Source organism: Oncorhynchus gorbuscha, linkage group LG09, assembly GCF_021184085.1.
Source record: "Oncorhynchus gorbuscha isolate QuinsamMale2020 ecotype Even-year linkage group LG09, OgorEven_v1.0, whole genome shotgun sequence".
NCBI lineage: Eukaryota > Metazoa > Chordata > Actinopteri > Salmoniformes > Salmonidae > Oncorhynchus > Oncorhynchus gorbuscha.
The window spans coordinates 42,085,798-42,208,839 of NC_060181.1; the positions used below are offsets into that span (position 1 = coordinate 42,085,798).

Here is a 123,042-nt window from a genome sequence, read left to right on the forward strand (position 1 = left end):
ACGTGTCTTCTGCCTGAGCGGTATGACAGCTGCGTGGTCCCATGGTGTTTATACTTAGGTACTATTGTTAGTACAGATGAATGTTGTACCTTCAGACGTTTGGAAATTGCTCCCAAGGATGAACCAGACTTGTGGAGGTCTACAATTTCTTTAATGAAGTCTTGCTGATTTCTTTTGATTTTCCCATGATGTCAAGCAAAAAGGCACTGTGTTTGAAGGTAGGCATTGAAATACATCCACAGGTACACCTCCAATTGACTCAAATTATATAATTTAGCCTATCAGAAGATTCTAAAGTCATTACATTTTCTGGATTTTTCCAAGCAGTTTAAAGGCACAGTCAACTTAGTGTACGTAAACTTCTGAACAACTGTAATTGTGATACCGTGAATTATAGGTGAAATAATCTGTCCGTAAACAATTGTTGGAAACATAGATGTCCTAACCGACTTGCCAAAACTATTGTTCGTTAACAAGAAATTTGTGGAGTGGTTGAAAAACAAGATTTAATAACTCCAACCTAAGTGAATATAAACTTCTGACTTCCAACTGTACATACACACACACACACACCTCTGTCTGTGAATTCATTACATATCTCTCATAATAAGCCTTTTCAATCCGGCGGACACGGGGCTTATGATCTGGCACACAGGAGGGGCCACACATCTTCCAACTGTGTGATGATGCATTGAGAAGGGAGCGGGAATCCAAGGAGTGGCGGAGAGGCGGGTGCATAAGTGGGATGCGTCAGCCTCCTGTCATAATTGCCCACACCTTCTCCTTTCCCCCCCTAACGACCTGGGATGGCAGCACTTTGTAAGGCCTGATTGTGATTAATTGCCTGCGTAACATTGCTGGAGCGGTCTAGTTCTTGCATGTGGGTCAGGTTGTGCTTTGTGTTGACAACGAACCTTGACATACCCAAAATTAAAGCAAACATTTTGCTAACACTAATATAAATTATTTATACTGAACAAAAATATGAACGCAACCTGTGAAGTGTTGGTCCCATGTTTCATGAGCTGAAATTAAAGTGCCTAGAAATAGGCACAAAAAGCTTATTTCTCTCAAATTTTGTGCACACATTTGTCTACATCCCTGTTAGTGAGCATCCCTCGTTTGCCAAGATAATGCATCCAACTGACAGGTTTGGCATATCAAGAAGCTGATTTAACCGCATAATCATTACACAGGTGCACCTTGTGCTGGGGACAATGAAAGGCACCACTAAAATGTGCAATTTTGTCACACAACACAATGCTGCAGATGTCTGAAGTTTTGAGGGGGTGTGCAATTGGCATGCTGACTGCAGAAATGTCCACCAGAGCTGTTCCCAGAGAACCTACTGTTAATTTCTCAACCATAAGCCGCCTCTAACTTTGTTTTAGAGAATTTGTCTGTACGTTCAACTGGCCTCACAACCGCAGACCATATGTAACCACGCCAGCCCAGGACCTCCACATCCAGCTTCTTCACATGCGGTATCGTCTGGGACCAGCCACCCTGACAGCTGATGAAACTGTGGGTTTGAACAACCAAAGAATTTCTGAACAAACTGTCAGAAACCATCTCAGGGAAGCTCCTCTGCGTGCTCGTCGTCCTCACCAGGGTCTTGACCTGACTGCAGTTCAGAGTCGTAACTGACTTCAGTGGGCAAATGCTCACCTTTGATGGCCACTGGGAAGCTGGAGAAGTGTGCACTTCACGGATGAATCCCAGGTTTCAACTGTATTGGGCAGATGGCAGAACGCGTGTATGGCATCGTGTGGGCGAGTGGTTTGCTGATGTCAACTTTGTGAACAGAGTGCCCCATGGTGGCAGTGAGGTTATGGTGTGGGCAGGTATAAGCTACAGACAATGAACACAATTGCATTTTATCAATGTCAATTTTAATGCACAGCGATACCATGACGAGATCCTGAGGCCCATTGTCATGCCATTCATCCGCCGCAGTGGTTAAGGGCGCTGTACTGCAGCGCCAGCTGTGCCATCAGAGTCCCTGGGTTCGTGCCCAGGCTCTGTTGTAACCGGCCGCGACCGGGAGGTCCGTGGGGCGACGCACAATTGGTTAGGGAGGGCTTGGTCGGTAGGGATGTCCTTGTCTCATCGCGCACCAGCGACTCCTGTGGCGAGCCGGGCGCAGTGCGCGCTAACCAAGGTTGCCAGGTGCACGGTGTACCCTCCGACACATTGGTGCGGCTGGCTTCCGGGTTGGATGCGCGCTGTGTTAAGAAGCAGTACGGCTGGTTGGGTTGTGTATCGGAGGACGCATGACTTTCAACTTTTGGGGAGAAAAGGGGGGTAAAAAAATAAAATACAATTTTTTTTAAGGATAATGCACGGCTCCATGTCACAAGGATCTGTACATAATTCCTGGAAGCTGAAAATGTTCCAGTTCTTCCATGGCCTGCATACTCACCAGACATGTCACCCTTTGAGCATGTTTGGGATGCTCTGGATCGACATATATGACAGCGTGTCCCAGTTCCCGCCAATATCCAGCAACTTCGCACAGCCATTGAAGAGGAGCGGGACAACATTTCACAGGCCACAATCAACAGCCTGATCAATTCTATGCGAAGGAAATGTCACGATGCATGAGGCAAATGGTGGTATTCCCAGGCATGTTATATCCAATATTAATTTATTTCAATTGACTGTGGTTTCGTTAGCAGTGATTTGACTATATTCAGTTTAATGCTAGTTTCCACTACTGTATGTGTAACAGTATCAACCCCAGGTGGTCTGTGCATTCAAGCCCACATTATCCCTCTGAGCTAAACCCAAGTCATTATGTCTTGGCGCCAACACAAGCCTTCAGGTCTCAGTCATGGTTACTCATCACGCAAGTTTAGTTCACTGAACAACCTTTGCTACACATGATAAACCCACATTCCCCCATCCACTCCCTAAAAATAGTAGAATTTTATACATAGTCAACTAACAGATACAGCCCCAGACTGTCTTGCGACACACTAACCCTCATTTCTCACAGTTCACCTGGAGGCTCTATTTTACCTTATGCAGTTTTACAGTATGCTCTCTCTCTTGGCAGAGAAAGAATTTGTTCCACATTTTATACTCTTGAATCCTCTAGGTTTTTAGCTATTACAGTGAATGGAATGTCTGATAGTGATACTCTCCAAGCTGAGAGAGAGAGAGATTTCAGCTGCCTGAATTGGCACCTTTTAAATACGGTAGACAGCCATGAAATAATCTTAAAGACAGATGAGAGGGAGAGAGAAACCGAGCAAGGCAGAGACACAAGAAAAGAAACAGAGTGCGGAGACCGAGAGAAACAAAAATGTGGAGAACCCCTTTCCAAGAGCCGATCTTGACCCTTGAACTATACTGAACAAAAATATAAATGCAACATGCAACAATTTTAAAGATGTTACAGTTCATATAAGGAAATGAGTCAGCTGAGACACTAATCTATGGATTTCACATGACTGGGCAAGGGCACAGCCTTAGGTGGGCCACTTCTGAGCCAGGCCAACCCACTGGGAGCGAAACCCAGCCAATCAGAATGAGTTTTTAATAAAGCCCCACAAAAGGGCTTTATTACAGACAGAAATAATCCTCAGCACCCCCTCAGACGATCCCGCAGGTGAAGAAGACGGATGTGTAGGTCCTGGGCTGGCGTGGTTACACGTGGTCTGTGGTTTTGAGGCCGGTTGGACGTACTGACAAATTCTCTAAAACAACGTTGGAGGTGGCTTATTGTAGAGAAATTAACATTCAATTCTCTGGCAACAGCTCTGGTGGTCATTCCTGCAGTCAGCAGCCAACTGCACACTCTCTCAACTTGAGACATCTGTGGTATTGTGTTGTGTGATACAACTTCATATTTTAGAGTGGCCTTTTATTGTCCCCAGCACAAGGTGCACCTGTGTAATGATCATTCTGTTTAATAAATGTCTTGATATGCCACACCTGTCAGGTGGATGGATAATCTTGGCAAAGGAGAAATGCTCATTACATCCCTGTTTAACAAGTATATGTGATCAATTTGAGAGAAATAAGCTTTTTTTCTGGAATGTTTTATTTCATCTCATGAAACATGGGACCAACACTTTACATGTTGTATTTATATTTTTGTCCAGTATATATTTATCCAAAAATGGCAGACCGTTGAACTGTGTCTTCTCCGGCTTCAAACCAGCTATCTGTATGTAGTCTGTGTATACTCTGTGTACTCTGCATGTAGTGGCGGCTGTAACAAACCTGCCAAATCCTGCCTCAACACACTGTGGCCCTATATTACCACAATCATCCAGGCCCGCTGGTTCTCTCATGTCTCGCCATTCTCTGCCTGGGTAGCCTCCTCTGTTTACACCCAAGCCCGTCCTGTCCGGTGCCGGTTGAGGCCTGACTTACAGGAGATAAATCTTCATCTTCTGTTTGCACCATTGGAGCGATGCTCTCCTTCCCCCTCTCCATCTGGGTGGTTGACACAATGCAAAGCCAAAAGTTCAGGTTTCGAAATTCCCCAACTTCCAGGGTTTAGCGTGGATCTAGGAGAGGTGATTTATGACAAAGACCCTCCTCTGATAGAGGGGCGGAATAAACACCTGGTGATCGGGAGACTTGTTTGCAAACTGCTCATTTTAGGGCCTTTTCATGAGAGAGCAGTAGCGTGAGAGAGTGAGTTCAGGTCTCTCCTGTGGTCTTTTTTTGTGTGTAAATACTGTGTTAGCGTTATGACACACATCTGCAGCTGTCTTAATAATGATGGACAGCCTGGCTGATCTATGTCAATTAAAGTTTTTTGTGTGTGTGTGTGTGCGTGAATGTGTACTTGGTTATGCGTGTGTGTGTGTGTGTGTGTGTGTGTGTGTGTGTGTGTGTGTGTGTGTGTGTGTGTGTGTGTGTGTGTGTGTGTGTGTGTGTGTGTGTGTGTGTGTGTGTGTGTGTGTGTGTGTGTGTGTGTGCTTTCGTGTGAGAAACTTAGAGGTATAAATGTGTTAATGTTCTGATGATGTATGCCATGTATAGGGGATGGTCTGTTTCGTTGGAGAGACATGTACAGTGCCTTCGGAAAGTATTCAGTATTCATTTTTTACATATACCTTATTTCCATAAGTATTCAGACCCTCAAAATTGAGCTCAGCTGCATCCTGTTTCCATTGATCCTCCTTGAGATGTTTCTAGAGCAAAGGCCAAGCCATAAGGTCGATGGAATTGTCCGTAGAGCTCCGAGACAGGATTGTATCGAGGCACAGATCTGGGGAAGGGTACTAAAAAATGTCTGCAGCAGAAGGTCCCCGAGAACACAGTGTCCTCCATCAATCTTAAACGGAAGATGTTTGGAACCACCAAGACTCTTCCTATACCTGGCCACCCAGCCAAACTGAGCAAGCGGGAGGGAAGGGCCTTGGTCAGGGAGGTGACCAAGAACCTGATGGTCACTCTGACAGAGCTCTAGAGTTCCTCTGTGGAGATGGGAGAACCTTCTCCAGAAGGACAACCATCTCTGCAGCACTCCACCAATCAGGCGTTTATGGTAGAGTGGCCAGATAGATGGCACTCCTCAGTAAAAGGCACGTGACAGCCTGCTTGGAGTTTGCCAAAAGGCATCTAAAGACTCTCTGACCATGAGAAACAAGATTTTCTGGTCTGATGAAACAAATATTGAACTTTTTGGCCTGAGTGCCAAGCGTCAAGTCTGGAGGAAACCTTGCACCATCCCTATGGTGAAGCATGGTGGTGGCAGCATCATGCTGTGGGGATTTAGGCAAAGATGAACGAGGCAAAGATGAACGGAGCAAAGTATAGAGCGGTCCTTGATGAAACCCTGCTCCAGAGCGCTTAGGACTTCAGACTGAGGTGAAGGTTCACCTTCCAACAGGACAACGACCCTAAGCACACAGACAAGACAACGCAGGAGTGGCTTCGTGACAAGTCTCTGAATGTCCTTGAGTGGCCCAGACAGAGCCCCGGACTTGAACCTGATTGAAAATCTCCAGAAAATAGCTGAGAAGCAATGCTCCCCATCCAACATGACAGAGCCTGAGAGGATATGAAGAGAAGAATGGCAGAAACTCCCCAAATACAGGTGTGCCAAGCTTGTAGCGTCATACCCAAGAAGAGTCAAGGCTGTAATCGCTGCCAAAGGTGCTTCAACAAAGTAGTACTGAGTAAAGGGTCTGAATAGTTGTGTAAATGTGATATTCAAGTTTTTAATTTTTAATAAATTAGCAAACATTTCTAAACCTGTTTTTGCTTTGTCATTATGAGGTATTGTGTGTAGATTGATGAGGGGAAAAAAACAATGTAATCAATTTTAGAATAAAGCTGTAACCTAACAACATGTGGGAAAAGTCAAGGGGTCTGAATACTTTCCGAAGGCACTGTACGTTAGTGGGGTACAATAACAAACCGATTCAACGTGGCCGAAGTACGAGTTATATAAACCTAAGGGTTTCTACATGTTGTGTTTGGTGTACATACCACCAGTCCTAATGTAAAGAGCACAAACACTGAAGTCCATTCAGCCTGTCATCCTGTGCTCACTATATTAGCAAGCTGACATGACAGCAACAACTCTGACATTACACATCCAAGTATATGTGACCAAATTATGAAAGACAAGCATTGTACATTTTGAATTCCGTAAAGTAAGTGTGGAAGAGGTGATCAACAATTACAAGTCACCGGGGTCTGACAGCTTGGCTGGAAAATTACTGAGGATAATAGCAGACGATATTGCCACTCCTATTTGCCATATTTTCAATTTAAGCCTACTAGAAAGTGTGTGCCCTCAGGCCTGGAGGGAAGCGAAAGTCATTCAGCTACCTAAGAATAGTAAATCTCCCTTTTACTGGCACAAATAGCTGACCAATCAGTCTGTTATCAATCCTTAGTACACTTTTTGACTTTCAGCACGCTTATAGGGAAGGAGATTCAACAAGCACATCACTTACACAAATGACTGATGATTGGCCTAGAGAAATTGATGATAAAAAAGATTGTGGGGGCTGTTTTGAGGCTTTTGACATTATCGAACATAGTCTGCTGCTGGAAAAACGTTTGTGTTGTTATGGCTTTACACCCTCTGCTATATTGTGGATGAAGAGTTACCTGTCTAACAGAACACAGTGTGTCTATATATGCGGATGACTCATCATACACGTCAGCCACTGCAGCGACTGAAATGACTTCTACACTCACCAAAGAGCTGAAGATTGTATCAGTATGACATTGTATTTGGGACTAATCATTCACTAAACCCTAAACCTCAACTAATTCTTGTAATGAAAAATGTGGAAATTGAACTTGAAGTTGGGGTGACTAAACTACTTGGAGTAACCCTGGATTGTAAACTGTCATGGTCAAAACATATTGATACAACAGTAGCTAAGATGGGGAGTTGTCTGTCCATAATAAAGCACTGGTCTGCCTTCACAGCACGATCAACAAGGTAGGTCCTCCAGGCCCTGGTTTTGTCACACCTGGACTACTGTTCAGTCGTGTGGTCAGATGCCACAAATGTGCAATAGGCTCAGAACAGGGCAGCACGGCTGGCTTTTGGATGTACACAGAGAGCTAATATTAATAATATACATGTCAATCTCACCTGGCTTAAAGTGGAGGAGAGACAGACTTCATCACTACTTGTATTTGTGAGAGGTATTGACATGTTGAATGCACCGAGCTGTCTGTTTGAACTACTGGCACGCAGCTCGGACACCCATGCATACCCCACAAGACATGCCACCATAGGTCAATTCACTGTCCCCAAGTCCAGAACATACTATGGGAGGCGCACTGTATTACATAGAGCCATGACTACATGGCACTCTATTCCACATGAAGTAACTCATGCAAGCAGTAAAATTAGATAAAAATACACCTTATGGAACAGCGGGGACTGTGAAGTAACAAACACGATGACATACACACTATACACACACATACACATATATTTATGTAGATATGTGGTAGTAGAGAGGAGGCCTGAAGGTGCACACTTAGTGTGTTGTGAATGTATTGTAATGTTTTTAAAATTGTTTAACTGCCTTAAATTCTGGGGGTCCAGCAAAATTTCCTTTCGAGTAAATATTTGATGAAGGGACTTATCATACAGCATAGCAAATGTTGTTCTATAATCTTCATGTCGCCTTAGGCATTCTGTCCCTGCTTCAGTCAGCAGACTCGCTTCAACATTCAAATGAATAAAGAAATTCCCCATAACTGACAAACAGTGTACAGGCAAACTTCATTTAAACTAACCTGATTTTCAAGAATAAGTACCCAGCCAACATCCTTCTCATCTCCACCCACACTCTACTTTCCTTCCTTCTCAACCCCACCCACACTCTACTTTCCTTCCTTCTCAACCCCACCCACACTCTACTTTCCTTCCTTCTCAACCCCACCCACACTCTATTTTCCTTCCTTCTCATCCCCACCCACACTCTATTTTCCTTCCTTCTCATCCCCACCCACACTCTACTTTCCTTCCTTCTCATCCCCACCCACACTCTACTTTCCTTCCTTCTCATCCCCACCCACACTCTACTTTCCTTCCTTCTCATCCCCACCCACACTCTACTTTCCTTCCTTCTCATTCCCACCCACACTCTACTTTCCTTCCTTCTCATCTCCACCCACACTCTACTTTCCTTCCTTCTCATCCCCACCCACACTCTACTTTCCTTCCTTCTCATCCCCACCCACACTCTACTTTCCTTCCTTCTCATCCCCACCCACACTCTACTTTCCTTCCTTCTCATCCCCACCCACACTCTACTTTCCTTCCTTCTCATCCCCACCCACACTCTACTTTCCTTCCTTCTCATCCCCACCCACACTCTACTTTCCTTCCTTCTCATCCCCACCCACACTCTACTTTCCTTCGTTCTCATCCCCCACCCACACTCTACTTTCCTTCCTTCTCATCCCCACCCACACTCTACTTTCCTTTCTTCTCATCCCCACCCATACTCTACTTTCCTTCCTTCTCATCTCCACCCACACTCTACTTTCCTTCCTTCTCATCCCCACCCACACTCTACTTTCCTTCCTTCTCATCCCCACCCACACTCTACTTTCCTTCCTTCTCATCCCCACCCACACTCTACTTTCCTTCCTTCTCATCCCCACCCACACTCTACTTTCCTTCCTTCTCATCCCACCCACCCACACTCTACTTTCCTTCCTTCTCATCCCCACCCACACTCTATTTTCCTTCCTTCTCATCCCCACCCACACTCTACTTTCCTTCCTTCTCATCCCCACCCACACTCTACTTTCCTTCCTTCTCATCCCCACCCACACTCTACTTTCCTTCCTTCTCATCCCCACCCACACTCTACTTTCCTTCCTTCTCATCCCCACCCACACTCTACTTTCCTTCCTTCTCATCCCCACCCACACTCTTTCCTTCCTTCTCAACCCCACCCACACTCTTACTTTCCTTCCTTCTCAACCCCACTCACACTCTTACTTTCCTTCCTTCTCATCCCCACCCACACTCTACTTTCCTTCCTTCTCAACCCCACCCACACTCTACTTTCCTTCCTTCTCATCCCCACCCACAATCTACTTTCCTTCCTTCTCAATCCCACCCACACTCTACTTTCCTTCCTTCCTTCTCATCCCCACCCACACTCTACTTTCCTTCCTTCCTTCTCATCCCCACCCACACTCTACTTTCCTTCCTTCTCATCCCCACCCACACTCTACTTTCCTTCCTTCCTTCTCATCCCCACCCACACTCTACTTTCCTTCCTTCCTTCTCATCCCCACCCACACTCTACTTTCCTTCCTTCTCATCCCCACCCACACTCTACTTTCCTTCCTTCTCATCCCCACCCACACTCTACTTTTCTTCCTTCTCATCCCCACCCACACACTATTTTCCTTCCTTCTCATCCCCACCCACACTCCTTCCTTCTCGGCACCCACGCCTAACTGACTTTAATTTTCATCTCTGTTTCTTTTTCCCGGGACAAAACAAATCAGGAAGCAAATGAGGAGGGAGGAGGGAGGAGAAACAGAGGAAAGGAGAGGAAGAGACAGGGCGAGCCAACAGATGACAAGCGGAAGAGAAGGAGAGAGAGATTGGGCCTACGTGATCAAGAACAAAAAGTCTCGGAAAACAAGGGCTGAAAATACAACGTGAATGAGAAAATGTTTTTCGTCCTGGGTAAAGCCAGGAGTTTTTCCTGACCACATTCCCTGACCATAAATGACACAGGGCCCTAATCATATGTTATGATATTCCAAATGATCAGCCATAGAATAAAGTACATGAATATTTGTCTTCATCTACACGTCACAACTATATTGATGGGAGATTTCGGCTTTGTTTTCGCGCTGACATCAGTCTTCCCTCCTACATTTGAATCCATACCTCTAAACAGTGTTTGTTCCAAAGACATCCTCCAGCATTGTTTGCCTGACCGAGTTAATTGCGGAATCCAGGCAATCAAAAGTGCATGAATCAGCAGCAGCAGCAACAACAACACAGATGCGAGAGCAGCAAGATACAATATTCTGTGGTAAATCCAGGATGGTTACGAAAGGCCGCTCGGAGAACAAAACATCCAAGAGGAACCAATGAGTTTGTTCCCCAATGGTGGAACAAACTCCCTCACGACGCCAGGACAGCGGAGTCAATCACCACCTTCCGGAGACACCTGAAACCCCACCTCTTTAAGGAATACCTAGGATAGGATAAGTATCCCCCCCCCCCTTTAAGATTTAGATGCACTATTGTAAAGTGACTGTTCCACTGGATGTCATAAGGTGAATGCACCAATTTGTAAGTCGCTCTGGATAAGAGCGTCTGCTAAATGACTTAAATGTAATGTAAAATGTAAATACAATACAAGCTGTGTCAGCGGATAGCAAACGTCAGCTCAACGACTTCAATCGATAGTTTATATGCACCGTGTAAACATGGAATATTGAGAGAAAATGTGTGTTTTTACCATATAAGGTTGATAGACCAGGAATGTTGCAGACTAATCCATTATATTTGAGGGAAAAACAGTCAGTGGATTGAGTTTCTAGTGTCATTTTAACACGGTGTTTTCTACTCCATGGAATATGAAGAGATGGGTTTTTTACCATACAAGATAAATCGATTGATTACATTTCACGATGTAAGACTTATCAGTGATTAGATTACTTTGTTGCGAATAGCGGAACAACACTTTTTCAACAATAGAAAGTGTTTTTTTTACTTAAACACCATCATATATATGCCTACATGGTAGAACTCCTGCTGCCATTTAAAACACCTGGTAATAACACTAAATAAAAATACTGTACACTGAGTGCGCTATGCTGAGTGTACAAATCATTAAGAACACCTAACATTGAGTTACAATATTAGGAAGATGTCCTTCTGCCCTCAGGGCAGCCTCAATTCGTCGGGGCATGGACTCTACAAAGGTGTCAAAAGCATTCCACAGGGATGCTGGCCCATGTTGGCTGGATGTCCTTTGGGCGGTAAGACCATTCTTGATACACATGGGAAACTGTTGACAAACCCAGCAGTTCTTGACACAAACCGGTGAGCCTGGCACCTACTACCATGCCCCGTTTTAAAGGCACTTCAAGCTCTTGTCTTGCCCATTCGCCCTCTGAATGGCACACACACACACACACAATCCATGTCTCGATTGTCTCAAGGCTTTTAAAAAACTCCTTTAACCTGTCTCCTCCCCTTCATCTACACCACGTGTCAATCTCATTCCACGGAGGGCCGAGTGTCTGCGGGTGTTCGCTCCTCCCATTCACTTGATCGATGAATTAAGGTCACTAATTAGTAAGGAACTCCCCTCACCTGGTTGTCTAGGTCTTAATTGAAAGGGGAAAAAAACAAATACCAGCTGACACTAGGCCCTCCATGGAATGAGTTTGACACCCTGAACAATTGACATCAATATGGGATCATAGCTTTCACCTGAATTCACCTGGTCAGTTGGTCATGGAAAGAGCAGGTGTTCATAATGTTTCATACACTGTCTACTGTATAATCAAATCACATTGTATTGGTCACATACACATGGTTAGCAGATGCTAATGCGAGTGTAGCGAAATGCTTGTGCTTCTATTTCCGACAGTGCAGTAATATCTGACGAGTAACAATTTCACAACTACCTTGTTACACACAAGTGTAAAGGGATGATTAAGAACATTTAGATATAAATATATGGATGAGCGATGGCCGTGCGACATAGGCCAGATGCAGTAGATGGTGGAATACAGGACATGCATATGAGATGAGTAATGTAGGGTATGTAAACATTATATAAAGTGGCATTGTTTAAAGTGACTAGTGATACATTTATTGCATCCAATTATTAAAGTGGCTAGAGATTTGAGTCTGTATGTTGGCAGCAGCCACTCAATGTTAGTGATGGTTGTTTAGCAGTCTGATGGCCTTGAGATAGAAGCTGTTTTTCACTCTCCTGGTCCCAGCTTTGATACACCTGTACTGACCTCGCCTTCTGGATGATAGCAGAGTGAACAGGCAGTGGCTTGGGTGGTTGTTGTCCTTGATGATCTTTTTGTCCTTCCTGTGACATCGGGTGCTGTAGGTGTCCTGGAGGGCAGGTAGTTTGCTCCCAGTGATGCGTTGTGCAGACCTCACTACCCTCTGGAGAGCCTTACGGTTGTGGGTGGAGCAGTTGCCGTACCAGGCAGTGATACAGGCCGACAGGATGCCCTTGATTGTGCATCTGTAAAAGTTTCTGAGTGTTTTCGGTGACTACCCAGATTTCTTCAGCCTCCTGAGGTTGAAGAGGCGCTGTTGCTCCTTCTTCAGAACGCTATCTGTGTGGGTGGACCATTTCAGTTTGTCCATGATGTGTACGTTGAAGAACTTAAAACTTTCCACCTTCTCCACTACTGTCCCGTCGATGTGGATAGGGGGGTGCTCCCTCTGCTGTTTCCTGAAGTTCACGATCATCTCCTTTGTTTTGTTGAGTGTGAGGTTATTTTCCTGACATCATACTCCGAGGGCCCTCACCTCCTCCCTGTAGGCTGTCTCGTCGTTGTTGGTAATCAAGCCTACCACTGTAGTGTTGTCTGCAAACTTGATGATTGAGTTGGAGGCATGCATGGCCACGCAGTCATGGGTGAACAGGGAGTACAGGAGAGGGCTGAGAACGCACCCTTGTGGGTGTTGGGGATCAGGGCAGTGGAGATGTTGTTTCCTACCCTCACCACCTGGGGGCGGCCCGTCAGAAAGTCCAGGACCCAGTTGCACAGGGCGGGGTCGAGACCCAGGGTCTTGAGCTTAATGACGAGATTGGAGGGTACTATGGTTTTAAATGCTGAGCTGTAGTCGATAAACAGCATTCTACCATAGGTATTCCTCTTGTCCAGATGGGTTAGGGTAGTGTGATTGCGTCGTCTATGAACCTATTGGGCCGGTATGCAAATTGGAGTGGGTATAAGGTATCAGGTAGGGTGGAGGTGATATGATCCTTGACTAGTCTCTCAAAGCACTTCATGATGACGGAAGTGAGTGCTACGGGGCGATAGTCGTTTAGTTCAGTTACCTTACCTTTCTTGGGAACAGGAACAATGGTAGACATCTTGAAGCATATGGTTACAGCAGACTGGGATAGGGAGAGATTGAATATGTCCATAAACAAAGCAGTCAGCTGTTCTGCGCATGCTCTGAGGATGCGGCGAGGGATGATGTCTAGGCCGGCAGCCTTGCGAGGGTTAACACTTTTAAATGTTTTACTCACGTTGGCCACGTTGAAGGAGAGCCCACAGGTTTTGCTAGCGGGCTATGTCAGTGGCACTGTATTGTCCTCAAAGTGAGCAAAAATGTGTTTAATTTGTCTGGGAGCAACACATCGGGGTCTGCGACAGGGCTGGTTTTCCTTTTGTAGTCCGTGATTGACTGTAGATCCTGCCACATATGTCTGGTGTCTGAGCCGTTGAATTGCGACTCTACTTTGTCTCTATACTGACGTTAGCTACACTGTTCTATTCGGTCATGTTTCCGGGCGCCATGATTAAAATCAGTGGTTCCCGCTTTCAGTTTTGCGCGAATGCTGCCATCAATCCATGGTTTCTGGTTAGTATTGCACAGTTCTAAGAGGCTCCCAGTCCTCAGTAGTCTGTTCTACTTTGTGTAGCGATAAGACTAATGCAACAGGACATTCATAATTAACCCAGTACTGTCAAGTCATGTGAATAGTCTGACATGTCCTCACTTGTCATTTTGACCTTTTGTGTGCGTCATTTTCTCCTCCATCAACCCAGCTGCCTGCATTCCTTGTTCTCCTGCGAGGGGACTATGAGGGGTGGGTCTTTGATCTATCCCCGCAGTGTTTCTACGTTAGAAAATGGTTCTCTTACTCCGTTCGAAAATTGATTTCTTTATGTGCTTTATGAAATGGATTTCTGATTAATTTTACATCACTGGTGAGAAATTGAGCCATGTCTATTTGACTATGAGTAATCAGTGGTATGTGCTATATACTGACAGCATCAAAGCACATACTGTAAGTTCTCTTTCTCACTGACTCACCCCATCTCTCTCACGTCTCTTTAACACTATATCTTGCTCTTCCTGGAGCTGTCTAAAATTAGAACAAGAAGTCATTAAAATGGGTAAAACAAGAGAAAGGGTGAGAGAAAGAGGGACTATTTCCTCACAGTGTTAGGAGCATCTTTCCAGCAAAGAATCATGGTAAGGACTGCATCCAGCTCTCTGCTTCCATCCAAGCAGATTGGAAGAGGGAAATGGAGGATCGGGCACAAGGCAGTTCAAAGGGGTGAGAAAAGCCTGCTTAGATGTTTGGCAGTGGACTTAATACACTAAGTCACACAGCAATGGAGGGCTTTTCCCCTGCATCTCTTCAAAGAAAAAGACAGGAAGAGATTGTGTGTATGTGGATGGAATATACCGTGTGTATACCGCACAGTGCATTCGGAAAGTATTGAGACCCCTTGACTTTTCACGTCATGTTACAGCTTTATTTTTAAATTGATTAAATATCCATCTACGCACAATACCCCATAATAAATAAAAACTGAACTATCACTTATGTAAATATTTAGACCCTTTACTCAGTACTTTGTTGAATAACCTTTGGCAACGATTACAAAGCTTGGCACACCTGTATTTGGGGAGTTTCTCCCATTCTTCTCTGCATATCCTCTCAAGCTCTCTCAGGTTGAATGGGAAGCATCGCTGCACAGCCATTGTTTGGTCTCTCAAGAGATGCTAGTTTGGGTTCAAGTCCGGGCTCTGGCTGGGCCACTCAATGACATTCAGAAACTTGTCCCGAACCCACTCCTGTGTTGTCTTGGCTGTGTGCTTATGGTCGTCGTCCTATTGGAAGGTGAACCTTCGCCCCAGTCTGTTGTCCTGAGCACTCTGGAGCAGGTTTTTAATCAAGGGTCTCTCTGTACTTGCCCCGCTCATGTTTCCCTTGATGCTGACTAGTCTCCCAGTCCCTGCTGCTGATAAACATCCCCACAGCATGATGCTGCCACTACCATGCTTCACCGTAGTGGTGGGGCCTGGTTTCCTCCAGATGTGGCGCTTGGCATTCAGGCCAAAGAGTTCAACCTTTGTTTCATCAGACCAGAGAATCTAGTTGTTCATGGTCTGAGAGTCCTTTAGATGCCTGACAAACTCCAAGCAGACTGTCATGTGCCTTTTACTGAGAAGTGGTTTCCGTCTGGCCACTCTACCATAAAGGCCTGATTGGTGGAGTGCTGCAGAGATGGTTGTCCTTCTGGAAGGTTCTCCCATGTCCACAGAGGAACTCTGTCAGAGTGACCATCGGGTTCTTGGTCACCTCCCTGACCAAGGCCTTCTCCCACGATTGGTCAGTATGGCCGGGCTGCCAGCTCTAGGAAGAGTCTTGCTGGTTCCAAGCTTATTCCATTCAAGAATGATTGAGGCCACTGTGCTCTTGGGGACCTTCAATGCTGCAGACATTTTTTAGTACCCTTCCCCAGATCTGTGCCGACACAATCCTGTCTTGAAGCTCTACGGACAATTCCTTCGACCTCATGGCTTGGTTTTTGTTCTGACATGCACTGTCAACTGTGGGACCTTATATCGACAGGTGTGTACCTTTCCAAATCATGTCCAATCAATTGAATTTTCCACAGGTGGACTCCAATCAAGTTGTAGAAACATCTGAAGGATGATCGATGGAAACAAGATGCACCTGAGCACAATTTCGAGTCTCATAGCAAAGGGTCTTAATACTCATGTTAATAAGGTATTTCGTTTTTTTTATTTTATAAATTTGCTAAAATTTCTAAAAAACAGTTTTCACTTTGCCATTATGGGTTATTGTGTGTAGAATGATAAGGAAAACATTTAATTTAATCAATTTTAAAATAAGGCTGTAAAGTGTGTGTGTGTGTGTGTGTGTGTGTGTGTGTGTGTGTGTGTGTGTGTGTGTGTGTGTGTGTGTGTGTGTGTGTGTGTGTGTGTGTGTGTGTGTGTGTGTGTGTGTGTGTGTGTGTGTGTGTGTGTGTGTGTGTGTGTGTGTGTGTGTGTGTGTGTGTGTGTGTGAGATTGGTTTCACTATGAATAGTGTGCTGACATGGTCTGTGTTCTATATTATTTACACCCAGTATCAGTGGGATTAGTAAAGTCTGTTTATTATTCTATGCACTTGTGGTTTGCATGGATAATTGTACATTAAGTGGATTAGCATGCAGTGGGAATCCCTAATGGGAATTAGCTACTTTGCTTTGAACACACGCAAATCATCATGCACTGTAGTACCCATCCACTTCTGCAACATCAGCATATTTCAAATAGTTGAAATCAGTGCTGTTATTCATTTTAATAAAATAGTATATAGAGTTTTAATGAGACTGACACTTGTTATGATTCGGTTCTGCAGTTACTTGTGTGATAGTCATATTTGATGTGGTAAGTCTCCGTTAGGTTGGTATTTGACACTCTTCATCATCTAAGGATCTCCAAACTCTGAGTTTCTGTTGTTTCTTCTTTCCTAAGCCACTCAATTGAAAATAAGAGATTCTTTCTTTAATCATATAGTTTAAAACAATGCCATATGTAAAGTACCTCCTGCAGGCTTTTTTATGAGAAACTCTGCAAAGAACAATATAAAAAAAAGTATTCTCCCGGCTTCAATATCACCCAAATCCCAAATCAAACTCCGCCTCGGATAACTTGCAGTGGAATACAAATGAGTGGTTCAGGAGTCAGCGGCAGGGATTTTTAATGAGGACAAAACCCTATCACCACATCTAACCTGCTCCAGTTCATTTGCTGCCTTGGCGTCCCAGTAGAATTCCGGATGAAATTTCAGCGTTTCGGCCCCAGCTCGCTTTGAGCCCTGCAAACGATGACCGTCCTCCTCCCACATCCCAGAACATTTAAACCCTCACTTTGCCTAAAGAAATCCCTGCTCCTGCAGTCTAAAGGTCATTTGAAATAAAGAAATAAAAAGGAGGAAGATTGCTATAGCATCCCACACACAAAGCTCTGAGCAGCATTTGAAAAGGCTGGGAACCCCAACTTAACATTCATTCGCCTAGAGGTATTCCGTGAGCGTGAGAGAAGGAGAACACAACTTCCAAGACCACACTAACTCCCACTCAGTAGCCGTAGCTACATGAGTCGCACTGTGCCTGTACAATGCTACTGTACTATATGACTTACCGAAAAGTCCTCTGGCCTTTTTAGGCGTTGTTGTGAGATGTCTATTGTCTTTGGGAAAGTCTACCACCAATGTTTATTGCATTGGGATGTTGAGCCCTCAAGGATTTAAATGACCGGGATTCTATTAGATTAAGTTGATATTTCTCCTCCGAACTTTTCACCTCTCCGAGTTTGCAGATATCATCCTTGAGAAATGATTAGAACACGTGGGTGACAAGACAATGGATGTGGAGTGAATATTTGAATAGGTGTAATGTATCCTAAACCCATCACAACAATGCCAGGGATAAACATTGTGTACAGTAGAACACACTCCCAAGGAGATCATGAATAGGAGATCACATCAATAGAACTCAATTCCATGTTTTTATGAGCCTCTCCCTCTCCCTGTCTGTACAAAGTGACCTCTATTAGGTTTGCAGACCCTTTATTGTCCCCCCCCCACAACAAATCCTGGCCTGCTGTGTTTTGGTTCCCAATGAGGGTGTGTTGGGATTTTGAGGTTGGGTTACACGGCCCTGTTGTGGTTGTCTGTTTTTGTGCTCACACACACACACAGACACACATCCTTTATCCAGGTCTATCTGCGTCTCCAGCCTCCTGGAGCACTCGAGCTCGTTACATCATCCTAAGGGGAGTTATCTGTGCCCGATCTGCACTCTCAAAGGCTGTTTTGTCTTCCATCTGCCTAGAACTCCCTGAACCCTGGGATTACCTTCCCAGCCGTGGGTATTTGTTTACCGCCGTCCTAATTTACCGTGGCCTTTATCACAGTCGCCTGCCGATGCGGGGAGGAAGTGCTGCTTCACAAACAGCTCATCTGTATACCAGGGGAACCATAGCAATCCTTCAGGTAATCCAGCTGTTCTCAACCAACCAGAGGTGCCCTGTCTGGAGTTGGTTCCTTTAGCTCCCGGGTGGGGCTCCCGAGTGATGCAGGGGTCTAAGGCATCCTTGTTTGATTCCAGGCTGTATCACAACCGGCCGTGATTGGGAGTCCCATAGGGCGGCGCACAATTGGCCCAGCGTCGTCCGGGTTTGGCCGGTGTAGCCTGTCATTGTAAATAATAATCTGTTCTTAACTGACTTGCCTAGTTAAATAAGGATTCAATAAAATAAAAGATCTCATGTAACACCATGTAGGAAAAGTGGGTCAGATTAGTTATGAATTATAACAGCAATTAATTGGTGATTAAATTAAATGTAATTGCCAGCAAGTGATTGCCACGAATAGCACGGGGGGCACAATTACTTTCAAAAGTAAATGGAGGGGTCCCTATGGCCCTAAAGGTGGCTGGTGTTGGGGGCCTAAAGGAGGCTTTGTCTCAACGGCACACTAATACCCTATTTACACTACTGAGCCGAGCCAAACTAAGCTGAGCTGTATTGAACTGGCCTGGGTACAGGTTCCACACATCCATAATTTATGGAACCAAGCTGGAAAAGACCATAAGAAGAGGAAATATCTGAGCCAGTACAGTATGGTTCAGGTTGGCACAATAGTGTGAATCAGGCGAATGTGCAAAAAACATTTTTTGCCAGCACGGTATGGTTCAGGTCGGACTCGGCAATGCAGTATGAAAAGGGTAAAACTGGGCTAACCCCCAGGATTCTGGCCCAGCTCCCAGCCGGTCCCTCTCATTGGTCATGTTTAATTACCACCCCCCCTTCTTCCTAAACTAATTGGCCATAAAAAAAACGAGGATGGCCCCTTCACCCAGCCTCTGAGTGTTGTTCCACAAAATGGCAGCTGTGTAGATTATGAGGCATGGTGTGCCTCCTCAAAAGCGATTTGGAGCTATCAATATTTGTCATTAGTCAGTGCACTTTGGTTTGTGTGAGACTATCTTTTTCGGCTCTGCACATTTATAGTTTTAAAGGAATTATTTTTTATATGTTTGTGAAAATCTTTAGATGTATTATGTCTGATCAACCTATAGGCCTACACTTTCACTCACTCATGAACCATCAATTTGTTCTGTGTAAACGTTACCGTAGGGCACTCACGTTTGGTTACCGTAATTTTGTTTGCACACTAAAGCAACACTGGTTCTTGGCCACAGCGTCAACCTCTTCTACAGAAAATAACATCAAACTAGTTATTTCAAGACAATGGTGACAGTTTATAATCATTACTTGCAATATAATTTGGAAAAACAATATATATATATATATATATATATAATATACTTATTGCGCAAAGTATTCGATAGTTTTCGATATTTTTACTCGCGCTTTAAATTCTTCGGCGAGAGCGCTCCAGTTGTGAATGGGTGCATTCGAAGCACTGCCTTTTCCGGTCCCAAGGATAGACCAATGAGAAAAGCGCATACACACTGATGGGACGTCAAATCTGCTTCCCATCGTGTCGGGATTGGAACATTACAGACTAAGAATCGGAACAATTGAGTGTTTGGTAATTGGACACTAGGATCAAGGAATCCCATATCGGTAACAATTTCAATGCATTTGCGAAGTCACATTGTAACTGTAAGTACTGTCTGAGATCGTTGCGTCCGTTTCTTCGTTTATATCAGGCCCTATTTTCCGATGAGATTATTTTTTTTGTTGCGTGTATGAGGTCTGTCGGGAGATTAAAATATAAGAGAAATGCAGGGATTTGTGAGGCTACATTTGCACTGATGAACCGCTCTTGTTCTACTACGCTTTACTCGGTCGTTTATGGAACCATGGAGTGAAATGTCGCTTTAGAAAGCGCGAGGAACAAGACTAATTCTACTCCGAGACCTCTGGATCTAAACCCGCCACACCGACTGCTTTAAATCCCAGCCGGCGTGTTAACGACTTTTACATCTCAGACGTGGGATACCTTTACTGTGTTGGCCAAGGCAGGGAACCTCACGAGCCCCTGCCGCTACTCTCGCAGGGGAAAGAGCTAATAAAAAGCATTCGGGCACCTCTAACCGGGCGCAGTTTAGCATTTGAATACAGCTTGGCTGTATGAGCGAGGGAGCGAGAGGGGCAGAGAGCGTAGGATATCTGATTTGTTTTTACTTGGTCGAGGGAGTGAAATGATAAAACCAGCTAGAAGGGGGAGAAAACGCATTTAAAATCGCCCACATGCTCTGGATCAATCGCTGGATTGGGGCACGGAATACGAAGAAGGGGGAAGACGCGAGTTTGAAATCTTTGCGGGCTGGAAGATGGCAGAGGGGTGCAGTTGGAAGTGGTGAGAGCCTAACTTCTGGCCACTTCGAATTTATTTGTAACCAACTTGCCCCTATTCGTAGGACACATGCAGGCCAAAAAACGATATTTAATCCTGCTCTCTGCCGGTACATGTCTAGTTCTACTGTTCTACTTTGGAGGTGTACCACTTCCATCTTCGGGCAGGAACCGGCATGACCGTAGCCACAATGGATATCGCCCCGACCAGCCGTGGCCACACTTCTCGGACCCTTTACAACAATTCCTACTCTGGGATCAACCGGACACCGAGGAATACAACATTCACATATCGCCAAGGCAAAAGAGGGACGTTAACACAAGTGTGTACAAAGGCAAAAGATGTCGCATGGATTCGTGCTTTGATTTCTCAGCATGCAAAAGGAACGATTTCAAAGTGTATGTCTACCCCCAGCAGAAAGGGGAGAAAATCTCTGAAAGTTACCAGAATATTTTGTCGATTGTTGAGGGATCCAGGTTCTACACCACTGACCCGGGTCAAGCTTGTCTATTCATCCTGAGCTTGGACACCCTGGACCGGGACTCGCTGTCTCCGCAGTACGTGCACAATCTCAAAACCAAGGTCCAGAACCTTCATCTCTGGAACAATGGCAGAAACCACCTCATATTTAACTTGTACTCTGGGACATGGCCGGACTACACGGAAGACCTAGGTTTCGACATAGGCCAGGCCATGTTGGCCAAGGCCAGCATCAGTACCGAGATCTTCAGGCCCAACTTTGACGTGTCCATCCCGCTGTTCTCCAAGGAGCACCCTAGGACCGGAGGGGACAGGGGGTACCTAAAGTACAACTCCATCCCACCTTTCAGGAAATACATGCTCGTGTTTAAGGGGAAGCGATACCTTACAGGGATAGGGTCAGACACGAGGAATGCCTTATATCATGTCCATAACCAGGAGGACGTGGTGCTCCTCACCACCTGCAAACACGGCAAGGATTGGCAGAAACACAAGGACGCACGCTGTGAAAAGGACAACGCAGAATATGACAAGTAAGTTATGTGTTGATGGATTAAAACGCATTTCTAAGTGTGGTTTCGGTCATATTACCACGGTGTACATGAACAGTGACCACCTTTGGTCTCCATAAGAGTTTACGAATGGGTGTCCTTTACCATTCCAAAACTGGGCACCCATGCGTGCATCCTTAAGGGTCTCCATGGCGTGCGGTACGGTGTGTGTTTTGTGAGCAGATTGTGAACTCATTTTATTGGCACACAAAGCCATTGACTGCCATTCTCAGGGACTGCAATGGTTTATGATTCCCTTCCTGGCCTACCCCCTAACCTCGCTCCCTTTCAAGTGTGAACAAAAAAAAAAGTCTCCAGCCAGCCTGTCCATTACCTTTCCCGGATCTGCCTAAAATCACCCCGGACACCGCCCCCTCGTACACAGGAATTGAACCCACTTCACTGATACTGTAGCCAAACGAGGATATGTACTGAAACGTTTTATTTGTAGTTTACTTTAACAGAATAAAGCATTGTGCACTGTGGGAATGTGTGACCTTTGCATCACACTGCTATAAACTCCCATTTATAATGAAAAAGCACAATATTTATTAGGCCTAGACTTATTAGCCAAATCAGTTGGAACTCTGTTGTGTGTTGCTGTTAATGTAATAAGGCCTGGCCTGCATCCCAAATCATTTTCATCGTCATGGCCATATTACTTTGACAGTTGGCTAGGGTTGTGCTTTGCGTATTCTCACTGATCGTGGAGACCACATCTCTTGTTGGGTCGCAATGATGCCAGTTTAAGTCAAATCACCCAAAGGACAGGTATCCCATTGTAACCATGGTAGGAAACTTTGAAGTTTACACGAATCGTAAGCGCATTGCCAAGTTGATTTCTCAGAGAGTGACGCAGGTTTGTTTTAGGCTGCGTTGCCTAATTCTGATTTGAATATGTCTCTAAATCCTCAGTAAACTCAGGCATGTGATAACTCACCCCCCCCCCCCCTCATACTTTAGGCCAATGATGTTACTGTTTAAAAGTTTAGGGAAGTGAGAGATTGGATAAAACCGTACTACATTGAAGACTGAATATATCCAGACACTTGTGAGTGGCCATAACTAGCCCTACGTCCCAAATGGCACCCTATTCCCTATATAGTGCACTACTTTGTCTTGACCAGGGCCTAAAGTAATGCAGGGAATAGGATGCCAGTTGGGACGAACTCTATCTATAGGCCTAGTTTGGTCAAAGGGAAATTGAACTAAAACTGAACTTTTCATGAACCAAAACTCACTGAAATGAGAACACGCTGCCCTATGACACACCGCCAATTGCAAATCTGCTTTAACAACATCCCCACACGTAAGTGCTGGTCCATTTTTGTCATCTTTCTCCCCTTTATCTGCCCTTGCGATCTGCTCTTCTCCCAGAGTGATGCTTTTGGCTCTTGTCACCTGTAGAAATGTCACCCATTATCTAAATTCCAGGTAATTTTCTCTCGACTGCTCAGGTTAGCACTGACATGGCTTGGACTGGTGCATACTCCATTGGGCTGCGTTCACAGCCAGAGTGTCTCTCACAATCAGGGGTGTATATATATTTTTAAAATATGCTCTTTCCATAGAGCTGTAAAACGATGGAACTCTCAACGTGGTGCCTCATCTCAACCTTTTTCCACTCTTGACCTGTGACCTTTCAGCCTCTAAGAGGAATGTGGCAGGAGCAGCAGATCTGGGAAGGCTTTTAAAACACACGTTCACACACAGGCAGTGCCTGGTAGCCCCGGACACTGTTGAAGGATTTTTAAGCCTTGACAATTGAGACATGGATTGTCTTAGTGTGCCATTCGGAAGGTGAATGGGTAAGATGAAATATTTCAGTGCCTTTGAATGGGGTATGGTAGTAGCATTGGCGTGTCTTCATGGATGACAAGTAAAAAATGATTTTTCTCTTTAGTCTGTTTTTCAGAATTTTTCGGTCAATTCGCAGGTGGCTGAAACTCACCGGAGAAATCATCAGAGTGAGGGGAAACAGAACCTCTGTCTCAGTATGTGTGTAGCCCATGTATCTGATGCTGTCTAGAATGAAAGAGCTGTAGCATTTGGCACAGAAAGCATCTGAATGAAAGAGCTGTAGCACAGAAAGCATCTGGCCTACCTTGATATAAAAAAAAAAATAATAATTTGAGCTGAGGTCAACAGTGGGTTGTCCTGGTGCAGCAAAACACCCCGAAAGGGAGGCCAGTTTTTGATTTGACTTCACACCAATCAAACATCCTAAGCAAAACATCATTGTCAGACAAATGTGTCTGTTTTCTGGTACCCCTTTTGTTGATGTCCTGCAGTAGCTGGCTTGCTAAATTGGTTTTGACTTAATTCTCTGTACAGGCCAATGATTAAGATTGATTCTGAACTTACCATAAATGCATATATTGTGCCACTGGCCTGGGCAGATTGAAGTTCAATATGTAACCTAGATGTAAGCCTACATTAACTAGCTAGCCATCTTAGCTGGTTCATTGTTGCCCATGTGAGGAAGTTAGGCTAGCAAACATTTTAGCTAGGTAGCCAATGAAAACAAAGTGTACTGTATGACAGAGCCATAGACTGTTTTGCCATCATGAAAGAGAGGAGGATAGCATTGGTGTTCAACTAGTCTACAAATAGGGTGGGTCAACTTAAAAACTTACACACAGACGGACACAAATCAGTACCATGGACAGCCACATGACTAAATTGTTTTCAGTGTATCAAACTAAGAAAATTGCCTTGTTGATTCGATGTTTTAAGTTGAAATGGTGCTGGAATATCAGTCAGTGCTCCTGTTGTCTTTGTGCTGACTTGTGGTAACTCTCTGTGGTTCTAAATCTGAACTCTCTGTGGTTCTAAATCTGAACTCTCTGTGGTTCTAAATCTGAACTCTCTGTGGTTCTAAATCTGAACTCTCTGTGGTTCTAAATCTGAACTCTGTGGTTCTAAATCTGAACTCTCTGTGGTTCTAAATCTGAACTCTCTGTGGTTCTAAATCTGAACTCTCTGTGGTTCTAAATCAGTAGTTTTAGTAAACGGACAAACATGGACTTGCTTGACCATGCTGCAGGTCATAGAACTGTTTGTTACGTGCAGTATTTGCTTGTGGACTTCACCAGACAGATGTTCTCTGGTTTTGTGATGAAACAAACGTGCGTGTAGTTGAATTTATTCTGCCACTGTGACTGTCCTTTAAAAAAAAAAAAATTGTCACGTCATTATGGTGTCTCACAGTGGAGTCTGAACGAATGGGTTGTAGAGCAAAAACCGCAATTATCACAACAGGTTGTCATATGGTTTTTCTATTGGCTTGGCTTCCCCGGTGATTGTTACCCACGCACCGCTACAGAGTAGTATGTGCCAGCCACACCAGTTTGTGTCAAGAACTGTAACACTCAACCGTTTCCTGTGTGTCTCACGAATGGTCCACCACCCCAAATGACATCCAGCCAACTTGACACAACTGTGGGAAGCAGTGGAGTCAACATGGGCCAGCATCCCTGTGGAACGCTTTCGACGCCTTGTGGAGTCCATGCCCCGGCAAATTGAGGCTGCTCTGAGGGCAAAGGGGGGGGGGGGGGTGTAACTCTGTATTAGGAAGGTGTTCCTAATGTTGGGCGTACTCCGTGTCTGTGCTGCTAGTTACATTACAGCCTATATCAGAGTACTCTCAAGCTGTGAAATCTGTCCCAACTTTCCACATGCCTCCTCTCTTGGGTTTTGCTGCGTATTGCTTGTTTCTTCCTCCTTACAACTTTCCCAGCAGACGGCTAGATCATGATCCCCCATTTAATAGTTAACCAGTTTTGTCGGCCGGTATTGACTTTGTACTTTAGCCACTTCACTAGCAGGCCGCCACATCTCAAGGTCACTCCAGGGACTCCTCCACTACGTTGAATGGGGGTGTTTTTATGAGAGCCAGAGTGTTTTGAGTGTGCACTGCATGTCTAAGAGTTACCCAATGTACGTGTGCATTTTATGTGTCTGTGTTCTTTCCTGTATGAAGCCCCCCCAAGGCTGTAATATCAGGCCGAGGGATGGGTCGGAGGGATGGTGCATTTTTCATTTTCGCAACTGCGTCATCAGCAGGAATGTTCCCACTTGAGTAAATCCTCTTGAAGAGGAGGGGGCTGGCCATGCTGTGTTGCGCTCTCTCTCTCTCTCTCTCTCTCGTTCATTCTGTGCGATCAGAATGAAATGGCAACACTGATGTGATTTGGGGAGGCGGTGGCTTGCTGCCATATTTCCATTTCCTCCTTTACGACGCAGAGCGTGGCATTTTGTTGACACTGTGCCAGAGATGAATTAGCAAACCTGGCCAAGCGAAGACTGCATCCCCGTCTTATCATGTTTAAAGTAGCATTATGAATACCATTTTCACACGTCGATGGCAGTTATTCTCTGGACAGATCTTGGCATGATAGTAGAGTGGATGTGGCACTCGAGGTTAACACGGAACATGTCATTTTGCTGCATGCCACGGCCTGATACTCGGGGGGGGGGGGGGGGTCGCAGTTGTTTGCTTACTCTTGTCAGATTAATACATCATGAATATTTCATCGTCCTCCTCTCACTTAAATTAAGCACTGGGCCATGATCACAGCAAAGTATGCTAATGACCAGCAGGAAATTAGCGGGGAATGCTAGTTTGCCCTAATTGGCGCCGTTTGATTATTTCCATGGAAGATGTAGTCTAGCCTACACCGGCGTGGACATTTTTTTTATCTCATCTGTCAATCTATTCATCCAATTTCTCCTCGACGTGTTTATGTTTATGGTTCCCTCACAATCAGAATGTCCGTTGTCGAGGCTTTGTACTCTATGACCGTCGGCCCCGACTCTGTGGGGGTTGCTCCTGATCATGCTGATATGTCGGTTTGCTTTGCATCTGTGTTCGTGTGTCTGCACACCTCTGTGGCGTGTGTGTGCGGAGCGAGGATGCGTTGTGAATTCTGTCTGTGCCGTGGCGGCCCACAGTCACCACAGGGATTACCATGACGACGTGGCTCTTGGCCTGCGGCAGCTGAGAGACCAGGTGGGACGAAACTGAGCAAGTCCGACCGAGCTGGGCTTTACTGGCCCAGTCCAGCCACCTCCGCTTGGCTAGTGGTGGGGAGGAATTGATCAATCGGGAGTGTTTCACTCCGAATGAAAATCGATCTGGGCATTAGGGGAGTGCCGGGACTGCCCCCTGTGGATCATTTCCTCTATTTAAGAGCCTACCGTTTCTCCAAAACCGGAGGCAAATCACGCAGCAGTAATTGAAAGTACAAAATTACAGGGTGGGAAACGAAAGTATTTTTGTTCCTGGACTGTCAGGGAATCCTTGGGAGGCATGAATTAATAAGTGGGAGGGGTACAGTGGTAAAATCATCTCTTTCCCCCCTACTTCCTCCATCCACTAAAGTGATGAGTTAGGCAGGTATTATTCTTTTATTTTACCTTTTATTTAACTATGCAAGTCAGTTAAGAACAACTTATTTTCAATGATTGCCTAGGAAGAGTGGGTTCACTGCCTTGTTCAGTGGCAGAATGACAGATTTGTACCTTGTCAGCTTGGGGTAAGTTAACAGGCTATCCACTCAGTTTAAAGGTTACTAAGAAATCAAGCCTAACATCTGATTTGGCTGTAAATTGAGTGAGACAGTTAAGATGGCTGGTTCCATGTAAAAAAAAAATGATTGAGAATTGAGTGAGGCCCCAATTGGTTGTACATAGATTAAACTTTTTTAATTTTTTGAAACTTTTTTTTTTAACCTCTGAGGCATTCGGAAGACCTGGCATTTACATTATGGAAGCCAAATGATTTTTGAGTTCTGTCTCGTTTAGTGCATGAAAACTTGTTCATCTCGTCTTTCTCTACTGTGTGGCACGGATATGCCGTGGCAGGGATAGAACCATTCAGAGCATCTCATATTCTCTACCTCGCTGGCAATTTGCATATTTACTTTGAATTCTCCTCCTTTTTTATTTACATTTTTAATTTTACCCCCTTTCTCCCCAATTTCGTGTGGTATCCAGTAGTTACTATCTTGTCTCATCGCTACAACTCCCGTACGGGAGTTGTAGCGTGTCCTCCGAAACACAACCCGACCAAGCCGCACTGCTTCTTAACACAGCGCGCATCCAACCCGGAAGCCAGCTGCACCAATGTGTCAGGTGAAACACCGGGCGCAGGGCTGGCCCGCCACAGGAGTCACTAGTGCGCAATGAGACAAGGATATCTCTACCGGCCTCCCTAACCCGGACGATGCTAGGCCGTCGCCCCATGGACCTCCCGGTCACGGCCGGCTGCGACAGAGCCTGGGCTCGAACCCAGGGTCTCTGGTGGCACAGCTAGCGCTGCGATGCAGTGCCCTAGACCACTGTGCCACCCGGGAGGCCCCAATTCTCATTCTTCTGGGGTAATAGTTTCTACTATACTCTATACTCTTTCAGCACCTCTGACAGTTCTGTTTGTGTAGCTTTCATGGTCTTACAGCCCACTTGTGTTTGTATTTCTCTGGGTATTCGTTGACTGTAATTACTTGGAATTAGATTTAGCCTTCTTTAAGAATCCCTCTACAACCGATGAATCCCTGGCTGAGAAGCATGTGGGTCACTGGAAATTATATTCCATAAAGCACTTCCTGTAATCTAATGTTGTTTTATTGTCTTCTGGGGGATCTCCTACTGTTAAGCTGCTGAAACTAGCCCAGTTGGCACACGCTTTACGGTCAGTGTGAATAGGCTGTGGTTGCATGCTTGTTAGCCTACATGGACTCAATTGGTGCTGTGAGTGATGTGGGCTATGGGTGAGGGGGATGGTCATCTCAGGGATTCGTCGCTCTTCTCGACTGACTCTCTGTGACCCACCCGGCTTTTGAAACCCATGACCGACCCATCTCGTCAGCATGGGGGCAATAACCATGACCTACTTCTGTTCAGGACACTGGCCAGGAACTGAGGCCTAGGGTAACTAGCTTTTTGTTCCCCGACTGTCCTCCCTCAGGGCGTTACAGCACCAGGGGGTAGTTTTACAGCAGGAAAGGCACATTTGATGGCCCCAGGAGAAATGTAACACCACCTCGTGTCAGTACTTCAATAGAACGGCAGATAGTTTACGTCACCGTCTGGCCTCAATACACTGACCCTTTTCACCACCACGAGAGTGAAAACAAACACCTCTCTCCACTGTATTCATATTCAAATAGTCATTTGTGAAAGGGGGGTGCCTTTAAAAAAAAGTTTTAAAAAAGCATTTATGTTCCTGAAGAATGTTGACGTGTTTGGTAGAAAGTAGGAGCCTGGCCATCAGTGTTTTGCTGAAGTGGTGGCAGAGGGTCATCTGGCTTGTCCTCCTAGCTTGTACTTTATGGGTTAGTGTGACTTCCCCTTTGTGGGTGTGAAGGCTCTGCTGCCCCAGGCGCTTAGAAGGGGCCCTGTTGTGTGAAAGTTTGCTCTGGTTCATTAGCCACTGCCTTGTGCCTTGTTGACGACACAGCCCCCCATATGGCTGCTCTGACCCCCCCCCCCCCCCCCCCATTCCAAACCTCTCCTCAAGGCTCTGAGCACCGAAAGTCCAGTCCCACGTCCCTCCCCTCTAGATCTCTCCTCTTAGCCAATCATTACTTGAGGCTGCTCTCTCATGACTCCCCCCCCCCCTTTTGATTGAACCCTGGATGCTGGCAACAATGGCTGCTCAGACACTCCAGCAAACCCCCCTCCCTCTCATTTGGTGGAATCTCATGACACTTCACGGATCACCAGCCAACCCAACACTGAGGGGGTGGAGTGGGGGTGGTGGATGTAGTGGGCGGCACCTGGTCTTATGGAGGAGACTGTATGCTAAGCATGGATGGGGAGAATATTTAATTATTTTGCCTCAGGGCAATTTTTTTTTTTTTGTACTTTGCAGTTTGTTTCTCTGTTTATTCACGAGTTCCTACATGGCCTCCTTTTCAGTTAAGGGGATTCAAAACGGGCGTTTTTTTTTCTTTTTAAATCATTTTAAGCTCTGCAAACTTAATCCGCTATACATATGGAATCTGGCCTGGCCGTTTACCAATTAGTGCAAACGCAGAAGGAAGCCAACGGCCTTCATGGGAAGGTAATGAAGGAATTTCTTCCATTAGGATTCTTTGTGAAAGTCATTTGAGGTTGCATTTCTGTTGAGTGACTCAGAGGTGTTCCCACAGCCTGAGAGAGGACAGTTTCCCACCAGTTTCCCACGCAAGTCCAGTTAGGGACATTCTTATTTACAATGACGGCCTACCAGGGAACAGTGGGTTTAACTGCCTTGTTCACGGGCAGAACGACAGATTTTTACCTTGTCTGGTGAACTGATGGCGACGGTAATGGTTACTTGTACAGTATTTTGAAACTGCATCCTGGTTTGCGGTGTTTTAGTCAACCGCATCTTCGGGATCAAAGCAGCTCGAGGCCTGTGCTGGGAATCCGGCGCTTGCGCGTCTTACTCCGGTTAGCTGCTCGGCAGGTGATAATCCCGAGGTTTGAATGTTTATTTCCACAGGAAGTTGTGACACGGCAGCACTTTGTTTCCAGAGCTTCTGCTTTCTTGTTTGTCGACGCTTTTGCTTGCTAGACTCCACGTTCTCTCAAGGTGAGAGCAGGAGGGAGGTCGGGGGACGTGACGTTGTAGAGCCATAGGCACAGTGACACCGGAATTTAACGAGTCTTTTCATTTGGGTTTTTGACGAAGCTGCTCGTTTTTATTTGGGGGGGATTAGTGATTATTTTTAATGCAGCAGTGCATCTTTATGCCCTTTTAGACTGGTAGCAAAACTGTGACTAACCTCCTGCCTTTCACACAGTGTTTTATTCCCTGAGTCAGTGTCTCGCTTCTTTTCATACCGTTTGAATCAAATCCCAAAGTTGTTCATGCATGTTTGCCACCCCTCCCACTTGCTTTCTATGTTCATGGGTGTGTTTTGTGTTTCAAATACTATCGCGCTTAGGAGCGTGTTTGTTTGTCTGTCTCAATTGAGTTTTCACTGACGTCTTTATGACGTCTGTAGACGTGTTTGTATCATGTTGGTCTGGCTCTTTGGCTTAATGGTTGTGTTTTAACCGATATGTAATCAAGGTGTATGTAATGCAAAGTAAAATGCAACCATTGTACTAATTGTAAGCAATAGCAGGGGGTCACCTAGATTCTAATTTCAGCATCGTTTTCATTGGGATAGCGCTGCTCTGAGGCGAGCGTGGAGGACTCGTCGAGATAAATAAATGTCCGATTGTTGTTGTCACTGAAACTCCGTTTGGATGTTTGGTAACAATTAGGCTGGGAAAATGTTAGCTAAATTTGAAGTGAGCGCCACATGACAGTCTCTATTCTAGTTTGCTCATATTAGCTGATCAGAACATTTTGCTAGCATGTTACACAAGTGGATTTTGCGCTTCAGTCACGTAGTAGACTGTCCTACTTCAGACTCAAAGCCTGTGACTTGTCTGATACTTAATCAATGTGATTTTGTTTCACGGAATCTCTGTCTCTGTCTATTGGTTAATTGATCTCTGGCTGGATAAGTGATCGATGAGCAAACAAATTTAGCTATCACCGATCAGAAACAATGTAGCATGCAATAACGTAGCCTTAAATCAAATGTTTTATTTATCTATTGGCTTTATATATTCCAGTTTTCCCAATCCCACTGAAACCCCAAATCCTGACTCCTAACTTTATTCTGTGATCCATAGGTGGCATTATCAAAGCACGTCTCACCTTATCAAAGCACGTCTCGCCTATGCATGTCAAAATACCTCTAGCATTTCACCTGCTTCTCTTCGCTGTTTCCTATTGCTGCCCATATGAGGGCTTCGGTAGAGAATGTGTTATCAACAAACTGCATGAGAGTGGCTATGGATATTTTTTTTTAAAACAGATGGTCCACGTTAAGATGCCTTGATATTTAAACAATTTTACTCCATTTTCCTGTTATTCATGAGCTGGTCTGCTATCTGTGGTATTAACTGAATTTTGCCAAATTGGAGATTATGTCATTTGTTGGAGGTTATCTAGCAAGCTTAGCAACTTTGGTCATTTGACTGCCGATACAAAGTTTGTACGATCCGACAACACTGTAGCCTTATCCTGGTGCGCTCTGTGTCGAGGTAGCCTAGGCCTACTGCTGAAATGTGTTGAATTAATGGAGGAACATGATAACGCTGGGAATTTATGAACAGCCTGTTTCGTAGTTCACAACAATGTCATTGGTAATCAAAGTTACTCTATCATTTAGAGGTCGACCGATTTATGATTTTTCAACCCCGATACCGATTATTGGAGGACCACAAAAACGCCGATACCGATTTAATCGGCCGATTTATAAAAATAAAAAATAATGACAATTACAACACCGAATGAACACTTATTTTAACTTAATATAATAATAATATAATAATATATGCCATTTAGCAGACGCTTTTATCCAAAGCGACTTACAGTCATGTGTGCATACATTCTACGTACATCAATAAAATCAATTTAGCCTCAAATAAATAATGAAACATGTTCAATTTGGTTTAAATAATGCAAAAACAAAGTGTTTGAGAAGTAAATGTGCAATATGTGCCATGTAAAAAAAGCTAACATTTGAGTTCCTTGCTCAGAACATGAGAACATATGAAACTTGGTGGATCCTTTTCAACATGAGACTTCAATATTCCAAGGTAAGAGGTTTTTAGGTTGTAGTTAATATAGAATTTATAGGACTATTTCTCTCAACCATTTGTATTTAATATACCTTTTGACTATTGGATGTTCTTATAGGCACTATAGTATTGCCAGTGGAACAGTATAGCTTCCATCCCTCTCCTCGCCCCTACCTGGGCTCGAACCAGGAACACATCGACAACAGTCATAGCCATTTCACACCAGCCATTAGGCTTGATAGGCTTGAAGTTAAACAGCGCTGTGCTTGCTAAGAGCTGCTGGCAAAACGCACTAACGTGCTGTTTGAATGAATGCTTACGAGCCTGCTGCTGCCTACCAGTCAGCCGTTAGATAAAATACCGAAAGGGTGGCATCCCTAAATCTAAATATTATTGTTACATTGCACAACCTTCAATGTTATGTCATAATTACGTGAAATTCTGGCAAATATTTGTTCGCAATGAGCCAGGCTGCCCAAACTGTTGCATATACCCTGACCGCGTGCAATGAACGGAAGAGGAATGACAATTTCACCTGACTAATATTGCCTGCTAACCTGGATTTATTTGAGCTAAATATGCAGGTTTAAAAATATATACTTCCGTGTATTGATTTTAAGACGGGCATTGGTGTTTATGGTTAGGTACAGTCGTCCATAAATTGTGCTTTTTTTTCGCAAATGCGCTTTTGTTTAACCTCTTGCTCCTACCTGGCACGCAGGCGTCCCATCTAGAGCTCTGGAAATGCAAATGTGCTACGCTAAATGCTAATAGTATTAGTTAAAACTCAAACGTTCATTAAAATACACATGCAGGGTATTGAATTAAAGCTACACTCGTTGTGAATCCAGGCAACAAGTCAGATTTCTAAAATGTTTTTTTACGGCGAAAACATAGCACATATTTATGTCAAACCACCACCGCAGACATAGCTCATTAGCATAGCCAAGTAGGAAAAAATATGCAATCAACAAACGCAGGATTTAAAAAAAAATCATTTCACTAACCTTTTGAAATCTTCATCAGATGACAGTAATATAACATGTTACACAGTACATTTTTTTTTCAATAATCTGTAATATATATCCATAAATCTCTGTTTACAATGACGCATCATTCAAAAAATGCTACTAAAATGTCAGGAGAAATGAAATAGCTCCGGCAGATAACGTCAGCTAACAAGGAATACACATCATAAACTTTGACTAAATATGCATGTTTTACATATGTATAGGAAGATAGACTTCTTCTAAATGCAATCACTGTGTTACATTTTATTTTTAACGTTACAGGTAGCGTTCACTAGGCTATACTAGGAGTCGGCGCTCCAAATGTATCATTATGCCTCTATCTTGGAGTCGACAGAAACCCAAAATTAACACATAAATATTCCCTTACCTTTGCTGTTCTTCCATCAAAAGACCTGGAAGGGATTATACTTACCAAAACAGCGTTTAGTTTTCAAGTCTGCGTCTTTCGGTTCTCAAAATAGCCACATTTCGGTCGAAATTTAGGCAAAATTCAAGTGGATGCGCACCAAAACGTCAAAAATATATATTATATTTCGAGTAAACTTGTCAAACAATGTTCATAATTAAGCTTTAACATGTTATAAAGGTGTACAGCAATTGTGAGGACGAAGCGAAACACGCACGTCTTTTAATCGATCCTGAAGAAAAGACTTCACCGGAGCAGAGCGCGCATAATCGTACACTTTTTTTTCGCGTGACCGAGACCTTTCGGCACGCTCAACGTCTTGTGAGCGCGAGATTCTCACAATGAGAAGCCCCATTGAAAGCAGGCTTCACGCTGAACACGTACAGACTGTTCCCAGAGCGGTAGTTGTTTGGGAAGGCGTATACGATGACGTCAAAGTTGGGCCAACTTTTTCCATGACGAGAGACTTTGGGAGAATGCATGCCCTGAGACTTCTGCTTTACATAGAGACAAAATGTAAACGGTTTTAGAAGCTTTAGAGTGTTTTCTATTCGATAATATTTTTTATATGCATATATTAGCAACTTTTGACAAATGTATCCTGTTTTTATATGGGTACCCAATTCCTCCAGAAGGGGCAGTAAACAGGGGTAGGCTTAACAGGTTAATCATCCCCCAGCGTGGCATTGATTATATCCAACGCAGGACACACTAGATAAACAAGTAATATCATCAACCATGTGTAGTTGTAACTAGTGATTATGAATGGTTGTTTTTATAAGATAAGTTTATTGCTAGCTAGCAACTTACCTTGGCTTCCACTGCATTTGCGTAACAGGCAGGCTCCTCAGGTGGTTAGACCGTTGGACTAGTTAACGGTAAGGTTGCAAGATTGGATCCCCTGAGCTGGCAAGGTGAAAGTCTGTCGTTCTGCCCCTGAACAAGGCAGTTAACCCACCATTCCTAGGCCGTCATTGAAAATGTGTTCTTAACTGTCTTGCCTAGTTAAATAAAGGTATAAACTTTACACACGGGCACACTTCAGAACAGAATGTTGACCAGTAGTGTGTGCCACAAAGTATTTGACTCTTGCCACAAAATCAATGAAAATAGGAGGGGGGTTTAGGCAGGCAGAAGAAAATGGCTTTGCCGAAATCCCCCCCCTGCCCCTTCTAATTTCCTTAATTTTGTGGCTAGAGTCAAATACTTTCTGTGGCACACACTACTGGTCAACATGAGCTATCAAAATGTTTCTGAAGTGTGCCAGGTCTTGCAGTCCCAAGATAGAAGGGGCGGTTCTGGTAGGTGGGAGACTTTCGGCACAACACCGGCAATGTGCCGCAGAGACTCTTATTTAGAACGAACCTTAGCATATTGACCATATCTTGGTTTTTAAATGCTTTAAATGAGTACTTCTGAAACTTGGTTGATTTTTCTGGGAAAATATTAATCCCTACTGTGTGTGTGTGTGGTGTAGTCGGTGTGTGCTGTTGGTGTTTTTTGTTTCGTTCGGACAGTTGGATTTGCACTTCCCATCTGAGTCTGTCCATTGTGTTCGTACTACAGTGAGAGGAGAGGGTATGCTGTGTTGGCAGCCAGTATGTGTACAGTGTGTATCCTCGAAGTCGTGCCAAATCAGTAGTGTGTTCCAGATTTCTCTTCCTCCTGTGGAAGTCCTCTGGCGCTTTGCTTCCCCGGTGTATCTTGTTTGGACGAATGCTGGGGCTGCTTTAACTGTGACCACTCATGTGGAACCCTGGAAGCTACACAAATGAATAATTTATCAGCAGGATATTTATTCATGTCTTTTTACTCTCTCCGTTTTTGTAGTATACAGTGCTACTGCTCATCCTTTTTGCAGGTAGCCTCGGGTTTTTATATTTATTCAGCGTCACGAATGCTGTGGGGTCTTGTATTATCGCAGACTTAAGAAATGTAATTAGAATTTAATCTCGGATAAGAAACTGATCTTAGCACTGTTTTGGGGAGAGTGAATTTGAGTTCAACGGTCATAAAAGCAAGGAATACATTATTCCATTTAAAGAATATGGACTCGGGCTGAGCTCATTTCCCCCCCCCCCCCCCCCCTAGTCGACTTGTTGATTGTTTGGCCGACAAGACACCTGTTTTGATTCGCGCCTATCTGAGTGGACTAATGCATTGTGGAGGCCGTAGGGATGGCACAGTTCATCACTGGAAGATGTCCTACTGAAATTGTATATGGTTATATTATGTAAGAGATCTTATTATGATCATCATCATAAATGTCATTATCATTAGTAGGCTTTGTAAAGCAGCCTTGTATAACCATCAAGCTGCAGTCCTAAAATGGCATCATGTTTATTATTTAATGCCATAATTTACTTAGGTCTATATTTCAATACTTTTATATAGGCTACTGTATTTGTTCATGTCGTCACACAGCATGAGTCATTCATGAGTTGCATTTTTGTTAAATGAAATAAAGCGTCCCAGGAATAATTAGTGTAAACATAAAAAATAACCGTTCCATGTAGGAAATTGCATTCACGAATGAATGCGACTGTTTTTAGTCTTTGCTGTAATAAAGGCTTTACAAAAAACTGAACTTTACAACACTCCAAGGGTACGTGTATAATTGATTTCGTGTTTACATTGTTCCAAAAGGTCTGAAAGTAGTGTAATCTAACAGCATCTGTTTGGCACATATAATATGCATGCAGCGCTTGCTCTTTACTCATCTCCAGTATTTTCTACAACTAGTCAAATGTATTCGCACATCTGACTTCCCCTTTACCTCCTGAGCAACCAGTAAACATTCCCCCATTTCGAGTTGGGTTTTCATGTCCTCTGCATCATTTTGCTGTCGCGTGTTTTGGAGTTTGTAATCACATCAATAAATTGGTTATAATGATAGACTATTGGTCACGTGAATGTGATCCATACATGTCAGGTAAAGACGGCAAGAGTTGAGGGAATAGGGTATGTTTTTCCTAAACAAGTGGCTATATGTTGCAGCTTCAGCAATATGGACAGCGCAATAAACACCGATGTTCTGTGGTGGTTGCTGCAGCAAAGAGGAGAGCGAGACAACGGGTGCTAGTCACTCGCTGTAAAAAAAACTATTTAAAAAATGTGCAGCTAGTCTGAGCCCAACACAATCAAATTAAGTGCGGCCAGGTTCCCTCTAGTCATTTGTGTCTTAATTATTTCAGCAAACGGTGCGCTTAAAGCATAAGACAAGCTTATTGCATATAATTGATTTGATTAAAACGCACACAGGATGTTTCGATTTATAAAAACATTCATCCAATCGAGTGTTTGGAAAAACAGACTCTCAGTCGATTAAGAATATATTTATTGGGGGGGTCGGGACAGCCCTAATATGGGCTGATGCTTGAGTTGCTCTAGGCCGTTGGCATCTGATCACCTTTTCAAAAGAAATCAAGACTTCACAAAGATGCAGTCTGTAGTTTATATAGCCTATCTATTGTGTTTGGTGGTGGACTCAAAAGGACATTTACACAGGCACTTATGGCGTGATTGCAAACAGATCAGTTGACTAATTTAAACCACTTTCTTAAATTCTTAATCTGGCTACATATCCAAAATATGTGCCGTGCCATATTCCCTGAATATTGCCTGGATGAGACGACCCCCCCCCCCCCCCCCCCCCCATCCTATGTAAGTTGGTGAGTTCGCATTGCCTTTTCTGGGAGCAGGGGTGTGTTTTGGGCACGTTGCTATGTAGAATGTAGCTCTATAAGGAGGCTGGTTAAGGTCTCCTGAGGAAGCTTCTGCTGGTCACATTCTGCGATAGGGTCGGTGATAAAGGTCCCCTGTACTTTATGCACCAGCTGCGCTACACCTTCCCTCCTAATCCCAGAAGAGGATTAGGATCAGCACTGCCTCTTAACTAATCGCTTCAATGTTGCCCAGCTCTCCTGTCCTCTCTGGATTAAGGGTGCACTTTCTCGCTCTCTTACTGTCCCTACTGGCTGAGGCAACGTCGTCTAATGTTGTTGGATTATGTTCATTCGTAGATGCGATAGTCGTGAGTGTAGGCCTAGCCGACATGCAAGTGTTGACCTTGTAGCTGTCTTAATTATGAGCCGAACAGTCTGTGTGCGTCTTATGGTTCAGAAGTTGTAGAATATAGTTATGATGTGCCGTCTGGGTGTGTAGTGGTGGTGACTAGCGTGTGTTCTGTCCTTGGGCAGATTGTCACCGTCAACCTGCTGGTTAATGATTGACAGGGCTCTGAATTTTCTTATCACAGCGGTCCCTGTCCCACTGTCACTCCAGCACCTTGTCGAGGCCGACGACCCACATCCCCGACACCTTTTATGAAGTGACTAGCCCACTGAAAATGAATAGGTATGTCTATTGCTGGATCGCAGTGTTCTAGCGTCCTACCTCCTTTTGAAGTAAGGAGATGGAATTCGGTTGGGGATATTGTGTGCTCAGCCTCCCCATCGGCAGGCTGTATTCTCTCTCTTCACATAATGATTCACGCAGGCACACAGCAGGACAGGAAGCCCTTTGTCTTAATCAGAGTGGCACTCTCTCATTACTCTATGGTAATTCATGCTATTACTTACCACGTTGACACCGCAGGTCTTTGATTGTGAAATTCGTTATCATCCAGCCTTGGGGCCACAGGCTCCCTCAGTGCTGGTTGGTGCTGTGAATGTGAATAAGCCTTTTTGACTGTTTGTCTTACCCCCTCTAGGCACAGTCTGGGATTGGGCTAGAGATCAAATCACATTCAGGTCAATGTACACTCTACTGTGAAAGACCTCTTGGACTGTGTGTTTTCTCAATAGAGTATTTTTGTGTGTGTGTGCCCAAGCTGTGGTAGTGCCTGGACTTGCGGAAGTTGAATCACTCACGAAGGGGGGGAAGTCTCTTCTCTACATGTCACATTCCATTGAGTTCACACAGATAGCTTCCCTCCCTGGCTCTAACTCTAGTCTCGACCAGTCTCACTGTCTGCCTTTTCAGTTTCCAGCAGAGGAACTTAATCATGCGCCTCAGTGTAAGACAGCCAGTGTACACACGGCGACATGCAGAACTTCATTATGGGAAACACAAGCGTAGCGGTCAGGTTCGCAACCCTCTCCTCTAATGACGTTGTCAGCGCAGCACCTGTTCCAATGATGATCCTCTTTTTCTTTACTTTTGTTTTCGTTCCAACCCAGAGCTAGGTTGACGCAGCAGCGGCTGGGCAAGCCGAGTGCAATTATGTGGTTAAAGGAAGAAGACTGGCGGTGCTAGAGAGGGCTGAATGTCCTGGATTAGACTGCAGAGGCCCGAAGGAGAGCATTTTGTGGCAGTAATTTAGCACATGGGTGCCTCCGCTGCAGGGGTTATTGTAGCCTTCGCGGTCTGTTGAGTCCATGCAGACGCTGCCTGTGTTTTCAGTCTGACTCGCAACGATAGACAGCCAAATAGACCAACTCCTACTGCACCTGACCTTAACACAGACATACCCCAAACAATTAGCGTACATGTGCTTGACCCTAACCCAAACAGACATTGGGAAAGCCTGACCCGAAACACAAACGGACCACACGTGATTTGGACCCAAGTCAAAACGCACCACAGCCCTGACTGCATGTGTTTGGCTCGTATACTTCGACAGACCACTTGAGGACTTGACCAGAACATAGACAGAGAACACGTGTCTTGACAGACCACACGGACTGTCTGAGCTGCACTTTTACCACAACAGAGAATAGACAGACCGCTGCCCTAGGTTGCTGTGGGGAGGGGTGGTGGCCCCTGCCATATTTAGGGTTGCGCGACATTGTCCATTTTGGGATTTTTAAGCATTAACCAAAAACTGCCAAACTTGTTAGCTCTGCTGTCTGTTAGCGCGTACTTGCTGTCACGATTGTACAGACGCCCCAGATCCTGTGATGAGCAAAATGGTACAGATGCCTGATTGTGCCAGGTAAATGAGTCATTGTTTCAGGGAAATAACAAGTATTTCAAAGGATGTCCTTATACTATAACCTGATATATATATATATATGCCATTTAGCAGACGCTTTTATCCAAAGCGACTTACAGTCATGTGTGCATACATTCTACGTATGGGTGGTCCCGGGGATCGAACCCACTACCCCGGCGTTACAAGCGCCATGCTCTACCAACTGAGCTACAGAGGGACAATTTAAAGGGTGTGGAGGAGGATTGTGCCAAAGAGCAAGAGTTGAAGCTAAATGATAGACATGAAACGGCCGATCATAGCCTGACCCTGTTCAAAAGTCAGAGCAGCACTGTTCGCCACAACGTGTCACTGGCATTGTCCTCTGCTTGTCTGTAATTGTTTCTCCTTGTTGCAGTCCACTCGAAAAAGTGCCGTTTCCAAAGAGCTGTCTCCTCTATCCCTTCCCTTCTGTGTCGTGTTGAGAAAAGCTTTTGGCTTGCTGTTGCCAAGGAAAGAATGACTCCAGGCAATGGGGGGAAAAAATTACATTTTATTTTTTTACCTTCAGTCTGCCATTCCAACCCTTCCCTTCCTGTCACTCTCTGTGCTGGAAAATCATAGCCCACTGAAAGAATAACACCATGCCCAAACGGGATGCGAGCACTATCGTGCGCAAATTGATTTTGTCCCCCCGCAGCAAACGCAATCACGACACGCAGGTTGAAATATCAAAACAAACTCCCAACCAATTATATGAATTTGAGGACCGGTCGAAAGCATTAAACATTTATGCCAATTTAGCTAGCTTGCTGTTGCTAGCTAATTTTGTCCTGGGATAGAAACGTTGAGTCATTTTACCTGAAATGCACAAGGTCCTCTACTCCGACAATTAATCCACATATAAAATGGTAAACAATTGTTTTTAGTCATCTCTCCTCCTTCCAGGATTTTTCTTCTTTGGACTGTATATGGTGATCGAGGAGACGGTAGAGGCAGGACTTGCACCGTGTTCAGCGTCACAAATAGAAATGACTTCTATTTTAGTGCTTGACACCGCAGACGCGAGCAGTGCGGTTGCAATGACTGAATAACATGTATGTGTACATTTTTATTTTGCAACTTGAGCGGTGTAGTCAGCATGTAAGCATCAGTCTGCCCTGTTCTGGAACAAAATGTTACTGATTGATATACATTTGTTTGATGAAGTGAAGTCCATCTATCTTTTATTTTTGAGCCTACTGAACTTTGTAAATCCATGACTCACTGAGTTGACTTGACACACTGTGCTGGTTTTGAGTGAACCTAATTATTATTATTTTTTGAGGCGTTTGTCACTCACTCGAAGACCTATAACTAGCCATAGAAGAATCACAAGGATACAGCTGGGCTGACCTTACCTTGGCCTGCGTTTCCTGTCAGTCAACTGTAAAATAAGAAACTAGGCGCCTGTAAACTGGTAGTGAGTATCTGATCCGGGAGGGCCAGGGCTGATATTATGGAAGGAAGATGCATTGTCAGGATTTATCATGGCTGTACAGTGGGGAAAGGGAAGACGTCGTTTGCATTTAAATCAACAGATGGGAAGCCACTTGAGCCCTACGAGGAAATAATAACGTTCATCACAATGACTTCTTACCTAGGTTTAAAACCCATGCAGGGAAGAGGACTTGGTGCAGTACGAGATGAGACGCATGGCTTTGTGCTCAGAGCTACATGTAAAAGCCCAGCATAATCTGCGTCTGACACGAGAAGGGATCCAGTTACAACTCCGTTTCAATATTGTTATCAGGTTCCGTTATTGATCGTGCTGTAGGAAACTGCCATAGCTGGCTGTAATGAGGTGGTTACCCAGCTGCTTTGTTCAGTGCCCCCCCCCCCCTGTTTTTCTCCTCCGCAGAACGGCCTCCAGAAATAGCCGCGGCGGAAACGGACACGTCTGGTAGCTAACCGTGTGACCAGAGTTGGTCCGGAGAACAAGGCTGACTGACCCACCATAGGGGTTCTTCCGTATCTCCATAAACAGCTTCTTCTTTGTCCATCATACTTAGACTCCTAACACGTAGCATGTGACTACATAAGCGAGGATGTTATCGACTCGACTCCACATTATTACAAGTAATCATTTTCTAGCCTTTGCATCGAAAGTACTTTTTTTTTGTACAGTTGGTCCTGCAATGCTGTGCCGGCTATTGTTATCCTGCGCAGGACTGGGCCCTATTACTGCAGTATTTTTGTCTGTAGGCTACCGTCCTGTGTGACCGTCATGCCATCTTGTAAGAATGCTGTAAGTCTTCTGAGCAGGACCTTGTACAGGGAGAGGAAGCAGCAGCAATGCCTCATTAGGCCATGGCAGGGAGAATGAGCAAGAGGAGGAAGAAAGATAAGGGAGGGTGGCTGGGTTGGGGGGGGGGGGGGGAGCAGAGCAGGAAGCTCCATAGGTATCCGTAGGGTGGGAATCTCTGGAGACAATCAAGAGGAGCAGCCGTTTTTTCTTCTTCTTTTCTCTCCCCCATAGCAACCAATTTGGGCAATTGTTAGTCAGGGGGAAGGGGATAAACCGACCATTGATCTCTCACTAACTCACTCTCACTTTTTTCCCTTATTTTTCTCTTTCTCAATCCTTCCTTCCCGCTCCTTGCTATCAGCGGAGATCCATATTCATTCTCTTCCCCCCCTCGGTTTGAAGCGATGATCAGATGGCTTGTACGGCACTGTGGGGTATTCCCCGGTGCCTGCTTTTGCCGCTGGATCTGCCCGTGGTTTACAACCGTCAAATTGACACTTCTTTAAGGGGAGAGGAGATCAAACGCATGCCTCGAAGCCTGATGCGAGCATGCAAAGCTTTACCACTGAGGGAAGCAATGGGGAAGTCGAGCTGTGCGTTGACACACTTTGTCAGCTCGGTTTTATACGAACAGAGGCCACGCTGTTGTAGTATGGGGTGTTATATTCTTCTGTTTGATGGTTTGTGTGAAGATCGAAATGGTTGATTCACAGAAATCGGCCTTCCCAATGTTTTTTGGCTGATAATGTACGTTAAATGCCAGACGCGTCACTACGATTCTGAACGTTCCACTAAGATCCTATCAACCATGCTGTGTTTCTTGAAGTCAATATTCAGTGGGGAGATTTGTATTGAATTCAAACCTGGTCACCTCAATAAAATTCTCAGTCAAAACCATCAATCTGTCAGAACTTCTGTCTTTTTAGGTTAGGAGCTACAACAAGAGAAGGAAGTAGTAGCTATTTGATGTAGGTAGCTGAGAAGGAAAACGAGCGTTTTGAGGGGTAGAAGGGGGAAGAGCGGTTCATTGTTAGGCAGTCTGAGTCCTTCCGAGCACTACAGCCATGCCTCCAGAGCAGCATGGAGCCACCAAATGGTCTGCCTGTGTCCTGACTCCTGCCATAGATGGCCTCTAAGGCTGGGAGACTGGGAAGCCGTGTGTGTGAGTGCACTCCCACAAAGCGGCAGGTAGCCTAGTGGTTAGAGAGTTGGACTAGTAACCGAAAGGTTGCAAGATCGAATCCCCGAGCTGACCATGGTAGAACTCTGTTGTCCTGCCCCTGAAACAAGGCCGTTAACCCACTGTTCCTATGCAGTCATTGAAAAAAATTTGCTCGTAACTGCCTTGCCTAGTTAAATAAAGGTTTAAAAACCATTTTTTTTAAAGCACAACCTCCCTCTCACCTGTAGAATCCCCACATGAAACGACTGCGGTACGTTGCGCTCACCCTGGCAATGCTGCATCTCCGTTTCTGTGGATTGGAAATGGGGCAAGAGGGCATGGCTGCCTTGTGGTGCACAGACTTAGAGCCGCACACAGTCTGTGTGTGTGTACATAGTCAAAATGTATGTATGCCAGTGTATATTCTCATCCTGGCACTGTCGCAGGCTTCCCAACACCCAGCCAGGGATTGATTCTGGGGGAAAAAAAGCTTTGATCTCGCTCTCTCTCTCTGTTCCCACTGAGGGCTCAGTCTCTCCACCCTACATAAACCCCATGCCCATAGAGATTGCCAGATGCTATTTAAAGCCATCTCCTCTCTGTGCCCTAGCCTGGTTTGTCCCTGTGTGATGCTATAGATGGTGTCTGCCTATACCGCAGTGACCTAGGGCTGACCGTTAGCTCTGGTAGGCTGACGCGTTCTCGTGTCTGATGTGATCACTGATAACCCAGTCACCTGTGGATGCATATCTAAAAGGGTTTTCCTCAGTCTTCCACCTTGCCCAGTTCTCTCTGTCTCTCTGTCTCTCTGTCTCTCTGTCTCTCTGTCTCTCTGTCTCTCTGTCTCTCTGTCTCTCTGTCTGCCTGGCGGTGAATAGTTCTGCCTTTTTTGATTCACAGCAAAACTAAATTCCCTTTGAAAGCATCAACTATCAACTGCCTCTCAACAAAGGCTGAGAAGTTCTATTGTCTTTCTATCCTTGCACTGCCCTCAGTGTTTTCATCCACATGTGTTAAGGGAGAAAATGCTGAGATGTTCTCCAGTTGCATCGCCCACTTGCAGAATGTTGTCTGTAATAGTGCCATGTTTTTTTTTGCAATCTGCTTGTCCGTGTAGCCCACGACTACTCAAGTCAAATGTTATCCAATTTTATTTGTCACATGCGCTGAATACAACCGGTGTAGACCGTGAAAATATTACTTACAAGCCCAGCAAAGCAGTTCACGAAAAAGAGTTAAGAAAATATTTACCAAATAAACTAAAGTAATAAATTGAAATACTCTCCGCCTTGCTTCCATGCCACAATGAACTCGGTCTCTGACACTGACTGTCCTGTGTCACTGAGCCTTTTGACTACCTTGTCTGAGTGTTCATAACTCTGCCTTGTGTCACTATGACTCTGCACTATGGCACTCTGACTCTGTTGGGTTGCTATGCACTAACGATAGCGCTCTGCTGTCATTTTGATATTATATTGGTCACTGAAAATGAGCCCCTTTCTCTCCTCATACGTAATTGCGTGAAGCAGTTCACATGCACTTTAATTCCATGTCTCCCAGCTCTGAACCGGCCACGTTCAGGAACACTTATGCGGTGACTGTTTTCATGACATAAGCAGACTAGGGAGCCAGCTCTGTAATTTTCTCTTTTTTTCCCCAGACTTCCCATTTTGCTTCCATGGACAGAAAATCCAGGGCGATGAGGGAATACCCTGTTTTTTTTTTTTTTTTTTTTTTTTTTTTTTTGTCATTTGATATGGTCTGTTTTTGATGCGAGGGGATTGGGTGCAGCTGAACTGTTGCTGCTATTCGGGCAACATGCTCTTCAGTCCCAGGGAACATGTATACTGACACACGATATCTGACCGTCTGCGTATAGTTGTACTCCCAGGCTTTCTCTCTTTCTCTTTCTTCCCAGGCTTGGGGGCTGTTCGTAAAAGGCCTTTCCAGACTGATTTACGTTAGTTAAACTCACAATTTTTCTGGTAATGCTGCTCAGCTCAGTGTTCATGCTGATTTAGTCACTCTGATTTTACGAGTTAAACGGTTCCATTATATTCCTTCATTTTGAACTCTGTAACCTGCCTTGGATGAGGAAACGTATGTACCGCCTCAAGTCGAGCACATGAAAATGCCCTATAGACACACACACACTAGCGCAGGCAGTCAAGCGATAGAAATAGTGGTGTCGACCGTCGGGGGGCTCTTTTCATCCCCTTAGCGTGGGGGTGTGTTTGTCAAGGTTTCCGTTAGGAAAATGTGCACCGGACATTTTGACCGGTAGTATTTTAATTTACCGGACATTTTGAGAAATTTCCTGGACCCATATATGCATTGGGTGTGTAACCTGATTATGGCGCCCGCCCACCGTGCTCAGAAGGACAGAAGTCTAATTTAGATTACGGCCGTTCATTTTGAACAGAATGTGCAAGTCGAGGCTGCGACGACTTGCACTCTTTAGAATCCGATGCGTACTTCGACAACGTCAGAATGACTGTCCACATTGATTTTATTTTTTTCTCAGCCAGCAAGACAAGTAACGGACAGCAACATCACTAGTTGACCTATTCTATTGGTCAGCTTGTCGAGAAAGAAATGGCCCTGTTCCAAACACACTCTGGGACAGTTGTGGGGCAATAGATGGTTTGGAGATGACTTCGCCTAATACAGACGGAAGCATGTCTGTTCTACGAAATATATTCCCAAATAACTGTTTTCAACAACGACAGAAAATAGTTGAGCTGTGTGTGCACTGAACTGACAAGCATGATTGTTGATGACACTCCGATGTTCATATAAAGGGAATTTTAATTCAAAGCTTTTACTTTCACTCCGGATGTTAACTTTCCAGCGCTGCTATTTTTGTTGTTGTTGTTGACATGTAATGTTATTAAAACAAAAGCGGACAACCCCCATAATAGAGTAGGTTACCTATTTACCTGGTCGGCTTGTGTGTTAAATGCAAGATACGTTGTGAGAGCCACAGGAGGGAAACATTGTATTCAGATTTGTTGTGCATTTGACTGCTTAATGCAATCGTGGGAACCCGTTTTTGAAAGCAGCTGTAGCAATGCATTTTGAATCCATTAAAAATAAAAGGAGGATCCCAGTTTTGTATTGCGACAACGTTTTGTTTCTCTCCTTTTTAATTATGCGTGGCATTGTTTTTACAAATGCAGATTTTACAACCACAGTATCAAGCATGGTTTAGGCCCAGCTGCTCAACAGAGCTCTTAAAGGGGCAATGTCGTCTTAAAAGGGCAATGATATACTTTGTGATAGAAACATTTTAAAACAAATAACAACAATCTGGATGTTGTGTCCATTTGAAGTAAATGCAGATGGACAAACCAGATGGAAATCTTAGAGCCCCAATGCTTCATCAGTTGGACTGCAGGTGATAATTGTTATTGGCAATAGCCCATCTGATAATAGACTATGCCTAGGCTGTATGGATAGTTCCAATAATGTTCAAACATTTTTGACCAATATGAGTAATAGAAAACGCGTTCTCTGGAGTGATGAATCGGGCTTCACCATCTGGCAGTCTGACGGCTGAATCTGGGTTTGGCGGATGCCATGAGAACGCTGCCTGCCCCGAATCATGGTGTCAAATGTAAAGTTTGGTGGAGGGAGAATAATGGTCTGTGGCTGTTTTCGTTCTGGCTAGGCACCTTAGTTCCAGGGAATGGAAATCTTAACGCTTCGAGTTTTAATGTCACAAGTACAGTGAAATGCCTTTCTTGGAAACAAAACACAATACAATAATCATTAACAATGTATTTCGAGAAAAATAAGAATAGGAAATATTAAATCCACAATTTAAGCATACTATATACAGGAAATATTTAAAGTTAGTTCCAATACCATATTTGCATGTGCAGGGATACTGGAGTGATGGAGGTAGGTATGTATATGGGTAAGGGGACTAGGCAACAGAATAAAGGATGGCATAGATCTGACATTTTAGACGATTCTCTGCTTCCAACTTTGTGGCAACAGTTTGGGGAAGGCCTTTCCTTTTTCAGCATGACAATGCCCCCGTGTACAAAGCGAGGTCCATAAAGAAATCGTTTGTTGAGATCGGTGTGGAAGAGCTTCACTGGCCTGCACAGGAGCCCTGACCTCAACCCCATCAAACACCTTTGGGTTGAATTGGAAAGCCGACTGCAAGCCAGGCCTGAAGACCCAACATCAGTGTCTGACCACACTAATGCTCTTGTGGCTGAATGGAAGCAAGTCCCCGCAGCAGTGTTCCAACAGCAAGTAGAAAGCCTTCCCAGAAGAGTGGAGGATGTTGTAGCAGCAGTGTTCCAACAGCAAGTAGAAAGCCTTCCCAGAAGAGTGGAGGATGTTGTAGCAGCAGTGTTCCAACATCAAGTAGAAAGCCTTCCCAGAAAAGTGGAGGCTGTTGTAGCAGCAGTGTTCCAACATCAAGTAAAAAGCCTTCCCAGAAGAGTGGAGGCTGTTGTAGCAGCAGTGTTCCAACATCAAGTAGAAAGCCTTCCCAGAAGAGTGGCTGTTATTGCCACAAAGGGGGGACCAACTCCATATTAATGCCCATGGATTTGGAATCAAATCAAATCTAATTTTATGAAATGGAATGAAATGTTTGACGTGCAGGTGTCCACATACTTTAGGTCATGACGTGCATCTACCTCAAACACCTCGTACCTCTGCACATTGATCTGGTACTCTCTGAATACAGCTTCATTATTGTGTAGTTTAGTCCTTGTGTTACTATTTTATTTTTTAACTCTGCATTGTTTGGGAAGGGCTCATCAGCACGCATTTCATGGTAAAGCCTCTGTATGCTGTGTGTGTGTTAAATAAGATGCATAACGAACGCGGCAATTTAATTGTACTAAAATATGCAAATGAACCTTTAGACCAACAAGTCAAATGTATTCCCATCGACTGGTATATCCATAATTTAATAGTATTTCCACCCCACCCACCCCAAAAAAAACGTAATGGGGTGGGTTTTTTTCTCCTGGAAAATTGTCCGGCAGCAATTTCATTTATCAGCTTTACAAATATTATTTTTTTGTGGCCATAAGCCTGCTATTACCGGCTAAAGGAAATCCTGGTGTGTGTGCACGCCCGTGCTGTTCGGCGAGCCTCTTAGCGTGTGTGTGTGTGTGTATCCTTGGGCACAGGACATGAATATTTGTAAACTCAGCAAAAAAAAAAGTCCTCTCACTGTCAACTGTTATTTTCAGCTAACTTAACGTGTAAATATTTGTATGAACATAAGATTCAACAACTGAGACATGAACTGAACAAGTTTCACAGCCATGTGACTAACAGAAATGGAATGATGTTTCCCTGAACAAAATGGAGGTCAAAATCAAAACTAATAGTCAGTATCTGGTGTGGCCACCAGCTGCATTAAGTACTGCAGTGCATCTCCTCCTCATGGACTGCACCAGATTTGCCAGTTCTTGCTGTGAGATGTTACACCACTCTTCCACCAAGGCACCTGCAAGTTCCTGGACATTTCTGGGGGGAATAGCCCTAGCTCTCACCCTCCGATCCAACAGGTCCCAGACATGCTCAATGGGATTGAGATCCGGGCTCTTCGCTGAACATGGCAGAACACTGACATTCCTGTCTTTCAGGAAATCACGCACAGAACGAGCAGTATGGCTGGGGGCATTGTCATGCTGAAGTGTCATGTCAGGATGAGCCTGCAGGAAGGGTACCACATGAGGGAGGAGGATGTCCCTGTAATGCACAGCGTTGAGATTGCATGCAATTACATTAAGCTCAGTCCGATGATGCTGTGACACACCTCCCCAGACCATGACGGACCCTCCACCTCCAAATAGATCCCGCTCCAGAGTACAGGCCTCGGTGTAACGCTCATTCCTTCGACGATAAACGCGAATCCGACCATCACCCCTGGTGAGACAAAACCGCGACTCGTCAGTGAAGAGCACTTTTTGCCAGTCCTGTCTGGTCCAGTGACTGTGGGATTGTGCCCATAGACGACATTGTTGTCGGTGATGTCTAGTGAGGACCTGCCTTACAGCAGGCCTACAATCCCTCAGTCCAGCCTCTCTCGGCCTATTGCGGACAGTCTGAGCACGGATGGAGGGATTGTGCGTTCGTGGTGTAACTCGGGCAGTTGTTGCCAAACCTGTACCTTGTCACGCAGGTGTGATGTTCAGATGTATCGATCCTGTGCAGGTGTTGTTACATGTGGTCTGCCACTGCGAGGAAGATCAACTGCCTGTCCTGTCTTCCTGTAGCGCTGTCTTAGTGGTCTCACAGTACAGACATAGCAATTTGTTTCCCTGGCCTCATCTGCAGTCCTCATGCCTCCTTGCAGCATGCCTAAGGCACATTCACACAGATGAGCCTGGACTCTGGACATCTTTCTTTTGGTGTTTTTCTGAGTCAGTAGAAAGGCCTCTTTAGTGCCCTAAGTTTTCATAACTGTGACCTTAATTGCCTCCCGTCTGTAAGCTGTTAGTGTCTTAAGGACCATTCCCCAGGTGCATGTAGATTAATTGTTTATGGTTCATTGAACAAGCATGGGAAACAGTGTTTAAACCCTTTACAACGAAGATCTGTGAAGTTATTTGGATTTTTACAAATTATCTTTGAAAGACTGGGTCCTGAAAAAGGGACGTTTGTTTTTTTTGCTGAGTTTTACATAGATGTGTCAGTTTGTCCCTGTCTCAGGCCCACTCTGTACTCTATGTATATAGAAGAGCTCTTGGTCCCCTCCCCCTTCCTTCAGCCCATCATGTTTGTTGTCTGGTGTGTTGGACGGTCGTTTGGGGGCGAGATCACAAAATCAGAGAGCAGGTGGTCACTGCTTAGTTTAGCCGAGGTGTACCCGGCCCCTCCCCAGTGCAGAGGTCACAGGACGACCCAGGAAAAGGCTGCTGCTGGACTGCCAGAGACATTCCGGCATTCCTCTGTCTAAATTGGAGCTAAAATGGTGGCCCCTGATAACGCATGCAGCGTTACTTTTACAAGGTGACTATAGGAAGCAAAACGGGCCTGACCGAGGCACACTGACAGCAGTCTGAAAACAGCACCCAACAATTTGAGCTTGGAATCTGTTATTTTGATCTTCAATGAACTGTTACGCAAACTATTGTCATCACTGGTTAGTTTACTTCACTTGCCTAGTCCTCATAGTCCCTTCTGGGCACAAGGCCACAAGTCCTCTCTTCGTAGCTATATCGGGTTCTATTTCCCTCTAAAAAGAAGAACATCTCGTTCCTACAAAAACATGTTCTCTCAGAGTAATGTAAACATAGCAAAGCCCTATTCAGGCACTTGAAGGTAGAGTAAGCAGTCTGATGGGGAGTGACTGAATTATTTATAAGGCTGATGGTCGGCCGCCTCGAAGCAGGCGTCCTTCAGCGACTGGCTGGACTCTCAACTCGGACAGGACGCCAATGCCAGCGTTGCCAGGCTAACCCCTGGTTCAAAGGAGACATCACCTGCACAACCCAACCGACGAGTGGCCAAAGACCTTGATGCTGAATGGATTGAATATGATTTTCTGAGAGGAAGCATTGCGACAACCTGTGAGGAGTACTATGGTTTGTCAAACCAGTACATTGCTTTTGTGTGTTGCAGGCGGGGTGTTCGGACATTTGAATGTCATTCCATTGGTGTGCGGCAGCCAATGGCTGTGTGTGTTTAGTGTGTTGCTGAGCTGCAGAGCTATTTGAGGGAGGAGTCAGTGTAGCAGGCTAGCGGCTGAATGGTTGCGAAGAAAGATGTCAAGTGCGCCGAACAGCCGCTGCAACTGAGCTCGTAGAATGCCTTTTCCACGGCAAGGAGGAAAGGAGAGCGCTGGGAAGGAGGGGGGGGTGGAAGAGAGGTGGGATTGGAGGAGAGGGCAGAAAGGTCAGGACTGTTGGGGTGTGGTGGCAGGCTAATTGATCAGCTTTTACACCGAAACTGTGACGTACTCTCTCTAGTCTAGCCTCTACTCTGGCATCTTGGGAGGTGAAGATGGATGTAGGCAGCATGGCTCCGCAGGGATCGTAGATCCCGAAGGAAATGGTGTTTGTGCTCACACAATTCCAGTACCCAACAAAAAATACAGTACACACACACACACACACACACACACACACACACACACACACTGCAAACGATCCCATAAAGCTGGAATATCCCCTGGCAAGTAAAATAGATGTAGCTTTGCACTTGTGTGGGTTAGGTGCTGATGTGTGCGGTTAAATGTCCCTCTGTGTGCGTGCGTGCGAGAGTGTTTTATGTCTGTGTGCGCGTGTGGCCCCTGACTGTGTGGATCTGTACCCGGGAGCCTTGAGGGTGATATTAATGAAGCATCTCTCTGTGGAAGGAGCTGTCAGTGCAACACTCCTTTCCCACCAACCCCCTCTGTGATTAATAACTACCTCTCGCCCCTGTGATGGAATGCAGGCAGCCCCCCCCCCCCCTAACAGCACACAATGCCTTTGGAAAAAAATATATATATAGCTTAATGAGACCAGTGCATTAGCCTATCCTGTTAATAGGGATATGTCAGTATGCCAGCCAGGTATGTTGCCAATCTAAGAGGAACCAGAGTTTTCTGTCTGTTTTTGGTGTGGTCTCTCAAGAGGTTGGAGCGCTTTTAACCTTCTTGTAATAAGGAAAACTGGTATGGTCCAATCACTACATAACGCATTACCAGGACATGTGCACTCACCCTCCACTTAAATACTGCCAGCCGTGCATTACAAACATACACGTCACCAATGTTCTGCACTTACATACAGACGCGCTGAGCTGTGAAGTCCGCCCCCGTAAGCAGCCACATCATTTATTTATCCAGCAGACGCCCGTATCCAGGTCATCTTAAACAGCGTAAGGACGGCGTCCCAAACGGTACCCTTTAACCTATATAGTGCACTACATTTGACCAGAGCCCTATGGGACCTAGTCAAAAGTAGTGTACTACATGGGTAACGGGGTGCCATTTGGGACGCGATTCATAGGTAGCAGCTCTGTGAAAACATTGGCCACCCTCTCTCCCCTTGAAGCCTTGCTGAACTGACAGCCGCCCATGACGGTACGCTTGTCTTACAGATATCAGAGTTGTTGAGACTGTTACTTTGAGAAGCTTTGATTCTGGGGCTCCTACGTTTTTGAGCTTAGTGTTTCTTATTTCTTTCCCATGACGTTCTGTGTTTTTTGGCTCAGTGGTGTTTTTAATTAAAAAAATATATAATTATAGCCCTCCCTGTAGAATGGTCCAATCTAGCCTACAGGATGCTGGGGAGCAAACACTGCAATGGCCAACGGAAGTTTCTGATTGAGCTGGAGGCAGGAAGTGCCAGTGTTACTTCTTGTCTGGGGCAAGTGTTTCACCCATTGGGACCCCGAAAACCACAGCGTGTTGTCCAACTATGTGCCTGGTGCGATAACGATCAGACTCTCCTACCAAGGAGAGAGACCAACTGAAACAAGCAAATACATCTGAAGTACACAATAATTGTTAGACCTGATCGTAATTCAAAAGGAGCCTAAGCTAATTTGAAATTTTGGGATGGGAGCACAATTCCCTCGGTAGCAATGTTCATTTTAATGTTAGTCAGTTGTCCCGACTCTATTTGTTGCCTAAACGGAGGTTCTGTAAGGACGTCCCTAATTCGAACTGAGGGATTTTCTGGGTTGTGTCAGTCTTATGCCAGCAGGCGTTGCAATGTGCAATCAACAGGCACCTCTATGCTCCCGTCTCCTAGACCACATCAACCTTCCCATCAAGCCCTCTTCCCACTAATGGCATGATGAACAAACACACCACACACACACACACAGGCTTGCTGTTTCAACGAACACTCTCGCTGTTGCCCCGTAAAAGCAAGACACTTTGTGTCAATCAATTACTGGTAATCTGCGGTTAGCATGCTGAAAGTAACACTTTTAGTTTCCTCCCACGTGGCTACAGTACTGTATGTGCAGAGGAAGTGGTTGGGTTTCCACACGTTGCTTCACCACACTGCACAACCTAATAGAGAGAGATGGAATATTCTGCTGCACAGCAGGCAATGAGGCGTTACTGGACATGTCTAACTAAGGCTACGAGACTGTCAACACACCGATTTAAGACTGGGGAGGGGGGGGCCTTTGTTTAGGAGGAGGTTGGGATTCCTCCTGCCCTTGTCTAGTTGATTTGTCTTCATCTTCAATAAGTTATAGTTTGAAGTACCAAGGAATATAGGCTGTGACTAGTGAATTGAGGTGTGAAATGACTGACTGAAAGTATGTTTGATTTTTTTTTTCACCTCAAGGAGTGCATTTCCTGACACCTGCAGGGATATCTTTTCTTCAGCCCACGTTGAATATCCTCTGCAGTTATGACACCTGTGCTCAATCTTTCTCCGATTTGAGGTGGGAGGAAGCAACACAACACACATTCTACACATTTATGAGACTAGGACAAATGTCAGGGTCTCAGAGGCTGGTGCCACTGTGGGCATGTAGACTGACTGGAGTTGGACTCTGGCGGGTGGATTTGACTTCTTAAATGAACTTAACATTTCTAAATGCCCAAGGGAGTGACTGAGACATTGTGGTAGGTATGGGCATGTGTAATTGTCTTGACTCCATCTTCAGCCAGAGCAACAAAAAATGTATACTGTAAAACTATTTAGTCAAACTTTGTCTTTACGGGACACAACAAAAGATAAACCAAGGCAAGCATCACACAGTTCTGCTCCCTGAATGATCTTTCTCCTCCATGTCTCACTCAATTGGGTTCTGACTGCTCCCTTTATACAAGCGTGCTGTTTAACAGTCTTATGGCTTGGGGGTAGAAGCTGTTTAGAAGCCTGTTGGTCCTAAACTTGGCACTCCGGTACCGCTTGCCATGCAGTAGCAGAGAGAACAGTCTATGACTGGGGTGGCCTGGATTCTTTGGCAATTGTTAGGGCCTTCCTCTGACACCGCCTGATATAGAGGTCCTGGATGGCAGGAAGCTGAGCCCCAGTACTGGGCCTTCTGTAGTCCCTTAACGTCGGATGCTGAGCAGTTGCCATACCAAGCGGGGATGCAACCAGTCAGGATGCTCTCGATATTGCAGCTGTAGAACTTTTTGAGGATCTGAGGACCCATGTCAAATTTTCTCCTGAAGGGGAATAGGTGTTGTCGTGCCCTCTTCACGACTGTCTTGGTGTGTTTGGACCATGATAGTTTGTTAGCGATATGGACGCCTAGGATCTTAAAGCTCTTGACCCGCTCCATTAAAGCCATGTCGATATAAATGGGGGTCGTGCTCGCTCCCCCCCCACTCCCGTAGTCCATGATCAGCTCTTTTGTGTTGCTCACGTTGAAAGTGTGTTATCCTGGCACTACACTGCCAGGTCTCCTCTCTGTAGGATGTCTTATCAGGCCTACCACCGTTGTTGTTTGCAAACTTAACAATGGTGTTGGAGTTGTTCTTGGCCACACGGAGTACAGGAGGGGACTAAGCACACACCCCTGAGGGGCCCCTGTGTTGAGGATCAGTGTGGCATATGTGGTGTTGCCTACGACCTGGGGGGCAGCCTGTCAGGAAGTCTCGCTTCCAGTTGCCGAGGGAGATGTTTAGTCCCGGGGTCCTTAGCTTAATGATGAGCTTTGAGGGCACTATAGTGTTGTACGCTGAGCTGTAGTCAATGAACAGCATTCTCACGTAAGCGCTCCTTTTGTCCAGGTGGGAAAAGGCATTCTGCAGTGCAATAGATATTAACGTCATCTGTGTATCTGTTGGTGTGGTATGTGAATTATAGTGGGTCTAGGGATTCTGGGATGATGGTGTTGACGTGAGCAATGAACAGTCTTTCAAAGCACTTCATGGCTACAGATGTGACTGCTATGGGCGGTAGGCATTTAGGCAGGTTACCTTGGCGTTCTTGGGCACAGGGGCTATGGTGGTCTGCTTGAAACATGCACAGTTGAAGTCTAAGTTTACATACATTTAGGTTGGAGTCATTTAAAACTCGTTTTTCAACCACTCCACAAATGTATTGTTAACAAACTATAGTTTTGGCAAGTCATTTAGGGCATCTACTTTGTGCATGACAAGTAATGTTTCCAACAATTGTTCACAGACCGATTATTTCACTTCACTTAATTCACTATCACAATTCCAGTGGGTCAGAAGTTTACATACACACTAGGCACATACACTGTGCCTTTAAACAGCTTGGAAATTTCCAGAAAATTGTCATGGCTTTAGAAGCTTCTGATAGGCTAATGAACATCATTTGAGTCAATTGGATGTGTACCTGTGGAAGGCCTACCTTCAAACTCAGTGCCTCTTGGCCTGGCATCATGGGAAAATCAAAATAAATCAGCCAAGACCCCAGCAAAGAATTTGATGACCTGCAAGTCTGGTTCATCCTTGGGAGCAATTTCCAAACGCCTGAAGGTACCACGTTCAACGGTACAATCAATGGTACGCAAGTATAAACACCATGGGACTACGCAGACATCATACCGCTCAGGAAGGAGACTCGTTCTGTCTCCTAGAGATGAACATACTTTGGTGTGAGAAGTGCAAATCAATCCCAGAACAACAGCAAAGGACCTTGTGAATATGGAGGAAACCGGTACAAAAGTATCTATATACACACTAAAACGAGTGCTATATGGACATAACCTGAAAGGCCGCTCAGCAATGAAGAAGCCACTGCTCCAAAATCGCCACAAAAAAGCCAGACTACGATTTGCAACTGCACATGGGGACAAAGATCGTACTTTTTGGAGAAATGTCCTCTGGTCTGATGAAATAATGACCATTGTTATGTTTGGAAGAAAAAGGGGGAGGGTTGCAAGCCGAAGAACAACATCCCAACTGCAAAGCACGGGGGTGGCAGCATCATGTTGTGGGGGTGCTTTGCTGCAGGAGGGACTGGTGCACTTCACAAAATAAAGCTTGATCACAAATGGGGCTTCCAAATAGATAATGACCGCAAGTATACTTCCAAAGTTGTGGCAAAATGGCTTAAGGACAACAAAGGCAAGGTACTGGAGTGTCCATCACATAGCCCTGACCGCAATCCTATAGACAATTTGTGGGCAGAACTGAAAACGCGTGTGTGAGCAAGGAGGCCTACAAACCTGACTCGGTTACACTAGCTTTGTCAGGAGGAATTGGGCCAAAATTCACCCAACTTATTGTGGGAAGCTTGTAGAAGGCTATCTAAAACGTTTGACCTAAGTTAAACAATTTAAAGGCAATGCTACACTCAATTAGTATTTGGTATGTAAACTTCTGGCCCACTGGGAATGTGATGAAGGAAATAAAAGCTTGAATAAATCCTTCTCTACTATTATTCTGACATTTCACATTCTTAAAATAAAGTGGGGATTCTAACTGACCTGAGACGGGAATTTTTACTTGGATTAAATGTCAGGAATTGTGAAACTGAGTATAAATTAATTTGGCTTCCCACTTCAACTGTAGGTATTAGTCTCTGTATTTCTTATAACCGTCCGGATTAGTGTTCCGTGTAGCTGTTGCCTGTAACCCATGGCTTCAGGTTGGGATATGTACAGAGGCTTCGGGAAGTATTCAGACCCTATGACCTTTTCACATTTTGTCACGTTACACCCTTATTCTGAAATGGAGTAAAAGGCACATGACAGCCCACTTGGAGTCTGCCAAAAGGCATCTTAAGACTCTCAGACCATGAGGAACAAGATTCTCTGGTCTGATGATACCAAGATTGAACTTTTTGCCTTTAATGCCAAGCGTCACGTCGGGAGGAAACCTGGCACCATCCCAGAACATCCCCGGATGTTTTTCAGCTCCCAGGGACTGGGAGACTATTCAGGATCGAGGGAAAGATCAACAGAGCAAAGTACAGAGGTCCTTGGTGAAAACCTGCTCCAGAGCGCTCCGACTGGGGCTCAGGTTTACCTTCCAACAGGACAACGACCCTAAGCACACAGCCAAGACGATGCATGAGTGGCTTCCCTTAATGTCCTCGAGTCCGAGCCGGAGTCCGGACTTGACCCCGATCTAACATATCTGGAGAGAACTCAAAATATTTGTGCGGCGACGCTCCCCATCCAACCTGAAAGTGCTTGTGAGGATCTGCAGAGAAGAATGGGAGAAACTCTTCAAATACAGGTGTGTCAAGCTTGTAGCGTCCTACGCATAAAGACTTGGCTGTAATCGCTGCCTAAGGTGCTTCAACAAAGTACCGAGTAAAGGATCTGATTACTTATGAAATTGACCAATTTCAACTAAATTTTTAATACATTTGCATATAATTTTTTACCTGCTTTTGATTTCTCATTATGGGGTATTGTGGGTAGATTTATGAGGGGGGGGGGGACTGTCTTCCATTTTAGAATAAGGTTGAAGTCAAGGTGTCTGAATACTTTCCTGAATGCACTGTAGGTATGCGCACATTTTTTTTTCCCACTGCCGCCCTTGTTCTTAAAATAGCTTTTTCCCCGATTGAGTACTCCAGTACTTGGGGGGGGTTGAGAGAATGTGAGTAATCGAACCGTCCTACATTCTTTTTGGATGTCTGTTGCCGTTTGTACGAAACTCTGTTTTGCATGTCCCCTCCTGTACATTTCAGCCGACGCCTGGTCCTGAATATGGGTAAGGAAGGGCAACCTTTCTCTACACAACACCCACACTGACATACTGTTCATGGGAACTGACAACCTAGTTTGCATTTGAATGGGATCAGTTCACTAGCATTTTCCCAACACAATAACGACCGTTGAATCCTCCAAGGATCAAAACACATTTGGCCTTAGGAATTCTCTATTTACCCCTATTAAAAACAGTTAACGCTTCAATTAAGTCTGAACGCGCTCCAATTTTCTACCGGCATAGCACCTGGTTCCATGGCATTTGACGAAGCCTTAAAGGAGAGTGGGAGACTGGGAGTTGTATCGAGTTCACTGCTCAGCACAGCTGCTCCCAACAGCGCAGGGATTTATGGGTAGCCTTAACCGACAAACCGCCCCTGCTCAGAGCGATTCCATCACTCTGGAAATATCCTTGTGTGTGTGTGTGTGTGTGTGTGGAACAGGAGGCTGGTACCAAGGGCTCTGAGTCTTAAGATTTGTTAATTTAAAAAAAAGTCCCATCCCTTTGCCCCACAGCCTCGCGCTGCAGTCTTTGGTCAACTGGGGCTGTGCCCTAAAGCCAACACCTCAGCCAGTCAAGTCCCTCTTTCTTCTTCTCTGACAGAGAGCGGCTCACGGCCTGGTTTCTGGGCTTCCTCTCAGAGAAAATGCCAAACGAGCGTTGGACGTGTGGCTGCCCGCTCACGACACACTCGCACAATACACCACACACACACACAATACACACACACACACACACACACACACACACACACACACACACACACACACACACACACACACACACACACACACACACACACACACACACACACACACATATCCTCGAAAGAGGAAACCAGAGCAGCTAGCCAGAGCAGGTTTTTTCTCTCTCTGCTTATTACATTCTATCTGATCAGTTCTGGAGCCCACATTTATGACCTTCTGATCGAGCCTGCTAGTTTTTTATCTCTAGGTTTCTTCCTGTCTTCACACCACAGGGACTTTCCCTTGTCACAGTTCTCTTGCTTTGAAGGGGGTGTCAGACATTGGATTTTTGTTAAGTGCCCTTCAATGTAGGTTGTTTTTATTTGAGTGCTCTACATCAGCCCCCCCCCAACTAAAAATAAACAATATATTTTTAAAGGGGAGGGGAGGAGGAGGAACTCAGTCAGTCTTTCAACTTACTCTTGAAAGTTGCAATAGTACAATGCACAAGGCGCAATTTTCAAAATTGGGTAGTGCATCATGAGTTAATCTTGTCATTGTTGACCTTGGGAAAGCAATCAGGTGTCAGTTATTTAGAACTGGTCTGAAATGTCCAGATCAACTAGCCGATGGCAGCTAAAGTTTTTTTATTTTTTAGCCCATTGATTTTGTTTGAAACACTCAAATATCACATGAATACACATTAGACATGGCAAAATGATTTAACTGAAAAAATCCTTCTTCACGTCATGGCAACGTGTAGAATTGTGGGAAATAAGCTTTAAAACCCGCAACATTTTCTCTCCGACAACAAGTGCTTGTGCCCAAAGACAAAGATGGGGCGCACACTCTGGATGTTCCCCAATGCTGGAAGTGGGGCCTGAGTGAAAAAGCTTAGAAACCTCTGCTCTTTGGCAATGTCATAGTTCCCCATGACATTGAACACAATTGTCACGCTGAGCGTTGCTGGATAAGTAGACGACCGTAGAATATCCCACTTCCTTCACATTGTGACTTTTAAAATATTCAACCTTCTCATCGAACCACGTGATGTGCACTGTATGCAAACGCCGCTTCTGCTGACTTAAGACGGCATGTCATTTCCGAAATGAAGCCTCTCCCCTACACCGTCCCGCGTTCCCTTCGTCCGTGCCGGACAGACGGCATTGTCAGCATGTACCCGTCACATTTGTCCCCGACCTCTTCACTCCAACACTTCTAATCTCACATGTTGTGGTGTACTACCTCTCATAGACCCATCAAACACCGAGACAGGAACGGCGTTGGCTGGTGAAAGGGGACTATCAACGGGACATATCTCTGTTCATTTCTTTTCCTTGCTCTTCTCTCGCTCTCTGTGTTTTTTTTTGTTTTCTCTCACTGTTTTCTCTTCTCTCGCTCTGTTTTCTCTCTCTGCCGTCTGGTACCCCTGTGTTTGACCTTTGGCAGGGGAGGGTTTGATGTACGCCCCCTGGGGGGGCGGGAGGAGCGGAGCGGCACTGGAAGAAAAAAAAACCTGCAGGTCGGGGGTACGGACGGGTCACCTCTGACAGGACTGGGCTGTCGTGACAAGGCCCGCCTGCTGATTTGGCTGGCCTAATTTGTTCCCCCCCCCCCCCCCCCCGCCAGCAACCCTCTGGTGTCTGCATGCTGCTCAGAACGTGAAGAGGAAGGCTGGTTGTGATTTGTGGAATGCCACAGCAGCTAGCTAGCTGAGAACCCTCCATCTGCGGGGTGGCAAGCATGCCCAGACTGTCAATGGCGCCCCAGCGGACATATAAACAAGCAGGCTTGGCCAGGGCCGCTGTCACAGGCCCACTGTCACGCCTCTCAAGACGCCCTTTCAGTTGCCCGAATAAAAGGCCACTTTCATCCTCTCCACCAAGGAGCGAGGGATGATCTCCTCAGATGAAAGATTTTTTAAAATTGTATTATTTATTTTTTAAGTGACTATTTTTCTGGGCTAGAGGAGCCCGACCAGCAGCCTTGTGGATAAGTGGTCTCTGTAGATGAAAGTTGACTAGCGGAGTTTTCGGGGTCATTTTGAGTTCATGGAATGAATAATTCACAGCATTATTAAAGCATTCCATTGTTTTTGCCTTTTCGGACAGGTTGAAATGAATTGCTTTTGAAAGCATTTGTTGTCCTGGGTGAAGTGATGCTCTTGAGATTTACTGGGGGAAATTCCTGGTGTGGGAATGCAGCAGGAAAATGTGTGCGTCGGCGTGCCTGTACTAACTAGGCAGATTTGTGTGTTTTTTTTGTGCGCGCATAAGACAATATGTGGGCAGCGGTGTTTCTGTGGAGGGGACTGTGTGGGCCGAGTTGACGGGTCTATGAGAGGTAGTACACATCATTATTAATGTTAATGATCTGCACACAGAGGGGGGTGAATTAACATACAAATCTATTTGAAAGCATACAAAATGCATAACACAGACACGCATGCATTATTGACCCTACTTGTTCAAAATAACTGATGCAGGTAAATGGAGTGATGTTCACATTTACATACTAACTAATCAGAAGGGCATTTCACATTTTACATCCCAGTGGGTCTCCGCACGTTTCTGAGGTGAAAAATGGAGATCCAGCTGGTTGGAGAGCAAAATGTCCCTTTTCTCCTCTCGTCTCCTCTTCTGTTTTTATTTCCACCTCCTGTTGTTTTTTGTCTGCTCTTCATAGACTGTTCTGACGGTCTCCTCTGTTTTTCCGTCCCCGCCATGGGAATTATTTAGGTCGTTGTGCCCCTGAAAGAGACGGGGCACCCTGACCCACACGAGGTTGGTGGCACGTTAATTGGGGAGGACGGGCTTGTGGTATAGGCTGGAGCGGAGTCAGTGGAATGGTATCGACCTCATCGTTTCTAAGTGTTTGATGCCATTCCATTTGCTCCGTTCCAGCCATTATTATGAGCCGTCCTCCCCTCAGCAGCCTCCACTGACCTGGACATATTGGGGAGATGCAGATTATTATTTTCTTAGCATTTTCTTATTTTCTTTGCATTTTCTTTATTGGTTATCAGTGTAGTTGTCGGCCCGACACTGATATTGCGTCAAAAAGGCCAATATCAGCCGACAACATTGGTGAGCAGATATCGTATTCTCAGCCCTCAACTCTTTCCCTCCTTTTCTGTTCTTAATGCATTCTTCCTCAGTGTGGAAGCAGGCTGGTCGGCAGGTCTGACGTGCTGTTATGGGAATGATGGTTGAAGGAAACTCTGGAAACTGGGCGGCTTTGTGCTTTTGATTAGGCCTTTCGTCTTCGTCAATCACTGGCTGAGAGTGTGTGACGATCTCACACACACACACACACACACACACACACACACACACACACACACACACACACAGCCTAATATGCATGCTAAGGACCCAGAACCATGAGTGTTTTCTGTAAACGACCCAACGTGGCTCAGCAGATCTAAGGCGATACTTGATCGTTCCTTGAATGACGAAACGGAGGAGTGAGATGAGGGAGAGTCAGGAAAGTGAAAAACGAGAGGGCCGATCGATTCAGACACCCACACAGAAATGCAGCATTGATTTGCCCCTGGAGGGTCCGCGCCGAAGCCCAAAGCTTGGCTGCCTGCGCCTCGCTCACTCCGGCTCCAGCCAAAAAGTTTGTATCCCTCCCAGGCCGCTCTCCATAATGCTTTGATTACATTAAGAAAAGGGGGAACGCTTTTTATTGTGTCTGACTCTTTAATCATATTAAGTGATGGGTGGGATTCAGTGCGCACACACACACACACACACACACACACACACACACACACACACACGCTTTCTCTCACTGGCACACACATATACAGTTGAAGTTGGATGCTTACATACACCGTAGACAAATGCATTTAAGATCAGTTTTTCACCATTCCTGACATTTTAATCCTAGTAAAAATTCCCTGTCATCGGTCAGTTAGGATCACCACTTTTACTTTAAGAATAATAGTAGAGATTTATTTCAGCTTCTAATTATTTCGTCGCATTCCCAGTGGGTCAGAAGTTTACATACACTCAATTAGTATTTGATAGCATTGCCTTTTAAATTATTTAACTTGGGTCAAAAGCTTCCCACAATAAGTTGGGTCAATTTTGGCCGATTTCCTCCTGACAGTGCTAGGGTAACGGAGTCAGGTTTGTAGGCCTCCTTGCTCGCACACGCTTTTTCAGTTCTGCCCACAGATTTTCTATGGGATTGAGGTCAGGGCTTTGTGATGGCCACTCCCATACCTTGACTTTGTTGTCCTTAAGCCATTTTCCCACAATTTTGGAAGTATGCTTGCGGTCATTGTCCATTTGGAAGACCCATTTGTGACCAAGCTTTACCTTCCTGACTGATGTCTTGATGTTGCTTCAATATATCCACATAATTTTCTCTCCTCATGATGCCATCTATTTTGTAAAGTGCACCAGTCCCTCCTGCAGCAAAGCACCCCCACAACATGATGCTGCCACCCCCGTGCTTCACGGTTGGGATGGTGTTCTTCGACTTGCAAGCCTCTCCCTTTTTCCTCCTAACATAATTATAATGATTATGGACAAACAGTTCTATTTTTGTTTCATCAGCCCAGAAGACATTTCTCCAAAAGTTGCAAACCATAGTCTGGCTTTTTTATGGTGGTTTTGGAGCAGTGGCTTCTTCTTTGCTGAGCGGCCTTTCAGGTTATGTCGATTATAGGACTCGTTTTACTGTGTATACAGATACTTTTCTACCTGTTTCCTCCAGCATCTTCAAGGTCTTTTGCAGCTGTTCTGGGATTGATTTGCACTTTTCGCACCAAAGTACGTTCATCTCTAGGAGACAGAACCCGTCTCCTTCCTGAGAGGTATGACTGCTGCCAAGTCCCATGGTGTTTATACTTGTATACTATTGTTTGTACAGATGAACGTGGCACCTTCAGGCGTTTTAGAAATTGCTCCCAGAGATGAACCAGACTTGTGGAGGTTTACAAAAAAATCTGAGGGCTGATTTCTTTTGATTTCCCCATGATGTCAAGCAAAGAGGCACTGAGTTTGAAGGTAGGCCTTGAAATACATCCACAGGTACACCTCCAATTGACTAAAATGATGTCAATTAGCCGATCAGAAGCTTCTAAAGCCATGACATCCTTTTCTGGAATTTTCCAAGCTGTTTAAAGGCACAGTCAACTTAGTGTATGTAAACTTCTGATACAGTGAATTATAAGTGAAATGTCTGTAAACAATTGTTGGATAAATTTCTTGTCATGCACAAAGTAGATGTCCTAACCAACTTGACAAAACTATAGCTTGTTAACAAGAAATGTGTGGAGTGATTGATAAACGGGTTTTAATGACTCCAACCTAAGTGTATGTAAACTTCCGACTTCAACTGTAGGTTCACATGTTATTTTTCTTATACCCACACACACCCCTCTTGCCACCTGATTGCTTTCCCATTTTTCTTGCTTGGAAAGATTTCTGGTTTGGAGGATGTTAGAGACAGGCTATTACCATGAGCTCTTTGAACTCCTCAGACAAAGTGGCAAAGGTGTAGTGTCGTTCGGAGACCTGGCTAAGAGCTGTACGCTCCTGCTTTTACTTTTGTTATGTTCACCCTCAGCTGTGCGCTGCAATTACTCCACAGGTTGTTTGCCCTACTAGCTGGGAAATACCTGCCTTGTAGACCTAGGTTAGTGTGTTAGCGTCAAGCGTAGACTGTTTTGCTAGTCGAGTGCCGTGAAGTCTTAAAAAATATGTTTTTTTACTTTGAAAGACGAAAGGGGGAATGTGGCAAAGTACGAGTGTGCAGTGCGCTAACACTTCTGTCTTCCCTTCCAAACTGTAACACACGCCTCAAGCGTTAATATTGCCAGCTCAAATTTGCTATGCACAACAACATTTAAATCACTGTGTGCTCTGCCAGTTATCGCCATTTGAGTCTCAGGAAGAGTCTACACTCCGTTTGATGTTTGCGGCTTGCCGTAGTTATCCGTATGAGGCGCTCAATCCTCCTCCCGACTCCAGTGTCAGCAGTTCCTGTGTGTGTTGCTGAGGGGAGTGCGCTTGTCAACTCCTGTCAGTCGAGCATTGTTGAGCTGTCGCCGGTCTGTCCCACTACACGGCACTAGGCCACACTGTCTTGGCGTCAGCCCAATAATCTTAATTGTAAGTGACTAGGCCCAGTTTGAAAAGTATGGAGATGAGACTAGTTCAAGCGTTACTTGCTCCGTCGTTTTGAGGACAGTAGTCGAGTAGTAGCGAGACGACTTAATGGCTTAATTAACGGAGCCTATATTTCACGTACAATTGTTTGTGTTCCTTGCTGAGGAAGAGTATGTTTTGATGTCATTTTTTTCCCCCCTGTTAAAAGCTGCGTACTTGGCATTAGTGCTTTACGCGTCGACGAAACCAAGCATTCATTTCACCTCCGCCTCTACAACCAACAAGCCAGAATGTCACACTTATCTTCTTGAGACAGAAAATGAGCTCAAAGGGGAGAGTGTTTGCCCTTCACTCTCCAAGCACTGAGTTCACACAGATGTGTGCATTAACACCGTATTAGCCAGCTGAAGAGGAGTCATCATGTATGTCCTGGGTACATAGCCAACCCGTACGAAGGCTCTCAACTGCTCCCCTCTGCAGCCGTGTGTGTGTGATGGAGTGCTCTTCTGATAGGGTGTGTGCTCACCGATAAGTAACCTCTCTCTCAAGGGACTCGTGAATAAAAAGCCCGTGAATATTCTCTCTCCGTAGCGACAGCCCTGGACGCGGGACACCAAAGCACCTCAGTAAGCAACCAAATCACAGCTAGGGATATATACTACTGCTCTTTAGTAACCGAAGCAGGGCACCTTTTCTGTCAGGTAGACGCTTTTTACAACACGGCGAAAGGATTGGTTCATGTCGAGTAACCCGAGCATCGCTTCACATTACCACCACCAGCTAGCGGTCCTCATTGATAATCAAATCACAGTTGGAGATGTTTTTCCCCCCTCACTTCAATAATCACTGCGTAGGTCGGGCTTAGGCCTATTAAGTAATCGAATCACATCAGTCCTATCACCCTTTTTTTCAAAAGCCAATTCAAAACGTGGACAGTCATTTTAAAACTCCCCAGACCCGGTATATCCCCTATGGCGCGTGTGTGTCTCTGTCTTTTGGTGTCTTGATTTAGTTTTATTTCCTCCCTCGCCTCCATCTCCTTGACTGCCACCTCCCTGCTGTCCCTCCTCTACAAAGCCTTCATGTTCTCCATAGGAGACTCTGGGTCAAAGGGAATCCGCTCAGACCGCCTTTATTTGGAGCTGTGCCAGCGGTGTGTGTGTGTGTATGTGTGGCGACAGAGAAAGGGCTTTGCCTTAGAATGAGCCCTCTGTCTGTCAAACAGCGAGCCTCTAGGCTGATGGATATCTGAGAGGGTACTATAGCGGGGGGGGACCTAGTAGCCAACAGCATACACGGCTTCTTCTCTGGCCTCGCAAGACTGCAGCCAGACGACGCTGCCTTCAGGGTCTGTCCGTCTTCCCAGGGCTAGAGAGGTGTGCTGGGCCCGTCTGAGTCTGTGGTGCTTTTGTAGGGAGAGACTTTGATATGGCCGTTTTGAATTATGGGTCTTGAGGGGCGATATCTTGGATTTTTGTTCAACCTCATTGTTTGCATATTGCTCACAGAAGTGGTGAGCTTTCCTGATGATTTAGGCTAATATCGTCACAGTTAGGAAATGTGTACTTTTCTACAGTCGGGGTGGTAATGCATGACCGTGAATGCAGACTATTCTCTTGATGAGGGATATACATGGCTGGCTAACTGAGTACCCATCACTGGGGCTCGTGGTGGCTAGGATTAAGCTAGAGTGATGAGCCAATTAAGTTTAGCTGGTGTGGCTTTTTTTTTTTTTCCCTGACGCTTACAACGAAAAGGGTCATTTTGCTCTAATGAATGCCGTTGAGTGTGGCGTCGCTCAGTTTAAACGTCCTTTTTAAAGATGAGCTCACATTGTTTACCATTGTGTGGAATTTCGGATTAGACATCTGCCAAGGTCATTTAAAGTCATTGTTGTCAAAACACTGGGAGTCGTGATTCGGACAACTCACCAGGATGTTGAAAGTATGTCTGTAAAAACGGACTGGGATCATTAGGTCCAATTTTTAGCAATGCTCACTGATGTGGATAATCAGACATGAACAGACACAAAACTAAACTGTGTGGCCTACACACACACACACACACACACACACACACACACACACACACACACACACACACACACACACACACACACACACACACACACACACACACACACATACACACACTAGTTAAACTCCGTGGCCTGCCCACCTGAATTGAAACTTTAGTTCAGCTCGGCCTATTTACCTACAGACCGCTTTGTCACTCACACGAAACCTCACCACACAACATACGCTCCGCTCACGTATACAAACCATATGCTTAGTAGAGCTCAATTATTATTGTTCGATGAATGAAATGGCTTCTAAACTTTAATAAAATGGTCATCAGCATTGACCTATTTTTTTTGTCCAGACCAGCATCCACAATCCACATACTAGGAAAACCTGAATCATTGAAATAATTTATCCTCGGCCCTCATTCTCCTACACCGCATGGGTACTAGTGTGCAAGAGAATACCTATGTAATAAAAAATAAAACTACATTCCTTGTAATGGACAGCAGCCAGACGGTGCTTTGTCAGTCTCGCCTGGTTCTGGCTGTTCTGCGCCGTAGGCGAGACCCCAAAATTTCTGCCCTCCTGCTATCCTCACAAAACGAGAATAGTGTATCCTCAGTGTCTGCCCACAATGCAATTTTATGCTGTACCGTTTGTGAAGCAGGCAGTTGCATTTATTATCCTAGGCTTAAGACAAATCATTTTGGCTATTTTAAGATCTGCATATCAGCTACCCAAGTTTTATCAGGAGTTATTTTGAGCCGAGTTGCAATGAGAATCGATGTGTTTACACAGTTGGAAATGCAGAAGTGTTTTTCTTTTTCTTTGCTATAATCGGCTTGTCAAAAATGTATGAATAGGCCTACAATTGAAATCATGGATTCATGACAATTTAGACCATGGAGTGAAACTCCCGGACAGCAGTCATGAGTAGCCTAATTTCATTCTATATTGTCCTTACATGTCCTGTTTTTTAGGATATTTTGTATGTATATGTAAACAAACTCAAAAGTCTGGGGTCACTTAAATGTCCCTTTCCATGAAAACATACATGAAATGTGTTGCAAAACGAATACGAAATATAGTCGAGACATTGACAAGGTTATAAATAATAATTGTGTCCTTCAAACTTTGCTTTTTGTCTTAAGAAATCTGAAAACATGTCATCCCATGCTTCCTGAAGCACCTCACACAAGTTGGATTTGGCTTGATGGGCACTTCTTACTTACAATATGGTCAAGCTGCTCAATGGGGTTGAGATCACCTCAAACTTAGATGCGTCTGTCCATAACACTTTTTTCCAATCTTCCTCTGTCCAGTGTCTGTGTTCTTTGGCCTTTTTTTTTTGCAGCTCTAGAAGGCCAGCAGTGTTTTGTGGGTACTATTAAATGAAGCTGCCAGTTGAGGCATCGGTTTCTCAAACTAGACACTCTAATGTACTTGTCCTCTTGCTCAGTTGTGCACCGAGGCCTCAAACTCTTTCTATTCTGGTTAAAGCTAGTTTGTGCTGTTCTGTGAAGGGAGGAGTTCACAGCATTGTACGAGGTCTTGGCAATAGACTGACTAGTTTCAGGAAAGTTCTTTGATTACAGGCTCAAAATGGTCAGAAACAAACTCACAATTTTTTTTTAATTGTACCTTTATTTAACTAGGCAAGTGGGTTAAGAACAAATTCTTATTTTCAGTGACGGCCTAGGAACAGTGGGTTAACTGCCTGTTCAGCTCGGGGATTTGAACTTGCAACCTTCCGGTTACGAGTCCAATGCTCTAACCACTAGGCTACCCTGCCGCCCCGATGCTCCAGATACTCAACTAGTCTAAAGAAGGCCAGTTGTATTGCTTCTTTAGTCGGCACAAAGTTTTCAACTGTGCTAGCATAATTGCAAAACGGTTTTAAAATGATCAATTAGCCTTTTTTAAATGATAAACTTGGATTAGCTAACACAACATTGGAACACAGGAGTGATGGTTGCTGATAATGGGCCTCTGTACGTCTGTAGATATTCCATTCAAAATCTGCAGTTTCCAGCTACAATAGTCATTTACAACATTAACAATGTTTGCAGTGTATTTCTGATCAATTTGATGTTATTTTAATGGACAAAAGCAGCAAAATAAATATTTCAAAAACGACATTTCTAAGTGACTCAACTTTTGTGTGTGTGTTGAATCACATTTTATTTGATAAAGTGCCATTTAGGCTATATGATCGCAGATGAGGATTTGTATGATGAAAGGCTACAGGAAAACCACAGGCTACTTCTCTTTTTACTATAGGCTACATGATTTATGTTAGGTTTCTTGAGTTATGGTGGGGTGGGGGGGGGGGCGCTGCAGCGCCTCGTCTCTCCAACGGTACACTAGAGAGGCGTGTTGGGCATGGACAAGTTTTCATTGTTTTGGGCAGATTTCTGTTAGGCGTTATATATTGTTGCAGGTGTGCCTCTTGGCCAGTTTAGCTCAGAAAAAGCTGCCCCAGTCAATCTTCCACCCTAATCCTGCCTAATGGGCGGGCCGACCCTGTTGACAGTGCAGTTGCTGCTACAGTAACAGCCGTTGATGGATATCAGTTGAAACGTCGCTCGCCTGGAGCAGAGTGAGATCCCACGTCCCTTTTGAGTTAAAGGTGAATCCGTACTCCTCATTTGCCAGGTTAAGAGTTTGTCGTCGTTGGAATGCGAATGCCGCAGAGAAAAAAAACGGAGCCTCACTTGAAACGAGCATTAATCATGTTCTTCTACTCCTTAGTGCCTACTCGAGGGGTGCAGAAAATACCTAAAGCGGCATAAAGTGGAAGGGAAATAGGCCTAGCAGCTACCCCAAGAGCTTTCTCAGCCTTTAATTAGGGCCTGTTTTTTTCCTTTATGCTTCTGCTTTCTCCTGAGTCTACTTCTTGTGGTGTGTTTGAATTTTTTTGCAATTTGTTGCTAACTATAGGGGGATAGGAGTGATTATTATCTGGTCGGGGCTCCAAATTGAGAATCCATCTTTCTTTCTTTCCAAGTCTCATGAAACTTTCCTCGGAGTTTCCAATGCAAATATTCATGAAGAGACTAATGAGGTCACTCTGACACCTCAAAGACCCCCCCCCCCCCCCCCCCGGGAGCGTTAGCGCTTATGCTAAAGCTTGGTTCTGCCTTTTTCTGTGCAGGATTTCCACATGACTCCATTGTCAGCTCAGCTGCTCTGTGGAAGAAAAGAAAAAAAAATACCCAGAGTGTCTAAATATAAATGTTTGACCTTTTTATTTCCCCATATGTTGGATTGGAAATTAGATCGCTTTGGGTTTAAGAAAATATATATATATATATATTTTTTTATCCATTTGCTTTTAAATCTTTGTGGTTTGTCTCTACTATGTTGTCTTTTTATCCAAGCACACAGTAGGCAATGTGCATAGGCTTTCTTTAGAAAACTTACAATCATCATGATGTGGGGGGGGTCCAATACTCACGGGTACCTCGCAATTTCTCCTGATTAGATATTTATTTTTATGGCTCAGCGTATATTGCTAATCATGGCTGCTGGTTATTCTCAATGTTGGCGACGCAACATTAAAGCGCACATTTGTATTTTTTTATTTTACCTTTATTTAACCAGGCAAGTCAGTTAAGAACAAACTCTTATTTTCAATGACTGCCTGGGAACAGTGGGTTTAACTGCCTGTTCAGGGGCAGAACGACAGATTTGTACCTTGTCAGCTCGGGGGTTTGAACTCACAACCTTCTGGTTACTAGTCAAACGCTCTAACCACTAGGCTACCCTGCCGCCCCACATTGCGGTGTTACTGACCCAAGATGTGAAATGTGTCGTCTCTGGCTTGTATACTGGAAATCTCCAAGATGGAGGTACCTTTTTTCAAAGCTATTGCTAACAATGCCCGAGATGTACCATCTTGTATGAAGGTCTGAGGCAGTGGGTGTGACATCTGCACATATTGTATTATACCAATGTTATGCATGTGTGCGGGGAGGGGAACACCTCTTCAGCTTGAAAACCCTGGCAAGTCGATCAAGGCCCTGTTATGTTTGATTGCGAAGCCTGTAGAGAGCCTGTCTGACAGTTGGAAGCTCCGGCTCGCATATGAGAAATGGCTGTCCAGAGGGCTCGGCTTTGAGCTCGCAGAGCGGGAGGGGGGCGTGCAGATCCTGTGAGCTCTAATTTTAAATGCGTTTAACCCAAGGTCAATCATAGAGAGAGGGAGAGCGGGGATCTAGATAGAAAGAGGGAGGAGAAGAAGCTTTCTCTGCGCTGTAAATGGTTTCTTCAACTCCTTTGAACTGCTCCAGCTGAAGGGGAATGCGCCAGCGTTGCACAGAGGGGCTCCCGGGACTTGCGCTGCCTTTTTCAATAGGAGCACTACTTAAAGTGGATGGTGCGAGCTCACGCAGTGACGTTACTGATGATACCTTTTAACCTGCCATTTTCATTGCCTATCATTAGCGTTTTAGCTGAAACTCTTACGATTCTACGAAAACCTGACAATGCTTAGTAAAAGACTCATTCTTGGATTTCTTTCCTTGGCATTTACCCATCCATCAAAGGTTCTGCTGTCATGTCATCATGGCTTGCTGTTCTCAGCCATCTGTCCACCTGGGTCACTTCCGTGTCAGTCGTTCTCACCGAGTTATCCTCGGACATCAGCGGCTGTGTTGAGTTGACTTTTTTGACTTCAAAGCCAAGTGAGCAAAAGCAGAGAGATGGGCCTGATAAGATGGCGTCAACAGAAGGAGGCCGGGCCCCAGTTATTTTCCTTAGCCTAATTGCCCTAAACTGCATCTGGGCCTGCAAGCACCATTTTCTCTTCACGTTGCTCTATTGTTATGATTAGCATTACCATTAGCCGTTATTACAATGGTAATTACAGTCACTGTTGGAGCCGAAGCAGTTAGCCAGGCCTATTATGAGATGCAATGGTTTACTTGCTCTCTGAGTTGTTTCTCCAGCGGCTTGTGCTAACTTAGTCGACGGAAATTGCTGAACTCTTAGTCGGAGACAGTTAATGCCTTGGTGAGGTTATGACTTTCAGAGGCAGATTTGTCTCGATTGTCAGAGGGGGGTTGGCTAACAATGGCGGCTCCTCAAACACCTCATTCGGGGGGAATTACATGGTTGGATAGGAGTCGACAGCTCCTCACTGAGACTGATCAAAGCACTAGATTACTCTTCCGCACCACAGTGAGGGGAAAAGACTAGATTATGCATTCAAGATGAGTGTCTAAGATAGGACTGAGTGTGTGTGTGTGTGTGTGTGTGTGTGTGTGTGTGTGTGTGTGTGTGTGTGTGTGTGTGTGTGTGTGTGTGTGTGTGTGTGTGTGTGTGTGTGTGTGTGTGTGTGTACCCCACAAAGAGAAATCCATATGTAGCGTTTGAGAATATGCATGGGCTGCTTGCGAACAGAGATGGCCACGGCATAATTGCCACTATTAATGCTTCGTTCTCTCCCCCTTCCCTTAGACCATCTCTCTCTCTCTCTTTTCCCGACCAACTCACCTTCAGCGTCTCCCTTTTTGAAATGAAGAAGTTGGCATTCTTAGTGACTGAAGTCATGGCTCTCTGGCAACAATATCCCTCCGTTGTAGATTCAAAAGTTAAACTCTGCTTGACTGCACACTGCGTGGAAAAAATACTCTCTGGCGTTCTGATTGAAAGGTGAAATGTGACACAGCCCATGAAGGAGACTTTAGTCTGTCCCGTTACTGGGTTTAAGGGGCCATGGTTCCCAGGAGGTTCCTATGCGACACCGCAACAGGAATAGACCCGGCTTCAGGAATTTAAATTACAATACGGTCATTTAGATGGTGCTCTTATTCAAAGCGACTTACGGTTCAGGCTCACATTCAGTAGTTGCGACCCATGCAGGAATCAAAGCCACAACTCTGATGGTGTTGGCACCGTGCTTCAGTCATCTGTGCGATCGGAACCCAACCTCAGGAGTGTAGATTCATGCGACCAATAGATCCCAATCTATTACGGTCTCATGACCTCTGGCCTATTAGTTTAGTGCTTATCTACTATATTTGATGGTCTATTGCATATTTAGTGCATATGTCAAACATCAGTTGTCCTCCCATCTCTTGCTTAATACCGATTTGACCCCTAGCCCTTACCCCCTATGCATTTCGGAAGATCTGAGAGGGATCCAATGTATGCACAAATTCCACCTAGCAGATCAGAGAGCAAAGAGTTATTACCATATTGCTTAGGCCTTCCTTTCCAATCCTCTTGGATCATAAGGGCTAGGAGTCGGGGTCGATTTGGGATGGGGCCGTCTGTCTCACGCTCCCTCTATCTGCAAGTGGGACAAAGTAAGCCGCTGTGGTCCATCAGAAACAGGTTGCTAGGAGACTACTTAGTCGTCTGTATTATTGACTTATGATTCCCCGCCCCCGTCTTCTCTCTTCAGCCTTAGCGGGTTCATCGCTGGAAGTCAAGGCTAGCATTCAAACCCACTTTCTCATTCAATTTTGAACCCATTCCTTCTCTATCCAATCCTTTATTGGGATTTGATGATTTTAATCTACAGTCGGTTCAGTCTGAAATGCGCCCTCTTAATTATTACTTGGGTACAAAATGAAGCGTGACGAAGTTCAGTGATTTCTTGTTCTGAGTAGGTTTGTCTGACACAAGGTCGGACATACAGTTCTTCCGCTTCTTTAGTCTAGAATCCTGTAAAGAAGTCAAAGGGCTTCTATCTTTGGATAAGCTATTTCTTTGTGGTTTCTGTGCGGAAGGTGTTTCTCCTCAAATAATCTCTATTTTTCTAAGGTTTCTGCATGAAAGGTCTTTCTTTGTAGACTTGCTTTCTGGACTTTCACTGTAGTTTCTGCCTGTAAGCCTAGTTTTGGCAAGGTTGTTTTACTGCAATTTTGGCCTGTGTGCTGATGGATCTTTCACTCTAATCTCTTGAGTGTGAGGGAGATTCACTGTGGATTTAGCTACTTTGTTTGGGTTGTTCTGTTTTGGACTGTGGGTTTCTTGTATCTGCCATCTCTCTGTTGTCTCTCGTGTGACCCTCCTGGCCATGTCTGTGAACAGCCCCTCTCCTCTGGGTCTCAGCCTCCCTGAGAACACAGCTGCAGCACGGCCGCTTCTCCCCCTGACCCCGCCGTCGAGTGCTCAGGAACAGCTGTTCCCCGTACAGCTCTCCTCGTCTCAGACGTTGCCACTACACCAGGGGCTGCTCACTGCTCACAGGCTTAAAGGGGGGAGATCAGCCACAAAGCGAACAACACCGTTCAAAGACTACCCCCACCCCCTGCCTTTTAGTTTTTTGGGCTAGGGACCAGAGTGCTCTTTGACCCCACTGACTTGACCCTAGGTTCCACCCATGCTTCAGCCCTAAGATGGGTCATATGAGACCAGACGGCTAGCCAGTCATATGACTAAGATTGTGCTAAAGGCCACCTTCTCTAGTGGCATTAGTCACATCAACAGACGAGAAACAATGCACAGAAACAATGACTCCTTTCTCTTAGGGTCGAATCCTAAATCCTAGCTTGAGGTCTGTGAATAACTCTAATTTTCCCACAAATCTCCTCAATGCATGATTTATTGAGACATATGTGAAAGAAAGGGCTACCGTGCTCACATTTTCACATCCGGATTAAGCCCTTTATAAAAACAGTGGGAGCATTTTGTATTGAATTTGATTTTTTTTCTGAATCATTTTTAATTGAACCATTGTCATACTGGCGTCTTTTCTCCCCTCGTTCTACGATTCATGTTGCTCCTGTGTCTTGATACTTTGTAAGCTTCTCAACTGCACATGCACACACACACACACACACACACACCCCTTTTGATTCCTGGAGGCACTGCAAGTGAATGGGCCCTTCAAAACACCACACAGCCAGCCAGCACTCTGCTCTCATTCACCCTCACTCTGTCAGACATTATCCCTGTGCAGCTCTCCTCTGTCATACATTGTGAGGGTTTGCTGCTTCACCTTTGGATATGTCGGACTCACGCCGAGCATGATTGCTAGGGTTGTAGTGTAAGAGAGAGCGAACCGAATTATTTGTATTGGTGTGTGTTGAAGAGTGCTACTCTAAATACTACTGTTAAAATGTACTGTGACTGTTTATGCCAGGGAATCATATCCTGAAACCTTTAGCGATCAGCCACCCACCACATCCAAACTCCGACTCAGGCTATCTTTATTCATTCACCCATTTATCTTTTTATTTGGGAGTCTGTGTTTTATTGTACTTTATCAAATGCTGTGCTGTAACTGGCGGTGCATATGGCCCGGAGTGTGTGGTTTTAGCCTTTTAAAGGGAATTGTTATTTGAGTTAATTAGGTTTCCAGTCACCTTTCTTGAGGAGTGGAGCTAGAGGCAGATGGGACCAGGGCCATATGCACTGGGATTTTACTAGCTACCCATGTTCTGCATGTGTGTGTGTGTGTGTGTGCGCACACGTGTTTCCATATTTATATGGTTAGTGTGCTGCTGATAGAAGGCTAAATATGGCCTCTGCTATCTATTCCAGCAGCTCTGACAAATGTTTGGGTTTAAAAGGAGGCTGCAGCGATGCATGTGCTGTCTAAATCCAAGGCTGTCTCTCACACACACACACGTATACTCCCACACCGACGGCACGCACACATGCATGACACACACTGCGTCATCGTGAGGGCCATCTGGAAGTGAAGTGCACTGCAGTATGAGACACAGCTGGTCTCCAGTGTGTATGCCGACGGTCTGGACCTCCGAGGTGTCTCAGGGAGAATATCGAAGTGGTTTGTATGTGTGTGTGTGTCAAGACTACATGTGAACTGTCTTGGTGCTGTGTGATTATTGCGTGTGGCTGTGTGCATTGTTAGGCGCTAGCATTTTGCTGCACCCACTAGAACTTCTGCTAAACTGTGTACGTGACCAATAAACTTTGATTTGAAGTGTGTGTTGGGGGAGTTGAGAGTCCCTCTAAAAGTCCCCCTTATCCTCTGGAGGGAGAGACAGTCATTGGGGACTCTGAGCACTAGGCAGATACTAAATGTAACTGAAAAATTGCCTCAATCTGTTTGCTGTGGGAAACAGCTAGGGGGGGGGGGAACGGAGAGAGCAAATTGAAAAAATTGCATTGGATAAAGCTGTCACAGTGAATTAGTATCTCTGCAGGAGGGACCCCTGTTATCGGTGTATTTGTAAAATATTCAGGCTTACGCATGTGACATGGGAATGGTAGGCTAGGAGGAAATGCTGGGGGGAGGTATGAGGTATAAGTCGGAAACTGATGCATTTGGCTGTTTAGAAGTTAGCATGCCATACGGGCTGTGTCACTGACTTCACTACCTCCTAGCTATGCTTAAACATTCAAGGTTTCTTTTTATGGTAGCTAAGCTAGCTAAGACCTTGACGATACATTCCTGAGGTAGCTGTTTTGGTTTTGAGTCCTTGTTTGGAGTTACCCAGCCTTCAAATTACAGCACGCTAATGCTAACTAGCTAGCCATCATCATTTGCAGATTGCTCAAGAAATCTTCCACTTTCTCCCTGGAGTACTGACAATAACCCAAACTTTATTACTTGTTTGCATAATAAAGACAATTATAATGTAAAAACAAAATGGGCTAATTGACATTTAGACAACTGACTTAAAAAAAATATATATATATATATATATTTGGCTTTAGTTAGATGTGACTGACACTGATGGTTGGTTCTTAGGTGTAGTCCCTATAACTTGATGAACAAAGTGTCTTGCGTCTTCCTACATGCATAATAGGGGAGTTTTTTTGTTGCCTATTTAGAAAGGGAGACCTCTGAAAGTCAGTTGCTAAGTAAAGAGTAAGATCTACTGGAGTCTGGACTGTAAGTGAGCGTAATCGGATTCCCCCGTGTGTAGCCAGACTTCACGGCAGTCATGGGACCCTGCACACAGCCTGTGTGTTTGTTTGGGGAAGCGGACCTCAGGGTTACGTTATGCTAGGATGCTAATTGGAACTAGCATAAGCTGGATAATGAGGCCTAATTAGGGTAATGAATTAGTTGTGGAGGAGAGCGTGCTGGAGCGAGGAGGAGAGAATGCCGGACACACACCACAGGGGCAGGGCATCCAGCCGCGGGGATGATGAGTGGGGAGTACAGGGGGCAGTGCTGAGCTCTTCGTGCTTTTTGAGGTCTGTTCGGTTTCTGTTCATTTTTAAAATTTTAATCACGGTTTTTGACTATTTGGGTTGAATGCTGTAACACAGAATAAAACAATTAATAAAAGTCCCATGATGGTAGTGACTGCTTATCACTTAACTATAATTTATTCACGTTGCTTTGATAAAATATTTAAGTTGTGTACATTACATTTGTTTTATTTGATTACTTTTTATTATTTAATTCCAAGTCATCTCATCTCTATAGAGCTGCTGCCTATGCTGTCTGACAAAATCCCTATTATGTAGTTGAAGGTAAATAAGGCATACTTTTATGGCTGCTGAATACCAACGATCAATCACTTAGATCATGTATTTTCAGGTAGAGATACCTCACGAAGCAACAGCTGCTCTCTACATCACCTCAACATCTCGTATTCTTCTCTCTCTGTAGCAGGCATTAAAAGAAACCCACCCGACTGGCGCAGCGTTCTAATGCACTGCATCTCAGTGCTAGAGGTCTCTACAGACCCTGGTTCGATTCCAGGCTGTATCACAACCATCAGTGATTGGGGCAGCGCACAATTGGCACAGCGTTGTTAGGTTTTGTCCGGGGTAGGCCGTCATTGTAAATAATGTATTCTTAACTGACTTGCCCAGTTAAATAAAGAATAAATAAAGAAAAAGTGGATGCACAATGGATTATGGTCATTGTATTTAATTACCACGTTTTATGCCCTAAACTATGTATAACATTGGCCTGTTGCAAACTACAACTCCCTACTACACCGCACAGTTCAGGCTGGATCTGATTAGTTTCTAGAGAAACTATGTGCGCATTTGTTTTTGTTTTTTAAAATGTTACCTTTATTTAACCAGGCAAGTCAGTTAAGAATTGAGCTCACAGGAGAGAGAAAAAAAGCAACACAATGGAATTCAAATAATTGATCCGACTTAGGTCAGTTGTTTAAATACCCCAAAATAACCAACATTTTGGTTAAGCGCCCAGCACTAACCAGGGTTGAGGGTTACGGGGACATGTGTGCGCATGCACACTCAAAAACGCACACACTATTACAGCCACACGTATATGGACACCGATTATCGTTCTTATGCAGACACACACGAACATTTGTCCCTGATATACAGCACACAAGTACACTGCCTGTCTTAATCAGTCACATCGGCCTCACTCACAGGCACTCACACCATATGCTCAGTCTTAATCACTCCTACACCTACAAGCCTGTATACTAATTAGCTTTCTCAAACATGCACACACGTTCTGACCGCATCTCTCATTTGCCTTTTAATAATTCACTATCGCGCGCGCTCTCTTTCGCTCGCTCGAGCGCACACACACACCTATCCACGGTCTCCAGGTCTGACCGGAGGTTACAGCTAGCTCCCAGGCCTGACGCACTACATCACAGTGGCCATAATCCTCCATTTTGCGGTGTTACTTCCATCCCCTCTCATTGTTACGATTAAGCCACACAGCTTCAGTCCTCACCCTCTGTGTCTTCAGACTGACAAAAAAAAACATCCCAGCCCCCTTCGGGCAATTCACGCGCGCGCATACACACACACACACACACAAAACACACGGTAATTACACACGCAGCGCATACACACACACACACACACGGTAATTACACACGCAGCGCGCACACACACTGGGAGAGAGACTAGAGATATCTTAGGCTAATGTGACAACAGCCTCATGAAAGTCCTTAATTGGATCATTTTCTCGGTGTTTTTGGAGAACATCGATGTTGTTTGCGGTTTTGTGTTTTCATCACTTTAGAACGAGAAGGCCCGGAGGGAGGGTTTGATCTAGCTAGAGTCTGTTGGATACCCATACTGCTTCAGGCCTGACGGCAGTGCACCGCTGGCATCTTGCCCAGGCAAGCCCCCCCCCCTCGCTAATGGTGGGCTAAGGAAGGATCTTTGTTTCGGAAAGAGTTTCTTTAAAAAAAAATGGAACACTGTTTTTTTTTTTAAACTGGTGATTTATTTATTTATTTTTGTGCGTCTGGATTAAGTTCAGAACTCATGGAATTAAGTCACCCTACTAAGTGAAGGCACGAAACGGTGGTTGCCATGGCAACTGTTGAAAGTTGTTCTTGGTGGGTCTGCATGAGAGGGTCACCTAATTGCATCAGACTTGTGAAACACACACACAAACAAATGATTTAATTAGGGCTTATTTTTCAGTTGCTCTGATCTGAATCATATTTCCTCGAGATTGGTAAATAAAGCCAACATTGCACAATGTTTTCACTCAAGGCACAACGCCCCTTACCAATAGCCTACTCATATGCTGCCCCGTTCTCTTTTTTCTCCTTCAGTCTTTCTCTTTATCTATCTCTCTTACACACACACACACACACACACACACACACACACACACACACACACACACAGCCTGTGGACTCCTCAGTTCGCTCAGCAGTTGGGTTTCCTCAGCAGCTCAAGGTCAGCAGGATGACAAAGCTCTGCTGCTGTTACAGAGGAAAAGGAAAATGGGATGGAGAAAGTTGAGCGGGCTCTACTGTACCCCTCAGCCAGGGACCAGTGACCCTGCTATGTGCCCCAGCAAGCCGGCTGAAGGCAAGCAGTGGATAAGTCTGGTCTGGGCCACTCCTCTCTGGCTTTCACGGAGACGTGATAGAAGAGATGGAGGGTAGAACCCCACAAGATGCAGAGCTGTATAAGACGTGAAAAAATTGTCACCTTGAGAAAGAGATTATATATCATCTCTATATATAATCTCTCTCTCAAGGTGACAATTTATTCACTTCTTGTACAGCTCTGCATCTTGTGGAATCTACACCATTATCTGCAGACATGGACCCATCAGTCAGTTGTCATAATCTGACACAAGCTGTCATTACTGTTTAGGACATTATTATAACAGTGTTGGGCAGTCCTTGCTTCTGGATGCTGAGCCTTGATCAGTTTTGTGTTAAATTCACCTTACTGGTTATTCAATTTAACTAATGTAAAACTGTTGACCCCCCCCCAGCTGATCCTAGATCTGTATCTACAACCAACTTGTACCTGTAGGATTCCAACCTCTGTCGTTAAGAGGCACCAGAGCCAGTTGCCTGCCTGTCTGGCTGCAGATCTGTCTTATCTAGCTGGATCTCTGTGTCTAGTATTTTATTAGGATCACCATTTGGCTCCAGCTGCAGCTCCTCTTCCTGGGGTCTACATAAAACATGACATTACACATAATGTTGAGGCCGTGGCTAAGGGATAAAGAGATTGTGCCCGCACCCTTCCCCCGCCCGCTCCTCCGGAAAACTCTTTCTTCAAGCCAGTCACTGGGACGGCATTCCAACTTGGGATGGGGGGGGGGGGGGTTTAATGGGTGGAATAGTAGAGAACAATTTGAGGTTTACAGTGCAAATACCATGGTACTGCTATATCGACACTCAATCATTATGGTACTTTTTAATGTAAGTCTACGAACATATATATTATGTACTGTAAATATAATTGAAGCTTGTATCATTTATTGTAAATTGTGAAATAAGAAAATACTATTAGTATTTACCTGGCTAAAAGAGAAGGAATATCATCTATTGTTTACAGGAAACTCATTCAACAATTGTAGATTAACTTGTGTGGCGAAAGGACTGATGGGTTGAAATATACATTACATTTACATTTAAGTCATTTAGCAGACGCTCTTATCCAGAGCGACTTACAAATTGGTGCATTCACCTATACTTCTCCCATGGGCAAAGAAACTCCAGGGTTGATATGAATTCATCATAATTTAATAATGCACCATCGAGAGCATTCTGACCGGTTGCATTACCACCTGGTATGGCAACAACTCCGCATCTGACCGTATGGCGCTATAGAGGGTCGTCACTGGGGCAAAGCTTCCTGCCATCCAGGACCTCTGTACTAGGCACAACTCTGTATCCGTAGCCACTCAGTAAAAACATTTAGACAATTCCAGCTGAAGGACAGACTCGCATACAAATGAAATTCGTACGTAACATTTTAATAGACAGGTACAGAACTACATACAGTGCATGTAAAATAGAAGGCACACTTTCACATTCTTATGAGAACATGGATGCGTGGATTTACTAACGGCTACACTGCAAGTCGTCCAGCTTTGTGAGTTGTTTACTGTTACAATTGCAGGTCCTGCTCCTAATCTCTACGAACCAATTGTTCCGTGAACACGAGCGATAATCTCACATTAGGAGTCACCCGTGTCCTTGGTTCTCAGTGTTTTGACGTCCGGGCTATTCATAACAATAATAATGTGATTCTTAGATGCGACTGAATGGAAACGACAATGGAAATGCAACCGTTACTCCAGCTAAGGCTTCAACCACAGTTTTCACCCGAGCCAGCGTGCCATGTCGGCTCCTAAATGAGCTACAGACGGAGTTTCCTCCGCACTAAAGGCTTCAATTGAATCCTCCACTTTTAGCCACGTGCGTGTGGACTTTTTGTTGTTGTAGAGATCCATCACTCCACTCCGTTCAAAAAATTTGAAATGCATAGAAATGAACTAAAACCAAACAGTCGCTGTGTTAGTTTACTGACCAACATCTGTAAGCTAAAACCAGAACCAGACTATCATAAATATGGTGCGTTACTCTGCCTCACTCTGAGGCTTTGCTTTACAAATGCTTTCTCTGAGCAGCCTCTGATATCCTGATGCCACGGGCACACCTTATCTTTAACCCAAAAAACAGATGTGCTCGGGAGGGAGACGCTACAGCTATTTAGGTCAGAGTTTGTCTCATTGATATTTTCTGGCATTAAGGCAAGGAGGGGAGGGGGGAGGCAGCACTGTACAGGGAGACAGCTGGTGCAGAAATATGTGTACGGTCCCGTCTGTCTCCATCGGCAGGTGATGAAATGCCAATGCTTGGGTGTGCAGCTGTCGTCCGCTACTCAGCTCCTGGCCACCGAGGGGTGTGTGTGTATGTGTGTGATGCATGTTATGTGCTAATAACTATGTTATAAATGGGAGTTTCAGCACTGACTAGTGCGGTGCGCTGGCTAATTAGTTATTGGCTTGTGTGTGTGTGTGGGCGAGAGTGAATGGCTGTGTATATGTGCTTTGAATCCTAGCAGTAGACTTGCCCTGGCTGTTGCCCTCTGCATCTTAAGTGAGCCTATATGTGACACACACACACACACACTTCTGGTAGTGTCAGTAAATGGCCATCATCCCACTGCATACTGGGTGTTTCCACTCTCATGCCATTATGAATGGGGTGAGGGATAGAGAGAATGACTGGGTCCCTTCACCCCATCTAGACCGTGCTAAATGAGAAATGATTTTCTGCCTCTCCACTCTGTTAACCTCCTAAACCCGAAGGACTTGTCTTTAGACCGCTCACACTCCCTCGCAAGTTCTGCAGTAGTAGCGGCAGGTAGCCTAGTGGTTAGAGCGTTGGGCTAGTGAACGAAAGGTTGCAGGTTCGAATCCCCGAGCTGACAAGGTTAAAAATCTGTCGTTCTGCCCTTGAACAAGGCGGTTAACCCACCATTCCTAGGCCGTCATTGTAAATACGAATTTGTTCTTAAACTGACTTGCCTGGTTAAATAAATATAATGGGAGGGAGAGAGGAAGGAGAAAAGGAATAGAGGAGAGTTGAAAAGCACTTTGATGACGAAAGGGGCTTTTATACATGTGATTAAGAGAAAATGGGACAAAGGCAATGGGAGAATCTCAAATACATTTCCTTGATCCCACACATCCTCTTCTCTCTCCACCTCTTTCTCAACCAATTGGATGAGAAGGCCAGATTGGAGGGACCTCCTGACCTTCTCATCCAATGGGTTTCGGGAAAGAGGCGAAGAGAGAAGGGGAATCAAGGAAATGCAATTGAGATACTCCCGATGACAGGAGAGGGAGAAGAGTCTTTCTCCTGGGCCTAGTAGAGGTTAAATCCCCAGTAAACTGCTGTCTGTGTGAAATGGGAAAACATCTTCATATTATCCTCCCATCTGTGTACCTACTCTCTCTACCACCCTGAGTGTGTGAATTCACTCGGGTGTGTACACACCGCTCCTGCTCTCTGGAGCACACACACACACACACACACACACACACACACACACACACACACACACACACACACACACACACACACACACACACACACACACACACACACACTAAGCAGACACCGCAGCAGAAGCTTGCCTCTTGGTAGCAGGTGTCAGTCAGCTCATTACCCCTGGCAGGGTTGATCATTCTGTTAGAATAGCAATAAGGCACACTTCACTGGAGAGGAGTGGGATGGAGGGAGCAAGCGGGAGATGAGGAATGGCACTGCAGTGAGAAACCCTAGGAAAATGTGTGTTGGTAATGGAGAGATGTCTGTCCTCTGTCCGTACCTGTATATGATTGATGGAGCTGAGGGACTTGCTGTATACTGGGGTGTGTGATCTTTTCTGTCAGTTTATTCAGTTCAGTACGGTGAGCTTAGCTCGTCCTGTGTAGACAAAAGTAGTCACATCCCACAACATTTTGTTGTTAAAGCCTGAATTTAAAATGTATTAAATTGAGCTTTTTTTTTGTGGCACTGGCCTAAACATTACACCCCATGTCAAAGTGGAATGTTTTTTAATTTTAATTTTTACGAATTAATAATTTTAAAAATGCAACTGGTGACTTCAGTCAATAAGTATTCAACCCCTTTTTTAGGCAAGCCTAAATAAGTTCAGGAGTAAACATTTCCTTAGCAAGTCACAAGTTGCCTGGACTGACTCTTTTGTGTGCAATTTGTGTTTAAGAATGGTTGTTGAATGTCTACCTCATCTCCTGTGTCCCCCACAATTATCTGTGAGGTCCCTCAGTCGAGCAGATCATTTCAAACACAGATTTAACCACAGTCCAGGGAGGTTTTCCAATGTCTCGCAAAGAAGGGCACCTATTGGTAGCTATGTAAAAAAATTGACATTGAATATCTCTTTGAGCATGCTGAAGTTATTCAATTACACTTTGGAGGGTGCATCAATACATCCAGTCACTACAAAGGTACCGGCGTCCTTCCTAACTCAGTTTCCGGAGTGAGGAAGGAAACCGCTCAGATTTCATCATGAGGCCAATGGTGGCTTTAAAAACAGAGTTTAATGGCTGTGATAGGAGAAAACTAAGGATGACTGAACATTGTAGTTACCCCACAATACTAACCTAATTGACAGAGGGAAAAGAAGGAAGCCTGTCCAGAATAAAAACATCCTGTTTGCAACAAGACACTAAAGTAATTCTGCAAAAATCTGGCAAAGGAATTAACTTTTTGTCCTGAATACAATGTGTTATGTTTGGGGCAAATCCAATACAACACATTACTGAGTACCACTATCCATATTTTCAATCATTGTGGTGGCTGCATCATGTTATGGGTATACTTATCATTAAGGACTTGAGTTGTTCATGATAAAAATGTAAAGGAATGTAGCTAAGTACAGGTAGAATCCTAGAGGAAAACTTGGATTAGTCTGATTTTCCACCAGACACTGGGAAACGAATTCACCTTTCAGCAGGACAATAACATAAAACACAAGGCCAAATCTACACTGGAGTTGCTTACCAAGACAACAGGGAATGTTCCTGAGTGGCCGAGTTATAGTTTTGACTTAAATCTACTTCCAAGTCTATTGCAAGACCTGACAAATGGTGTCTAGCAATGATCAACAACCAATTTGACAGGGCTTGAATTTTTTTAAAGAATAATGGATGCCCAATCCATGTGTGGAAATCTCATATAGTCAAGGGGTATGAATACTTTCTGAAGGCACTGTATGTTTGGTCCTGACGGTGTACGACTATAGGAGATAAACCTGACAGACTCTACTTTGTGTGTGTGTGTAACGTACAGTACTGACCGTGTGATGTGTACTGACCATGTATGTTTTGTGTTTCTGCACAGATACGACTACAGAGAGATGCTACACAACTCTACTTTCTGCCTGGTGCCCCGGGGCAGACGCCTGGGATCCTTTCGCTTCCTGGAGGCGCTGCAAGTGAGTGGGCCCACACACACACACACACACACACACACACACACACACACACACACACACACACACACACACACACACACACACACACACACACACACAGATTGACTCTACGATACCCGGAGGCACTGCAGTTCAGTGGGCTTCAAACAACACACACTTTTATTTTTTTTAAGTATCCCAGCACCTGTGCTGTCGGGCTGGGAATGAACAGGGATGATATATCATCATCACGATACATACACTACCGTTCAAAACGTTTGTGGTCACTTAGAAATGTCATTGTTTTTGAAAGAAAAGCTCATTCAATGTCCATTTTAAATGAACATCAAATTGATCAGAAATGCAGTGTATACATTGCGACTGACTATTGTAGCTGGAAACAGCAGATTTTTGTTTTAAAGGGAATGTATAGGCGCACAGATCAGTAACCATCACTCTTGTGTTCCAATGGCACATTGTGTTAGCTAAGTTTCTAATTTTAAAAGGCTAATTGATCATTGCAAAAGGGGTTTTCTAATGATGTTAGCACAGCTGAAAACTGTTGTACTGTTTTAAAGAAGCAATTAAAACTGGCCTTCAGACTAGTTGAGTATCTGGACCATCAGTATTTGTGGGTTTGATTACAGGCTCAAAATGGTCAGAAACAAAGAACTTTTCTGAAACTAGTCAAGTCTATTCTTGTTTTGAGAAATGAAGGTTATTCCATGCGAGAAATTTCCAAGAAATTGAAGATCTCGTACAACGCTGTGAATTCCTCCCTTCACAGAACAGCACAAACTAGCTCTAACCAGAATAGGAGTGGGAAGCCCCGGGCCACAACTGAGCAAGAGGACAAGTACATTAGTGTGTATAGTTTGAGAAACAGATACCTCACAAGTCCTCAACTGGCAGCTTAATTAAATAGTACCTGCAAAACACCAGTCTCAACGTCAACAGTGAAGAGGCGACTCCTAGATGCTGGCCTTCTAGGCAGAGTTCCTCAGAGTTCCAGTGTCTGGCATCCCGGAATCGCCTCTTCACTGTTAAAGTTGAGACTGGCGTTTTGCCGATGTGCCACTCAGGAGACCAACTTTCCTCTTTTTTTTTTACAATGCAAGTGCATTTTACTCCCACCCACCCACTCCATTTCATCTCCTCCCCGTATCACAGAACCCTTACACTCTCTTATATTCACACTTCATTACCACACTTGTAAGTGCACACGTACTCCCACTCCATAGGTCTCCTCCAAGTATTGGCCAACCACAGAACACTCACAGACTCATATCTGCTCCTATACCACATGTTTACCATGCACTTTTAAGCACACTTCCTCCCGCTCCATATGCACTTTCCATACACCACTCAACTGCTGCACACTTTTGCCCTTCAGTCCCACCCTATGGTGTTTCCACTTGTCAGATTCCATCCAACCGCTGCACGCTGCGTAACCTTTACCTCACACCTGTCGAACACCTGTCGAACACTTCCTCACTGAGTGCACTTACTCCCACCTCCAACTCTATCTACTATCATGCTCTGAAGTGCTCCGTCATCACCCCTAATATTGGTGCACACTTCTCCACAGAAAGTATACACTTGTCTCTCCCTCTCCTCTCTCCTACGCGTTCACTGACTCATACCACTGAGGCTGGCTCTCCACTCTTCTAGAAAGGAGACGGTGTGTGAGAGAGAACACTTTTAAAAGCCCTGTCTTGTGTATCTCTGTCTTTAGGCAGCCTGTGTGCCTGTGATGCTGAGTAACGGCTGGGAGCTGCCCTTCTCTGAGATCATCAACTGGAACACGGCGGCCGTCATCGGGGACGAGAGGCTCCTGCTGCAGGTACCAACACACACGACACTTCAACCCCTTAACCCCGTCCATCCCTTTAATCCTACACCACCTCCCTCCTGTACTGCTATTGGTTCTACCTGTCTGATTGATGACCGGCATTTATTGGTCAGAGTCCACTCACTGGGTCTCTCGGACCAGGGTCGGGTTCATTAAAGGCACACATGGAACGGGCATTTTGTTATTGGACAAGATCATTTGCCCCCCCCCCCCCCCCCGCTGACTGATTGACCATGGTGCGTTGTCTTACTACATCACCCCAATCCTCTTCCTGCCGTCATCCCCCCTCTCTTTCTAACTGTGTCCCCCTTCCTCACATTCAGATCCCATCCACGGTGCGTTCCATCCATCAGGATAAGATCCTAGCTCTGAGGCAGCAGACCCAGTTCCTTTGGGAGGCCTACTTCTCCTCTGTGGAGAAGATTGTGCTGACCACTCTGGAGGTGAGAGATACATGCGCACACACACCATAAAACACTGAAAGACAGACACACACATGTATAACCAGTTGCGATTTTAGCATGTAAATCTTGGTGGGGCAATCCCCCAAAATTATTTTAGATACATGCCAGCAAATCCACTACACAACACTAAACAATACATTAATTGCACTATAACGATGACAAATGGTACCCACAAACCGTTAGGGCCAACATAAAGCTGTCCCAACAGCAGAGCTTTCTTTTCAGCACCATGGAGTGATTCCTTACCACCGCTACACCTTGTTATCAGAGGTGCCTTGTCTGACAGCGAAACAGTTCATTCAGCCTCATTTACTGGCTTTTTTAAAAACATACCTGATATGGCTGACTTGCTTAAACCAATGTGGTTTCAACTGATAATTGAGATGTGCAAACTATGGCATAAGGGAACAACGAGCAGATAAGAAGCAGTCCGTCATTTCGATTAAGCCTTAATGAGCGAGCCAGGACGGATGTATTCAATATAACTATTTGTTCAGCACTTTTGAAATGTACAGCGACACAATTCACAACTTGATCCGCTCTTACAGTATTCTTCCTGTACACCAAGTCAAAACTGTAGGATAAATGAAGAGTGCATATAAGCAGACAATGAAAGCTGAAGGGAACTGTAGGCTAAGTTATGGAGGGGAAAGGGACCAAATAATTAGGGTGAGGCACATGCTACTATCAACTATCAACTTACTACACAACATACACTTAGTATTACTTTAGCTACAGCATACATATTTCCCTGGCATATTACATAATTTATGCAGCAGCATACAAGACATTTTTGGACTCCCCTTGTGCTTTGCTCACTTGAACAGGAAGGTGGTGCGGTGGTCCTTTGTGGGCAAATTTTGTCATCAAACTTTGTCATCAGTCTGGCATTGTTTGGCTTTATGGTACTTTCAAGGTGGAGGGGGGAATGAGGTCGAATCATGACTTCAGTGATCTTCAGGTTGGAGCTCTAGAAAGAGGCCTGAGTGGCGTTTTTTTTGTTGCCCGAGTTCCCAGTTGTCTTGAACTCACTGAAGTTTGAGATTTCCCAGTTCTGAGTTTCCACTTGTTTTGAACACGGCAGAAGTCATGCTGGATTGACAGCATTGCCAAGGTATTCAACCTTTTCTGGCCCATAGTGTTGCATATTAATTTTTATCCTTTTAAGCTTGGAGAAGAGACCCTTAAACCCAGACTTGGACCACACACACTCTCCACTGAATAGCAGGCTAGGGATTTCTTTGCAAAGCTTGCAGTTAGCCACTGATTCCTTCCAAACCACTCATTGTTGAATTTACGATTTCCAACTTGTTGTGTAATATTTGTCCAATGGCAGATGAGAACCGATATGTTTTATCGGACACACAAATATGATGCTGTTTTGATCAGTCCAATCAAATCTACAGTAAATATAACGTCATTATATATGTGTGTGTGTGTGTGTGTGTGTGGACATGCATGCATACATGCATACACATACATACATACACACATACACACATACACACACACGAGAACCATTATTATATATATCTATATAGGTTTTGTGTCACTTCTCTTGCGTTCAAAGCAAAGTCAGGGTATATGCAACAGTTTGGCTCGTTGTGAACTGTGTGAAGACAATTTCTTCCGAACAAAGACCGTAATTAATTTTCCAGAATTTTACATAACATTGAAGGTTGTGCAATGTCACAGCAATATGTTTTTCTTTATTTTTACTATTTTCTACAATGAGAATACATAAACTATGAAATAACACATGTGGAATCATGTAGTAACTAAAAAGTAGTAAATATATTTTAGATTCTTCAAAGTAGCCACCCTTTGCCTTGATGACAGCTTTGCTCACAAAGCACAAAGTATTTGGCTGTAATTGTAATGTTGCAGGGTGGCCAACCATCCTCCTGGAGATTCCAGGAGAGCTTCTGGGTGTGCAGGCTTTTGCTCCAGCCATGCTCAAACAAACCACATAAACAAATCAGCTGCTCAACAGTACCTTGATAAAGCGGAAAGGGGGATTCCTAGTCAGTTGTGCAACTGAATGCATTCAACTGAAATGTGTATTCCGCATTTAACCCAACCCCTCTAAATCCGAGAGGTGTGGGGGGCTGCCATAATAGTCTTCGGCGCCTGACCGGGTGTGTTTGAGCAGGGCTGGAATAAAAGCCTGCAAATCCAGTAGCTCCAGATGGAGGGTTGACAGACCACATGTTTTATACAGTAGCCTATCAGTGCAGTATTTTACTTGGGGGGGTTTAATGGCAGGAGACATAATACATGAGATTAGAGACCAGCAGCCTTCTATCGTCAATACCAATGATTTAATAATGCTTATTTTGTGAAGTGGTTCCTTGCAGCATACAACACAATTTGTCACCTTTTTGACCCATGATGTTAGACTAATTTTTTTTGGGGGGGGGGGAACAAGCGACTTGAGCTTTCGGACAAGTAAAAAATCTGTCCGACTTGGAAAAGGACAAGTGGCTAAAAAAAGCTTTCTTTCTCCGTCACCTCTATCAATATCTCTCTCTTCCAGAGATCCAATGTTACACTAGCCTCACTGCAATCTCTCGGTTTAGTCCCAAGTCTCTGTTTCATGCTAGACTTACCTTATGCCAGCCAGCCTTGCACACAGACCCCTCACACTAGTTTCAAATGGGTCCCCCTTACCACTCTGAGCACAAGATGTTGGCACACACAAATGCACTCAGCTCCTTGCTCTTTAAAAAAAATCTCCATCCAGTATTTTCCACAACTAGTCAAATTTATTCCACCCATCTGACTTAACCTCCTGAGCAACCAGTAAACATTCCCTGATTTCGAGTTCATTTGCCACGTCCCCTGCATCCATCACGTAAAGAGAGCAAGGGTTGAGGAAATAGGGAATGTTTTTCCTAAACAAATGAGGCATTTCAGTAAGAGAACATTTCAGTCAGAAATGGCTGTAGTTTCGTTGCAGCTTCAGCAACAGGGAAAGCACGAGAAACACTATTCTGTAGTGATCGCTGCAGCAGGGAGGAGAGGGAGACGATGGGTGCTAGTCCCACAGTCACTCGCTGTCTTTTTTTTTTATTACACAGCCCAGCAAGTCTGAGCCCGGCCTGGCAAAATCAAATCAATTGCGGTCGGACTCCCTCGTCATTTGTTTTTCCTAATTATTTTGTCAAACAGGGAGCTTAAAGCATCAGACAAGCTCTGTGCATATAGATTATTTGATTAAAACACATAGGATGAGTCTGTAAAGATGGAAAAAAATATACTTTTTTTTGTCGGACAGCCCTAATGTCTTTTCAACGTCTTTTCAATGCTCATAGTTCAGTGTACACAATGGCATTGCACCAATCTCAAATGTATCCATTTTCTACACAGCCTTGGCGCTAAACCAACCTCTTGCCCCACAATCTATCCATATCTCCATTCTGGGGATTCATGCTAGCCTCCCACCAACCTGGTGGATATCTCTAGTCTGTCCCGCCAATCACCTTTTATCTCTACTAGTCTCAACCTGGGTTCGCTGCTATCACACACACACACACACACACACACACACACACACACACACACACACACACACACACACACACACACACACACACACACACACACACACACACACACACACACACACACACACACACACACACACACACACACACACACACACACACACACACACGTCTCAGTGTCTGGGCCCCGGCTTGGCGGTGGTACCCAGACCTAACTGTGCTGAGGGGGGATTGTAACACGGCACAGCCCGGTGACTTTGCCGTGTTATGTGGCGAATGTGTTCAAGTTAGAAATGAGGGCTAAACGGGAAAGCCAGAGCTAAAAGAGTACGAGAGATTTGGTGGGGGGTTAGAGGGGTGACATATGTAAATGGCGTTGCCTTGGCAGCCCTGAAATAACGAGTGCCATGGTTTATTCATTCGGCGGTGTCTCACTCTCAGCTGCAGATCTAGGCCGATACACACACACACACACACCCATCTCTCTCGACAGATTTAATCTACTCACATACACTCACTCCCTGTCATCCTCTCCAGACTTCACACACAAACCAGCGTCTGTGTGTGGCGGGCGGCTCATTTTGCAAGCGAGAGAACAAGCCCAACCGATCAAGTTGCGTTTCCTGTCAGGACGTTGAGATTGTTTTGACCAATCACAAAGCCAATGGAGCCTTCCCTGTTTCCGCCACATCCCGGCACACCTATTAAACGCACCTGTTATACGGAATTAGCGTTTCCAAAAGAGTGGATTCATGTATCATCCTCCTAATTTGCTAATTGTAGCTGTTGGGAGGCTACATTGTGTCATCACCATGAGTCTCAAGGGGAAGGATTTCAGCCATGCAAGAAAAATACCCCCCCCCATAAGGTGTTAAGGCCCCAGTTTTAAGTTGGTGACAGCATTTTATTGAGAGGCTTAAGGATTCCAAGTTAATCTGTTGGGTGGAGGTAAATTCTTATCGACTGCCCTGAGGAGCCGTAGCAGCGGAAAACTGCCTCTGTCGTTTCTTTCCCCCCGCCTTCGCAGATTCATTTTTATCGCTTTGTCAATATTATTACAGTATTGCACACAGCCGTGATTGCATGGATCTCCAATTACTCAAGCAAAAAGCAATGTGACCTTTAAAATTTTTTTTAAAAAACAGATTGAACATCTCATGGAACGGTGGGGTCTGTGAGGGGACACTTTAAAAACACACACTTTCTGTCTTAATGTTTGTATACCGTTGTATTTAACAATTGTGTGACTGTCGTTGTCTATCAGTGTTTTGTTACTTGTCGTTTTTTGTGGAGCCCAGGAAGAGTAGCTGCTGCTACTGCAGAAGCGTACGGGGATCCTAACAAACAAACAAAGACCCCTCCAGCGGTATGATTACTTCCCGTCTCGAGTCGCCCCTGTCGCTTTCTATCTACAACCACCCGAGACGTTTCACATTGTTGCCAAGCCAACGGCCAAGTCACCCCGCCGCCTAGTCCACCACCGTAGGATTCGATAGAGAGCCATAAAACACGGCGGCAAACCTATCTGTTTTTACGGAAAGCAATTTAGCCCTTGCTCAAGGGCACAGTGGTAATATCTCTTTCTTGCGTGCCTCAATAACACAGCAGAAGCAAATTGCACCCCCCCCCCCACATCTCAGAGAAAGCAACGGGGAAATGGCCGGTCCAGTATTGGTGTTTGGATGTGAGTGACTGGTCTATTTGTGTGGGGAATGAATGAGTGGACTCCTGGAAGTATGTTTTGGGCATAGCTTCTATTTGAGTGACTGACGGGTATATTTGGATGTCTTGTATGTACCGCAGACGTCTCGCAGTGTTACGTGGCTGATACGTTTTTGAGCCTTGCAAAAAAGAAATCAAGTCATGCGGTTGATATTACCCTGTCGCCACCTGTAGTTTTAAACATGGTCAGTCGCCCGACAGGGCTCTCCAACCCTGTTCCTGGAGAGCTACAGTACCCTCCTGTAGGTTTTCGTTTCAACCCCAGTTGTTACTCACCTGATTCAGTTTATCAACCAGCTAATTCTTAGCAACAGGGGCGCTGGATTGGGGTTGGGGTGTGAACCTGCAAGACGGTTGCTCTCCAGGAACAGGGTTGCAGAGGCCTGGATCTGCAACATTCTGAATGGTTCACTCTACTGGACACACCCACCACCGCATTTAATTAATAATATAGACACTAGGGTTATCTGTTTTGAGTGACTGGTGTTTAGTGTCTATATATGAATGTTTTGTTTGGTTTAACCTCCAACCATCCGCTCTTGCCCTCAGATCATCCAGGACCGGGTGCTGCAGCAGGAGTCCAGGAGCACCTTGATGTGGAACAGCCACCCCGGGGGGCTCTTTGCCCTGCCACAGTACTCTGCCCACCTGGGAGACTTCCCCTTCTACTACGCCACCCTAGGTGAGTACTTCTCTCAATCGACCAATCGATCACATGTATTTATGTGGCCTTTTCACGCCAGCAGTTGTCACAGTCCTTTTACAGTTACCCGGTCTAGACCCCAAAGGGCAAGCACAAGCAGAAAAACATGGTCTAGACCCCAAAGGGCAAGCACAAGCAGAAAAACATGGTCTAGACCCCAAAGGGCAAGCACAAGCAGAAAAACATGGTCTAGACCCCAAAGGGCAAGCACAAGCAGAAAAACATGGTCTAGACCCCAAAGGGCAAGCACAAGCAGAAAAACATGGTCTAGACCCCAAAGGGCAAGCACAAGCAGAAAAACATGGTCTAGGGAAAAAAACTCACCACCTCCATCGCATTCGTTGCATGGTAGAACCAGTCGTTCAGTATCTGTGCAACAGCAGTCCTTTATCCAAGACTTCTTGAGCTATAGATATATTAGGGCTACACATGGAAAGTTACCTTGCTCAAAGTTGCCCCACCTAGAATATATCAACTCATTATGTGTTTGGTCAAGTGGGACGTACTACGTACATACAATCTTTGTTATGGGTCGAGTCCTTGTGTCCTCTTAAACATCGCTCTTATCCTATAATATATACTAGCTACTAGCTCCCCTTCAAACATCCTTGAAATGAGAAACCGTTGTTTCCAGAACCTTGACTGCCAGCCGTGACAGTCTTAAACAACTATGTAGCTGACACGCTGTCCCACCTTATCAATTGACTTGTTACAGCGGCTATAACACACCATTACTCAAAGTACCCTTGATTGATGCTCGCATTAGGCCCACTGACACGCCAAGCGTTCAGTCAGTCGGGTGTTCGTTTCACTCGGGGAACACGCCATATACCACTGCGCCGGTTCACCAGCACAAACTGTGCCTCTGTAACAATCGGGTGACCTCAAAGGCCCTTTTTATGTGTCCCAAATGGCTGCTTGTTCCCTAATATAGTGCACTACTGACCAGAACCCTATTGGCCCCGCTCAAAAGATAGGGTGCCATTTTCCTCCGTGTAACTCTATCTTCATCTCGTCGATGAAGTCTGCTCCCTCAATTCACAACCCTTTTGATCGAGTGCCTCGGCGCGAGGCGCCGATATTAAAACAATGACGAGCGCGGATTACCCCGTGGTGAGTTTTTAAAATTTGTTTGTCACAGAGCCGACAATTTAAGCATGTGTACGTTTTTAAAGGGACCCGGGTGGAGTGTTGGATGCCCTCAACGAGACCGATTCTCCGGTGTGTTATCCATGTCGCAATGACACTGAATCCAATCTGTTATTACGAGGAGCCAATAACTCGACTCTACGCAGTTCATCACAATGGTTTGTGTCGTGGATGTGAATATTACACCCAGTGGGATCAGTCATTTAATAAGAAGTCTCCTTTCATCTCGCAAACAATGAGGTCATAATCAGCTGGTTATGTAAGCATGGTCTATAAGTAAATACTAAAACATAACCACCGATAACTACAATGTGAAGACATACAGAGAAGGAACAATTTAGGTCTAGTTTAGAGTGATTTCTCCCAAAATGTTGTGTCATATTTTTTTGCTATGCCTGTGGTAATTGAGGAGACTGAGGATAATGACTTTGAACAAACTGATGGATTTGGAGATATCAAAAGAAATGTCCCCAGAGGAGGCTGAACTTCTGAGAATCACTAATATTTGTCTCTTTGTTCAGTTGTAGAAGACAGTGACGTCAACATCCTACTTTCTGTTTGTCTGTGTTCTAGCCCTCCAGCTGTAACAAATATTATGTTTGTCTGTATTGTAGCTATCAAACCGTACCAGTGATGCTGTACGTTTTGATTTGTGTTATGTTCCAGGTATAAAACCGTACCCCAAGTTCACAGCAGTCATCCATGCAGTCACCCCCCTGGTCTCCCAATCCCAGCCCATCCTCAAGCTGCTGGTGTCTGTTGCCAAATCACAGTACTGTGCACAGGTAAGAAGCCGCGCGCGTGTGCGTGTGGCATGTGCACATTCCTGTGTCCCTTCAATTGGCGAAACTCTCCCGAAACCCAATATTACTCCCACTGGGAGTGATTTCATAGCATTTTTGCCGAGCCAGTTTTTTTAAAATGACACTTCTCCATCACCATTAAAGGACCCAACCTCTCTCTACCATCTCTGAGTTAAGTGCTGTGGATTGAATTAGAGAGGTGGGTATGTACCGATCGGGGAATCTGTCTCCATGGTACCAACTCCATCTCTCTCTCTGTGTGCGTGCCTGTGGCTGTGCGTGTGTGTCCTTCTGAAAGCCCTGTGGCTCAACTGGATACAAGTAGTATTGATCCCTTTGTTGGTTTGAACCAGTGCTGGGGAAATTAAACCAACCCCCCCCCCCGTCGGATGTACTATAATGTGTTACACACACACTCCACCCGAATGCTTCTTAGATGTTTCTTAACATACAGTGGGGTGTGCAACCCTCCCGTCTATAGAAGTGTTTTGTATTTGACCTTCCAGGCTCCCTGTGCAAAGCGGAGAGCCAGGTACATATTAAATTGATCAACATTTTCTATCATCTCGCTCTCAGCCCACTAAGACTTCCATGTTGAGGGGGCCGGGGAAGTGGACGAGGAGGTGGAGAAGAGAGGGATATAAATAATGAACGGGAAGGAGGGAGAGAATGAAAGGGAGAGGGCGGGGGAGAGAAAATTGGGAGCAAGAAAGCCTTTGAGCCGGCTCTGGCAGAGACATGCATGCAGAGATTGTGGACCTCCTACTGTGTGTGTGTGTGTGTGTGTGTGTGCTCCACAGTTTTACAGAGGAGTGGTGTGCGTCTGTCGCTCACATCACTGACACGCACACCTAGACACACTCCCACTGCAACACAAACGGGAACACACTAAACACACATACATACAACCCACTCGAACATGCACACACTCTCCCCTCTCACACACCCACCCACCCAGCTGGCAGGTTGACAGAGACACCATCTGCCTGCCAACTTCTGTCATCATCAGAGGAAAGCAGGAATAGATCCATCTAAGAACTGATTCTTACGTTGCTCTGACAGTGTGTCTTAGCACTGTCCATTCAACACATTGCTGTAAGCATTGCTCATCCCTTTACAAGTCATCATCCATCCAGCCATCGCTCTACCTGTCTCTCTCTCTGCCTGTCGCTCTCTCGTACGCGTTATCGCCCATGTCAGTTGGAGAAAAACAAAAGCATGTGTGTGAGAGATGAAGCGCCGCAGAGGGACCCACCGTATCCCTGTGTAGTCGAACATTCAGGTTTCGTATTGTCCCTCCATTAAACACGTATGTGGCTGGGTGTCAAAAGAGAAGTGGCTCGTTAAGGTTAGCCTAAGGTATAATTACATGTTTAGGGAAGTCTGTCACAACGGTACGGAACACACAGTTCCCATGTATCCCTCATGTAAAACATAGTCTGAGACGGCTATTGTTGAAAAGGTGAAAAGGGATCCCATTCAACAGACGTTTTAGCACTCAATTAAATTTAACTGTGGGGTGTTTGGATGGATTGAAATGTCAGTTTGGAATTAGATAAGGAGAAATGTTGAAGACGTACGGTGGGGGAATGTAGTGGTAATGTGGTTAATAAATAAAAATGCAAATTAAGTGTCATTTTAGAATGTCATATGTGATTCTCATGATCTCTCTCCTGCTCGGTCTCCCTCTTTCTCCCTCTCCTCCTCTCTCCACCTTTACCCCTCCTATCTTCTCAATCACTGTCTCCTCTCTTTATCTCGTCTGTCTTTCTCCCCCCCTCCCCCATCTCTCATCTGTCTCAGATCATTGTGCTGTGGAACTGTGACAAGCCTCTCCCTGCTAAGCACCGCTGGCCTGCCACCTCCGTGCCCGTCATTGTCATCGAGGGAGAAAACAAGGTGAGCTGGGCCGCCATTTTGTTTTCTCTGTGCCCCCAAGTTTCGTTCAATGCCATAATTTTGGCGTGTCTATGCTTTGATCGACTGAAAACTTAACCAGAGTTAATAAACCCAGAGGCCCAACACCGCAACACTTCCGGGAACACTTTGCGAAGAAGACTCGACAGACAAGACCGGGGTTTGTGGCTTGGGAAGTCAATGAGAGAAGTGAAAAATGATTCCTTGGTAGTTTATTTTCTCTATTTCTAAAGACACAACTTATATTCAGTGTCTTAAAGGTGCTGCACATATCATTTATCCCCTGTGTGGAAGCTACAGTGTCTTGCAAAAGTATTCATCCCCCTTGGCGTTTTTCCTATTTTTTTTACCTATTTTGTTGCATGATTTTTTTTTTCTCCATGTAATGGACATACACAAAATAGTCAATTGGTGAAGTGAAATAAATAAAAAATACTTGTTTCAAAAGATTATAAACTTTAAACATCCCACAGAGCACCATTTTAAATGCATTATTAAAAATTGAAAGACTGGCACCACAACAAACCTGCCAAGAGAGGGCCACCCAACAAAACTCAGACCAGGCAAGGAGGGCATTAAAAACCTCTTTGGGCTGAGATCCCGTTAACGGGATCAATATGACAGCAGCCAGTGAAAGTGCAGGGCACCAAATTCTAAAAACAGAAATCCCATAATTAAAATTCCTCAAACATAAAAGTATTTTACTGCATTTTAAAGATACACTTCTTGTTAATCCCACCGCAGTGTCCGATTTCAAAAAGGCTTTACAGCGAAAGCATACCAAACATTTGTTAGGTCAGAGCCAAGTCACAGAAAAACACAGCCATTTTTCCAACCAAAGAGAGGAGTCACAAAAAGCAGAAATAAAGATAAAATTAATCACTAACCTTTGATCTTCATCAGATGACACTCATAGGACTTCATGTTACACAAAACATGTTACACAATACATGTATGTTCTGTTCGGTGAAGTTCATTTATATCCAAAAATCCAAGTTTACATTGGCACGTTATGTTCAGTAGTTCCAAAACATCCGGTGATTTTGCAAAGAGCCACATCAATTTACAGAAATACTTATAATAAACATTGATAAAAGATACAACTATTATGCACAAAATTATAGATACACTTCTCCTTAATGCAACCGCTGTGTCATTATTATTATTATTTCTTTTACTTTACGGAAAAAGCACACCATGCTATAATCTGAGTACGGCGCTCAGAGACCAAAACAACCCAAACAGATATCCGCCATGTTGTGTAGTCAACAGAAGTCAGAAATATCATTATAAATATTAACTTACCTTTGATGATCATCAGAATGGAATCCCAGTTCCACAATAAATGTTTGTTTTGTTCGATAATGTCCATCATTTATGTCCAAATACCTCATTTTTGTTTGCGCATTTAGACCAGTAATCAAAATTAATGACGCGTGATCACTAGGAGCAGACAAAGTCAAAAAGTTATGTTACAGTCCGTAAAAACATGTCAAACAAAGTATAGAATCAATCTTTAGAATGTTTTTATCATAAATCGTCAATAATGTTCCAACCGGAGAATTCCTTTGTCTTCAGAAATGCAATGGAACTCAAGCTAACTCTCACGTGAATTCGCGTCACAAGCTCGTGGCTCTCTGGCAGACCTCTGACTCATTCCCCTCTCATTCTCCCGCACCTCACAGTGGAAGCATCAAACAAGGTTCTAAAGACTGTTGACATCTAGTGGAAGCCGTAGGAAGTCCAATTTGACCCCATAGATACCATGTATTCGATAGGCCAAGAGTTGAAAAACTACAAACCTCAGATTTCCCACTTCCTGGATTTTTTTCTCAGGTTTTTGCCTGCCATATGATTTATGTTATACTCAGACATCATTCAAACGGTTTTAGAAACTTCAGGGTGATTTCTATCCAAATCTAATAATAATATGCATATATTAGCAACTGGGCCTAAGTAGCAGACAGGTTACTCTGGGCACCTTATTCATCCAAGCTACTCAATACTGCCCCCAGCCCAAATAAGTTAATCAGAGAGGCAACAAAGACACCCAAGGTAACCCTGAAGGAGCTGCAAAGCTCCACAGCGGAGATTGGAGTAACTGTCCATAGTACCACTTTAAGCTGTACACTCCACAGAGCTGTATTTTACGGAAGAGTGGCCAGAAAAAAGCCATTGCTTAAAACACGTTTGGTGTTTGCCAAAGGCATGTGGGAGACTCCCCAAACATATGGAAGAAGGTACTCTGGTCAGATGAGACTAAAATGTAGCTTTTTGCCCATCAAGGAAAACGCTATATCGAGTGCAAACCCAACACCTCTCATCACCCCGAACACCCATCCTCACAGTGAAGCATGGTGGCAGCCTCATGCTGTGGGGATGTGTTTCATCGGCAGGGACTGGGAAACTGGTCAGAATAGAAGGAATGGTGCTAAATACAGAGAAATTCTTGAGGGAAACCTGTTTCAGTCTTCCAGAGATTTGAGGGGTTCACCTTCTATCAGGACAATGACCCTAAGCATACTGCTAAAGCAACACTTGAGTGGTTTAAGGGGAAACATTTACATGTCTTGGAATGGCCTTGTCAACGCCCAGATCTCAATCCAATTGAGAATCTGTGGTATGACTTAAAGATTGCTGTACACCAGCGGAACCCATCCAACTTGAAGGAGCTGGAGCAGTTTTGCCTTGAAGAATGGGCAAAAATCCCAGTGGCTAGATGTGCAAAGCTTATAGAGACATACCCCAAGAGACTGGCAGCTCTAAATGAGGCAAAAGGTGTCTCTACAAAGTATTGACTTTGGGGGGTAAACAGTTATGCATGCTCAAGTTTGGTCTTGTTTCACAATAAATATTTTTGCATCTTCGAAGTGGTAGGCATGTTGTGTATATCAAATTTATACAAATCCCCCCCAAAAGTCCATTTTAATTCCAGGTTGTAAGGCACCAAAATAGGACAAATGCCAAGGGGGTGAATACTTTTGCAAGCCACTGTAGGTGAATTGCAACAGCACTAGGCTGTGTTCAAAACAAATTTAGATGGTACAATAATTCTGTACACTAGCCAGTACTTGTTTTCTCACATAAAATGACATTTAGCGAACAGTGTCGAATTTTAGCAACCAGAAATGACAAAGCGATTTCGACATTGGTTGCTTGACCTTATTTCATCTAGATAACATAGCCACACAGTCAAAACAGTTTCCCCATTTTGACAACAAATGCCGCTCTGGCGGGAGAAATTAGTAGGTGAATATCACAGCTAATCGCAGCACTGGTGGGTAGGTAATACTGTGAAACACCAACTATCCACTATAACTGCAAATATATTATGGACATTTTCTTAAATTACAATGGAAAAGTAAAAATACATTATATGTGTAGCACTTTTTAAGTAGCTGAACATGTTTAATATCCAACCTTATGAAATCGACAAACTGACACGTCTTTATTTAGTCAAAAATAACCTTCTATTGAAGGAGCGCCTTCGATTTGACTGCATGCATATGTGAGGTTCGGTGCGACACAATCGTTATACCCGATGATGTGTTTCCGCGCATGAGCTTAACTAGCTGACATCGCCATGACATCGTCTTAAAGTGTGATCAGGGATTTCTATTGGAAAAGCTGTTTCTAGACGTCTTCATACTAAACCATCCTTGACCTTGGAGCTGCATAATGCATATGCATGAAAAGCAGATGTCATAAGCTGACAGCTGACTTTGCAATTCCAAGCCATAAACCGTTGTTTAGGTAAAGTAGGTTGTCGAGGAAATGACCTCTAAAAATCTGTTAGACTACAAAGCGTTGTCAAGATAATCTCCTGTCAGTGTTCAGTAGGGGGTTCGACTAATGTGTCTTGGTCTCTCTTTGCCCTCATCGTGAGAGGTCAAAGTTGACACAGGAAGTGTGATCGGAGTCCGTAGTTTGAGAGGCTGAAGTGGGGGTGTTAGTCAGGCTCACTCTAACACCACAACTTTTGAGCTGTCAATCAAATTGACTGGTTTCTCGCACTCATCAGTCCCAACGGAGCGGGTGGGGTTTTGGTTTCTCTCTACATCTCTGGTTTTCTTATGCTGTCAATCACAGAGGGAGCGTTGTCTTTGGCTGTGGGTCGGCGACAACGGCTGGAGCGGAGTGCCACCCAAGTCTGTGGTTTGTTACGCTTGCGGCTCGCTCGTTGTTTACTGTGGAGGGCCCAGCCAAACGTAGCAAGCCTCTCTGAGCCACCATCCCAGTAGTGGGAAGTATGAGTACAGAAGGAGAGGAGCTATTCCTGGCCTCTCTGGGCTGGCATGGTGGCCATGCGCCCACTGCTTTACGACTCTTCAATTTAAGGCCCAGCGAGCCACCAAGCAGTGTTATTGTGGTTTACACAACACATTTTGTTGGCCCTTTCTCTCACTCTCTCTGTCTTTGTGTCTTTCTTTACCCTCTCTCGCTATACGTCACTGTTTTTCTCTTTCCAACTTTCCTACCCTCTTTCTCTCTTCCCATCTCCCTCTCCTTTCTTCCTCTCCCTCTTTCTCTCCTTCGCCCTCTATCTCCTTCCCTCTCTCTTGCTCTCTGAGGAGCGTCAAAGGCTGATTCCTCCTCTAAGAGCTGACATTCCTAGTGTGTACGAGCCCTCCCAGGCGAACGTGTCACACTTCTAACGTTACAAACCATCTGTGATGGGAACACGTCTCATCCTCCCCCCCCCCCTCTCTTTCGCTCTCCTTTTCCACCACGTCAGTGGGAATGCAAAGAACGGAACGGAGGGGAAGGATTATAATTTTTTGGGGGGCCTGTCTGAGCGACTAAAACGTGGCAAAACGTGGCTTGGAATTGTAGACATTTTCAGTCAGTTGTGTTATTAAGTCGTACTTCTCTGCCACATACAGTTCTACAGCACACAGCGATCTGAGTCATTCGGCTTAGGGTGCCACGGTGTGTTCCGTTTAGGGCACTTTCTGGCAGCGGTCGGTGGGTATGACGTGTTTCGAGGCCACCTGTGTATTTCTGACACATCAGCCTCTGTTCTCTAGCCTCTCTACCCAACGCTTTATGCATTAAACACACACTCCCAACACACAATGTTTTATATAAGTGGCACGTTTTCGGAAAGAACAGGGATTCTTGGAATGACCCGACCTTCAGGGCCGAGTCTTTCTCCCGAGACAAGTTATGAGGAAATGGGTGGCTGTTACATAAAGTGTTTGAATGGGGGGGTGCGTGTGTAGCGTGTGCAGTTCTCTGGCTGAAAGTGAGGCTGTGTGCATGTGTGGGAGGTTTTTGTTTTCTAGTGAATATACAGTACCAGTCAAAAGTTTGGACACCTACTCCATTCAAGGGTTTTTCTTTATTTTTACTATTTTCTACCTTGTAGAATAATAATGACATCAAAACTATGAAATAACACATATGGAATCCTGTAGTAACCAAAACATTGTTAAACAAATCAAGATTATATTTGAGGTTCTTAAAAGTGGCCACCCTTTGCCTTGATGACAGCTTTGCACACTCTTGGCATTCTCTCAACCAGCTTCATGATGTAGTCACCTGGAATGCATTTCAAATAAACAGGTGTGCCTTGTTAATTTGTGGAATTTCTTTCTTTAATGCGTTTGAGGCAATCAGTTGTGTTGTGACAAGGTAGGGGTGGTATACAGAAGATATACCTATTTGGTGAAAGACCAAGTCCATATTATGGCAAGAACAGCTCAAATAAGCAAAAATAAATGACAGACCATCATTACTTTAAGACACGAAGGTCAGTCAATGTCGAACTTTTCAAGTGCAGTCGCAAAACCCATCAAGCGCGATGATGAAACTGGCTCTCATGAGGACCGACACAGAAAGGAAGACCCAGAGTTACCTCTGCTGCAGAGGATATGTTCATTAGAGTTACCAGCCACAGGAATTGCAGCCCAAATAAATGCTTCACAGAGTTCAAGTAACAGACACATCTCAACATCAACTGTTCAGAGGAGACTGCGTCAATCAGGCTTTCATGGTTGAATTACTGCAAAGAAACCACCACTAAAGGAAACCAATATATAAGAAGAGGCTTGATTGGGCCAAGAAACATGAGCAATGGACATTAGACCGGTGGAAATCTGTCCTTTGGTATAATGACTCCAAATTTTAGATCTTTGCTTCCAACCGCGGAGTAGGTGAACGGATGATCTCCACATGTGTGGTTCCCACCACGAAGCATGGAGGAGGTGTGATTGTGTGGGGGTGCTTTGCTGGTGACACTGATTTAGAATTCAAGGTACACTTAACAAGCATGGCTACCACAATTGTATTTGCATCCTACCCTTGCAGTGGGCTGTTATAATAATATATGCCATTTAGCAGATGCTTTTATTCAAAGCGACTTAGTCATGCGTGCATACATTTTACATACGGGTGGTTCCGATAATCAAACCCTCTTTCCTGGTGTTGCAACCGCCATGCTCTACCAACTGAACTACTGAGGACAGTGTGCTGAACCTGTGTGCTCTCTGTCTCCCTTTGCAGGTGATGAGCAGTCGCTTCCTGCCCTACGAGACCATTGTCACCGACGCTGTGCTCAGTCTGGATGAGGATACGGTGCTCTCGACCACAGAGGTTAGTGTTCCTCCACACATCACTAAGGATACTGCCTACTACTGTGTTGGAATGGGGGAGTACTTTATTTCTAGTGCGCTAGTACTCTCCGCTGCTTTTCTACCCTTGAACTCTTTGCTTTTCTAAACTCACCTCACTCTACCTCATGCTGTTCTTTAAAAAATAGTTTTTGTGGCCACTCTCTCCCCATGTAGCTCCCCAGTCTATCCCTCTTCTCTCTTTCGCTCCTCTCTCTTCAAATCGAGCTTTATTTGTCACATGCGCCGAATACAACAGGTGTAGACCTTACCATGTACAGGTTACAGAGTCAATGTGCGTAACTACAGGTTAGTCGAGGTCATTTGTACATGTAGGTAGGGGCGAAGTGACTATGCATAGATAATAAACAGTGAGTAGCAGCAGTGTAAAAAATGGGGGGGTGTCAATGTAAATATTCCAGGTGGCCATTTTGATTAATTGTTCATTGTTCAGCAGTCTTATGGCTTGGGAGTAGAAGCTGTTATGGAGCCTTTTGGACTCTTTACCTGCCGTGCGGTAGCAGAACAGTCTATGACTTGGGTGACTGGAGGTCCTGGATGGCAGGAAGCTTGTCCCAGGGATGTACTGGGTCATACGCACTACCCTCTGTAGTAGAGGTCGACGAATCTATGATTTTTCAACGCCGATACCGATTATTGGAGGACCAAAAAAGCAAATACCGATTAATCAGACTTTTTTTTAAATATATTTTTTTTTACAAATATTTTTTTTGTAATAATGACAATTTCAACGATACTGAATGAACACTTATTTTAACTTAATATAATACATCAATAAAATCAATTTAGCCTCAAGTAAATAATGAAACATGTTCAATTTGGTTTAAATAATGCAAAAACAAAGTGTAAAAGAAAGTAAAAGTGCAATATGTGCCATGTAAGAAAGCTAACGTTTAAGTTCCTTGCTCAGAACATGAGAACATATGAAAGCTGGTGGTTCCTTTTAACATGTGTCTTCAATATTTCCAGGTAGAAGTTTTAGGTTGTAGTTATTATAGGAATTATAGGACTATTTCCCTCTATTCCATTTGTATTTCATTAACCTTTGACTATTGGATGTTCTTATAGGCACTTTAGTATTGCCAGTGTAGCAGTATAGCTTCCGTCCCTCTCCTCGCTCCTACCTGGGCTCGAACCAGGAACACATCGACAACAGCCACACTCGAAGCAGTGTCACCCATGCAGAGCAAGGGAAACAACCACAGGCTCAGAGTGACGTTTGAGACGCTATTAGCGCGCGCTAACTAGCTAGCCATTTCACATCGGTTACACCAGCCTCCTCTCGGGAGTTGATAGGCTTGAAGTCATAAACAGCGCAATGCTTGTCGCACAACGAAGAGCTGCTGGCAAAACGCACGAAAGTGCTGTTTGAATGAATGTTTACGCGTCTGCTTCTGCCTACCACCGCTCAGTCAGATACTTGTATGCTCAGTCAGATTATATGCAACTCAGGACACGCTAGATAATATCTAGGAAGATCATCAACCATGTGTAGTTAAATAGTGATTGTTTTTTATAAATAAGTTTAATGCTAGCTATCAACTTACCTTGGCTTACTGCATTCGCGTAACAGGCAGTCTCCTTGTGGAGTGCAACTAGAGAGAGGCAGGTCGTTATTGCGTTGGACTAGTTAACTGTAAGGTTGCAAGAATGGGTCCCCCGAGCTGATAAGGTGAAAATCTGTCGTTCTGCCCCTGAACGAGGCAGTTAACCCACCGTTCCTAGGCAGTCATTGAAAATAAGAATGTGTTTCTTAACTGACTTGCCTAGTTAAATAAAGATTTTTAAAAATCGGCACCCAAAATACAGATTTCCGATTTGTTATGAAAACATGAAATCGGTCCTAATTAATCGGTCGACCTCTACTCTGTAGCGCCATACCAGGCAGTTATGCAACCGGTCAGGATGCTCTTGATGTTGCAGCTGTAGGTGTTGTCGTGCACTCTTCACAACTGTCTTGGAGTGTTTGGACCATGATAGTTTGTTGGTGATGTGGACACCAAGGAACTCTCGACCTGCTCCACTACAACCCGTCAATGTTAAAGGGGGCCTGTTCAGCCCGCCTTTTCCTGTAGTCCAAGATCACCTCCTTTGTCTTGCTCACATTGAGGGAGAGGTTGTTGCCCTGGCACCACACTGCCAGGTCTCTGACCTGCTCCCTATAGGCTGTCTCATAGTTGTCAGTGCTCAGGCCTACCGCTGTTGTGTCATCAGGAAACTCTCTCTTTCCCTGCCGGTCTCTATCTTTCCACTACATCTCTCAACCCGCTTTCTCTTTGCCCCCCTCTCGGTGTAGCGGCCATCCAGACTGGGCTCAGCTCAGCTCTGTTCTGCTGGTAGGGATAATGATGTCACCGTTGGTGTGACTCCAGGGCCCTCGGCGCTTTGTGTGGTGCTGTGTGAGCACAAGGACCAGTGGTATAGTGCTATTTTTTGGGGGGTGCGGGAGTGCAACACAAAACATATGTAAATGACATCATTTCCTCCAAGTTTGTACCGACAGATGTAGCCAATTGAATAGCCTATCATTTATAGAATGTGCATAAAATGCATCCTCCAATTGCAAAGTCTGTCTATGACCACACACATTGTCTAAAGCACATTTTCAATTTTTTAACACCTTCAAACACAAAGTTAGGCATAGCAGGCTACTTAATCAAAATAGGCAATGGTATTTCTTCACGTTTTTATTTTTACCGGTGAAACGTCCAAACTTAATCAGTTTCATGAATTACTGTTTTGGTGAGTGAATTAGAGTAGATGGTGCTAACAAACTATTAGCCTTTCTTGTATTCTGTTTCAACCAAAGCATAAATCCTGCCCTCGCTGTTGAGTTTTGTTGCTTGATTTAAAAAAAAAAGACTATTCTGCTTCAGCTAACCATCCTTAACATATAATTAGAGATGAGAAGGTGTTTGGGGTGTAACGGTAACCTTATAGTCCTGCTAGGCTATTATATTAGGTTCTGTTATGTAACAAGCACATTAATCATTATGCGATCTTGTAAGACATGATTCAGCTTTGATCCCTCTTTACTAAACGAGCGCCATTGTGAGACATGATCATTTTCTATTTGAAACAATAAGTGTTCAGTATTACTGTTAGGCGTAAGGAAACGGATCTTGATGAGAACTAATTTTAAGTGGCACTGAATGGACCGCGCCAGGATCGCGCAATGATGTTAGAGAAGTTAAGTGGTGCTGAAGGCTCTGCCATCCGGCCAGTTCAGGAACAAACAACAATCATTTTTTCTTTTTTGTTATATCATTGCACTGTTTGCGAGGACCGCTTTATTGCGAGTAGGCGTTTCATTGTTTTGTGTAGCGTCCACGCTACAGAGACGGAGCACCACTGCACTGCGCTCCGGCAGCAATACACGCCTGCCAGGGACCAAGGCTGGCTGGCCCTATGAGAGTACAGCGGTAGGGAGAGAGAGCGAATGAAAGTAGAGAGCGCTCCAAGCCTCCCTCTCTCACTGCTTCGCTCTGTGTCACTTTTGTCCCACATGCAACTTTCTCTTCCTCCCGCTGTTATATACTGTAGTACGTAGCCATCTCCCCTTTCTCTCTCATTTTTTATCTCTAGCAGTTTCTCTATTGCGCTCTTTCTCTATCCTTCTGTCCCTCCCACTCCTTGTGTTTTTTTTTACAACTTCTTGCTCTCCCCATCTTCCTCTACATTGCTCTCTGTCTGATTGTCATCTCTAATCGAGTTGTGATCCCCTGCAAATTGAGGAACTCGCCATTGTGGCTATTTAAATGGATGTGCTGTTTAATTTCTCCGTCCTAGGGTGGCTTTTCTCTTCATTCCTCGAGCACAAGAGTTTGGCATAACACCATGAGAACACAGATGTTGCCGAGACGAGGTTTTGAGTGGGAGCCCATAAAGGCTGTTTTTGTGGCGACCATGTGGTTGCGTTATTACACACTCTTAATTTAGTCTCTGGTGGAGGCACTCTATTCGTCCAAAATGGCACCCTATTCCTGACATAGAGCACTACTTTTGACGACAAAAGTAGTGCACTATATTGGGAGTAGGGTGCCATTTGGGACGTAGACTCTGTTTTTTCTGGCAGCTGCTGGAACCAGCCAGACTCCGTCTGATGTTTTCTCTAATTATTTGTTTAAATGCTTTGATCAACCAGCGAGAGGTCAGCCAACTGCAGGGGGCTTTTGAAAACACTTTTTTTGTCATGTCTGTGTGTTATGAGTTGTAATTGTGTGCGGGGGACTCGAGGGGGGTGTATCTGTCTATGCCTATGCACATGTAGCGAATGTGCATTCATTATGTATGTGTGTTGAAGGGATACGTCAGGATTTTGGCAATAAGGCGCTTTATCTACTTTCCCAGAGTCCGATGAACTCGTGGATACCATTATGTGTCTGCGTGCAGTTTGTTGCTAACTAGCATCAGCTCAATGACTTGAAGTCTATGGTATCTGCTAGCAAGTCATTGCGCTAACGCTAGTTAGCATTGACGCGTGAATCCCCCGCTAACTTCTTTCACACTGAACACAGACATTAAAATGGTATCCACAAGTTCATCTGACTCTGGGGAAGTAGATAAAGGGTCTCATTGCCAAAATCCCAAAGTATCCCTTTAATAACCTGTCGCTTTGTCTTCCTCCTCAGGTGGACTTTGCCTTCACGGTGTGGCAGAGCTTTCCAGAGAGGTTGGTGGGCTACCCGGCCCGGAGCCACTTCTGGGACAGTAACAAGGAGCGCTGGGGCTACACTTCCAAGTGGACCAACGACTACTCCATGGTGCTGACCGGAGCTGCCATCTACCACAGGTACTGAAAGCTACAGTACAAGCTCTGGGGTGAATGTTCCCTTAGGTATAGATCTAGGATAAGCTTCCCCTCCCCAATTCTTTAGCTTAACCATTAGTAGGGTAATGCAAAACTTACGCAAGATCAGTGTCGAGGGCCAAATTCACCCTAATATACAGTACAACACTACCAGCAGTGGTTGACTTGGACTGAAATACAGTGGCTTGCGAGGGAGGATATTCACCCACCTTGGCATTTTCCCTTGTTAGCTTACAACCTGGAATTAAAATGTATTTTTGTGGGATTTGTATCATTTGATTTACACAACATGCCTACCACTTTGAAGATGCAAAATATTTTTGGTGGTGAAAGAAACTAACTTAAGCGTGCATAACTATTCACCCCCCCCCCCCCAAAAGTCAATACTTTATAGAGACACCTTTTGCAGCAATTACAGCTGCAAGTCTCTTGGGGTATGCCTCTATAAGCTTGGCACATCTAGCCACTGGGATTTTTTCCCATTCTTCAAGGAAAAACTGCTTCGTCTCCAAGTTGGATTGGTTCTGCTGGTTTACAGCAACCTTTTAAGTCATACCACAGATTCTCAATTGGATTGAGGTCTGGGTGTTGACTAGGCCATTCCAATACATTTACATGTTTCCCCTTAACCCACTCGAGTGTTGCTTTAGCAGTATGCATAGGGTCATTGTCCTGCTGGAAGGTGAACCTCCGTCCCAGTCTCAAGTCTCTGGAAGACGAACGGTTTCCGTCAAGATATTCCACGTATTTAGTGCCATCCATCATTCCTTCAATTCTGACCAGTTTCCCAGTCCCTGCCGATGAAAAACATCCCCACCGTGTGATGCTGCCACCACCATGCTTCACTGTGAGGGTGGTGTTCTCGGGGTGATGAGAGGTGTTGGGTTTGTGCCAGACATAGTATTTTCCTTGATGGCCAAAAAGCAAAAGTCTAATCTGACCAGAATTCCTTCTTCCATATGTTTGGGGAGTCTCCCACATGCCTTTTGGCAAGCACCAAACATGTTTGCTTATTTTCTTTTCTTTAAGCAATGGCTTTTTTTCTGGCCACTCTTCCGTAAAGCCCAGCTCTGTGGAGTGTACAGCTTAGTGGTTCAATGGGCAGATACTCCGATCTCTGCTGTGGAGCTTTGCAGCTACTTCAAGTTTATCTTCGTTGCCTCTCTGATTAATGCCCTCCTGTCTGGTCCATGAGTTTTGGTGGGTGGCCCTCTCTTGGCAGGTTTGTTGTGATGCCATATTCTTTCAATTTTTTAATAAAGGATTTAATGGTGCTCTGTGGGATGTTGCACACAGATGGACATGATTTAAGTAATTATGTGACTTAGAAGGTAATTGGTTGGACCAGATCTTATTTAGGGGCTTCATATAGCGAAGGGGGTGAATACCACTTTTCTGTTATTTATTTATTCAATTTTTTTTAAACAAGGTATTTTTTTCATTTCACCAATTTGGACTATTTTGTGTCATTACATGAAATCCTAATTAAAATCTGCTTCAATTACAGGTTGTAATGCAACAAAATAGGAAAAATGGCAAAGGGGTGAATACTTTTGCAAGGCACTGTAGGTGCCAGTACTTATTTTGGATGCCGGTACTGTTTGTATTTCGGTGCAGGAACTTCACAATACCTTGGAGCTAATATTCAATAAGGGGTAAAGGAAGTCAAGCGGTAGAGAATTTGAGGTGCCAGTTCTCGGGTCCAGTGAGCTCCTACTCAAGTCAAAGCACTGGCTACTAGTGGAGGAAGATGTCAGAGGATGGGCTCATTGTAATGGCTGATTGAAAGTGACATCAGCCTCTACGGAACACTACTGTAGGAAGTAGCCTGAGGCTACATACGTCAGTCATGTTGAGTGGAGCATGATGGATCTTATCCCAACCCTCATTACATTGTCTTTTTCATACAGTTGTTCAACAAAGACTCAATTCATGTCTATAAAACGGACATTGAACTGCTTGATTAGCGTTGATTAACTCAAAAAAATCGATCCGAACTCTATCTTGAGTACGCAGTCACAGATCTTTCCAAACACTTCCAAATCACCCTCTCGACTCTTCTTCTTCTCCCCTCCAGATATTACCACTTCCTGTTCACTAATGTTTTCTTCCTCCTCAGATATTACCACTTCCTTTACACAAACTTCCTGCCTGTCAGCCTGAAGGGCATGGTGGACCAGCTGGCCAACTGTGAGGACATCCTCATGAACTTCCTGGTGTCCGCCGTCACCAAGCTGCCGCCCATCAAGGTCACCCAGAAGAAGCAGTACAAAGAGACCATGATGGGACAGGTGTGTGTGTGTGTGTGTGTGTGTGTATATATATATATATATATATTATAAACCGGGTAGTTTGGGTACTGGATGCTGATTGGCTGAAACAGCATTTCAGCCTTGTGTATATCAGACAATATACTTATGGGTATGATGCAAAAATATTTGTTTACGGTTCAATTCATTTTTACTGCTCTAATTACGTTGGTGAACAAAAAGGTAATGGGTTCGCACTCAAAAAGATGTCGCATGAAGCTTACTGCCCTTCGTGCCTTTTCCCATACCATACGATAATTCTGTATTTCTTTGTGACCAATATACAGGTAGACCAGAAAAGCCACGTCGCTGATTGGTAGATTAGTTGCAACCCTGATTAGAAGCACCTGCTGCTCATCGGTTGTTCTTCACACATGCAGTTTAAAATAGCAATAAGGCCCGAGGGGGTGTGGTACATGGCCAATATACCACGGCTAAGAGCTGTTCTTAAGCACGACACAATGCGGAGTGCCTGGATATAGCAGTTAGCCATGATATATATACCACAAACCCCCAAGGTGCCGTATTGCTATTTTAAACTTGTTACCAACATGATTAGTAATCAACCATAGTGCTCTCCCAGAAGCTTGTCTGGTGCGTATAACCTGCAAATTCAGGTTAGAAACTGGGTGGGTTCTAGCCCTGAATGCTGATTGGCTGAAAGCCGTGGTACACTACAAAAGTATGTGGACACCTGCTCGTCAAACATCTGTTTCCAAAATCATGGGCATTAATACGGAGATGTTCCCCCCTCTGGTGCTATAACAGCCTCCACTCTTCTGGGAAGGCTTTCCAGTTCTGTGTGCTTGTGTGGCCTACCACGTAGCGGCTGAGCCGCTGTTGCTCCTACACATTTCCATTTCACAATAACAGCACTTACAGTTGACCGGGGCAGCTCTAGCAGGGCAGAAATTTGACAAATGACTTGTTTGAAAGGTGGCATCCTATGACAGTGCCTATGAAGTGCATGCTTACATGATATGTTTGAGCTGCTTTTGAAGCAAAAGTCGAATTGAAAACATTATTGCCATTTGTTGAATTGCTCGTGCTGATGGTTTGGTTAGTGGAAGTTAAAGGGCACCTCCACCACTTTTCAACCAAATTTGAAAGCACAATACCAGTGTTAACATATGTGGAAAAAGTTTCACCTGATGACGTCAAAAATGAAAACTTTTTTTTAAAACAGTGATTTTCAAACAGTTAGAGATTCGCGGTGACGTGGGGAGCAAGAAAATGCCCTCCTTTAGGCTAGAAACCTGTCGCCTGTTTAGAAAAGGGAAAGCAGCACAAGAATGTGACCCTTGTTCAAAAATGATTGTTTTCAAAGAAACTCCTGTTTTTGTTACCGAGATGAGTCTCAGCTTTCTGTGAGTGTACAGTTCCTTCAGGAGGAAATCGGGAGTAAAAAATGTGCTTAACAAGTCCCAACTTGCATGGCCTCCCTCTGTGCAATAATAGTGTTTAACATGATTTTTTTAATGACTACCTTGTCTCTGTACCCCAAACATACAATTATCTGTAGCGACCACAGACTAGTGAGGTTTTCCAGTGCCTTGCAAAAAACGGGCACCTATTGGTCGATGTGGAAAACCATTTTTTTAAAGCAGACATTGAATATCTATTTGAGCATGGTGACGTTATTAATTCCATTTTGGATGGTGTATCAAAACACTCAGTCACTATAAAGATGCAGATGTCCTTCGTAACTGAAAAGCCCGAATGAAATCAGATAATTCTGCATCCTATTTTGACAGGTTGCACATCAAAATATCACTCGTGCTTTTCTTGGATATGTTAGTTGAATTGGCTTTCTTTTTTATTCAGTTAATCTCGGTTGTCTTACTTGGCACTGGAAAATAATTGTCTAGAGCCCTGCCACTAATGTAAAGTTTCCATTAAAAAATATATATATTGTTGATATCGAGCAAAATAGTTACAATATGACTTTTTCTCCGTATTACCCAGCTCTAGCACCCCCCCCTGATTTATTGTTATTGCAAAAAATGTACATTTATCACTATGGATTTTTGTCTATATCGCCCAGTTCTAGTCCCCACCATTTTGAGAAACACTGACCTTATTTAGTGTCATGACATGCTGCTGTGATCTAACAATATCTTCCATTTTTCTCTCTCCTCCCGCCGGTGCAGTCGTCGCGGGCTTCGCGCTGGGCCGACCCGGACCACTTCGCCCAGCGGCAGACGTGCATGAACAAGTTCGCCAGCTGGTTTGGCGGCATGCCCCTGGTCCACTCCCAAATGAGGCTGGACCCGGTGCTGTTCAAGGACCAGGTCTCCATCCTGCGCAAGAAATACAGGGACATCGAGAGGCTCTGACAGGATGTGCACCCCCTGCCAGAGAGGCCGGGGGAGGCGGTAGCCGAAGGAGGACCACGACAGTGGCAGTAGGACAGTCAGCCACCTGGAGCCCAATCTAAGGCGGCGCTACAGCTCTGTCTTCCACTCAGCACATTGCCAATGACTACAGCAGCGCCAGGACTTGACGAGCGAAATGATGTCTGGAGAACTATGTGTATACACACACAGAATATACAGATCTGTAGTACGTTCACATAAACACACACAGACACTACTGACGAGACTCTTGGGTAGAATATTTTTTTTGTATGAATGCCACGAAGGAGCGGATTACGACAGACTTTCCTGCGACTCTCTGCACATGTGCAGGATGGTAGAGGAAGGGAGGTGTCCAACATGGCAACCCAATCTCAGATCAGATCCGCCCCGGGCTGGTAACCTAGAGTCAATGCAACCCCACCGTGACTCCTTCATGACCTCCCCATGTCTGCATCAGGACCACTGAGACACTCACCACCGGCCCCTGCTCTGGACCCTAGGAAACCAGGTTCCTCCATTACTTTCCTAACCATACTTCCCTCCCATATGTACACTGGTTTGAAGCCTTGGGGTCTTATCTTCCTAAGAACTGTCCCCTGATTAAATTAAATTCAACATTTGGTAGTAAAGGTCGAGAAAAGTTGAGTCAAAGCCCCCCTTATATTTATGTTATTCTTTTACTGGAAGGGTGGTTTAAAAGCCACCGTTTTCAAATGGTGCCACTCATATTGCCATGAGGCAGTCGCAAAACCCACAGGAACACCCACTCTATGCTCAGTCTTTGATTTTCTGATAGTTAGATTTTTATTTCTGTCTGTTTCTCTGATTTATCACAACGATAAGCCAGAAGCATGTCACATTTTAGATGTACCCTTTTTCCTTCAAAACTCTCAACTCTCAAAAGCAGTTCTACTTTTCTCCTCGTCTTTCCCCTCAGAAGCTCCGTACCAGTGTGTGTACAGAGGTTGAATGTAGGCTCATCCCCACCAAAAGCCCAAGCGGAGCACTTTCCCTCTGTCGGAATGAGCAACATGAACATTCCTGGATGAAATGGAGCAGAACACTGCCTTCTAAAGCAAACCCTTTTCACCCATTTCTTTATTTCCCCTTTATTGTTTGAGCAATCCCGTGGCAGGAGTGCATGCTAAATTTAGACCCTGCTTCATTTCCACAGGGGTGTTACAGATTTCAGTGACTAGTCTGTTGTGCCATGTCCCCGAAATTCACATTAGGGCTGCCTTTTTAAAATTGCTTATTGCACATATTTTCCATAAATCGATATCGAAAGCAGGAGAACATGCGATCTGGTCAAAATGCCCTCTGTAATATTCGCTGTTCTTCCTAGATGCCCTCATCATAATGATGTTGGTGAAATACACGCCTCAAAGCCATTCGATAGACGTAGGCATTTCCTACACCATTTGTCAGAGGACATATGTTTTGTGTTTAATTAGAGAAAGACATTTCATTTGAAGTGTTGGTTTCCCTGGGGAGCAGCCCATCATGTCTGACTCTGCTCTGGATGCGGTGACCCACAACCATGACCCTTTGGCTCGAGGCGTACAGACAACCAGCTCCCCCTTCACCTAGCCTTGTCATTGTAGCGTTCTTCATTACCCTCTTTGTTCATCATTTCTGTTGCTCCTAGTTTTCATGTGATGCTGGTGTGCTCACAATAGACTCATCCCAGCTCATCTACATTTGGTCTGACACGTTGTTTTGTATTGTGGTCAGATATGAAAAACCTCCATACTTCCTTTTTAATTGATCAATTTCAAGGAAATAGCTTTGAGATGTGGAAGCTCATGGCTTTATAGTGAAATCCTATTGTGAACAGGCTTTAGTCTTTGTACCACACAAAGAGCCCTGCTAGTTCACTCGAACAGGTACTTGAATGTCTGAAGACTTGAAGGAGCGTAAGTGTGCTTGAGTGGCCTTTTTTTATTGTGAAGGTGACTGAAGGTGTCCATTGAAAGTGCATTTTTGTTCAGAACTGGGCTGCATCTGGCTCCCGAGAAACCGGCCCATAGTGTTTCAGCTGTGAGCCAAAGCTCCAACTATCCGTTTTTTTAAAATATCCCCTTCGTCGTATCTGTGTCATTTGTAGACTCTTTTTTTTTTCATTTTGATGTTGTTGTTTTCATCTTCCATATCAGGAAACAATCAATGGAGGTCAGTGTCCACTAGGTGTATACATGGCCAATGAGTTGATATTGAGTCATTGGTGGGCCTGGCCCATCTACTCTTGTTATTTTCACAATTTCAAATGTGATATTATCAGCATAACACTTCATACTACAGTACAGTTAGATTTAGTACAGTTTCAAAACTGGTATATTGTCAATATATTGTTTTTTTTCCACAATGTTTGCATTTCATGTTTATTTTCTTTCTGGCAATGTACTCGGGAGAAGTTTTTTGGAATGAACTTGTATGACTTGATATTGGCCAAGAGAGATTTACGTTGTATTTTGATGTTGACTTACAGCAAGCCTTGGATCTCTTGGCACTAGACATGCATCTCAATGATTCTGAAAAACGTTGGCCTGCATCTGGTCCCCTTTTTTTGAAGTTCAGTCAACCATCTTTGTATCAAGCCTTTTTCTATCTCGAATTGTCTGAACGAACTTGTTATATCTCAAGAGCGAAAGTCCCCAGCCTTGCACATTGACTTCACGGGCGAAACCAGAGACATTAACATTTCTGTACATAAACATGTATATTTATTTTCATATGTGAGAAAAACCAGACTGTGTATAGTATGAAATGACAGGGGAAAATAACAGGATTTCATGGCTGAAGGAATAGTTGATGAGCAAAAAAAAGAAATCTCATTTTGTAAGTTATATACATTTCTTTAACCCTTGTGCTTTGCTGGGGGGGGGGAATAAGTCCATTGTGGTATGGGTCAGATTGACCCGCACAGTGTAAACACACTCGACAGTCAAAGAATCAAGTAAAAACAGCCAAAACGTTTGTCTTGTCAGACCTTTCATAAAGAAGAAATATAAGAACATTTGATTTCAAAAACTCTACATTAAACTATTGGTAAAATATATTTGTCACAAACTAGCATTTTCTGTTTCCCCAAGAAGGCGTTTTTTTTCTTTTCAGTAACACTTAGGTGTGATTTGACCCTATTGGTCAGAATTATCCCACATGTTGAACACAATGCACGTGTGTGCTTTCTGCAGATGTACAGTGGAAGTTTACATACACCTCAGCCAAATACATTTAAACTCAGTTTTAAACAATTCCTGACATTTAATCCTAGTAGAAATTCCCTATCTTAGGTCAGATAGGATCACCAATTTATTTTAAGAATGTGAAAGGTTAGAATAATAGTAGAGCAAAGGATTTATTTCAGCTTTTATTTCTTTCATCCCATTCCCAGTGGGTCAGAAGTTTACATACACTCAATTAGTATTTGGTAACATTGCCTTTAAATTGTTTAACTTTGGTCAAACATTTCGGATAGCCTTCCACAAGCTTCCCACAATAAGTTGGGTGAATTTTTGCTCATTCCTCCTGACAGAGCTGGTGTACCTGAGTCAGGTTTGTAAGGCCTCCTTGCTCCACACGCTTTTTCAGCTCTGCCCATAAATTTTCTATGGGATTGAGGTCAGCGCTTTGATGGCCAGTCCAATACCTTGACTTTGTCCTTTAGCCATTTTGCCACAACTTTGGAAGTATGCTTGCGGTCATTGTCCATTTGGAAGACCCATTTGCGACCAAACTTTACCTTCCTGACTGATGTCTTGAGATGTTAATTCAATATATCCACATAATTTTACATCCGCATCAGTCCCTCCTGAAGCAAAGCACCCCCACAACATGATGCTGCCACCCCCTTGCTTCATGGTTGGGATGGTGTTTTTAGGCATGCAAGCATCCCCTTTTTCCTCCAAACATAACGAGTCATTATGGCCAAACAGTTCTATATTTGTTTCATCAGACCAGAGGACATTTCTCCAAAAAGTACAATATTTGTCCCCATGTGCAGTTCAAACCGTAGTTGGGCTTTTTTATGGCAGTTTTGGAGCAGTAGCTTCTTCCTTGCTGAGCGGCCTTTCAGGTTATGTTGATATAGGACTCGTTTTACTGTGGATATAGATTATTTTGTACCTGTTTCCTCCAGCATCTTCACAAGGTCCTTTTGCTGTTGTTCTGGGATTGATTTTCACTTCTCGCACCAAAGTGCGTTGATCTCTAGGAGACAAGACGCTTCTCCTTCCTGAGCGGTATGACTGCTGCGTAGTCCCATGGTGTTTATACTTGCATACTATTATTGTTTGTACAGATGAACGTGGTACCTTCAGGCGTTTGGAAATTGCTCCCAAGGATGAACCAGACTTGTGGAGGTCTACAATTTATTTTCTGAGGTCTTTGCTGATTTGTTTTGATTTTCCCATATCATGCAAAGAGGCACTGAGTTGGACGGTAGGCCTTGAAATACATCCACGGGTACACCTCCAATTGACTCAAATGATGTCAATTAGCCTACCAGACGCTTCTAAAGCCATGACATAATTTTATGGAATTGTCCAAGCTATTTAAAGGCAGTCAACCTGGTGTATGTAAACTCCATGTCCTCTCTTCTCTGGATGATGGCTGTTGCGTGATGCTCTCTCTCTCGTCGGATGGAGGGGATGGTATGGCAGACTCCACCTCCCGAATCCTCTTCATCAGAGAAATATTCACAAATCTGGATCAATAGCATTGTCCTGTCTCTGAAACCTCTTCTATTTCACTGTCACAGTTCAAAGTTTGTGATGAGGCTTCAATGACTGAAAATCTTTTGGAGCTCATATGTATGACTGTCTGTGTCGGCGATCTGCTGCTCTCGCACTGAGAAGGAGAAGCTTGGGGAAACTCCTTTCCACCCGAAACATAATTCTAAAAGTGCAACCAGAACCAGTCAAAACAGAACACATCAAAGACGCCTCGTTTATTTTGGACCTGTGCAAATATCTATACACATGAAAGCCTCTGGGTCAAAATGACCCACAACAGCATGTTTGTATACAACATCTACACACATTCCACAACATATTAGCGTGTCCACATTTTGAAGTTAGGTTCATGACCCTAAATGAGGAAAAGTAATTTTCATGGAGGAAGAGGTTAACTAGTATTTTAGACAACACAAATGTGGAAATGGGTCAAATTGACCTACAACATAATAGGAGGGTTAATTGTTGCCAATATGTATTTTTTTTGTTTCCATGGAATAAAACCATCCCTTTTTGCTTTTAAAATCTTAATCTTTAGAGCAACTGCAACCATTATAGAAATCCATTTGTGTTACCATGTCAGTTAATTCATAATCACCATGGAGACAAGATGATACCAATCTAGAATTGGATTTGCTGTGAGCATTTCGATGGCAGCTGGGTCTCTTAGACAGATCGAGGGTTTTCGGTTGTTGCTACGTTTGTTGTTGTATTTTAGATTCACCATGGTTTTTTTGTCACTGTCCACATCTGCATACTCATTGATAGTTTGGGGAAAACTGGCAATTCTCTTGACTGTCATATCTGGTACAAATGTAAAACAACTCTCATTTAAACATGTCCTTCCATAAAACCATAGGGTACCAGACATTCTATGGTTTATCAATGCATGGCATCTGTATCAGTGTGGTTGGATGTGCAGGATGGTTCTGTCTGTAATTTTTGTTTTTGTTTTTCAATCAAATTTAGGATTTTGAGCTCATGGTAACAAACTGCCATTTGAACTGTCAGTCAGAAGAGGAGCACCAACACAGGGCTCTCGTTCAACTGGACGTACACTGGAGATTTAGCATGGCTTTCATTCATTCTGGACCACTCTTCTGTCGGATATTAAACTGTGGCGATGGCCGACAACGCACCTGCATGACCACTTCTATGGAATTATTTATCAGTACTTTGCTGTAATCAGACAGACGAGATATATATTTTTTAACAACTTAATTTGCTCCCAGCTGTCCTGATGCCTTCCTCCTGCCTACCTTGTAATTAACAAATTACTTTTATAGAGGTAAATGAAATAGAAACATGCCAATTTTTGTAAGAATGATTTATAATAAAAAAGAAACATTTGATCATTGATGCGTGACTGTTTATTGCTTTGAGACAATGTCTAGCCTACTGCTAAGCATAGTAATGTAGAGTTACATTACAGAATGGACAAGGCACATTTTTGGGGGTTTAAAACCCTTCTAGGTCTAAGCCCTTGGACTGCAATATCTACTAAGCTAACATGGAATTGTTTTAAGATTGTCGTATCATTTTATGACCCCTGTAGGTATAAAAAGCCTAGCCCTCACCCTCCGATCCAACAGGTCCCAGACGTGCTCAATGGGATTGAGATCCGGGCTCTTCGCTGGCCATGGCAGAACACTGACATTCCTGTCTTGCAGGAAATCACGCACAGAACGAGCAGTATGGCTGGTGGCATTGTCATGCTGGAGGGTCATGTCAGGATGAGCCTGCAGGAAGGGTACCACTTGAGGGAGGACGATGTCTTCCCTGTAATGCGCAGCGTTGAGATTGCCTGCAATGACAACAAGCTCAGTCCGATGATGCTGTGACACACCACCCCAGACCATGACTGACCCTCCAAATAGATCCCGCTCCAGAGTACAGGCCTCAGTGTAAGCGCTCATTCCTTCGACGATAAAAGCGAATCTGACCATCACCCCTGGTGAGACAAAACCGAGACTTGTCAGTGAAGAGCATTTTTTTGCCAGTCCTGTCTGGTCCAGCGACGGTGGGTTTGTGCCCATAGGTGACGTTGTTGCTGGTGATGTCTGGTGAGAACCTGCCTTACAACAGGCTGACAAGCCCTCAGTCCAGCTTCTCTCAGCCTATTGCAGACAGTCTGAGCACTGATGGAGGTATTGTGCGTTCCTGGTGTAACTTGGGCAGTTGTTGTTGCCATCCTGTACCTGTCCTGCAGGTGTGATGTTCGGATGTACCAATCCTGTGCAGGTGTTTACACGTGGTCTGCCACTGCGAGAACGATCAGCTGTCCGTTCTGTCTCCCTGTAGCGCTGTCTTGGGCGTCTCACAGTACAGACATTGCAATTTATTACCCTGGCCATATCTTCATGCCTCCTTGCTTAAGGTATGTTCATGCAGATGAGCAGGGGGACCCTGGGCATCTTTCTTTTGGTGTTCTTCAGAGTCAGTAGAAAGGCCTCTTTAGTGTCCTAAGTTTTCATAATTGTAACCTTAATTGCCTAAGCTGTTAGTGTCTTAACGACCGTTCCACAGGTGCATGTTCATTCATTGTTTATGGTTAATTGAACAAGCATTGTAAACAGTGTTTGGATTTTTACAAATTATTCAGTGAGAGACAGGGTCCTGAAAAAGGGACGTTTCATTTTTTGATCATGTCACCAGAATAAAATCCTTGATATTTATTACAAAGGTGCATCAAGCTTATCACCTTGCAGTTTCACCACTCTGTGAAATTAATTATTTGATCTGTATCCTAATAAACAGCATGCTTTCCCGGACGAGTCGTAGTGGGAGGACTACACATGTCATCGCGTGACTCCAAGTTACTTTGACATGATGGGTTATTATATCAATATTTGCGCACAAAAGCAATTCCACTGACATTTCTAGGATAATTTATTTTACCGACACAAAGATCCCACATTAGGGTATTTTGTCGACATTTGGAATGGAATATAACATTTAATAACAACTTAACTCAATTCAGTGTAACATTGATACTATTGCACAATTCTAATTTGTACATAGGTCACAAATAAAGCTATCCCCAGTAAAATAGGTGCCCACCTCCTGCACTGCTCACACCTAATCCAGTCCCCACCTGTGACTGAAAAAAGGGGGAGAGATTCCAATTGAAAAGCTCTCTCTTAAAAACATAGCAAGCTTTGTGACATAAAATGCAGTGTAAAATACATAAAAGGGTATAAAGTAACATTAAATGTAACGCTATCAGTCACTAGTGTAAACATTTCTATCTGCAAATAAGTTACGTTATCTTTTTAATGTATTTTACCTCAGACATTCTGGTAGTAAGGTTGCTAGCTAGCACTCCTAGCACCTTATGCTGACTAGCATTTACTGATAGTAAGTTTATGCTAGCATAAACTAGTGCTAACTGGGCTAGTCATTGTCTAAATGACAGAAACACATTCATAACCATAAAGGGGAAACTAGCCCCCAGGGGCCAACTACCCCCTTTACTAAATAAAAATTACCTACATTTCTCTCTAAACAAGTGGATTATTTATCATAAGGCTTTCCTACTTGTGTATCTCATTTAAAAAAAAAGCTTTATTGGAATATCTACAACATTTTGAAAATAGCAAAAAAATGACATTTACCACAATCATTTTGAAATATCTCAAAGTTGTGATGACACAGAGGACATTTTTGTTGAGCAAGAGCAGTGACAACAAGGGAAATAATTTGGTGACATCTTGTGATCTTAATGTGAATACAGGGGGGGTTACCCCCCCCCTGTACCGTACTTTTACAAGCATAAAAAGTTTGGCTGGAAACCTGGTTTGTGAAAATAAATCATGATCCACTATCCAGCGATTGATTCTTATTCTGTGGAAGGAGCGTCTTTGCTTTCCTCCCTATTCTGCTTCCCAAATGACACCATATCCCCTACATAATGCACTGCTTTTGACTGGAGACCCATGCGCTCTGGTCAAAAGTAGTGCACTCTATAGGGAACAGTGTGAAATTTGGGATGGAGTTGCATACTATGTCCTCTAACATAGTATGGAAAATTATGGAGGAAAATAACCTCATAACACAACTTGGATATGACCCCAACCATCTTCTTAATTATTTATCGTAATCTTATCTAAGATAATATTGATATTAATATGAGACCTGATAGCCTGCGGCCTCCCTTTCTGTTTCTCTGTCGGCCACAGTCCATCTTTCCGCCTATAGCCGGCCGTATGCAAGAAAAAAAAAAAAAAAAAAAGCTTGCTGCCAACTTTTTAGAGCCCCCCTCTTGGCAGCGGAGAGAGAAATATGCGGTTTTGCCATGGGTTTGATAGAAAATTTTGCAGTTTAAAGGCAATTTTCCTGCAATTCTACATATTTTGCCATGGCTTATGCCATTTTAAAGACGTCTGAGAGAGTGACTAAAAAAATCTATGGGGGCCGCTGGAGGTCCGGGCCCCTGGGCACGTCCCCTGCATACCTGGTTCGTAATTCAGCCATAATTACTACAAGGTTTAGATCTGGCTAGACTAACTTACCTAGCAACCTAAAACATTTTAGCCAACATGGGCTTACTGACTGATTATAAGAAGACTACTTGGGAGTAACAAGCTACCTATGCAACATTCCTGACTGGTAGTTATTTAATGCTCTGGTGTTTTCACATATTTAAAGCTATTCGGTCAAATGTTGAAAGTTAATAGATTAGAAATGTAATTAGTTAAGAATGTTCGGTAAGTTTGGAAAACAAAAGTAATCTTGATTTGAACTGGCAACCAAGTGGGTCGCAACACGCATGTAATGCCTCCAACCTATTTTTAACCACTTTCATCCAACCAATCACATTAGTTCTGCTCAAGGCGGAGCTTCCCTCAACATGATTGAGGCCGATGTGATTCTCATGATTTGTCGAGACTGATGGTTTGTTTACGTAGCAGGTTAGGAGAATGAGGGGTTGGATTTAATCTCCATTGCGGGAGATCTGTGTTATAGCGTTCGCAGGGAGTGCATTCACGGTAAATGCTGCATATGTCGACCTAATTGGATATTACCTTTACATTGTAACGCAGATCTTCCATGATACAGATTGAATCCAATCTGTGGTTAAGGTTAGGAAAAGGGTTAGGCTTAGCTAAAATGATAGTTGTCAACAACCAGATAGAGCTGTAGGCCTACTCCGTCCAGCTACAACCGTAGAACCAATCACCTACACTGCATTTGGAAATGTATTCAGACCCCTTGACTTTCTTCACAATTTTATGTTACAGCCTTATTCTAAAATTGATTGAATAAAACATTTTCCTCATCAATCTACACACAAT

At 44.4% G+C, this 123,042-nt stretch overlaps 1 protein-coding gene across 2 annotated transcripts; it reads left to right on the forward strand.

Annotated features, from left to right (window-relative positions):
* The first annotated feature begins 20,017 nt into the window (after window positions 1–20,017).
* On the forward strand, window positions 20,018–119,107 carry LOC124043639 (exostosin-1b-like). 2 transcript variants are annotated; one of them, XR_006840356.1, is made up of 12 exons: window positions 20,018–21,844; window positions 84,719–84,812; window positions 86,527–86,634; window positions 86,967–87,086; window positions 92,885–93,017; window positions 94,854–94,972; window positions 96,794–96,889; window positions 103,412–103,501; window positions 108,171–108,331; window positions 110,469–110,640; window positions 112,809–113,523; window positions 118,718–119,107. XR_006840356.1 is itself a non-coding variant. In XM_046362432.1 (11 exons), exons 1-11 carry the CDS (start codon window positions 20,901–20,903, stop codon window positions 112,992–112,994), a joined length of 2,223 nt encoding a protein of 740 aa, XP_046218388.1. In that variant the 5' UTR covers window positions 20,018–20,900; the 3' UTR covers window positions 112,995–114,511. The 2 variants fall into 2 exon arrangements, 1 of the variants encoding a protein (XP_046218388.1); XM_046362432.1 differs by lacking the exon at window positions 118,718–119,107 and having other exon boundaries at window positions 112,809–114,511.
* Window positions 119,108–123,042: the final 3,935 nt, after the last annotated feature.

Excerpts from the sequence above, each read along its gene's own strand:
- LOC124043639 (XM_046362432.1), top strand. The coding sequence starts at position 20,901 with ATGCAGGCCAAAAAACGATATTTAATCCTGCTCTCTGCCGGTACATGT. Across the intron at positions 86,635-86,966 it reads ACGAGAGGCTCCTGCTGCAG|ATCCCATCCACGGTGCGTTC; the intron begins GTACCAACACAC and ends CCTCACATTCAG. Across the intron at positions 93,018-94,853 it reads CTTCTACTACGCCACCCTAG|GTATAAAACCGTACCCCAAG; the intron begins GTGAGTACTTCT and ends GTTATGTTCCAG.